Source organism: Rattus norvegicus, chromosome 3, assembly GCF_021556685.1.
Source record: "Rattus norvegicus strain SHRSP/BbbUtx chromosome 3, alternate assembly SHRSP_T2T, whole genome shotgun sequence".
Taxonomy (NCBI): Eukaryota; Metazoa; Chordata; class Mammalia; order Rodentia; family Muridae; genus Rattus; species Rattus norvegicus.
The window spans coordinates 100,326,199-100,470,377 of record NC_141536.1 but is presented as its reverse complement, the minus strand read 5'-3'; the positions used below and the strand labels follow the sequence as shown (position 1 = coordinate 100,470,377).

Sequence of the window (144,179 nt, the reverse complement as noted above, 5' to 3'; positions counted from 1 at the left end):
ACTTTGTTGGGGCACCAGGGGAAAGGGAAGACCTTGGTCCTGCAAAGGTTGGACCCCAGTGCAGAGGAATATGGGGGAGGGGGGAGTAAGGGGAATGTATAGGGAGAATACCCATATGAGGGATGGGGAGGGGAGGGAATGGGGGGTGATGGACAGAAAACTAGGATGGGGAATAACCTTTGAAATGTACGTAAAGAAATATATCTAATATTTTTCTTTAAAAAAGAAAATAAAGAAGCTGGTTAGAGAGAAAAGTTCATTAGAATATTTTGTAGGTAGACCTCATTATGTGTCTTGGGGTGGCCTGCAACTCAGAGTGTAAACTAGACTGGCCTTGGACTCACAGAGATTCTTTAATTCTGCCCCCCAATTACTGGTATTAGAGCTGCACGCCACCATGCCTGGTTAAGCATCTTACATACACACACACACACACACACACACACACACACACACACGGAGAGAGGGGGGTCTGAGTTGTTTTGCATGTATGGCACATGTGTGCAGTGCCTGCTTAGGCCGATTACAGAACTGCAGATTATGGAAGGTTGTGACCCTCCTTGTGGATGCTGGGCTATCTCTCCAGTCCCTCTAAATTATGTTGTTCTTTTGCTCATCTCCTCACTCCAACTACATTAATAAAACATGAACTTTAAAAAGAAAATTCACCCTTGCCTTGTACAAAGTTCGTGGATATTTCCTGGTCTATTTCAGAATCTTATTACTTTTTTAAAATATTGATCATAACTTCAGAATGACTAGTGCCATTTATGGTATAGAAAACGCCAGATTTTAGAACACAGAGACAATTCTCCTATACATATCCAAGGAAGATCCAAAACATTAAATAAATTGAAAACATGGTTTAGTTTAGTTTTATTTTCACTAGGTATGCGTTTCATATTGTTTCTCCCTATTTTTGTGACTTGCAGTCTTGAACAGGGACGGAAATTCCTGCCATACAGTTGGATTACAAATGGCTAGAGCCATAGGATGTGTGCTAAGACAGAAACCAGAGCAGCTTGCAATCAAGAAGTGGGGGTTGTTTTCACCAATATTGAACAGATTTTGGCCACCTATCTGACATGTATATATTATATATTGTATTATACTCACATTTTCAGTGTCTCTTGGAAGACAGCTTATATTTTGTAGTTTGAATTTTTATGCTATTTAATGATATGAGTTAATTTAAATCAAAAGTTTATGAAATGTGAGCTGTTGTGAGGAAAATGTGGATCAATTCTTACTTCCCTAGAGGAAGTACAGTGATTTTAATAATAGATACTAATGAGTGGCCTATAATTCTTTCAGAAGTTTAAAAATAATAAAACTTGAGGGTGGCGCAGATCTTCCTGGTTGCTGCCGCTGCAGAGAGCTGGTGGGCAGCACCCCTCGAGCGAACTTGAGCCTCGGGACCACAGGTAAGACCAACTTTTCTGCTGCAAGTGACCTGCCTGGTGAACTCGGGACACACAGAGGCAGAATTCCTCTAGGACCGGGCACTTCCTGTGTTTACCGGGAGCCCCAAACCCGAGGATCCCGGCCCGCAGCAGCTCTCTGCTCCCAGACCCCATGGGAGGGAGACCTCACCGCCTGATCAAGTGTGCACTCCTGAGGCTGCAGAGTGGAAGAGACCACCAACACTGCCCACCCCTGCCCACATCCCTGGCCCAAGAGGAAACTGTATACGTCCTCTGGGTTCCCGCAGAGGAGGGCCCAGGAGCAGGGCCTGAGACACCGCCATAATCTGAAGGAACAGACTGGATAAACAGTTCTTTGCACCCAAATCCCGTGGGAGGGAGAGCTAAACCTTCAGAAAGGCAGAAACGCCTGGGAAACCAGAAGAGACTGCACTCTGCACACATCTCAGACGCCAGAGGAAAACACCAAACGCCATCTGAAACCCTGGTGCACGGAAGCTCCCAGAAAGGGTGGAGCAGATCTTCCTGGTTGCTGCCACCCTGGAGAGCTCATAAGCAACAACCCACGAGCAAACTTGAGCCTCGGGACCACAGGTAAGACCAACTTTTCTGCTGCAAGTGACCTGCCTGGTGAACTCAAGACACAGGCCCACAGGAACAGCTGATGACCTGTAGAGAGGAAAAACTACACGCCCAAAAGCAGAACACTTTGTCCCCATAACTGGCTGAAAGAAAACAGGAAAACAGGTCTACAGCACTCCTGACACACAGGCTTATAGGACAGTCTAGCCACTGTCAGAAATAGCAGAACAAAGTAACATTAGAGATAATCTGATGGCAAGAGGCAAGCGCAGGAACCCAAGCAACAGAAACCAAGACTACATGGCATCATCGGAGCCCAATTCTCCCACCAAAACAAACATGGAATATCCAAACACACCAGAAAAGCAAGATCTAGTTTCAAAATCATATTTCATCATGATGCTGGAGGACTTCAAGAAAGATGTGAAGAACTCCCTTAGAGAACAAGTAGAAGCCTACAGAGAGGAATCACAAAAATCCCTGAAAGAATTCCAGGAAAACACAATCAAACAGTTGAAGGAATTAAAAATGGGAATAGAAGCAATCAAGAAAGAACACATGGAAACAACCCTGGATATAGAAAACCAAAAGAAGAGACAAGGAGCTGTAGATACGAGCTTCACCAACAGAATACAAGAGATGGAAGAGAGAATCTCAGGAGCAGAAGATTCCATAGAAATCATTGACTCAACTGTCAAAGATAATGTAAAGCGGAAAAAGCTACTGGAAACATACAGGAAATCCAGGACTCAATGAGAAGATCAAACCTAAGGATAATAGGTATAGAAGAGAGTGAAGACTCCCAGATCAAAGGACCAGTAAATATCTTCAACAAAATCAGAAGAAAACTTCCCTAACCTAAAAAAAGAGATACCCATAGGCATACAAGAAGCCTACAGAACTCCAAATAGATTGGACCAGAAAGAAACACCTCCCGTCACATAATAGTCAAAACACCAAATGCACAAAATAAAGAAAGAATATTAAAAGCAGTAAGGGAAAAAGGTCAAGTAACATATAAAGGCAGACCTATCAGAATCACACCAGACTTTTCGCCAGAAACTATGAAGGCCAGAAGATACTGGACTGATGTCATACAGACCCTAAGAGAACACAAATGCCAGCGCAGGTTACTGTATCCTGCAAAACTCTCAATTAACATAGATGGAGAAACCAAGATATTCCATGACGAAACCAAATTTACACAATATCTTTCTACAAATCCAGCACTACAAAGGATAATAAATGGTAAAGCCCAACATAAGGAGGCAAGCTATACCCTAGAAGAAGCAAGAAACTAATCGTCTTGGCAACAAAACAAAGAGAAGAAAAGCACACAAACATAACCTCACATCCAAATATGAATATAACAGGAAGCAATAATCACTATTCCTTAATATCTCTCAACATCAATGGCCTCAACTCCCCAATAAAAAGACATAGATTAACAAACTGGATACGCAACGAGGACCCTGCATTCTGCTGCCTACAGGAAACACACCTCAGAGACAAAGACAGACACTACCTCAGAGTGAAAGGCTGGAAAACAACTTTCCAATCAAATGGTCAGAAGAAGCAAGCTGGAGTAGCCATTCTAATAACATATAAAATCATTTTTCAACTAAAAGTCATCAAAAAAGATAAGGAAGGACACTTCATATTCATCAAAGGAAAAATCCACCAAGATGAACTCTCAATACTAAATATCTATGCCCCAAATACAAGGGCACCTACATACGTAAAAGAAACCTTACTAAAGCTCAAAACACACATTGCACCTCACACAATAATAATAGGAGATTTCAACACCCCACTCTCATCAATGGACAGATCATGGAAACAGAAATTAAACAGAGACGTAGACAGACTTAGAGAAGTCATGAGCCAAATGGACTTAACGGATATTTATAGAACATTCTATCCTAAAGCAAAAGGATATACCTTCTTCTCAGCTCCTCATGGTACTTTCTCCAAAATTGACCATATAATTGGTCAAAAAACGGGCCTCAACAGGTACAGAAGGATAGAAATAATCCCATGCGTGCTATCAGACCACCACGGCCTAAAACTGGTCTTCAATAACAATAAGGGAAGAATGCCCACATATACGTGGAAATTGAACAATGCTCTACTCAATGATAACCTGGTCAAGGAAGAAATAAAGAAAGAAATTAAAGACTTTTTAGAATTTAATGAAAATGAAGGTACAACATACCCAAACTTATGGGACACAATGAAAGCTGTGCTAAGAGGAAAACTCATAGCGCTGAGTGCCTGCAGAAAGAAACAGGAAAGAGCATATGTCAGCAGCTTGACAGCACACCTAAAAGCTCTAGAACAAAAAGAAGCAAATACACCCAGGAGGAGTAGAAGGCAGGAAATAATCAAACTCAGAGCTGAAATCAACCAAGTAGAAACAAAAAGGACCATAGAAAGAATCATCAGAACCAAAAGTTGGTTCTTTGAGAAACTCAACAAGATAGATAAACCCTTAGCCAGACTAACGAGAGGACCCAGAGAGTGCGTCCAAATTAACAAAATCAGAAATGAAAAGGGAGACATAACTACAGATTCAGAGGAAATTCAAAAAATCATCAGATCTTACTATAAAAGCCTATATTCAACAAAACTTGAAAATCTGCAGGAAATGGACAATTTCCTAGACAGATACCAGGTACCGAAGTCAAATAAGGAACAGATAAACCAGTTAAACAACCCCATAACTCCTAAGGAAATAGAAGCAGTCATTAAAGGTCTCCCAACCAAAAAGAGCCCAGGTCCAGACAGGTTTAGTGCAGAATTCTATCAGACCTTCATAGAAGACCTCATACCAATATTATCCAAACTATTCCACAAAATTGAAACAGATAGAGCACTACCGAATTCCTTCTATGAAGCCACAATTACTCTTATACCTAAACCACACAAAGACACAACAAAGAAAGAGAACTTCAGACCAATTTCCCTTATGAATATCGACACAAAAATACTCAATAAAATTCTGGCAAACAGAATCCAAGAGCACATCAAAACAATCATCCACCATGATCAAGTAGGCTTCATCCCACGCATGCAGGGATGGTTTAATATATGGAAAACCATCAATATGATCCACTATATAAACAAACTGAAAGAACAAAACCACATGATCATTTCATTAGATGCTAAGAAAGCATTTGACAAAATTCAACACCCCTTCATGATAAAAGTCCTAGAAAGAATAGGAATTCAAGGTCCATACCTAAACATAGTAAAAGCCATATACAGCAGACCAGTTGCTAACATTAAACTAAATGGAGAGAAACTTGAAGCAATCCCACTAAAATCAGGGACTAGACAAGGCTGCCCACTCTCTCCCTACTTATTCAATATAGTTCTTGAAGTTCTAGCCAGAGCAATCAGACAACAAAAGGAGGTCAAGGGGATACAGATCGGAAAAGAAGAAGTCAAAATATCACTATTTGCAGATGATATGATAGTATATTTAAGTGATCCCAAAAGTTCCACCAGAGAACTACTAAAGCTGATAAACAACTTCAGCAAAGTGGCTGGGTATAAAATTAACTCAAATAAATCAGTAGCCTTCCTCTACACAAAAGAGAAACAAGCCGAGAAAGAAATTAGGGAAACGACACCCTTCATAATAGACCCAAATAATATAAAGTACCTCGGTGTGACTTTAACCAAGCAAGTAAAAGATTTGTACAATAAGAACGTCAAGACACTGAAGAAAGAAATTGAAGTAGACCTCAGAAGATGGAAAGATCTCCCATGCTCATGGATTGGCAGGATTAATATAGTAAAAATGACCAAAAGCGATCTACAGATTCAATGCAATCCCCATCAAAATACCAATCCAATTCTTCAAAGAGTTAGACAGAAAAATTTGCAAATTCATCTGGAATAACAAAAAACCCAGGATAGCTAAAACTATCCTCAACAATAAAAGACTTCAGGGGGAATCACTATCCCTGAACTCAAGCAGTATTACAGAGCAATAGTGATAAAAACTGCATGGTATTGGTACAGAGACCGACAGATAGACCAATGGAATAGAATTGAAAACCCAGAAATGAACCCACACACCTATGGTCACTTGATTTTTGACAAAGGAGCCAAAACCATCCAATGGAAAAAAGATAGCATTTTCAGCAAATGGTGCTGGTTCAACTGGAGGTCAACATGTAGAAGAATGCAGATCGATCCATGCTTATCACCCTGTACAAAGCTTAAGTCCAAGTGGATCAAGGACCTCCACATCAAACCAGACACACTCAAACTAATAGAAGAAAAACTAGGGAAGCATCTGGAACACATGGGCACTGGAAAAAATTTCCTGAACAAAACACCAATGGCTTATGCTCTAAGATCAAGAATCGACAAATGGGATCTCATAAAACTGCAAAGCTTCTGTAAGGCAAAGGACACTGTGGTTAGGACAAAACGGCAACCAACAGATTGGGAAAAGATCTTTACCAATCCTACAACAGATAGAGGCCTTATATCCAAAATATATAAAGAACTCAAGAAGTTAGACCGCAGGGAGACAAATAACCCTATTAAAAAATGGGGCTCAGAGCTAAACAAAGAATTCACAGCCGAGGAATGCCGAATGGCAGAGAAACACCTAAAGAAATGTTCAACATCTTTAGTCATAAGGGAAATGCAAATCAAAACAACCCTGAGATTTCACCTCACACCAGTGAGAATGGCTAAGATCAAAAACTCAGGTGACAGCAGATGCTGGAGAGGATGTGGAGAAAGAGGAACACTCCTCCATTGTTGGTGGGGTTGCAGACTGATATAACCATTCTGGAAATCAGTCTAGAGGTTCCTCAGAAAATTGGACATTGAACTGCCTGAGGATCCAGCTATATCTTTCTTGGGCATATACCCAAAAGCTGCCCCAACATATAAAAAAGACACGTGCTCCACTATGTTCATCGTAGCCTTATTTATAATAGCCAGAAGCTAGAAAGAACCCAGATGCCCTTCAACAGAGGAATGGATACAGAAAATGTGGTACATCTACACAATGGAATATTACTCAGCTATCAAAAACAATGACTTTATGAAATTCGTAGGCAAATGGTTGGAACTGGAAAATATCATCCTGAGTGAGCTAACCCAATCACAGAAAGACATACATGGTATGCACTCATTGATAAGTGGCTATTAGCCCAAATGCTTGAATTACCCTAGATGCCTAGAACAAATGAAACTCAAGACGGATGATGAAAATGTGAATGCTTCACTCCTTCTTTAAAAGGGGAACAAGAATACCCTTGGCAGGGAATAGAGAGGCAAAGATTAAAACAGAGACTGAAGGAACACCCATTCAGAGCCTGCCCCACATGTGGCCCATACATATACAGCCACCCAATTAGACAAGATGGATGAAGCAAAGAAGTGCAGGCCGACAGGAGCCGGATGTAGATCGCTCCTGAGAGACACAGCCAGAATACAGCAAATACAGAGGCGAATGTCAGCAGCAAACCACTGAACTGAGAATAGGACCCCCGTTGAAGGAATCAGAGAAAGAACTGGAAGAGCTGGAAGGGGCTCGCGACCCCATATGTACAACAATACCAAGCAACCAGAGCTTCCAGGGACTAAGCCACTACCTAAAGACTATACATGGACTGACCTTGGACTTTGACCTCATAGGTAGCAATGAATATCCTAGTAAGAGCACCAGTGGAAGGGGAAGCCTTGGGTCCTGCTAAGACTGAACCCCCAGTGAACTAGACTGTTGGGGGGAGGGCGGCAATGGGGGGGAGGGTGGGGAGGGGAACACCCATAAGGAAGGGGAAAGGGGAGGGGAATGTTTGCCCGGAAACCGGGAAAGGGAATAACACTCGAAATGTATATAAGAAATACTCAAGTTAATAAAAAAAAAAGGAAAAAAATAATAATAAAACTTGGGGTTGGGGATTTAGCTCAGTGGTAGAGCGCTTGCCTAGCAGGCTCAAGGCCCTGGGTTCGGTCCCCAGCTCCGAAAAAAAAAGAAAAGAAAAAAAAAATAATAATAATAATAATAAAAACTTTGGTTTGAATAGGTGGGGACATTTTTATTTTATAAAAACTAAATTTTGCAGACCACAGATAACAGTTGTGCCAATTAGATCCTTGCTTGTAGCAAACATATCTTGGTGTCTTTAGAAAAGGTGCTAGCTGTGGGATATATCACCTATGGCTAACTTTGTCTATGTGTGATAGAAACCTGAAGTCGTAGTAACTTAACTACGATAGAAGTTACCAGTCTTGTAAAAGCCTAGGTGCAGAGAACATAGAGCTGGCTTGTTTCCGGGTTATGAATGGCTAAGGTCCTTCTGCGCATGCTCCTGGGACTCCAGTTTTTTTCAGTATCTAAAAAACTGGATGAGGAAAGAGATGAGTCCCCATGTCTCCCCTCCTTTTAAGGCTACGTCCAGGAAATCCCATAGACCGCTTCTTCGGACAGTCCATTGCTATGGTTTGAATCTGAGATGATCCTCGTAGGCACATGTGCTTTAATACTTAATGCCTATTGGTGATACCGTTTAGGGACGGTGTAGAATCTTCGAACTGGAACATGGGGCTTCTCTGGCAGAACTAGAGCTACAAAAGTGGGGGCCAGAGCACAACCGCTCCCTTGATTTCAGCCAGCAGCGTACCTTTGTGGTTCTTCATTAATTCCTTCTGTAAATATATATGACATATATAAAACCATAAATTCTACACACAGATTTAAATACGTATTATATTTAATTTATAAAAGATTTAAATAAAATACATAACATATAAACAAATATTTATATAAATTCACTAGAGAGTTCTGACTTCATACAATTGTATAAATTGAGTAACAAAGTGTATCTGGAGCGAGAGCCTAGGGCTCTGTCAAGATAAGGAAAATATATTTGGATTTTCATTAAGGTTCTGTGATGTTATTATAAGGTATGGTAATTTAAATGAAAAGTTAATATAATAATACTTCATTTATTTAATTTATCTATTTATTATAATATAATATAACATAATATAATAGTTGTATATATACGAACACTTGGTGACACCGTTTGAGGAGGTTTAGGAAGTACGGCCTTACTGGAGGAATTGTGTCATGAAGATGGGAGTGGGTGGATTTGTTTCACCTTGTTTTTAGTTCTTTCTGTTTCATGCTTGTTTGAAGATTTGAAATCTCAGCTGCCTGCCTGCTGCCATAGTACCCCACCACGATGGACTTTTTCCCTTTGGGACCAAAAGACCAAATAAATCTTCCTTCTATAAGTTGCCTCCTTTGTGGTATTTGTAGTGTTACAGCAACAAAAAAGTACTTAATACACAAGGTAACCCAGAGGATGTGGTTTCATAAGCCGCACGAGTTCTTCCTTTCCTCTTGTGCCTGCAACAGTCTACGAACATTGTTTTGGGGGGCAGCAAACTTACCCTTACCCTTCCTTTGTGTTCAGCTGACCATCTTTACACACTCTTTGTTGTTGTTGTTGTTGCTGGTAGTGGGGGTGGGGGTGGGGGTGGTGGTGGTGGTGGTGGTGGTGGTGGTGGTGGTGGTGGTGGTGATGGTGGTTTGAATATGCTTGACCTATGGAAAGTGACACTATTAGGAAGTGTGTCCTTGTTGGAATATGTGTGACCTTGCCAGAGGAAGAGTGTCACTGTAGGGGTAGGCTTTGAGGTCCTCCCTCCAGTATGTAAGAGACTCTCCTCCTGGCTGCCTTCAATAGTCTCCTTCTGGAAGTCAGATCAAGATCCAGAACTCTCATCTTCTCCAGCACCAAGTCTGCCTGGACCCTGCCATGATTTCTACCATGACGATAATACTGAACCTCTGAAATTATAAGCCAGCCCCAGTAAGTGTTGCCCTTTATAAAAGTTACCTTGATCAGAGTGATTCTTCACACAATGAAACCCTAGTTAAGAGAGTTGATTTTTGTTTTGTTTTTCTTGCTTGCCCTTTCAAGGTCACATCATTCCATTTAAGAAAAGCTATGAACACAGCCTAGTATTATGACCTGAACAATTCTACTCATTACTGAATTATTTAAAGCCTGTTTCGCTACGTGCAATAATATCCCTTGCTGATTAGACTCTCATCTTGGAACTATTAGAACCACTAGTGAATGCTACAGGCCATAAGAAATGCTACATAAACATTTTTAGGTAATAAAGAAAGGAGAATTTCTACATTCCACCCAAAATTAGAGAGGTAACAGTTGGAATATGGACAATTATTTCCAGGGAACTGAATTAAGAATTTATTTATCTCTAAGTGGCCAATGCTTCCCTTGGGAGTAGTTGAATTCCTTATATTCCAAGCAGTATGCTAAATTGTCTGAAGGTATATGACAGGTTTTTTATAGTATTGGTTATCAATAACTGGTCGGAGAAATGATTTTTACATTTGTGCTTAATATTAAGATGATTTAGAAGCAACTCATTCCACCTCGATGTTGGAGAGAGATTTGGGGGGGGGGGGGAGAAAAATCAGGTTTTTCAATCAGTTCCTATGGGAGGCATCTAAAGGCTAGTGTACAGGAGAAACTCAGAAGCTTTTGGGGAGAGTTGAGATATCATGTCAGCTCTTTATTTTTATATAAGTTATTCAGGAATAAGATATTTATTCAAAGAGCTGTTCAGAGGTAGAGGTGAAGGCATCAGACTGTCAGCTTGACTAAATCAAGAAACACCTACTATATTGGTGAAGCACGTGTGTCCATGTCTCTTTCATGGTGGGTACAGAGACAAGAAGATCAGGTTTTGTCTGAATGGATTGACCCCTTGATGGAATTACCTGGAGGTGGTAAAAAGGAAGACGTGAGGCCTACTTGAGGGTCACTAAGAGTATGTCTGTCCTTGGGATCTGATTCTTGCCTTGGCTCTTTCTGGTATTCCTTTTTCTTTGTTTTCTGGATGTCATAATATTAAATATTTTATTCTGCCATGTCCTATGATGAATGGATACCTGTATAACCAGGAGCCAAAATGAATTATTCATCTTTTAAAAATTTTACTACAGATCTTTTTATCACAGAGACTCAAAAGTAGCTACCATATTACCCAAGTTACCCAGCTCATGGTACAAATGGATTCTTTTCTTCGGGTAAATACACATAACTAACAAAGCTCTGGGGCTTTAAACAGAAAAACATAGCTACTAAAACGTGACTTCCTAGTTGGGAATCATACTCACAGGCAGTTTATCAGTGTATTTGAAGCCAAATAAAACTCCTTCCACAGAAAATCCACTCCCTTGGTAATGGATTTTAACACAGCAATAGAAAACAAACTAAGACCTTACTGAGACTGAATCATGAAGAAACAGGAAACCTAATCAATCAATGAGAAATGACATTGGATTTATAACATAAAATACCTTATAAAAGAACCCATCAACAACAAGTAGGTTTATGACTGAATTCGACTCTTTAAAGAAGAGCTAACAGAAATGATCTAATTATTCCAAATTTTGAAGAGTAAGGAATTTTTCAAAACTCAGTTTACATAGCTAGAATTATGGTGAAAATCAAACCAAAAAATGATATGTATATGTACACTGTACAACTGTACACCACAACCTACTGGATGGCCATTCTTGATGAAAGTGTTAAAAAAAAAAAAACCTTCAAAAGATACTAGGAAAGGAATCCAAAAGCCCATCAACAAATGTAATGTAGGATATCAACAGAATGAAGTTTTAAGGATATGCTTATCTTGACAGATACAGAAAAGTATTTGATAAAAGTTTAGCAATTTATGACAAATATCATGAACCAGTGGAGGTAGGCAATGAGTCCCTCCTCCCAAGTATGTGTGAGCCAGTCTTTGCTCCTGCTTTCATGATACTGGACTGAACCTCTGAACCTGTAAGTCAGCCGCATTTAAATGTTGTCCAAGAGTTGCCTTGGTCATGGTGTCTCTTCATAACAGTAAAACCCTAAGACACATGCCAATAGCAAATATCTGAAAAAAGAAAACAAATGAAAAATCCTCACGACCAAATATAACCACAAGTACCCATGAGCTGGCGAAGTTATATGGTGTATGTACACATGAGATATTATTTAGGCACGAAAAATCTGGAATAATATAGTTGGGTCTTGGGGACATATACTTAGTAAAAAGGGACAGAACAAATCGATAATACTGCATGATCTTACTCATAGGAGGGGCTTTAAAAAATTGATCTCATGAAAGTTAAGCATTAAATGCTGGCTATCAGCAACTCAGAAATGTAGGTGATATAGAGGGTTAAGGAACTTTTGGTCAGTGATTACTGACTCCCAGCTAGATAGGAGAAATGAAGTTACAGTTGATGTCTTTACATAATGGACTATGTAGTTCAAAACAACTGAAAAGACTTTGTCTCCTCAAAGAAAGGGCAACTGTTTAAGGCAACTAGCATGGTAACCTTAATTTGGACATTATACAATGGAAACCACAGGGTACTTCATAAATATGTACAATTTTATGTGTTATTTGAAAAGCAAGTTAATAAATACCAAATCCAAAACCTCGGATGTTAGTGTTGGCATTCTTTCTATGCTCTGCCCAACAGTTACCTAGCAACAGTCAGGTGGGTGTGGCTTGCTATGAAAGGAAGAGTTTGGCCTCTCTGACTCTTTGTCTCTCTCTGTCTCTCTGTCTCTCTGTCTCTGTCTCTCTCTCCCCCTCTCACCCTCATCTCTCTGACTCTCAGACTCTTATCTCTCTGACCTTCTCCCCCTCTCTCCCCCATGTATGCCTGGTTGGCCTAAACTAACTAACTCTCTCTCTCTCTCTCTCTCTCTCTCTCTCTCTCTCTCTCTCTCCCTCCCCCTTTTCTCTGGCCCTACTCCCTTCTCAATTATCCTTTCCATGCACAGTACCAAATATGTGTCAAGGAAAGGATAGGTTTTATAGAGCCTAGGGATCCTTTTCCCTGAGGTACCAGCCATATGATAGATCTAGTATAGAATAGAGTTTATTTGGGGACATGGGAAAGGGAGTTGAGAAGGGAGTAGAGGCAGAGAAAGAGAAAGAGAAGGAGAGAAAGAGAAGAGGCTAGCCAGGAACATGTGGAAAGAGAAGGGGAAGAGGAGTGAGAAAGAAGTCAGAGAGGACAAACAGTCCCTTTTATAGCAAGCCAGGCCCACCTGGCTGCTGTTAAATAATGGTTGGGTGGAGCCTAGAAGTAATGTCGACAGCTAGGGTCTAAGGAGAAACGTCCACATCTATTCAGATTCTTACAGAGACAATTCTTTGATACATCTGTTAGAAGGATTTGGTCACCATAACTCAGAAATAAAGATAAAGAAATGGGAGGCCCATGGTGATGAACTCTGCTGGTCTCATGAGCAAAAAATCAGCAAGCACCATAGTTCTCCTTCCCTTTTTGGTAACCCTACAGGCTGAACTTGTAATTCTCAGAGATCCACTCGATGAGAGTTAGTCCTGATCAAAAGTTTAGTAAGTACAGCCAAAACCTACAGTTGGGGGTTACAGAGATAAAGAGCTTGCTACATAAGTATGAAGATTGATTGGAGTTTAGATGCCCAGGACCCACATATAAAAGAGGTGTGATTGTGGTAATCTCAGAACACGGAGGCTAAGATGAGAAATAGTGGGGCAAGGGAAGACACAAGGGATCCTAAAAGCAAGATGTCTAGCTGGCCCAGTTAAAGCAGTGAGCCCTGGGTTGAACAAGAGATCCAACCTCAGTACACAAGGTGGAGAATAATACAATGTCAGACCTCCGCACACACACCTGCACATGTGTGCACCCACTCATAAATAAACATGTATATAGATGCATATACACAGAAGAAAGCTCAAATTACTATATGTGCCTTCTCTATAACTCTGACTCCTCAGCACTACAGAATGAGAGTCAACACATGAAATGCTAAGTGGTGTGGATGGAATGCTGCAGCTGCTTAACTAGATCCCGAAATCCAAAGATGTTATAAAGAGTGGACCTTTAGAGATATCCCATAATACAGCTAACTGTGAGTTAAAAGTGGCCCAGTGTCCCTAGGTAAATCGTAACTCTACTATTCTGTATTTTCTGATTTTAGCTAATTCTCTCCTCTCCTCCCTCATTCTTCATCTCACCCCTCTACCCCAAAGGTCCTCGAAATTTTTATGTCAAAATATATAAGGGTTTGCAATTTTTCTAAGTATATGATTGAGAGAAGAGCTTTTATTCACAAAACCCTCTTAAAAAGGGAGCTGTGTCTGTTGGAAATTTTCTTTGATAGTAGCTTAAGAATAGAAGCTTCTATTTGAGGAATCCAGATTTTAGCAGGCTATGTACATGAAAGAGACAAGGAGGTAGTTTTGTTGGTTGCTCCAACAGGAAAGAAGAAATAAATGGAAGAAGCAAGATGAAAAAAAGAGAGGTGACTTCCCAAAGAGGCCTGGTACTTCAACAAGCACTAAAACTCGAGCTTCTAATGCTGCATTTGGAAGTTTAAAACCATATGTAAACAATGAGAAAAACAAAATTACTAGTACGGAAGAGTTTTTCAGCTTTTTACAAAGAGCCTAACAAGCAATAGTTTCCCCTCTACTTTCCCCAGATCTCCTCCCAGGCAAATCTTCTAGGCAGCAGTGTAGTGGACCATGCACCCTGTTCTCCAGCTTCAACCTCATCTCCTATTTCCTGATCTCTGGGCATAGACCACCCTAGGTTCCTTTGGCCCTGCTGTGTGAAAGCAGCAGCATTCCTGCCTGCCTGTGGAACTACCACGTCCTGTGACCTCCTGTCAACACCTAGGTTGCCCTGTGGTTGCAGAGGGGGTTTTATGAAGCACTATTTGTTTAAGTAGCTGAATGCGTCGGTCTCCTCCTCGTCTCCTGTCCTTCCTACACTTCATACTTGAGAAGTTCCAATCTAGTCAGTTTCCCACTTGAGACTACTTCCCATACTGTCTTCTCTGCCTGGTGTACTCTCTATCTATTTGCCTATAAACAATATTCTTTGTTACATTAAGACACTACCTCCATTTGCCCTCAATTTCCCTTATTCCGATTAGATTTGACTAAAAAGTATTGCATAACTTCTTAGTAAGTTCACCCTTATTAAGAAGTCAAGCCCTTTCTGTTTTAGTTTCATTTGTGTTGTTATGACAAACATCTTGATTTAAAAAGGCCAACTTAAGGGGAAAAGGACTGTTGAGCTATAATTTTAATTTCCAAGAAGTCAAGGCAGGAACTGAAGCAGTTAGTGACACATTGTGCATACAATCCCCAGAATTCAGTACAGGTAGAAAGGATAAATCAGACTTTAAAGGAGATCCAAACCAAATTCACCTTAGAAACTGAATGGGTGTCCTGCCTTCCCTTCACCCTCCCATGAGTCAGGAACACCCCTTACTCAAAGGGACTGAGATAATATTTGAAAGATCTCCAATTCTACCTAATACTAAAGCAGATGCACTAGCCAATATCGCTAATAATGCTAGCCAGAAAGTCCAGATTGTACTCCACACCTATGTTTGACACTTGCAGAAACTAACACCAGTCAATCCCCATCTGATCCAACCTGGTGGCCTGGTCCTGATTGAGAGGCATCAGAAGGGATCTTTAACCTCTCACTGGAAAGGACCATACATCATGATCCTGACCACACCCATGGCTGTACAGGTTGGTGGGCTCTGAACTTGGATCCACCACTCCCACTTGAAGTTCAATCCTTTAAAATACGGGGACCCAGACCATCAATTGATCATCAAGCCACACCTAGAGAACCCACTAAAAATAAGGCTAATTGCCAATGGCTCCCCTTGGTCCTCTTTGCTTGCTTGTTAAATCTGTTGCTAATGTCAAAACATAGATCCTATGAAACTGGAAACTATGGGCCAAGGACATGGCTATGAAGATATCCAGACACTAAAATTATTGCTGAACGTGATCACTGCTCTTACTATGAATTTCCCCAGTTTAAGATAAATATCTGCCATTTGTGGCTAGGCCCTGGGATGCCAGGGTCTAGACTCACCACTGGGTATCTGTAGAGAGAACATCTTGTGTATTATATGGATGCACCACCTGTCAATTAAAAAGTCGATGGGTCAGGCAGGAAGTAGAAGTTGGGACATGAGAAGAGAAAGAATTCTGGGAGAGGAGGAGGTTGGGAGATTCACCAGGAAGAGGTGACAAGTCAATCACATGGTACCTGAGTACAGGTAACCGACCATGTTGCAAAATATAGGCTAGGATAAAGGGGATATTCTAGTCAGGGAAGAGACTAGTTACATGGCCAAGGCATTTGTAAATAAATATGTTTTGAGTCTGAGTTTTATTTGTGGGCTCATGGCACTGGGAATAAGAATCTAGAAACATTGAGGAGGAAAAATTGGGGAAGATCACATTATGCCTGTCCTACTAAGGGAACTGAGGTAGCCTACTGTTAGGTTGAAGAAGAGATCTATTGTCTCCATTGGTCTTGTGTTACTTGGGCTAAGGGCTGCGAGCCCGATATGGCTGAAAATATTTAGACATAAAATTTGAAAGAAATCTTAGTTGTAAGATACTCTATACTTGCAACCTGGTCATCATCACCTTAAAGAGATGAGACCTTCTTCCCCTTCGTGCCTACTGGGGACTTACAGCATACCTGACAGACCAAGATCCAAGCCATGTTCACCATTCAAGGGTAAGATAAATCATCTCTTTCTCTAAATCCATAGCACCTTTGGTGGAAATTCCTAAGGCTCCCCTTCCCAACCAGGTTTCCTCCATACTTCCTGGATCAGGAAACACAAATTTGACTTACATGACCCTTTCCGTAGGACACCTCAGACTCCTTGAATTCCTGTTAATAGACACTGTTTTGTCTACCTTCAAGTTCCTAAACAGCACCCAGCCCAATATAAGCGAGGACTGTTGGCTTTGCCTAGACCTTAAGCCCCCTACTGTATAGATATAGCAACAAGATATCAGACCCTCAAGCTGGTATGCATAGCATAACAGCCCCTGGGATACTCCCCTCACCTTAGGGGATATAAGGGGAACTGGAATTTGTTTTAGGTCAAAAATATATTCCCCTGCCTACTTGACCTTATTCTCATATATGTCGTGATCCTGATGTGCATTTGATACAGGCCTCTAATACCGGCAGGCTAAAAGAGAACAATCTCCTGGCTGCACCCAGAGGGGTTTGGTTTGACTGTACTTTGGGACTTACTCCTTTCTCTCTGTAAACCATTTTGCCATTGAGCAAAAACCTGAATTGTGCATAGTGGTACATACTCTACCCCAGATTTTCTGTTATGAAGGTAACAAAGGATGCATTCACATGGGTCCTGGAACAAAATGTGCAGCCACTATTCTGATACCCACACTAGTAATACTAGGGATAGCAGGATCCACTGCACATGGTACAACAGCTCTAGTCACGGGATGCCATTAATACCTCAGCAAACAAGTTGATAAAGACTTAGCCCAGATTCACTCAGCCACCTCCTTCCTAGAAAAATCAAGAAGACTCCTTAGCGGAAATAGTCCTACTGAATCAAAGGGCTCTAAGTTTATTGTTCTTAAAAGAAGGAGGGTTATGTGTGGCCCTTGGAGAACAAGGTTGTTTATATGTTAATCACTCTGAGGTAATCAGGGGCACCCTGGCAAGAATTAGAAATAAACTCCTTGATAGGGAACAAGAGAGAAAGCATTAAATGAGCTGGTATGAAACCCTTTTGAATTGGTCCTCTTAGTTAACTTCACTCATTACAACCTTGGTTGCTCCCCTGTGCTTACATTTGCTAATGCTAAACTTTGGGCCCTGCGTTACTAATGCCTTGATTTCCTTTGTCAAGATAAGAATTTCCACTGTTCAGTTCATTAGCTCTTAAGACATAATATGATCCTTTGCTCATGGAGGACACTGTGGAGTCAATGATTTGACCCCATATACAACTCAAGCTGGGGAGTGTTAAATCTTAAAACTTGACAATAGCTCTGCCACATTAACTCAATCTTTGTTTTGTAGCTTAACCTTAACTTGACCCATTGTTCCTTGCGCTGACAAAAACAACTTGTACTTTGTTACTGAGCCTCATAGACTTTGGAGATCCTCTAGCCTCTTTGTCTCTAGACCCAGTCTATCAGCTTAAAGGTCAGACAGCACTGGTTTGTCTAGATAGCCTATTCGTTGCAAATGTAAATGTTGCAAATGCACCTGTTGCACATAAAAACTGATTCGGAGACTTGCAATACAGTGCAGATTTGTATTTGGAGTGCGCAGTCAATAAATCATCCATACCTTACTGAGATTCGTGTCTGAATGGCTTGTGTGGCTATTCCTGGACCCTAACAAGGGTTCTATCATTTCATAAAGCTTTTGTATTTGGTATAAAACTTGTAACACCTATGCCGAGTACTTTACATGCATGTTGTCCAAAGATATCTTATATAAATTGTCAAAGAAGGATCAAAATGCTGGGCAAAGAGGGTTTTTTAATATTGTAAATGTCCAAAATACATACAACTAGTGAAATCAGCAAGACCAGCCTCTGGCAGGACAATGGAGAGGACCCCTGAGAGGAGCTGATTCTGGGTGCCTTCACTTCGTCTTATTTACTGAAATATGAAATGCTGAGAACAGTCCTGATCCAGAATGTACATAATACTGAGAGTTTAATCAACAGCCCCGACCTTACAAAAAATTATGAGTGGGCTTTGAACTCTAATCCTGGATTCCAATAAGAGCCGTAGTTTTACAGTCCTTTTGGGGATTTCCACAATGAAAGGTCGGTAACAGTAGGATAGAAAGTGCACCCTTTTTGAGCCTTCCCTTTTCTCCCCTTGGAAATAGCAACACTGGGTGCATAAGACTCGAGCACCGGCCCAAAGATCGTAAGAAGCTGTTTCCAGCCGGACCGCAATCAGAGAGCGCTGGAGCGCCGCGCCTGCGCACTTAGTCAGTCGCCGTGCCGACCCTGCGGACTTTCGCTTACCTTTCCGTCTTGGTGAAACTCTGGCACTGAGATGCGTCCCTGTCTGGCGCTTGCCAGCTCCAGGTGAGTGCGGAGGACCCCGGGAGGCTGCGTGCGAGGTGGAATGAATCCCGGGAGGGTCAGGCCTGCCCAAGTCCCGCGGAGGTTCCCGGGGATCCAAACAGGGTGCCACGACCTTAGCTCCTTGCATGTGCTTCGTCAGAGCGGTAAACTCAAAAGAGCTGAGCCCCGCGCCCAGTATCCTGGGGTCGAATCACGTATTTTCCACCTTTCACTCAGCTCTTCCTCTGCACCTTATCTTCTGACTGCAGTCAGTGGAGCTTTCACCCCTGCCCTTCTTTTCTAGGCATGGGATATTAGAGTCCTGAACGCGGCTCGACCCCTGCATACTCATTGCTCGCGCAGGAGGCTGAACACGTAGCTCACGTCTAGGGAAAGGTGATGGTTCAAGGCCAAGAGAGTGGGCCATGAACAGAAGAAATTAGAAAGAGGCAAAGACTGTTGTAAATGTCACCATAGATAATTCTCCAACTGGAAGCCTACGTTTCTCTCAGGTATTTTGTTTCTTATAATTTATTTTGTATTTTGTGATTTTTTTTTTAGAGGTATGTTTCTAAAACAATGCTACTTTCAACCTTGAAACAACATTGGATTTTATCGATGTCAGTTTTTATAGTTACTTGACTTAATGTTATGTGAGCTCCTGTCATGATAATATCTGGATAGAGTCATTGAGCACATTGGTTTGTAATGTTTCACTTTAATGTAAAAATTAGTTTTTGTATATTTTTTAAATGTTTACAGATTCAGTGGAGAGAAAAGAAAATCAGTTGAAATGGGATTTTAAACCTCTAAGTACACAGGGGGATTGTGCTTGGAGTGTGGAAATCCCTGACCTTTTACTTATAAATAGGAAGTGAGATCACCACTTTCCACAAATGATTCTGACAAGGTAAAGTTCACAGTAAGTGCTTTCCCAAAGCAAGTGACAGGCGTATCCAGTCTTAATACTAGTGATGGCTGCTTGACCACAGACCCTTTGGGATACAGGAGCTATAGGTAGCCAGCGCCTGATATTTATAATCTTATAGTTGCCCTGGGTCGTTTTAGTGCGGGACTCTCTCTGTGAGAGTGGGTGGTATCCTGTAGAAACAGTAAGTGAAAGGAGAAGTATACAAAAAGAATAGAGAAGTTCCTGCTCCAAGCCCAAACCCTGTAGCTTGACTGTAGGTAATTACAAGGTTTTGCCCACCAGCTTCATGGGGAGAAGCCGCCCTCCCATTCCGTACTTAGTAGGAGTCAGTGAAGTACAGTTTAATTCTCCCCTCAACCTTTCACCAGTCCTCCCCTAGCACATTAACCCAAAGGAGTCGAAGCCCTTTGTTAGAAGTTTCCTCTTGTGCACTAACACTCACTAACATTTAACACTCACTTGGTGTCTTTCTGTTTAAGAGAGCACGGTTGAACCAGCTCCTTTTGTCTCTCTTACACTGTTGCAGCAAGTCAATAAAGGTTTGCTTATTTAAGCTTAGCTCACGGTCCTGATTGACCATCTTGACATTTGTTGCTGAGCAGGAATTCGGTGAATTGCCTGACAAGAATTAAGTACATCTCTGAGTTCTTTGCAGTTTGCTGGGTTTATGATAATTTTAATCCACTTAGCTCTTAACTTTGCCAACAAGTTTGCAAGTTGTTAATTTTTAGGTTTTTGATGTTGTTGTTGTTGTTGTTTATTTTTGTTGCTTTGTTTGTTTGTTTGTTTGTGAAGTAGAAATACCCATGACCCCAACAGGTGTTAGGTGTTTGTTGCTGGGTTATTTGGTGTGTTTTATAAATTAGTAAAGTGCTTTATGGTGTAATTGTTTTATTTCATTATTTAGATGAAAATTTTCATTTGACTACTAATAAGATAATTTTACACACATATTTAAAATAATAGTACCAATGGGAAGAAAACAGGACTCAATTGTTTTCCTTAAAACTCTTGCCTGTGGCCCCTTACTACATGCTATACATTCTGGTACTTATTCTCTATTAAACAAATCGTGTGATATTAATCTAAATATTAAACTGACCGTGATCCACTGAGTTGACATCACAGGCGAACACTGAGTCTGCATCTGTACATTGGAAAACACTGTTATAAGCAACTAGTACAAGGTAGTCTCTCAAATGTTATTTGTTTCTTAGTCAGATTGCACAGTGAGTATATTTGGTGTTGTGTTTAAAGTGCCTCCTCGGAGAGCTAATAAGCAACATATAGGTTGACTGTTTGCAAAGTTTAGACAAAACTTTTGTAGACAAAAGAATTCTGAGTTTCTTGCATAGTTACATGTTATGTATGCTAGAATCAAAGAACTAGCATAGCATCAGTTAGTTTTTCTTTTAGTTGCTGGCTGATTTAAGGCTAATGGAATAGTAATGGAGAAGAAACTTGCCTTTTCTGGATGATGATACATGAGAATTGTGAAATGTTTGTTAAGTTTTAGTTTGTCTCAAAGATATGTGTAATGAGCACCTCTTAGACCAGAATGGCCTATTTTGAATACTGCCTGACAAAAGAACCACATTGGACATTCTGTTCTTTATTCACAAATACGTATGTGACTATGTAGTTTGTCAACCTCATTCTTCTGTACTTGTTTTTGTCTGTTTTAACAGATCAGAAGGGAGAAAAGAACTAAAGTTTGTCTGTTAGTATCTAAGGAACCCAAAATATTATTACAGAGATAAGAATCACAACATAAAATTTGGTTGATGTTGAGCTCAATGGCATCTTATGTTGCTTCAGCGTTTTCTGACATGTGCACATACATTATTGCTATTAACTTGCACAGTTACTCCCAGTTTAAATAACCTCAAATTCCCCCTTTTTCTTGACACACAAATTATACGGTAAAAAAATCTAGGATTAAAATTCAGGTCTTCTGGGAATATTCTGCTTGTTGATCTTAAATATTTGAAGAGAGAGAGAGGAGGAGAGTGCTTTGTTTTTTGGAGACAGGATCTCATTTTATACCTCTGGCTGTCCTGGAATTCAGCTGCCGGGGTGGTCTTAAACTCACTGAGATTCACTTGCCTCTGCCTCCCCAGTGCTAGGATCAAAGGCATGCACCATCGAGCCCATTGAGAATAGTTTTATCAGCCATCTAAATATAATTAAATGAAATGTTTTGTGCTCAGAGCATATCTGCAGTATTGCTATAATTCAGAGATATGTCTTGTTCTTAGTATTTTACACTTTTACCTTTTTTATTTACATATTTTTATTTATTGTTAGGGCAGAGTCTCACTAGCTGAGCCTGGCCTGAAATTGTCCAGTATCCCGTATTGACCTCAAACTCATGATCTTTTCTGTGTCTAACTTAAGGGTAACTTTATAGAGGTGCACCACAATAGCAGATTTTTTTTAATGACAAAGCAACTTGTTGACATATCTATATGTATAATGAAGGAAGAAAGTTGGAACTAAAAGGATTATTTAATGTTAAGAAATAAAGTTTGGTCATCTTTAAGCATAGCTTATCAAGTAAAAATGTAGTTTAAAAACATGTAGAATTTTAGATATTTTCAAGACTTAACTCTGTCTAAAATTAGTTCCGTGATGAAGAATTCATCTAAGATGGTTGTTCAAGTACTTGAAAACACAAGAAAAGTCCAAATTCTACTTTACTTTTAATCTTTAGCCGAAAGATAACTAAATTACCTGTGTTTATACAAATCTTAAAATTAATGCTTTGTTGTTTTTGTTTGTTTAATTTTTAGAAATGTGCGGAACTTAAGAATGCCTTGGAGCGCATCAGCGTGTGCCACCAAAGACTACGATGGCTGAAAACAGCTTTAAAATGCTGAAGATCCAGCAGTGTGTAGCCAACAAACTACCTAGGAACAGGCCTTATATTTGCAATATCTGCTTCAAGCACTTTGAAACACCGTCCAAGTTAGCTAGGCATTATCTGATTCATACTGGTCAAAAGCCATTCGAATGTGATGCATGTCATAAAAACTTTAGACAGCTTGTTCATCTGGAGAGGCACCAGTTAACTCACAATCTGCCTTTTAGCTGTAATATTTGCCAGCGCCACTTTAAAAATCTGAAGACATTTGTGAGGCATCAACAGCTTCACAATGAGTCCTGTCATAGTGATATCAAAGTCAGAAGACTGCTTGAGACCAAGCAAGAGAAGCCTGTGTATGGAGCATATAGTGCTTTTACTGCAGACGAGAGACGGGCACTACACCCATGCTCTAAGTCTGATCCCACGTACAGCACCACAGAGAGAAGAAAGAATATTCATGCATGTACAATCTGTGGCAAAATGTTCCCATCGCAGTCAAAACTTGATAGGCATGCCCTTATTCATACTGGGCAGAGGCCTTTTAAATGTGTCCTGTGCAGTAAATCTTTCCGACAGTCAACCCACTTAAAAATCCACCAACTCACACATTCAGAAGAAAGACCTTTTCAATGTTGTTTTTGTCAAAAAGGATTTAAGATTCAAAGCAAACTTCTGAAGCATAAACAAATCCACACTAGGAATAAGACTTTTCAGAATCTTCCTTTAAAAGTAAAGAGTCCAGAGTCATGTCCCCTACCTAATAAATTAAATGCAAAGCAGGACGCTTTTGAAAGTGGTGATATGGGTGAATCTGAGGAGAAGAATCCTCTTGATGTCCACTCTATTTATATTGTTCCTTTCCAGTGTTCAGAGTGTGAAGAATGTTTTGAGTCAGAGCAGATTCTCAATGGACACAAGTGTCTTCCTGCCAGAGGTGGCAGAATTCCAGGCAGACTCAAAAGAAGCTGTAACTATAAGACCATTGTTAAAAAGCTCTTGGCTAAACTTAAACGTGCTGGGGGTAAAAAATCAGATAACCTCCAATCAGAGAAAAGAACATTTAAAAGCAACTGCTTGAAAAATTGCGAATGTACTTCTGGTAAGGCGAACATGGAACAAACTCAGAGAACATTTGTGGGTTCTCTTAGCAGACATGGGTCTTACAAGACAGTTAGCAAAAAGAAGAAAACACTGACTTTACCATTTTCTTGGCAAAAGCAATTCCAGAGCCAAAATATGGGTAAGAGTTTGCAAGGCATCCTTAAGACGGGAAGCATATTAACTATGGATGGTTCAGTCAGTAATAAAGACCTGTCAATCTATGGTTCATCAGGTGAGGAATACTTTAATAACTGTGACATGCTTCAGTGTGGTTTTTCAGATTCAAGTGAAAATATACATACTGGACAAAAAATGTGTCCCTGTGATAAATGTGACAAAGTGTTTCCTTCTATTTCTAAGCTACAAAGGCACTATTTAATTCATACTGGACAGAGACCTTTCGGCTGTAATGTTTGTGGAAAATCTTTCAGACAGTCAGCTCACTTAAAAAGACATAAACTAACTCATATTGAAAAGATTCCTTATAGTTCTTTTTGGCAAGTGGACTTTGGAAATGTGAACAAACTTTTCATTCATCCTAGTGATGATGTTAGTTATAGTGCTTCCCAACAGTGTGAGGGGCTTGGTTCCCAAAGGTATGAGAGTTCAGAGTCCAATCAGGTGTCAGAAACTGAAGTCAAGGAAGAATCGGAGGAGTTTATTCTTGGTGACCACTGTAGGAACAGGCAGTCTTACCTTGCCAGCACACTTCTGGAATCAGAGCAGAGCCGTCATTGCTACACTTACTTAGGCCGTCCTGAAAGAAGTGACGGGCTCCTTTACCAGTGCAGTGTTTGTTGTAAACATTTCCGATCTCCATCCAAACTAGAAAGACACTATTTAATTCATGCGGGGCAGAAGCCATTTGAGTGCTCAGTCTGTGGCAAAACATTCAGACAAGCTCCTCACTGGAAGAGACATCAGCTCACTCACTTTAAGGAGCGACCTCAGGAGAAAGTGGTTCTAGATTCAACTGTAACATAAAGCCGCTGATGTGTTTGTGATCTCTGCTGATAGAATACCCTTTAAGACATTATTGCCGAAGGCCTACATTAGGTGACTTCATAGGCAGCTGCTTTTCTTGCATAAAAAGGAGTAAGCTAAAAAAATTAGAGCATTTTAGACACAGTTGAATGACTTGAGGAATAGCATGGCTTGTTGCCATCAATAGGAATCTAAGGTGGTCAGCATATGACTCTGGTTGTATTAAAAGTTAGGAATTCATCATGTTCAATTTGACCTCATTTATTGAATTACTCCTTAAGACATTGTGTGTCTTTATATATGCATGCCTCCTAAAATGAGGCCAGAATTGCCATTCAGCTGCAGCAAACCACCCTGTCCTGTTTTCTTCTACATGAGAACTTAAATTGCAAAACTTTTTTCTTATAGGTGAAAAGATAAAAGAATAATAGGTATGGAAATGGGTTGGGGAGATTATAGCATTTTACTTTTCCATGGTATTTTTTGCCTTTTTTTTTTTTTTTTGAGCCTCGTAATTTTACCTTCTTAGACAAAAGTGCCCCCAACCCCCATCCCAGTCTAGGTTACTATTACTTTTTCCTAAGGAATTTAAAAGGAAGAAGCTGGGTTGTACCCATGTGTATTTACCATCCACTAATGTTTACATTTGCATGGTATTTTCCAGGTGCCATGAGTTTTTCTTACATGTCTGCAGTTGTATCTTTAGACCGTTAAATGCAGTGCACCTGTTTGCTCATTGGTGGTTGACAGAAGACAACAGTGGTCAGGGACAAGACTGCTTTAATAACTCTTTGGCCCTGTGACTTAAGTAAATCTATTCTGCTAAATTTAGTCAAATGACATTAGCTATGTAGTTTCAGACTTCACATCTCTGTGAAAGACACTAATGCTACAGTATTACTTTGACCTTTGTTGTTACTTCAGTTAGTAAGAATGTTTCCCCATATAGAAATAAGGTGCTTATAGAGCTCAAGGCATCATTTTTTTCTAAACAGTATTGTCATGACTTCATAAAAAATATTTCATTTAATCCTAATCTGAGAAAGAAAGGCTTAGTCACAGATCGTCCTTCACATTTGTGGCAGTTTGTAAAATCTTTAACATTTTCTAGCAATAAAAAGGTTAACTATTTTGTTTATAAGGTGAAAAGAAACAGGTGGATATTTAGCACACTTATAAATAATAGTGAAAAGTCCTCTGTTGGAAGTATGGGCAATGGAGTAACTGTAAGTTTTGATCATGGTGTAAGAGCTGTACTTTGTGAGGAGAAGGAAAGAGGACAGCTTTCATCCCAGGTGAGCCTTAAGAAACTTTGGTATAATTTACAGAGAAAATGTGATGGTATAAGTAAAATTTCCAAATGGTAAACAGATGTGCCTATTCTGAAGTAGGCACAAATGTGCCTGTCTAAAGAGGAGAACCCCGAGCTCCAGGGAGTAACTTCTGTTTCTGTGAGACTTGGGGTGTGTATTTCCAGCACAAACAACTTGTGGCTCACAAAATTGGATTTGCACAGAACTCTTAAAGGATGTGTCTGTTGGTTAAAAGAAAAGCATAAATAGTTCATGTTTTCTAAAAGTAAGAGTTCAAGAGTTATTTAATGTGTGAAATTGTGGATTTGGGCATTTCTCTAAGTGATTTATATAATTGTATTTGAAAGGAAATGTCTGATGTGTTTCTTTCCCACCTAAACAGGGAAAGTTCTGAATGTTGTGCTTGTATGACCATGAGTCTTTGCCTGAGTGATAAGATACTGTTTTGTTTTGGCTCATGCCTTTTGAAGCTGTTTCATATTGAAAGTTGAAATATTGTAAAGATTTTGTCAAGAGATTTATTGTAGTGCTATTTGAAGTACCTGTAACAAAATACTTAACTTTATTACCATTGCAATCTTCTTATGGGAATTGTAGGAGTGAAAATAAAATGTAAATTTCTGTTAAGATAAACATGTTAAATGATGGTTTGCTGCATGCTAGAACTGTACTTATTGGGTCAATTATTTGGGGATTTTTTTTTTTGGAAAAAAAATAAACTATAAATATCTTTTAAGAGAACTAGAAATTTTGTTTGGTGATTCCAGGTTTAAGCATGATCATTTACTGAAAGAGTTTGATTAGCTGAGTTAGGACAATTACTGCTCCATGTTTCATACAGCAATAGTGTCTGATTTCCGTATATATGTTACATGTTAATGGAAAGTAGATGATGGTTAACGTTCTTGAAAGTCTCAAATTGCAAAGTAATTTGAAAATAAAGTTTAAAGTTACACAGTTTGCACTTTGTTTTTTAAAAGAAAAAATCACATATTTGGAATAAGCTTCCAGTGCCAAACACTTTCTACACTGAGCTTACATGCCTCTCTAAACATATGCTTCATTATTTTAAAAAAGATTTCTTCTTAATTATGTATGTATGTGTATGTGGTTTTGTGCATGTGAGTGCAGGTAAACATGGAGGACAGAACAGGGCATCAGGCCCTCTGGAGCTGGATTTCCAGGTAGCATGGTCTTAACTCCACCATCTCTCCAACCTCATTTACATTTATTTGTGATATCTCTTTATCACTTCTGAAAGAATATGTTATTCCATTACTTGTCATATGACCTACCTGGTCTTTGACTTTGTCCTATGACTCTATACCCTTTTCTTGACTTTGTACTAACAGAATTGCCTTTTTCAGTATAATACCATAATTCTTTCTGCATCTTTCTTGCCTGACCAGTGTTAGCTTAAATTAGGCACATATTCATTCTCTTCAAAGAAAGAGCTGAGTCAGCTTTATTCCTTTCCATTTCCTTAACAGTTGTGGGAGAAAAGCCCTTAAAATTAATGCAGGAAAATGTAGATTCTATTATGCGTTATGTAAAACAGCCCAACCTGCTTTAACAATAAGACTTACTGATTTCCATGACTTGAATTCCCTGACTTAGACAGGGAATAGAGCTATCTAATCATACACTTGAATCAGTTCTGCTTCCTTCTATCTGCTCCACCTTTCATGGTGACAGACTATTTTCCTTGTAATTTTAGAATGCTTTGTAATATACCTTGGCTCCCTTCATGGTAGGGAGGGTGAGGTAGGATATGAGTGATGGATCCTACTCACAGAGCAAAGCACAACTTTCACAGAATCCCAGCCTACCTTACCTCTGCCATCTGCCTCCTAGGCATGTTTATGAACCATCCACAGACACAGAAAGACCTGTCAGGATTGCCCCCATCTCTACTAACATTGCACATATAAGGATGGTATGGAAACTGGTGGAATCTGAAGGTGTATTTGGAGAAAAGAAATGAATAGTCAGCATCATCCTTGGACCTAGCTTAAAAACAGGTTGTGGGGAGGGGAAGATAGTTCGATGGGTAAAAGGTGGATAAAAAAATCTGAGTTTGGATCCCTAGCAGCCACAAAAGCTGGGCATACATACTTGGGTAGCCCCCCAGCCCTGAGGAGTAGAAAGAGCTGCATCCTGGGGACTAAATCACTGTCTAGCCAGTGCAGTTCAAACAGCAAACTCTAGATTCAGTAGGAGATACTGTTCAAAAAATATGGTAGAACATGATAAAGACACCCAATGTTGATTACTAGTCTTCACATGCACCTATATGGTCACAGCGTACACCCTCACATGCATAGTATGTGTAACACACATGCAAACATCCAAGGGGGAAAACAGGTTATGAAGACTTGGTTATTCTAGTTACTGCATACTTCACCCTTCTTACTTTATGGTCAGAATTGGTAGAATGTATCCTATCCCTATGCCTCCTGTGCCTCCGCACTCATTCACTCATTAGTCTTAATATTGCCTACTGTCTCCCATCCCCACTACATTCCTTGTGATCTGCCCTCTCAGTAGCCACTGAGTTGGTGTCGTTTGTAACGACATTCTCTCCTGCACTGTTATCTGGGCAAACTGGCTCTCTTTGCAGCACAGGAATCAGGCACGATCTCTCCGACCCGGTTAGTATATTCTGTCTCTCATTTGAATCGCACAGATTGACTCAGGGGTAAACCCCGACCTAAGGAAGCAATCAGAGTCCATGCTTGTACTTCATTCAGATTGAAGAACACAGTACACACAGATTCTCCACTTTAGTGCCGTGAACTACAGTTCTATGAACTGGTCATTAAGTCCAAACAGAAATGGAAAAGATACCAAACCAGAGAGTCATAAGGAAATGGAAGCAGAACCTTCATAAACTAGGTGCCTGATGTCTAGGTTGGCACTTGTCTTTTCATTCATTCATTTAATCTTGAATTTTAAGTCATCTTTAGTTTTATTTTTCCTACAAGATATCCCGACATATGTTGATCTCTGAAATTCTTTATTGCCCAGTTGGTGGTCTTTGTGAAATTCTTGTTTTATTATCTCATGGAAGTCTTTAATACCATGACATTTTTGCCTTTGAAGTGCTTCTCTCTTGACTCTGTTTTGTTGTTGTTGTTTTGGTTTGATTTATTTTTGTTGTTGTTGTTGTTGTTGTTGTTGTTGTTTTTTAATTTGAGAACATGTTATAGAAAAATTGTAAAACAAAGGGTAAGATTTATTATACATTATATTTTATATTACCTTTTGTCAAAATTTAGACAAGTGAGACTGGACAAGGAGAGCTAAAGCTGTCTCTGCAGTTAAAAGCCCTTGCTGCTCTTCCAAAGACTTGAGTTTTGGTTCCAGCAACATCTCAGATGTTTCCCAAACCCCTGTAAGTCCAGCTCCAGGGAAGCTGGCCACCTCTCCTAGCTTCAACAGGCACTTGTACACACACATTCTTATATATGTACGTATGTACGTATATATACATACATACATACACACATACATACGGATAAATATTTTTATTTTACTTTTTTATTGTTATTTATTTACATTACATATGGATCCCAGCTTCCCCTCCAACCTCTCAGTCCCTCCCACTCACCACTCCTCCCCCAACACCTCTTTCCCTTCCCAAAAAAGGGGAGGCCTCCGGGGTTGGGGATTTAGCTCAGTGGTAGAGCGCTTACCTAGGAAGCGCAAGGCCCTGGGTTCGGTCCCCAGCTCCGGAAAAAAAAGAACCAAAAAAAAAAGGGGAGGCCTCCTGTGGATATTAACCAGCCTTGGCTTATCAACTTGCAGTAAGATTAGGCACATCTTCTATTGAGGCTAGACAAAGCAGCCAGTTAGGGGAAAAGGATCCAGTGGCAAGCATTGTAGTTAGTGACAGCCCTTGCTCTGCTTCAGGAGTCCCACATGAACACCCAGCTGCACAATCATTACATATATGTGCGGAGGGCCTAGGTCCATCTCATTGGTACTCTCTGGTTGGCAGTTCAGTCTCTGAGCTCCTATGGACCCAGGTTAGTTGACTCTGTAGGTTTTCCTTGTGGTGTCCTTGACCCTCTGGCTCCTTCAATCCATCCTCCCCATGTTCCACAGGATTCCCCACGTCCCACTTACTGTTGGACAGTGTGTCTCTGCGTCGGTTTCCATCAGTTGCTAGGCAAAGCCCCTCTGATGGCATTTATGCTAGGCTCCTGTCGGCAATTATAGTAGAATATCTTTAATGGTGTCAGGAGTGAGCTCCCGCTCATGACTTGAGTCTCAAGCTGGGTCAGTCACTGGTTAGTCCTCCCCTCAAATTCTGCTCCGTCTTTACCCACGCACATTTTGTAGGCAGAACAAATTTGTGAGTCTAAGGTTTTGTGGCTGAGTTGGCGTCCCAATCTCTCCACTGGGAATCTTGCCTGGTTATAGGAGATGGCCAGTTCAGGCTCCATATCCCCCATTGTTGGGAGTCTTAGTACGGTCCCTCTCTTAGAATCCTGCGAGTTTCCATTGTCCGAGGTTTCTAGCTCATCCCAGGAGATGCATTCCTCAATCCAGTTTTCTCTCATCAGTATACTCTCCCTCCACCTCCCTCCATTTCATCCCTCCTACTCCTATCCCCATTCTCTCCCCCTCCCAGCTCCCCCCCCAGCCACTCCAATATCTTATCTATTTCCCAGTCAGTGAGAGATTCAGCTATTCCATCTGGGACCCTCCTTGCTACTTAGCTTCTTAGGGTCTGTGATTTGTAGCATGGTTACCTTGTACATTATGACTAATATCTACTTATACCTGAGTACGTACCATATTTGTCTTTCTAGGTCTGAGTTACCTCACTCAGGTTGATATTTTCTAGTTCCATCCATTTGTCTAAAAAATTTTTGATGTCATTGCTTTTAATGGCTGAGTAATACTCTACTGTGTAATCCTATTATGTTTCATTTATCCATTCTTCAGTTGAGGGACACCTAGGTTGTTCCCAGTTTCTGTCCATTATGAATAAAGCTGCTAAAGACACAGTCAAGCAAGTGTCCTTGGGATATAGTGGGCCTTCTTCTGGGTATATGCACAGGAGTATAGCTGGATCTTGAGGTAGATCTAGTCCCAATTTTCTGAGAAACTGCAACATTGATTTTCAAAGTGGTTGTACAAGTTAGTACTCTCACCAGCAATGGAGGAGTGTTCCCTGTGCTCCCACATCCTTGCCAGCATGAACTGTTGTTTAAATTTTTGATCTTAGCCATTCTGACAGGTATAAGATAGAATCTCAAAGTTGTTTTGGTTTTCTTTTTCCTAATGACTAAGGACGTTGAACATTTCTTGAAGTACGTCTTGACCATTAGAGATTTCTCTGTTGTAAATTCTCTGTCTAGTCTGTACCCAGTTTTTTTATTGGATTATTTGGGTTTTTAGATGTCTAGTTTCTTGAGTTCTTTATATATATTGTACATCAGCCCTCTCTCAGATGAGGATGCGGTAGAAATCTTTTCCCATGCTGTAGACTTCCATTTTGTCCTTTAACGGTGTCCTTTGCCTCACAGAAGCTTTTCAGGTTCATGAGATCACACTTATTAATTGTTGATCTTAGTACCTGAGCTGTTGTGTTCTGCCTAGGAAGTTGTCTCCTATGTTAATGCATTCAAGGTTACTCCCCACTTTCTCTTCTATCAGACTTAGTGCATCCAGTTTTATGTTGAGGTCTCTTATTCACTTGGACCTGACATTTGGTCAGGGTGATAGACATGGGTCTATTTGCACACCTTTCATGCAGACAACCAATTAGACCAGTACCGTTTGTTGAAGATACATTCTTTTTTTCCATTGTATAGTTTTGGCTTCTTTGTCAAAAATCAAGTGTCCATGGGTGTGTGGATTTACTTCTGATTCTGAGAAGACCAGGCTGATTTCATGACAAACTTCAAATTGGCAGTTAAGGACACTAATTGCCTAAAAATTTGGCAAGCCTGAGCAAGTCCAGGAAAGTCAGTTACTAATAGAAAAAAGCCCAGGCGCTGGCCTTCACACCCAGGTAATGGAATGTCAGTAGCCTAGCCTGAAGCAAGGACAACAGGTCAGCAGACTTCCTCAGCTACCTCCTCAGGAACAGTTCCCAGACCTCACCAGCAAGTTTCCAACCCCCACATCCTGGTAATGGAATGTCCATAGAGATGGACCCAACAGATTAACATAGAGGTCACCTACCTGGGAATTCCCTAATACTCTTTAAATCAAGCCAACGAGCTCACTTAGGTGTCTCTCTAGCTTGGTAATAGGGGAACTGCAGCATTTTGGAATAAAACACATATAATTTGAGTCCAGGATGTCATTCTTCAGTGAATCATGGACCCTTACAGCTCTTAGATTCAATTCAATTCCATTGATCAACCTGTCTGTTTTTATGCCAGTACCATGTGATTTTTATTCTTTCTTTAATTTTTATTGGATATTTTATGTATTTACATTTCAAATGTTATCCCTTTTCCCCTCTCCTATGTTCCCTCCCCTCTCCCCCTCCTTCTGTGAAGATGCTCCTACTCCTACCCATCCATTCCTACCTCAACCTTCTGGCATTCCCCTACAACGGGGAATCGAGCCTTTACATGACCAAGGGCTTCTCCCCCTATTGATACCAGACAATGCCATCCTCTGCTACATAAGCAGCTGGAGCCATGGGTCCCTCCATGTGTACTCTTTGGTTGTTGGTTTAGTCCCTGGGAGTTCTGGTGGGGTCTTGTTGGTTGATAGTGTTGTTCTTCCTATGGGGTTGAAAACTCCTTCAGTCCTTTCTCTAACTCCTCCATTGGGGTCCCCATGCTCTAGCTGCAAGCATCTTAATCTGTATCAGTAAGGCTCTGGCAGAGCCTCTCAGGAGACATCCATATCATATTCCTGTCAGCAAGCACTTCTTGGCATCAGCAATAGTAACTGGGTTTGGTGGCTGCATATGGGATGGATCCCCAGGTGGGGCACTCTCTGGATGACCTTTCTTCATTCCCTGCTCCAGTCTTTGTCCCTGTATTTCCTCCTGTGAGCATTTTGTTCTCCCTTCTAAGAAGGACTGAATCATCCACATTTTGGTCTTCCTTCTTCTTGAGCTTCATATGGTCTGTGAATTATTTCTTGGTATTCCAAGCTTTAGGGCTTATTAGTGAGTGCATTCCATGTGTGTTCTTTTGTGGCTGGGTTACCTCACTCAGGATGTTATTTTCCAGTTCCATCCATTTTCCTAAGAATTTCATGTAGTCATTGTTTTTGATAGCGAAGTAATATTCCATTGTGTAGATGTATCACATATTCTGTATCCATTCCTCTGTTGAAAGGCATCTGGGTTCTTTCCAGCTTCTGGCTATTATAAATAAGGTTGCTATGAACATAGTGGAGCATGTGTCCTTGTTATATGTTGGAAGCATCTTTTGGGTGTATGCCCAGGAGTGGTATAGCTGGGTCCTCAGGTAGTACTATGTGGCAGTAAAAATTGAAAAGGAACGCATTTTCTATCAGTTCCCACAAGCCAGATCTGCTTGCTCCAGGTGCTACTTTGCCACACAGTCTGCAAGCCATCCACTCCTGTCTCCCTTTTAGCCACCCTCTCCATGCAGTCCCCTAGGCAGTGGTAACCATACCTGACACTCACAGCCCTGAGAGTTCTCACTCCGAGCGGGCAACAGAACCAGAACCGCATGCTCCAACTGCCTTTCAGCCATTTCTTTCATACACTGTCCCCTTCAGCCTGATAAAATCAAAGTTCCAGAAACTTGTAATTTAGCAATTAGATTTACAGATTAAGTTCTCAATCCACAGTTCATCCACACAATAAATTCACTGCCAACTGATAAAGATATAAACCGCCCACCTAGACAAGATAAAATCGATCTAGTTCACCTAAATCTGAACCATCCTCCATAGACTCCATCTTGATCTAGCCCCTTCCTCTTCCCTCTTGATTTACAAAAACTTTGTCCCCGCCCCCACTTTTCTACTGTCCAATCATGTATCACCTTGACATCAACCAACAGTACTATGTCCAAATTTTTTGAAGAACCACCAGAATGATTTCCAGAGTGGTTGTACCAGTTTGCAATCCCACCAAAAATGGAGGAGTGTTTCTCTTTCTCCATATCCTCACGAGTATTTACTGTCACCTGAGTTTTTGATCTTAGCCATTCTCACTGGTGTGAGGTGGAATCTCAGGGTTGTTTTGATTTGCATTTCCCTGATGACTAAAGATGTTGAACATTTCTTTAGGTGTTTCTCAGCCATTCAATATGCCTCAGCTGAGAATTCTTTGTTTAGCTCTGTAGCACATTTTTTAATAGGATTATTTGATTCTCTGGAGTCTAACTTGAGTCGCTTGTATATATTGTATATTATCCCTCTATTGGATGTAGGATTGGTAAAGACCATTTCCCAATCTGTTAGTTGCCATTTTGTCCTATTAACAGAAGCTTTGCAATTTTATAAGGTCCCATTTGTTGACTCTTGATATTAGAACATAAGCCGCTGTTGTTCTGTTTAGGAAAATTTCCCCTGTGCCTATATGTACGAGGCTCTTTCCCACTTTCTCTTCTATTAGTTTGAGTGTATTTGGTTTTATGTGGAGGTCCTTGATCCACTTGGACTTGAGCTTTGTACAAGGAGATAAGAATGGTTCAATTTGCATTCTTCTACATGCTGACCTGCAGTTCAAACAGCACCATTTGCTGAAAATGCTGTCATTTTTCCATTGGATGGTTTTAGCTCCTTTGTCAAAGATCCAGTGACCATAGGTGTGTGGGTTCATTTCTGGGTCTTCAATTCTATTCCACTAGTCTACCTGCCTGTCTGTGTACCAATACCATGCAGTTTTTGTTGTTGTTGTTGTTGTTGTTGTTGTTTTGTTTTGTTTTTTTTAATCACGATTGCTCTGTAGTACTGCTTGAAGTCAGGGATGGTGATTCCCCCAGAAGTTCTTCTATTGTTGAGAATAGTTTTGGCTATCCTGGGTTTTTTGTTACTTGAAATGAATTTGCAAATTGCTCTTTCTAATTCTACGAAGAATTGAGTTGGAATTTTGATGGGGATTGCATTGAATCTGTAGATTGCTTTTGGCAAAATGGCCATTTTTACTATATTAATCCTGCCAATCCATGAGCATGGGAGATCTTTCCATCTTCTGAGATCTTCTTTGATTTCTTTCATCAAAGACTTGAAGTTCTTATCATACAGATCTTTCACTTGCTTGGTTAAAGTCACACCAAGGTACTTTATATTATTTGGGACTATTGTGAAGGGTGTCATTTCCCTGATTTCTTTCTCGGCTTGTTTCTCTTTTGTGTAGAGGAAGGCTACTGATTTGTTTGAGCTAATTTTATACTCAGTCATTTTGCTGAAATTGTTTATCAGCTTTATGAATTCTCTAGTAGAACATTTGGGGTCACTTAAGTACAGTGTCATATCATCTGCAAATAGTTATATTTTGACTTCTTCCTTTCCAATTTGTATCTCTTTGGCCTCTTTTTGTTGTTTAATTGCTCTGGCTAGGACTTCAAGTACTATATTGAATAGGGAAGGAGAGAATGGGCAGCCTTGTCTAATCCCTGATTTTAATGGGATTGCTTCAAGTTTCTCTCCATTTAGTTTGATGGTGGCTACTGGTTTGCTGTATATTGCTTTTGCTATGTGTAAGTATCGGCCTTGAATTCCTGATTCAAGACTTTTATCATGAAGGAGTGTTGAATTTGTCAAATCATTTCTCAGCATCTAATGATATGATCATGTGGGTTTTTTCCCTTGAGTTTGTTTATACAATGGATTATGTTGATGGTTATTGAACCATCCCTGCATCCCTGGGATGAAGCCTATTTGATCACGGTGCATGATTGTTTTGATGTGTTCTTGGATTCGATTTGTGAGAATTATATTAAATATTTTTGCATTAATATTCTGAGGGAAATTGGTCTGAAGTTCTCTTTTTTGCTGGGTCTTTGTTTGGTTTAGATATTAGTGTAATTGTGGCTTCATAAAGGAATTAGGTAGTGCTCCGTCTCTGGAATAGTTTGGACAGTATTGGTATGAGGTCTTCTATGAAGGTCTGATAGAATTCAGTACTAAACCCATCTAGTCCTGGTTTTTTTTTTTTTTTTCGGGTTGGGAGACTTTTAATGACTGCTTTTATTTTTTTAGGGGTTATGAGATCCTGATTTAACTTTGGTACCTGGTATCTGTCTAGAAAATCGTCAATTTCCTCCAGATTTTCCAGTTTTGCTGAATATAGGCTTTTGTAGTAGGATCTGATGATTTTTTAATTTCTTCAGATTCTGTTGTTATGTCTCCCTTTTCATTTCTGATTTTGTTAATTTGCACACACTCTCTGTGACCTCTGGTTAGTCTGACTAAGGGTTTATCTATCTTGTTGATTTTCTCAAAGAACCAGCTCCTGGTTTTGTTGATTCTTTGTATAGTTCTTTGTGTTTCTATGTTGTTGATTTCAGCCCTGAGTTTGATTTCCTGCTTTCTACTCCTCCTGGGTGTATTTGCTTCTTTTTGTTCTAGAGCTTTTAGGTGTGCTGTCAAGCTGCTGACATATGCTCTCTCCTGTTTCTTTCTGCAGGCACTCAGAGCTATGAGTTTTCCTCTTAGCACAGCTTTCATTGTGTATGTTGTGCCTTCATTTTCACTAAATCCTAAAAAGTCTTTAATTTCTTTCTTTATTTCTACCTTGACCAAGTTATCGTTGAGTAGAGAGTCGATCAACCTCCATGTGTATGTGGACTTTCAGTCGTCGTTGTTATTGAAGACCAGTCTTAGTCTGTGGTGATCTGATAGGATGCATGGGGTTATTTCAATCTTCTTGTGTCTGCTGAGGACTGTTTTGTGACCAATTATATGGTCAATTTTGGAAAAGGTACCATGAGGTGTTGAGAAGAAGGTATATTCTTTTATTTTAGGATGAAATGTTCTATAAATATCTGTTAAATCTATTTGGTTTATAACTATGTTACTTTCTCTATGACTCTGTTTAGTTTCTGTTTCCACATCCGTCCATTGATGGAAGTGGTGTATTGATAAGTCTCCTACTATTACTGTGTGTGGTGCAATGTATGCTTTGATCTTTAGTAAAGTTTCTTTTATGAATGTGGGTGTCCTTGTTTGGAGCATAGATATTCAGAATTGAGAGTTTATCTTAGTGTATTTTTCCTTTGATATTTTTATTGACTTTTGGTTGAAAGTCTATATTAGAATGGCTACTCCAGCTTATTTCTTGGGACCATTTGCTTGAAACATTTTTTGCTAGCCTTTTACTCTTAGGTAGTGTCTGCCTTTGTCACTGAGGTACATTTCTTGTATGCAGCAAAATGCTAGGTCCTGTTTATATATCCAGTCTGTTAGTTTATGTCTCTTTTTTAAATTTCTTATTTTATTAGATTTATTTCTTTACTTACATTTCAAATGTTATTCCCCTTCCCAGTTTCCTGTCCGTAAGCTCTCATTCCCCTCCCCTCCACCTCCCCCATACATTTATTCACCCCATACATACATCCCCCTTACTGCCCCCACCATATTCCCCCGAACTGGGAGTCCAACCTTGGCAGGACCAAGAGCTTCCCTTTCCACTGGTGCCCCAACAAGGCTATTCTCTGCTACATATGCAGTTGGAGCCCTGGGTCAGTCCATGTATAGTCTTTGGGTAGTGGTTTAGTCCCTGGAAGCTCTGGTTGTTTGGCATTGTTGTTCTTATGGGGTTGCAAGCTCCTTCAACTCTTTCAATCCTTCCTCTAATTTCCCCCCAAGGATGTCTCAGTTCAGAGGTTTGCTGCTAGCATTGACCTCTGTATTGGACATGCTCCTGAACATGACTTGTAAACACAGTTTTCCGATGGGTCAGTGTCTGATAGCAGGTACTTCCTATTAGTTTGGCCTGAGAGCTTGGAAATACCTTATCTACATATTCGGGGACATGGTGTGTCTGCTATTGATCTGCCTTGGACTTATGACCTGTGGTCACATCCTCACCTGTGGAGGAGGGGCTTAGGGTATTGAGACTGATTTGTCTCAAACCTCTCTACAAGGGGCTGTGGGGCCTGCAGCTACATGAGAAGGCCCTGATCTCCTGGGAGATTGGGAATGTGCCTGCCATCCCTAAGGGTCCGCTGAGGACTCGACCTATCTCAACCAGGAATCAGGGTACCTTTCACAGCCCGCTGCCTTACAATTCCCCTGTTTACTTTTTTTAAATTGTGAGGTGTCATTTGTAGTGAAAATTTTGGGTGATATTGAAGTATCAAAAGAAAACGCTAAATAGATCAGAGGGGTAATGCAACTAAGTTAGAGTGGTAATGAGGGATCAGGGTGGGGGTTGGGAGGACAAGGAATCATTGAACCAAGTAATTGTTTCATGGGTTTGAGGGTATTATCAACATTAGATTAATCTAGCTAGACATGTTTTCCTTACTATAATTGCAACTTCCCCAAGTTCAGTAGCCATTTGGCTTTGGTAAGAGAGTTCATCTGTAGCTGGAAGGTCCCAAGTCTGTCCTTTCTGGGTCTCATCTGCCATCTGTGGATCTCAGCGTGTGTCTCTGGAGTCCAGATGAGGTGTCTGGAGGAAGGAAGCTTTATTGTCCCAGGCAGGTCTGAGGAGATGACGCTCAGTCTCTGCTGATTCTGTGGTAACAGCACTGTAGAGAAGCTATAGGGTAATCACAATAGAGGAGCAGAGCCCCAGCAGGGGGATGTCTGCACAAGATGGTTGGCATGTGTTAAGCCTATGTTAGTTTGCTAGGGAGCACATCATAGTCTGCGTTATGATCCTTTTCCGCAGTATCTGTTGATGTAGTTGTGTCGCTGTTTGAGCCCCATGTGGTGGGCACCAGTTGTGGGGCTGCATGCTGGGGACTCCCCATGGAGATCTCTGGTTCAGTTAGGTGCTCAGGTTTAGGTGAGGGGGAGAGAACTCAGGCAGGGAGGGGGAACAGCTTTTGCTGCTTCAGCTGCTGGTTCTGCTCCTTTCTACTGATGCCACTTCAGTTGTTCAGGCCAGGTTGAACCAGCAGAAGACTGACTAGCTGGCGAGGGGTGCAAGGGAGCTTCTGGTAGCAATTTTGAGAGAGCAGATTTCTTCCCCAAGTGGCAGTGTTACAGCTCTTATGACAGAAGCTCTCAGACGATGGAATAATTTCTGCACACCAGTCTATGTCTTTTTATTGAGGAATTGAGTCCATTGATGTTAAAAGATATTAAGGAATAGTGATTATTTCCTGTTATTTTTGTTGTTAGAGGTGGAATTATGTTTGTGTGGCTATCTTCTTTTAGGTTTGTTGCAAGATTATGCTCTTGCTTTTTCTAGGGTGTAGTTTCCCTCCTTGTGTTGGAGTTTTCCATCTATTATCCTTCGTAGGGCTGTGTTTGTAGAAAGATATTGTGTAAATTTGGTTTTGTCATGGAATATCTTGGTTTTTCCATCTATGGTAGTTGAGAGTTTTGCTGGATATAGTAGCCTGGACTGGCATTTGTGTTCTCTTAGGGTCTGTATGACATCTGTCCAGGATCTTCTGGCTTTCATAGTCTCTGGTGAGAAGTCTGGTGTAATTCTTATAGGTCTGCTATCTTTGCTACTTGACCTTTTTCCCTTACTGCTTTTAATATTTTTTGTTTTGTGTATTTGGTGTTTTGACTATTGTGTGACTATTGAGGAATTTCTTTGCCAATCTGTTTGGAGTTCTGTAGGTTTCTTGTCTGTTCATGGGCTTCTCTTTCTTTAGGTTAGGGAAGTTTTCTTCTATAATTTTGTTGAAGATATTTACTGGCCCTTTAAGTTGTGAGCCTTCCCTCTCTTCTATACCTGTTATTTTTAGGTTTTGTCTTCTCATTGTGTCCTGGATTTTGTGGGTGTTTCGGGTTAGGAGATTTTTGCTTTTTGCAATTTTTTTTAACTATCGTGTCAATGTTTTCTATGGAATCTTCTGCCCCTGAGACTCTCTCTTCAATCTCTTGTATTCTGTTGGTGATGCTTATGTCTATGACTTCTGATCTCTTTCCTAGGTTTTCTATATCCAGGGTTGTCTCCCTTTGTGTTTTCTTTATTGTTTTTATTTCCATTTTTTTCTGAACTCCAGTTTTATTCTTTTGCACTAAAAATATCTTAATCCAATACTGTATTTTCTTCACTATTGTATATCTTTTTTGTTATATATTTTTTATTGGATATAGTTCTTTCTTTACATTTCAAATGTTATTCCTTTTCCCAGTTTCCTGTCCATAGCCCCCTCTCTTCCCCCTCCCCCATAAGGGTGTTACCCCCCATCCACCCCACCCTTACCACCCCCCTGACATTCCCTTGCACTGGTGGTCCAACCTTGGTGGGACCAAGAGCTTCCCCTTCCACTGGTGCCCCAACAAGGCTATTCTCTGCTACATATGCAGTTGGAGCCCTGGGTCAATCCAGGTATACTCTTTGGGTAGTGGTTTAGTCCCTGGAAGCTCTGGTTGTTTGGCATTATTGTTCTTAAGGGGTTGCAAGCCCCTTCAGCTCTTTCAGTCCGTCCTCTAATTCCCCCAAAGGGGGTCCTGTTCTCAGTTCAGTGGTTTGCTGCTAACACTGACCTCTGTATTGGACATGCTCTGGTTGTGTCTCTCAGGAGAGATCTATATCCAGTCCCTTTCAGCATGCACTTTTTAGCTTCATCAATCTTATTTAGTTTTGGTGGCTGTGTGTGTGTGTGTGTGTGTGTGTGTGTGTGTGTGTGTGTGTATACATACACATATATATATACATACATACATATACATACACATATATATATGTGTATATATATATATATGTCACATGTTGGGCAGACTCTGAATGGCCGTTCCTTCAGTCTCTGCTATAAACTTTGCCTGCATATCCCCTCCTATGGATATTTTTGTTCCCCCTTTTAAGAAGGAGTGAAAGCATCCACATTTTGGTCATCCTTCTTCTTGAGCTTCCTGTGGTCTGTGGATTGCATTTTGGGTAATTCAAGCTTTTGGGCTAATATCCAATTATCAATGAGTGCATACCATGTGTGTTTTTCTGTGACTGGGTTACCTCACTCAGGATGATATTTTCCAGCTCATTCCATTTGCCTATGAATTTCATGAAGTCATTGTTTTTGATAGCTGAGTAGTACTCCATTGTGTAAATGTACCGCATTTTTAAAATCCATTCCTCTGTAGAAGGGCATCTGGGATCTTTCCAGCTTCTGGTTATTATAAATAAGGCTGCTGTGAACGTAGTGGAGCATATCTATTTGTTGTATGTCTATTTCCATTTTTAGATACTGGATGGTTTTGTTCAATTCCTTCACCTGTTTGGTTGTGTTTTCCTGTAATTCTTTAAGGGGTTTTTGTATTTCCTCTTTAAGGGTTTCTACTTGTTTACCTGTGTTGTCCTGTATTTCTTTAAGGGAGTTATTTATATCCTTATTAAAGTCCTCTATTATCATCATGAGATGTGATTTTAAATCCAAATCTTCCTTTTCCAGTGTGTTGGGATCTCCAGTATTTGCTGTGGTAGAAGAACTGGGTTCTGATGATGCCAAGTATTCTTGGTTTCTGTTAGGTTCTTTTTTTTTTTTTTTTTTTTCGGAGCTGGAGACCGAACCCAGGGCTCTACCACTGAGCTAAATCCCCAACCCCTTTTCTGTTAGGTTCTTGTGCTTGCCTCTCGCCATCTGGTTATTTCTGATGTTAGTTGGTCTTGTTGTCTCTGACTGGAGCTTGTCTTTCCTATAGGCCTGTGAGCTTGTGATCTTTGGAGTGAGAGTATTCCTGGCAAACTCGCTGTCTGTTGGCAGGTTTTCAGTCATAGAGCTGTGGGACAGACCCTGCTCTGGGCACAGATGGAGATCAGAAGGGTCCTGTCCTAGGCTGCCCTGTGGCTCCGCACCCCATACGCTCCCAGGATGTCTCTCCTTGGACAATTAATAGGGAGAAGGTGAGGGTCTCACCTGTGGGCTGTGGGCTTAGGAGGGAGAGAGCTCCTGGCAGAGCAGTTCTCTGCAGGCAGGTTTTGTGTCTAAGGGCTATGGAATAGTCCTGGCTTTGGGTGCAGATGGAGACCAGAAGGGCGATTTGTTCTTTTTTTATAATGTCCCATATTTCCTGGATGTTTTGGGCCAGAAACTTTTTAGATTTAACATTTTCGATCGATGTATCTATTTCTTCTATCATTGTTTATGCCTGAGATGCTCTCTTCTATCCCCTGTGTTGGTGATGCTTGCGTCTGTAGTTCCTGTTCTCTTCTCTAGGTTTTCCATCTCCAGGATTGCCTGTTTGTGTTTTCTTTATTGCTTCCATTTCCACAGTCAGATCTTAAACAGTTTTATTCACTTCCTTCACCTTTTTAATTGCATTTTTTGTATTTCTTTAAGGAATTTATTCATTTCCTCTTTAAAGGCCTCTATCATTATCTCATAAGACAGGATTTAAGGTTTTTTCTTGTGCTTCAACTATGTTAGGATACGCAGGGTAGTAGGCTATCTGGACTCTGGTAGTACCAGATCATCATGGCTCTTGTTGACTGTGTTCTTAGCATGACCTTCAGCCAACTGGTTGTCTCTCCTGCAGGCAGGCCTCTGAGAGGCAGAGCTTTGGGCCAGAAAATGGAGGGCAAGGGACAAGGTGCAGTTTACCACTACTGGCTGTGCCCTGGGGGACCTAGCAAGCAGGAAATTGGGGGTAGGAGTCTCGCCTGGTTGTATGTGGTGCCCACAGGTCCCAGGGAATGCAGGCAGATCTGTGAGCTTGAAAACAGATTAAGGGACCAAGTGCAGTTTACTGCTTTTAGGTGTGCCTAAAAGGAACCTAGCAGGCAAGGGCTTGGGGCATATATATATATATATATATATGTATATATGTATATATATGTCAGGAAGATATTACATTTTGTCATAGATCAGTTGAGCATTAAAAATTACAGCTGGTCCCTCTGATCTCTAGAAAACGGCATATGACCTGAGCTCATTGGTTTAATATCTTTCTGGCCACCTGATCTTGAGATAAACTGAATTTAACAAATAGCTAAGCTGGAAATTTTCACCTTCTTTTTTTCTGCTACCTCAGATTTATTTTCTATTCAGTGGAACCATTTTTTCCCTTTAAAACTCACCCCAGCTCTCTATTCTCCATGATGTGTGGTTCTGTACGTCTTTCAACCACTCAGAAGAGATTCGTGCTTGTACTGTTTGCCAAGTGTCTTCCCTGTTTGCTTCTTTCCTTAAATCTGCTAGAGCTCACCATTGGATCTTTTCACCCTTTGATCTTGGTACTTCTAGCAGACATCTTCACCCACATGTTACCTATTCCAACCTCCCTAAACCACTACTCAAAAGGCATCATCCCAAAATAATGTCCAACCCCTGGTTCCACAATGTCTTTACAAGGTCTTCCTTGTAGATTTTACAACTCAGTAAGTCAAGCCTCGTTCCTAATTCCTAATGTCCTTCCACCATGACCTGCTTTCACAGCTTTATGGGCTGTCTATGGTGAAGTATAGAAGTAGCAATTTCAGCCTATCACGATTCATCATCAAAGCCATCAGAAAACCTGCCCTACTGTTTTATAGATGCCATATTTGGCAATAAGACGACATGGTTATTAACTATTCAAAATGTTTTACATTTAAAATTGCAATCAAGTGAAATTTTAACTAAACATCCACAAACCATAAAAGATGGAGGGACAAAAAACTGCATGTATATACTTAATTACCAGGCCTATGCTATTTTCTCTCACAGTACTCATTTTGGGCCGATGGATATATCATAAAATTAAGAGAGAATTGCCGGCAGCAGCTCTCTGCTCCCAGACCCGGTGAGAGAGAGACCCAACCGCCTGGTCAGGTGGGCACTCCTGAGGCTGCAGAGCGGAAGAGACCACCAACACTGCTCACCCCTGCCCACATCCCTGGCTCAAGAGGAAACTGTATAAGGCCTCTGGGCTCCCGTGGGGGAGGGCCCAGGAGCAGCAGGACACCTGCCAGAGACACCGCCAGACCCTGAAGGAAACAGACCGGATAAACAGTTCTCTGCACCCAAATCCCGTGGGAGGGAGAGCTAAACCTTCAGAGAGGCAGACAAGCCTGGGAAACCAGAAGAGACTGCTCCCTGCACACACATCTCGGACGCCAGAGGAAAAAGCCAAAGACCATCTGGAACCCTGGTGCACTGAAGCTCCCGGAAGGGGCGGCACAGGTCTTCCTGGTTGCTGCCGCTGCAGAGAGCCCCTGGGCAGCACCCCACGAGCGAACCTGAGCCTCGGGACCACAGGTAAGACCAAATTTTCTGCTGCAAGAAAGCTGCCTGGTGAACTCAAGACACAGGCCCACAGGAACAGCTGAAGACCTGTAGAGAGGAAAAACTGCACGCCCGAAAGCAGAACACTCTGTCCCCATAACTGACTGAAAGAGAGGAAAACAGGTCTACAGCACTCCTGACACACAGGCTTATAGGACAGTCTAGCCACTGTCAGAAATAGCAGAACAAAGTAACACTAGAGATAATCTGATGGCGAGAGGCAAGGGCAGGAACCCAAGCAACAGAAACCAAGACTACATGCCATCATCGGAGCCCAATTCTCCCACCAAAACAAACATGGAATATCCAAACACACCAGAAAAGCAAGATCTAGTTTCAAAATCATATTTGATCATGATGCTGGAGGACTTCAAGAAAGACATGAACACACTTAGGGAAGCACAGGAAAACATTAATAAACAAGTAAAAGCCTACAGAGAGGAATCGCAAAAATCCCTGAAAGAATTCCAGGAAAACACAATCAAACAGTTGAAGAAATTAAAAATGGAAATAGAAGCAATCAAGAAAGAACACATGGAAACAACCCTGGATATAGAAAACCAAAAGAAGAGACAAGGAGCTGTAGATACAAGCTTCACCAACAGAATACAAGAGATGGAAGAGAGAATCTCAGGAGCAGAAGATTCCATAGAAATCATTGACTCAACTGTCAAAGATAATGTAAAGCGGAAAAAGCTACTGGTCCAAAACATACAGGAAATCCAGGACTCAATGAGAAGATCAAACCTAAGGATAATAGGTATAGAAGAGAGTGAAGACTCCCAGCTCAAAGGACCAGTAAATATCTTCAACAAAATCATAGAAGAAAACTTCCCTAACCTAAAAAAAGAGATACCCATAGACATACAAGAAGCCTACAGAACTCCAAACAGATTGGACCAGAAAAGAAACACCTCCCGTCACATAATTGTCAAAACACCAAACGCACAAAATAAAGAAAGAATATTAAAAGCAGTAAGGGAAAAAGGTCAAGTAACATATAAAGGGAGACCTATCAGAATCACACCAGACTTCTCGCCAGAAACTATGAAGGCCAGAAGATCCTGGACTGATGTTATACAGACCCTAAGAGAACACAAATGCCAGCCCAGGTTACTGTATCCAGCAAAACTCTCAATTAACATTGATGGAGAAACCAAGATATTCCATGACAAAACCAAATTTACACAATATCTTTCTACAAATCCAGCACTACAAAGGATAATAAATGGTAAAGCCCAACATAAGGAGGCAAGCTATACCCTAGAAGAAGCAAGAAACTAATCGTCTTGGCAACAAAACAAAGAGAATGAAAGCACACAAACATAACCTCACATCCAAATATGATTATAACGGGAAGCAATAATCACTATTCCTTAATATCTCTCAATATCAATGGCCTCAACTCCCCAATAAAAAGACATAGATTAACAAACTGGATACGCAACGAGGACCCTGCATTCTGCTGCCTACAGGAAACACACCTCAGAGACAAAGACAGACACTACCTCAGAGTGAAAGGCTGGAAAACAACTTTCCAAGCAAATGGTCAGAAGAAGCAAGCTGGAGTAGCCATTCTAATATCAAATAAAATCAATTTCCAACTAAAAGTCATCAAAAAAGATAAGGAAGGACACTTCATATTCATCAAAGGAAAAATCAACCAAGATGAACTCTCAATCCTAAATATCTATGCCCCAAATACAAGGGCACCTACATACGTAAAAGAAACCTTACTAAAGCTCAAAACACACATTGCACCTCACACAGTAATAGTGGGAGATTTCAACACCCCACTCTCATCAATGGACAGATCATGGAAACAGAAGTTAAACAGTGATGTCGACAGACTAAGAGAAGTCATGAGCCAAATGGACTTAACGGATATTTATAGAACATTCTATCCTAAAGCAAAAGGATATACCTTCTTCTCAGCTCCTCATGGTACTTTCTCCAAAATTGACCATATAATTGGTCAAAAAACGGGCCTCAACAGGTACAGAAAGATAGAAATAATCCCATGCGTGCTATCGGACCACCACGGCCTAAAACTGGTCTTCAATAACAATAAGGGAAGAATGCCCACATATACGTGGAAATTGAACAATGCTCTACTCAATGATAACCTGGTCAAGGAAGAAATAAAGAAAGAAATTAAAAACTTTTTAGAACTTAATGAAAATGAAGATACAACATACTCAAACTTATGGGACACAATGAAAGCTGTGCTAAGAGGAAAACTCATAGCGCTGAGTGCCTGCAGAAAGAAACAGGAAAGAGCATATGTCAGCAGCTTGACAGCACACCTAAAAGCTCTAGAACAAAAAGAAGCAAATACACCCAGGAGGAGTAGAAGGCAGGAAATAATCAAACTCAGAGCTGAAATCAACCAAGTAGAAACAAAAAGGACCATAGAAAGAATCAACAGAACCAAAAGTTGGTTCTTTGAGAAAATCAACAAGATAGATAAACCCTTAGCCAGACTAACGAGAGGACACAGAGAGTGTGTCCAAATTAACAAAATCAGAAATGAAAAGGGAGACATAACTACAGATTCGGAGGAAATTCAAAAAATCATCAGATCTTACTATAAAAACCTATATTCAACAAAATTTGAAAATCTTCAGGAAATGGACAATTTCCTAGACAGATACCAGGTATCGAGGTTAAATCAGGAACAGATAAACCAGTTAAACAACCCCATAACTCCTAAGGAAATAGAAGCAGTCATTAAAGGTCTCCCAACCAAAAAGAGCCCAGGTCCAGACGGGTTTAGTGCAGAATTCTATCAAACCTTCATAGAAGACCTCATACCAATATTATCCAAACTATTCCACAAAATTGAAACAGATGGAGCCCTACCGAATTCCTTCTATGAAGCCACAATTACTCTTATACCTAAACCACACAAAGACACAACAAAGAAAGAGAACTTCAGACCAATTTCCCTTATGAATATCGACGCAAAAATACTCAATAAAATTCTGGCAAACCGAATTCAAGAGCACATCAAAACAATCATCCACCATGATCAAGTAGGCTTCATCCCAGGCATGCAGGGATGGTTTAATATACGGAAAACCATCAACGTGATCCATTATATAAACAAACTGAAAGAACAGAACCACATGATCATTTCATTAGATGCTGAGAAAGCATTTGACAAAATTCAACACCCCTTCATGATAAAAGTCCTGGAAAGAATAGGAATTCAAGGCCCATACCTAAACATAGTAAAAGCCATATACAGCAAACCAGTTGCTAACATTAAACTAAATGGAGAGAAACTTGAAGCAATCCCACTAAAATCAGGGACTAGACAAGGCTGCCCACTCTCTCCCTACTTATTCAATATAGTTCTTGAAGTTCTAGCCAGAGCAATCAGACAACAAAAGGAGATCAAAGGGATACAGATCGGAAAAGAAGAGGTCAAAATATCACTATTTGCAGATGACATGATAGTATATTTAAGTGATCCCAAAAGTTCCACCAGAGAACTACTAAAGCTGATAAACAACTTCAGCAAAGTGGCTGGGTATAAAATTAACTCAAATAAATCAGTAGCCTTCCTCTACACAAAAGAGAAACAAGCCGAGAAAGAAATTAGGGAAACGACACCCTTCATAATAGACCCAAATAATATAAAGTACCTCGGTGTGACTTTAACCAAGCAAGTAAAAGATCTGTACAATAAGAACTTCAAGACACTGAGGAAAGAAATTGAAGAAGACCTCAGAAGATGGAAAGATCTCCCATGCTCATGGATTGGCAGGATTAATATAGTAAAAATGGCCATTTTACCAAAAGCAATCTACAGATTCAATGCAATCCCCATCAAAATACCAATCCAATTCTTCAAAGAGTTAGACAGAACAATTTGCAAATTCATCTGGAATAACAAAAAACCCAGGATAGCTAAAGCTATCCTCAACAATAAAAGGACTTCAGGGGGAATCACTATCCCTGAACTCAAGCAGTATTACAGAGCAATAGTGATAAAAACTGCATGGTATTGGTACAGAGACAGACAGATAGACCAATGGAATAGAATTGAAGACCCAGAAATGAACCCACACACCTATGGTCACTTGATTTTTGACAAAGGAGCCAAAACCATCCAATGGAAAAAAGATAGCATTTTCAGCAAATGGTGCTGGTTCAACTGGAGGGCAACATGTAGAAGAATGCAGATCGATCCATGCTTATCACCCTGTACAAAGCTTAAGTCCAAGTGGATCAAGGACCTCCACATCAAACCAGACACACTCAAACTAATAGAAGAAAAACTAGGGAAGCATCTGGAACACATGGGCACTGGAAAAAATTTCCTGAACAAAACACCAATGGCTCATGCTCTAAGATCAAGAATCGACAAATGGGATCTCATAAAACTGCAAAGCTTCTGTAAGGCAAAGGACACTGTGGTTAGGACAAAACGGCAACCAACAGATTGGGAAAAGATCTTTACCAATCCTACAACAGATAGAGGCCTTATATCCAAAATATACAAAGAACTCAAGAAGTTAGACCGCAGGGAAACAAATAACCCTATTAAAAAATGGGGTTCAGAGCTAAACAAAGAATTCACAGCTGAGGAATGCCGAATGGCTGAGAAACACCTAAAGAAATGTTCAACATCTTTAGTCATAAGGGAAATGCAAATCAAAACAACCCTGAGATTTCACCTCACACCAGTGCGATTGGCTAAGATCAAAAACTCAGTTGACAGCAGATGCTGGCGAGGATGTGGAGAAAGAGGAATACTCCTCCATTGTTGGTGGGATTGCAGACTGGTAAAACCATTCTGGAAATCAGTCTGGAGGTTCCTCAGAAAATTGGACATTGAACTGCCTGAGGATCCAGCTATACCTCTCTTGGGCATATAGCCAAAAGATGCCTCAACATATAAAAGAGACACGTGCTCCACTATGTTCATCGCAGCCTTATTTATAATAGCCAGAAAATGGAAAGAACCCAGATGCCCTTCAACAGAGGAATGGATACAGAAAATGTGGTACATCTACACAATGGAATATTACTCAGCTATCAAAAACAACGAGTTTATGAAATTCGTAGGCAAATGGTTGGAACTGGAAAATATCATCCTGAGTGAGCTAACCCAATCACAGAAAGACATACATGGTATGCACTCATTGATAAGTGGCTATTAGCCCAAATGCTTGAATTACCCTAGATCCCTAGAACAAACGAAACTCAAGACGGATGATCAAAATGTGAATGCTTCACTCCTTCTTTAAATGAGGAAAAAGAATACCCTTGGCAGGGACGGGAGAGGCAAAGATTAAAACAGAGACTGAAGGAACACCCATTCAGAGCCTGCCCCACATGTGGCCCATACATATACAGCCACCCAATTAGACAAGATGGATGAAGCAAAGAAGTGCAGACCGACAGGAGCCGGATGTAGATCGCTCCTGAGAGACACAGCCAGAATACAGCAAATACAGAGGCGAATGCCAGCAGCAAACCACTGAACTGAGAATAGGTCCCCTATTGAAGGAATCAGAGAAAGAACTGGAAGAGCTTGAAGGGGCTCGAGACCCCAAAAGTACAACAATGCCAAGCAACCAGAGCTTCCAGGGACTAAGCCACTACCTAAAGAGTATACATGGACTGACCCTGGACTCTGACCCCATAGGTAGCAATGAATATCCTAGTAAGAGCACCAGTGGAAGGGGAAGCCCTGGGTCCTGCTAAGACTGAACCCCCAGTGAACTAGTCTATGGGGGGAGGGCGGCAATGGGGGGAGGGTTGGGAGGGGAACACCTATAAGGAAGGGGAGGGGGGAGGGGGATGTTTGCCCGGAAACCGGGAAAGGGAATAACACTCGAAATGTATATAAGAAATACTCAAGTTAATAAAAAAAAAATAAATAAATAAAAAAAAAGAAAGAAAAAAAACTAAACTGTAGCATAGCTGCAAGCTGAACAAAGTGAAAATATTTATAGCTTGGGTGATTATTTAGTAATGCTCAACTTTTTATTGAGAACCAATGTACCTATGGATATTTTTATTTTATGGTTTAGAATTCTACAGTTACTGTCATTTTTTTTTTACTGCCCATATTGTCCCAGATTTTGGCAGGGAGTAACCCTTTGTCTTGTTTTTTATGTCCTTCCATAGCATTGAGTACAACCTTACTTTTTGGGCACCTGTTTTCTTTCTTTGAAAAACTATTCTGAAACTCTGAACTGTTGTGTCAGCACCATTTTTAATGAACAAGAAGCATCATGACCTTTCTTTAGTTCAATACAAACAGAGCAAAAGAGACACAAGCCATGTCTTCTAACATTATGGTTGGTCTCAACTACAAAGTTGAGTAAAACAGCTACTTGCAGAAAAAAAAAAAAAAAAGAGAGAATTGCCTACATTCCTCCAGAGAGAACTTACTAGAGATAACTGTTTACCCTGTGTTTGAATTTGAAAATGGTAGGGGTGTGCAAACCCAAGGATTATAATATAAGTGATCAAATAAAAATCCAGGTAAACGTTTTAAACAGTTATTTCCCTGGTGAAGATATAAATGTAAAACTCACAAAAAGATGTTCAGCAGCATCAGTCATTGCAGAAACATGAATCGTGTCTTTAATGGGACATGCCATGTCCCTATTAAAATGACTGAAACGACTTTAAAAACTGTCCCTATTATCAGTCAGTGAGGGAAAGAGGACAGTACGAGTCTCAAATGTTAGAGAGGTACAGATACTTTGGAAAGACAGAAGTTTCTTAAAACGGTAAACATACACCTATCCTATGACCTTGCCATTGAATGTGTTACTTCAGAGGAAATGTATCTCTACGAAATGACTTAGAATCACCTGTAGAGGACTTTCTTTTAGTAGTCAACAACTGAAAACATTCTAAATGCCTATCAACATAGTACTAAGTCAGTGGATTGTAATATGTCTGAAATGTTGACCATTATTTAGCAATACAATAAAATCAGTGACTGATCGGACCAACAACACAGATGCATCTCAAAATAATTCTGAGTGAGCAAAAACGAACATATTCTAAAATCTTATGGAAAAGAGTTTCTTTTTAAATTTTATTTTTATTTCATGTGCATTTGTGTTTTGCCTCCATGTATGTCTGTGTGAGGACATCAGAGCCTCTGGAACTAGAGTTACAGACAATTGTGAACTGCCATGCGGCGGGTTCTCGGAATTGAACCCAGGTTCTCTGGAACAGCAGCCAGTGCTCTTAACCGCTGAGCAAACATTTTTTTCCTCTAAAAATTTATATAAAGTTTATATAAAATTCTCTACTAACAGCGACCAGTGAAGGTTGTGTGAGAAAAAGGGATGACAGGTTGAAGGCCCAAGGAAACATAGTAACTTCTAATGGCTTTGGGTAATCTCGTTGCCATGGTTCTGGTGAGGCTTTAATAGACATACAACTATTTCAACGTGTATTAAGTTTTACACTCTGTGTACGTTTATGTGTGGCAATCAGTACTTCCAGGAAGCTTTTGAAGTCACATGGTACCTCAAATTCCAAGAGTAAGGTTTTGTTTCTTACTACATCTTTGCATTCAGAGCTCAACCCTAACAATCAACATACTTTAAGAGACCTTCTAAAATGTGAAAACGTTCGCGTGTACTCTATGCTGGCCTCAAAACAGACAAGGCCATTCCTCCAGTCTGGGACTAAGAGACAGATACCATCTCTCCTCCCCAATTTTCCCTCTCAGTTCATATGTTCAAGTAAACTCCTACATCCTATTCTTCCAACTCCCACCTAGTAACCACATTCAAAACCACCTTTCAGCCCCCTCCTCCCTAATCCTGCACGCTGAATGTTATTTTTCCTCCTTCCATTAGGGGGCGATAAAGAGATAGGTGAAGGCTGCTGACTCTCTAGCTCAAGCTTAGCTCTTGCCTTAACTTCCCGGCCCACTAGTTCTTCTTCCGGGGAACGCCGGGACTTCTCAGGTTCCGGGAGGAACCATGAGAACTTAGGCTCCCTTGTGCCCGGCGCTGTGGCACCCTGGCGCTAGCTTGCAGCCGCTGCCTGAAAGCTTTGGAGAATCGCCGCTACGAGCCTCTGGTCTGCTTCGGAGGTGACCGCTGCGATGGCGGCTCCTGCGCAGCCCAAGAAAATCGTGGCCCCCACCGTGTCCCAGATCAACGCAGAGTTCGTCACCCAGGTGAGCCCCGGCTTGCCCACTTGTGTAGGGAGGGATGCCGAGCCCCCAAAGCCCAGCGTTGGGATTGTCTTTGATATCTTGTGTACGTGCAAGTTACTAGGTAAACATTGGAAAGGCTACAGTGAAAGAGGCCGCTCCACGTTGGACTACAAAACATGCTTCTGAGTTGTATTAATCTGACAAGAGTCTGTCTACAAGTAGATCGCTCTGTGGCCGTTAATTGTCTGTCATTATGGAACTTTCATTTGGACACAGCAAAGCCACAATTCTGGGCCTTTAGCCTTTCACATCCTTGTTAATTCTTCGGAAATTGTTGAGAGTATAAGTGCGGGAAAATTCAAGCCCTCCCCCTTCTCTCCGATCTCAGCAGATTTGTCAAGGCCTAGAAGCTATTTCCATTCGCTTAGCCCCTGTATGTCTACATGTGTTTGTCTGTATTTCTGGACCTCTCTCGTCCAACGTTGCCCTCCCCGCTAAGACTTCTTGATCTGTCGTATTTCTTCTGTCCTCCTGCAGCCTGCTCTTCAGGTTGCTCCAGAGTGCTCACGGGTGCAAAACTGTTCACATTACCTGTTTTCCTAAAATGTCCCGTAAAACAGTTCTGATTGTCCTTGGGATAATGACTGGAACCTTTGAAAGTGCTGTGATGTGGACTATGCTTTTACCCAAAGTGCTCAATATCTCTCCCATATTCATTCATTCCCCTTCATTCTCTCTCTGTCCGTCTCTGTCTCTGTCTCTCCCCCCTCCCCCACCTTGTACTAATAGCTTTATGCTTTCACGACTCTAGCTGCAGTTACTTGAATATGCCATGGTAACTAAAAAGTGGATCCATTTTAACCTGGCTTCCTTTATTGTCATCCTCTTACACAACATTAGAGAGGCTCTCCCTGACTACTTCTGCTAAATGCAGACAAAAAGATGATTTGGGAAAGAACACGGAAACAATCCAGGCAAGTGCTGATACCTTAAAGTTTGAGGGTAAAGAGAGCTAGAATGGTGGAATGAACTGAGAGGGAAAATGGGGGAGGAGACCTGTCTTTTATTCCCAGCACGTGGGATGTGCAGACAGGAGGAATGGAGTTTAGGGCTAGCCTTGTCTGTTTTGAGGCCAGCATAGGGTACACAGGAATGTTTCGCATTTCAGAAGGTCTCTTAAAGTATGTTGACTGTTAGGGTTGAGCTGTGAATGCAAAGAGCACAGGTACCATCTTCTATGTTTTAGCTCAGTGAGGATGAATAATCAGTGAAATATAATACAGAAATATACTAATATATCGAAGTTATTTACAAGCTGAAAAGACAGAAGCGGTAGCTGTCGGGTAGTGTCACAAAGGCTTTATGGCAGAGTAACACTTCCGACTTGGCTTCATTTGTCCGTTCATCTTTCCGTGGTGTGTTTGTCTAGCTATACACTATTGAAGTGTACCAAACAGTGCAGTTACCTGTTTAAAAAATGTGCTTGCTAGAGTTTGTGTTTTTTTGTTTTTGTTTTAAAGAGATTTTGTTTTGTTTTTTAAAGATCAGTAAGAACTATTCTGTTTTTCAATTTGAATGTTTGATTCTATGTTTGGGGCGGGGCGGTATGTGCTTATAAGAGCGGTTACCTATGGAGGACAGAAGAGTTGTTAGACCCCCAGAACTGCATTTGGAGGGAGTCGTAAGCCACTCAGCGTGGCACTGGGAATGCAGTCAGGGTCTCTGGAAGACCAGGTGCTCATAATGGCTGAGCCACTTCTCCACCCCCAGTCCACGTTCCTTAACAACTCTATAATCCACTTCAATTTCTGGAGAGATTATATATCTGTATTCAAATTTCTAAGTGAAGCTTAACCTGCTCCAATGTAAATCACCGACTTCTATGTTCTTTGTTATAATCAGTCTTTATACTACGGTTTCTGAATGATTTTTGTCTACTTATGTCTGGGTATAGTAGTCATTTAAAGGCTTATTTCTTTACAGATCAACATTCATGAATATTTTAAAACTGACTTTTAATACTTACTCAGCTGATGACTAACCACTCCTGGGAAGCTTGCTAAATCTCTTGAGCTCTGGATTTTCTTATGACCGATCCGAAAATGGTTTACTCTGATTATAAACAAGCCATACTGTTGGCCAGGGGCTTGGATGTCTGGGTGTTTTGAACATCCCGGTGGCTCGTTACCATAGAAAGCATCACTGGTATTTGTTGGATTCTTGCCAAGGATGGTAACTAAATCACATGTCTTATGGTACCTTTAAAGTTGCCCAGTTCTCCAGTCCTAGGTCTGCTTTAAGAAGCAGCTTCACATGTCTAAGTGGTACAGTGGTGTGAACCTGTAACTTACATTTATATTGTTTACTCTTGCAGCTGGCATGTAAATACTGGGCTCCTCATATCAAGAAGAAATCACCTTTTGATATAAAAGTAAGTAGCTTTGTTTTATGATATACTTGCAAACAGCTGTGCTCTCGGTATTGTTTTAAAGATTAACTCAACAAAAGCTTTCAGTACATTTTTTTATTTATTCACTTTACATCCCGCTCACTGCCCTTCCTCCCTGGGTATCCCCCAACCCTCGAACATCAAGTCTCTACAGAGCCAGGCACATCCTCTCCCACCGAGGCCAGCCAAGGCAGCCCTGCTAGAAGAACATATCCCACAGACAGGCAACAGCTTTTGGGATAGCTTCCACTCCAGTTGTTCAGGACCCTTGTGAAGACCAAGCTGCACATCTGCTACATATTTGCAGGGTGTAAGTCCAGCCCATATATGCTCTTTGGTTGGTGGTTCATTTTGAGAGCCCCAGGATTCCAGGTTAGTTGACTCTGTTGGTCTTCCTGTGGAGTTTTTATCTCCTTCAGGGCCCACGATCCTTCCCCCAGCTCTTCCCTAAGAGTCCTCAAGCTCCATCTACTGTTTGGCTGTGGGTCTCTGCATCCTTCTGAGTCAGCTCCTGGGTAGAGCCTCCCAGATTACAGCCATGCTAGACTCCTGTCTGCAAGCATAACAGAGTATCATTAATAGTATTAGAGATTGGTGCTTACCCATGGGATAGGTCACTAGTTGGGCCAGCTATTGGTTGGCCATTCCCTTAGTCTGTGCTCCATCCCCCATCCCTGCATTTCTTGTAGACAAGATAAATTTTGGGTTGAAAGTTTTGTGGATGAGTTGCAGATTTCCATTCATTCTCATGGCCATCTCTCCTGTCCCTCCCCACATCTGTTCCTGAACCCTCCATTCTCCTCCCTGTCCTCTCTCCCACCCAGCTCCCTCCCTCCATCTGCTTCCTGTGACTGTTTTATTCCCCTGTCTAAATGAAATTCAAGCATCCTCACTTAGGCCTTCCTACCTGTTTAGCTTTTTTTTAAAAAAAAAACTGAAATTACTATTTTTCATTATCAAACTAATAATTGCTTATGTTAGAAAATTTGGAATCTTTAGAAGTTACACATAAGAACAGAAATCATTACTTAGATATAACGTACATTTTCATCTTGTTTTATTTCTTTTAATCCTTTCCAAAAAAAATGTGCGTGCAATGATTTCCCCTCTGTGGATTCTTAGATGATGTAAAGATTTTTATTATTACAGATGAGCATTCAACAGATATTTCTATTAATATATGCAGTTTTTAACAGAAGATTCTTGGCTGTTCCTTAGAAATAGAGGCTTCTGTTTCCGATGGATCTTAGGCTGCTAGACTGAGAGAAGGAAGTAGAAAGGCTGGTAGGTGATCTGGGTAGAAGAGACGACTAAAGGCGGGGAATGTTCAGTGCTCTGAGGGTTTCATCAAGACAGTTGTCAAACATAAATGCGTGACGGACTTTCTAAACGGAAGCTTCTTCCTGGAAGTCTCCTAGCGTGCTCGCTAGGCCTTGCTGCAGAGTGAATGTTGACACTGCAGAGGACTGGACGAGTGATGGAGACTCCGACCTTAGGCCCTGCAGTGTGCACCGAGCTGGATGCTTTAGGTGTCTTTGTTAAAGCTGCACAGCCTGAGTTCTGCCTCTGCCACATCTGGCCTCGTGGGCCATTTCTTATCTTAAGTGAGGAAACCGACATTAGCAAGGTCAGACACTTGTAGCAGGGCCAGAGCCTGAACAGATGGTTTGAAGCAATCTTCCAGAAAGTGTGATGTTACCATGTTCGTTTGGATACAGCAGCCATTCTTTGTTTCTGTAATATCCACATTCACACTTTCAGTTTACTGTCTGGCTTTTAGAATGATTAGTAAAGCCTAATAACATTTAAAATCATTTAAAATTAATTTTTGAAAATATGACTTATGAGGTTTGCTTGTCTAGAAATGTTATAAACACATCCTGTTTAAAGAATACTGTGGATTGTAAAAGAATTCTGATTAGTTTTTATGTGGATGGATTTTATTACTTCTACTACTTTACGTTCTGTTGTTTTATACTTGAGACATATATCATTACTAAAAAGTCTCTTGTTCTTTGAATATTTGATCTTATTTCATGTAATCTCAGTAATTGAAACCTTCAGTTTAGATTGAAAATCAAGGTGATTAACATATTAAACACTTTTATGTTTTTGGCAATAGGTGATAGAAGAAATATATGAAAAAGAGATCGTCAAATCACGGTAGGAGTGAGTTTAATTGTGGTACCTTGGGATTATGTGTGTGTCTGAATGACTGGTTCCAGTCTTGAAAGGATCTTTTTATTTTCTATGCAAAGTTATAGTGCTGGTATTGATTAATTGCATGGTTTCTCTTGTGTCTTCTAGTTTCAAAGTCAGATCAGAGGAATTAAACTCATATGCCTTATTTGGTTTGTGAAGAACCAAGATATGGATGGATGGGTGGATGGATGGATGATAGATGGATGATGGATGGATGATGGATGGATGGATGGGTGATGGATGGATGGATGATGGATGGATGGATGGATGGATGGATGATGGATGGTTGATGGATGGTTGATGGATGGATGATGGATGGATGATGGATGGATGATGGATGGATGATAGAGCAGAGTGAGCATATGTTTATTTCATGTTCACTAATTATTTTCTTACTATTTCTGATAAATCTTCTAAAAAACACTCTTGAAATTGTAGAACCAAGATGTAAAATAAAATGCCTATATCTATATATTACATAAAATTAAGTCATAATTAGTTATTTTTAATAATGTACCTAAAGGGGTGACTTTAAAAATTCCCTTCCCTGTTGCTAGACTCCAGGGTGTCCATCAGCATGTGCAGTTTTATCTTCCCTTCACATGGAAGGGATTAGACCCCTCATTCTGTCATGAGATACCTTAAAAGAAATTAACTGTTTGTATTGGTCATCGTTTCATATATTTACTTGTAGATAATGGTTTTTTGGTGGTTTTTTTTTGGGGGGGGGGGGAGATAAAGTCTTGCAGAGCTCAAGACTAGCTTTGATTCCTCCTGCCTTCAGCTTCTTATGTACAGGGATTACATGTGTGTACCACTATGCAAGTTCAAATTTTGTAGAGTCCTTTGTTTGGTATTTTAATGTGTTAAGTGTTCAAGAAGTAAATTTTACTAAGTAATTTGAAGGGAAAACTAAGGCAGTTGGTTGCATACACCTTTAATCCCAGCACTCAGAAGACAGAGACAGGCAGTCCTCTGTGAGTTCAGAGTCAGCCTGGTCCACATAGTGAGTTCCAGAACAGCCAGGGCTGTTATACAGAGCAACCCTTTCTCAAAAAGCTATGATGATGATGATGGTGGTGGTGGTGATGGTAGTGGTGATGATGATGGTGGTGGTGGTGGTGGTGATGATGATGGTGGTGGTGGTGGTGGTGGTGAGGAGGAGGAGGAAGAGGAAGAGGAGGAAGAGGCAGTATCAAAATAGGGGAGTGAATGTTTTATGGTTGACTTATATGCCTGGTAAGAATTTTTATAACAAAAATTGCAATATACTTTAACAGCTTTAAAACAGTGTTTTAGACTAGTGCCTGAGGAAATTAGTTTGCTGAACAATGTATCATCTTCAGTATCTAGGGAATGGCTTGATGTAATATTTATTAAATGGTTATAATACACTCCCAAAATAGGCTGTTTTATAGTCTTGAGATACTTTTAATATCACAGTACTCATTTATTCAGATCTTAATATACTTATAGTATAAAAATAGATTCTTCTAGGATTTCAAAATTAATTTTTAAAAGCCTGTTTTGCCTCGTCAAATGAGTAGTAAGGCCTTTTACACAATTGGCTCATTTTTGTTATTTCTTGGAATGTCAGTTTTGGAAAGCTTCCTTGACTGCATTTTATTCAGCTTTCCTTTAAAATAGGAGTTGTTATCATCTGTTTTCCACGTACTGGCTATCTCTAAGCATTTTACATACATGAGTACATTTACCCATCCTCAAGAACTTTGAGATACTCTTCCTGCATATGGTCTAGGAAGGTGATTAAGGCACTGCCCACTAGTTGAGGCACTGGTTTGTTCCCTTGGCTCTTGTCTGCCACTTTGGTTTTTAGCAGGCATAGCCTCCATTTTCTTACAGGGCCCACTAACTTAAACCCTTTGGCATTACTCTAAATCCTACAGTGACTTATAAAGAACTTTGTCTCATTACTTTGTGTTTATGTTTATTTGACGCTGAGTGTAGTAACCCTTATAGATTAGCATGCTATACCTGGTTAGAAACAGAGACCTTGGATTTTGTCCGTACCCCAGAGGTCGCTGTTAGTTGCTTCCTCTAACATTCATAAGTGAAAACTGGATGAGATGAAAAAGTAAAGAGGATAGGCTTGCATGGTTTTTGACTTTAAATAAGCAGGCAGGCCAGCCAGGTGCCTCACCAGGTAAAACATTTGCCACACCGACATGGAGGCTTGAGTTCAGCCTTCTGACCTCCACATACACCATGCTGTGTGTGTGTGTCCACACATATCATGTATTCATAACGACCCAGCCCTTTTTAGCATTTGAAGGTACCTTTTTCTCCTTATGTAGTTCTCAGTGTGGTTTCCGCCTAGCTGCATCCTGGGAAGTTGTATGGTGGTAGAGCAGCTTACATTTGCCTCCTGTTTCCTTATCAGCTATGGGGATGTGGGTGCTGATGGAGTCAGTGCACCTAGGTTTTATACACAATTTGATGGATTAATGAAACGTATGTTATGTTTTGAGCACAGCGTCATGCATAATAAATGTTGTCAGTCAATATTAGTATCTTAGAAAAGCATACAGACTACCTCAGGGATTTAATCAGTCATGATAATTATTTGTGGCTGTTCATATCTCCAAAACCCTTCAATCCGAGGACTGTGGCCAGTGGTCGCTCTGAGTTACACATACACGTTAGTTAGGTTGCCGCCCAGAGTGTCACTCAAGCCGTCACATCCACTCTGTTTAATTTGATTATAAAAGATTCCAAATGAATGAGAATTAAGATCTCTGAAATGTTTCTATTTTCTACTTCAAAGTTATTTATTATTTACTTATTTATTTATTTATTCATGTTTTTAGGTTTGCCATCAGAAAAATAATGCTGCTGGAATTTAGGTGAGTGAAGCCATTGCATGGATGGTTGATGACCTCGACTGTGAGTAAAGTGTTAATTTCCAATAAAGAGCATAGTTTGATAGACTTCAGGGGCAGCTTAGGGATATAGGTTGTATTTATTTAGTTGTTTCTCACTACTTATAAGTGGAGTGTGGGAATAAATCAGGATATACTCTATAACTGGTTTTCTTCCTTCTTAGTAAATTTTTGTTACTAATTCATCATTGTTCCAACCTACTTATAACCTAAATGTTTTAGACATAAGAAAGTGTATGGTTCTTCCCAAGGCCATGTCACATGTTGGGCATGTGCCACCCTTCTCACCTGTACTCCCAGCCTGAAAACAGGGTTTAGGTTGGTGGTGGTGATTTTTGGATTTTGTTGTTGTTGTTGTTGAGTTTGTTTGTTTGTTTGAGGAAAGGTTTCTCTATGATGCTTTGGCTGGCCTGAAACTCACTATATAGAACAGGATGACTGGGAACTCAGAAATTCACCTGCCTCTGTTCCTGAGTGCTGGGATGAAAGGCATGTGCCACTATGCCCTGTTCACACACAACGTTTAGTTATAAGAGACCATGCCTCATCCAGGTTTGTCTCAGTGTTCAGCATAGGCTGAGCATGTCATAAACAGTACTGAATGTTTTGTATGCATGGCACTCATAATACCCTGAAAAAGTAATGTGGAATAATGAAACTATTGAAACTGACTCCAAAATGATTGTCACTTGTGTCAACTTGTCAGAGAACTATATAGGACAGCAATGTAAACTAATTCAATCTTCATTAAAAACATGACATTAAGTAACTGATCCTCTTTTAGAGGGAAACTGTGGAGTTTATGGTTGTAAATTAACTAGTATATCATAAGAACGCTAACAGAATTCAGTTTTATTCTCATAATAATCTTAGAAAGGTTTTTCTGGATTATCTAGGAGAAAACTGAATCTGGGAATGAGTCCTTTCTTGTCCTGGGATAAGTATATATTTTCTACCATACCAGGCCAGTTTTCAAGAAGACCACTAGGTTTTCATTACCATAACAACATACCTGAAGTAGTATCAGAAAAGCTTTGTTTTTGGCAAGTGGTTTCAGAGGGATCAGTCAGTGGTAATTGGTTGCTTTGGCCTACGATCGCACAGTGCATCATAGTGAGCACTGTTCATCTCATGGCAGTCAAAAGCAAAGAAAGGAAGGGCCAGAGCCCCAGAATTCCTTTCAAGTGCATATGCCTAGGGACTCTTCTTCTATTAGTCTCCATTTCCTGACGACTCTTTTACCTTCCAGTAGCACAACCAGCCAGGGATCAGCCCTTTAATACATCATCCTCTGGGTGGCCCTCAAGAGCCTTACTATGGCAAAGACAGATGAAAAATAAGAAGATGTTGCTATGCAGTTAAGGTTAATTAGTTTCTTAGTGTCAAGAAATCAAAATGTTTAATGACTGAATTAAAGATAGCGAAACATTTTTAATTACTGAAAGTGTTACTTGTCAGTGTGATAGGATTTAGAAACTCCTGGGAGATAGTCCACTGGGTCTCCTGCGAGGGCTTGTTCTGACTAGGATTAGCTTTGGGAATGTGTTCCAGGGATTCTTTTGGGCAAGTATCAGTTGGTGTGGGAAGAACCCTCTTACCCATGGGCAGGGCCAGATGTGGAGAAGGCACTGGCATCCATCATCCTCTCCTGATTGTGACAATGAATTGAAGACATTTCATCTGAGGAAGTTAATTAGAAAATAGTAAGCATGAACAATAAGAAAGAGGCAATATGGTGTCTAGAATGACAAAGCCTTATGGGACATTCAGGAATATCGATTGACGATAGAAAAGGGGCAGTAGAGCAAACAGAATCTTGAGAGTTTTCTAGAAGTGCACAATTTCATTAAATTCTAGAAACACAGCACATAAATAACAGCACCACCACAAAGAACTAACATAGAATGAAGTTTTTAAAATCTTCCAGACTAAAGTCAGTGGAACCTAGAATTCTACACCCAGCTAAATTGCCAGGAAGTAAATGCCAGCTAAAGAATGATCTGCACCACATTATAGCTGACAGAAACTCTAAGACATGATTTAAGAAGAATATTCACGTAAGGGATGAAACACGTCCTCGCTCTTGTACTGGATAGCACTTTGTCTCTGACTTGATTTTTTGACCAGCATTTGTTTAAAATCTCACCGGGCTCCTATGTTATTGCAGACTCACCAGGGAGGAAGTCTTAGTCCTGGGCTCATGAGGTAAATACCAGGTCAGTGAGCCCCTGAGGTACAGAAGAACACAGAAGTAGAAGGGTATAACCCCCTGTGTGGGCACAAGTGTGTGGAAAGTCACCCCTGTAGTGATTTAATGTGCAGGAGTGGCGCTCTTCTTCATTCATTAATGCTTCATAGGATGTGGTAGCCCAATATAATAACTTGTATTCTGTTTTCTTTAATAAAAACTGACTAACTTACGTTTGTAAGGTCAGAGACACGTAAATTTTATTTGTTCACATTTCTCTAAGTCTAAATTAAGAATTTTAGTATCCAGAGGGACAAACATCACTTACTATAAAAACTGAATTATGGGGGTTGGGGATTTAGCTCAGTGGTAGAGCGCTTGCCTAGCAAGCACAAGGCCCTGGGTTCGGTCCCCAGCTCCGAAAAAAAGAAAAGAAAAGAAAAAAAACTGAACTATGTTGAGTTACCTTTTAACCTGAGTTGTAAAGCCTTTTTTTTGATTGTTATGTCATTTTTTTCTGATAAGAACTAGTGCAAATGTCTGAGTTTTATTTGTTTGTGAAAATACCTATTATAAAGCTTTGGGTTAAAGTTAATATATGTTAAATTAATTTATTTTTACTTCTGTGAACTTTCAGGAAAGAGAACTTCACGGCTAGAGACTTTGTATGATAGTGGATTAGTGACTTCTCTTGTTGAATACTTGTCATGAGTACTTGTCATGCCATTTAAGAACAGAAGGGTTTGGTTGGGATCACAGTTGAAGTTGTCCATATCATGGTAGAGGAGCTGTGGAGGTAAAAGCAGCTGGAGCAGTGGCAGTAGGAACCTAGGTGACTGACTGGTCACATCACCCCACTGTTGGGAAGCACAGAGCGTGAGGGCTGGTGCTCAGCTCCCAGTGTACTGTTTCCCTTTCTCATCACACTAGGAAGTCTGCATTCAGGGTGGAACTTCCTCCTTCATTAAGGTATATCTATTATCAGTCTCACAGACATACCCAGAGTTATTTCCCCTGAGTGAATAAATTCATTCACATTACCCATAAAGGTCCAACCCTAATCCTCCTTTGATATCTTCTCGCTCGGAAGTGTGGCCGTGTCACTCTCTGAGCCACAGTTTCTACATCTAAGTATCCAGTGGAGGCACAGGGCAGAGTACAGGGAAATTGGGGAAGATGTGCAAGTCATAATAAATAAGGATTCTAGAAAAATAGAAATACTTCTATGTTTCAGGTGAGTAATGCAGTACAATGTGTTGTGATAACTAATGAAATATTCTGTGCCTTTTTAAAAACACCCTTTACAGCCAATATCTTGAAAATTATCTTTGGATGAATTATTCGCCAGAAGTTTCCAGCAAAGCCTATTTAATGTCCATCTGCTGTATGGTGAATGAGAAGTTCAGAGAAAATGTCCCAGCCTGGGAGGTAAAAAAACTAAACTACTTCATAGTTTTCACACGGGTCCCTCTTAAGGCATTAAGAGTAGCAGAGTCTTTTCCTGATAGCCTGTGTCCTCTTAGTGGGAATGTTAACCCGAGGGTAAAGCACTGTGAGACAAAGTATGGATGTGTAAAAGGCAGTGTTAGTGAAGAATTCATGTGTAGAAGGTTGATTGTATTCCTTCCAGCTGATTTTCTAGGACTTAGGTGATAACAAGGTAGAGTTGTTTTTCTGTGTTGTGACTCAGAGAAGGAATGATGCGGATTATGATGACTTACATTTGCAATTGGCAAAGTACAAGGTACATTGGCAACTATAGGAGGCGATGCATATGCGTTGACAGGCGTTTCATGCTGTACTTTCTGCTCAAATTTTTTCCCCTTTTCAATTTGGAACTGCTTTTGCTATTTGAAAATTTCTAATGAACTGACGGTTTCTTTAGAGAACCTCTTTACCCACAGTGTGGTGCCCTCCATAAGATGCCCAGCTCACTAACGGTTTCCTTCCAAACCTATTTTTTTAAATAATGAAAAAGCATGGGAGTTGCCATCTTCTTGATGAAGTGGAGTGATAGTGTTTAAGATAGAGTTTAGAGCTGTCCAGATTGAAGCATGACACTTCACTCAGATGTTAAGTGACTGTCATCTCAGGGCACATTTTAGCTCCGGTTAAACTACGGGCTGTAAACCTTACTGAGACATCCTCTGGATCTCAGGAAGTTGCTTCAAGCCATTATAGAAAGGAAGAGGGATTTACTTTAAAGCAGGTAATAATTTCACCAATTCATATATTCTAGAGACCACTTTAGTGATTAGGAGTTAAAACAGGAATGACAATGCAGGAATTCCCCCATTTTGTATAGGAATACATTCCAAGACCCCAGTAGATAACCATATGTGTGTATGTTACTCCATCGTAATATATATGTGTGTGTGTGTGTGTGTGTGTGTGTGTGTGTGTGTGTGTATATATCATATATCATATATACATATATATTCTATAATATATACACACACATATATAATGTATACACACATATATATTATATAATATATATGTTCATAAATTGTTCATGTATAAGCATTAGGACAAAGTTGTATATAAATTGAGCAGTATAACAAATCAACAGCAATTAATAATTAAATAGAATTATACTATACTGGACTTAAATTGTCAGGATTACTTTTCTTTTATTATGGAGTGATTATTATAAATTGGTCTACCTGCTGAGATGAAGTGTCTAGATGGCAAATAGCTTGTATATGTTGGATACTATGGTGGAATTGATATCCCAGGCCAAATCAAACATGGTTTCATTACATTCCTCAAAACCCTGTACAGTTGAAAACACATAAAATTGTTTCTTTCTAGAATTTTCCCTTTAATAATTTTAGATTGTAGTTGGTGTAGGTAACTGCAATTACAGAGAGCAAAGTTATGGATAAAGTGCAGCTATCATAGAGTCAAAGGACATAGAAGATTTAAAAGTAAACAATGACTGGATTGGTTTACTGCAGTAGCATGAGGGAAGTGTGTGGTGTCAATAACTTACCATACGTGGGCAACTGAAAACTATAAATGATGGTGCCATTTACCACAAAGGTAAGAGAGGAGTGGAGGGACGCTGCAGAAAGCCTTTTGTATAGGCTTGGAGTTTCAGTTGCCTGGTGATGAGTAGTAACACAGACAAAAGCAAGGTTCTGGTGCCAAGGACCTGATTACAGGTGGCTACTCCAGAGTCATTAGCACAGCCAGAACAGACTGCCTCCTGAGCTACAAGTCACTGTGAGAGCCAGCAGCTGGGGGCTAGATGTCATTCAGTGAGCACTCAGCACAAAAAGGAAGGAATGGGAGGGGACGGGTCCTGTAGGCTTAGTGTCATGGGGATGTTGTTGATAGAGGCTGATGTAGAGAGATGAATAGAAGCACCTACAGTAACCACACATCTCTTTCATTTGTTGCTGCAGGATGCAGCAGGACCTTGAATATATACATACATACATACATACATACATACATACATACATATATATATATATATATATCTGCATTTTAAGAGCCAAGAGCGCTATTGGGCAGGAGAAGCTGTCCTGAGATTAATTGCAGCATGGAAACTATAGTTTTTGCTGAAGATAGAGTTGTTTTGTTTAAATCAAGGAATTAAGATACTCCAAAAACTTAATAAGAAAAAAAGCTTTATCTAAATAAAGTATAACCGAACACAAGAACAAGTAAGAGGATTGAAGCCTTTATTCTGTTAGCTTTAGGCCTCTCATAGTCCTGACAGAAACTCATTGACTTACTGTCACTGATGAGAAGTCTGCACAGCTTCTCTTAAATCACATATACGGATGTTCATGTAATAGTTTGTGCTAATTCATTCCTAAAACCCCCACCAGGATTTGTTTAATAAAGAAAAATGGGGCTGGAGAGATGGCTCAGCAGTTAAGAACACTGACTGCTCTTCCAGAGGTCCTGAGTTCAATTCCCAGCAACCATATAGTGGCTCACAACCATCTGTAATGGGTATCTGATGCCCTCTTCTGGTGTGTCTGAAGACAGCAGCGACAGTGTACTCACATACATAAAATAAATAAATCGAAAAAGAAAAAGAAAAATGCAAGCAAGAGCTCAAAATGAATTTTTAATTGCTTGTTTATGGTTTCTCAAGACAGAATGTACCGCTGGCTGTCCTAGAACTCGTGCTATAGACCAGGCTAGCCTCAAACTCAGACATCTGCCTGCCTCTGCCTCCCATGGTGTTGGGATTAAAGGCGCATGTCACCACCGCCTGGCTCAAAGTGAATTTTTACTCTTTGCAGACCTTTAAGAAGAAGCCAGACCACTTCCCCTTCTTCTTTAAACGCATCTTGAAAGCAGCACTAGCTGAGACTGATGGCGAGTTCTCCCTCCACGAGCAGACCGTGCTCCTGCTTTTCCTGGATCATTGCTTCAATAGCTTGGTAATTTTGCTTTGTGCTCAGGTCTTCAGAGTGAGTTTAGATGAGCGCCTTACGGATGTCACCTCCTGCGTAGTAGTAGGGAGTAAAGCAGATGCTGGAAACTTCGGTTCAGCATCTCTGACAGCTTTATAAGCCGTTTCCTTTAGAAGGTTGGGCTTGATTACTGGTCTCCTACTGAACTTAGAAAATGAAAGTGAGAGGGTGAAGGGAGAGCATGAATGTGAGGAGGAGCCATGGGTCTGGTTAATAAATACTTTGAACTGTGAAGTCTGCAGAGTCTTCATGGTAAAATATGGAGTCGTATTTTGTGGTGCCTCATACACAGGCCAGCTAGTCAGCAGGAGAGCTGTGTTGTAAGTTGACTGGATGGTCTTTGAAGTGTCTTGTTTTGTTGTGATATGTTTTCATCCTTCATGAAATCATCTTGTTAAAAATGAAATATTTTCAGTAACAAATATTTCACCTCAGCTTCCTCCCTATGCATATCTGAAAGTGTATACATACTTATTTAAAGACAGATGCTTCTGAATTAATCATTTCCTTAGACTTATGGAGGGAAATATGGAGTCCATTCTTAACCCGAAGACCAGATACTGTTAGATGAGTGGTTACTGGGTTTCTATCTACTACCTGATAGCTTGGGTCTTATAAAGACATGTAAGAAAGTCTATGATGTTCCCCAGTAGATACTACTGTTATCTCACTAATAGTTATAAATTAATAGTTAGAAAACTCAACAGGAAAGAATATGTAATTCCTTATCAGACATTGAATAATGACAGGATTTACTTAGTATTATTAATAGTTTGGTGCTTTGTTTAAAAACCTTAAAACCTACTTTATTATTGAAATATTGTATCTTTTATTTTTTCCAATTTTCTCTGAACTGGATATACCATTCTGCCACACAGCTTTGTACACCCTGTCTCCTGGAAGGAAGACATTCCTGCAAAACCCTAGTTGTTATTGTTATTATTATTAGTAGTAGTATTATTATTAGTAGTATTATTATTAGTAGTATTATTAGTATTAGTTTTTTATGCTGGGTATGACCATAATGTACCCCAGAGATAGATGTCTAGGTCTGGTCATGATATTTTTGTCAAACTGTCACTATAACTTTAAAAATATCTTCTTCAGTGTAGCCCATACTAGCCTTGTACTTATGTTTCTGCCTCAGCCTCATTAGTGCTGGGATAGTACAGGCTTATGGCTCCTTCCTCAGTTCATAACCTTTATCGTGTTTGTTTCTGCTTAAAGACATCTTACTTAATATACAGTCATCTATGAGCTCAGCACCCAAGTTCCCTTCCCAGTATCCATGTAGGGCAACTTATAATTATCTGTAACTCCAGGTCCAGAGGATCTTATGTCCTCTTCTGGCGTTCTCAGGTGCATGTGCATGCACACACACATGCACATGCATACGCTCACACAAAAAATATACAAATAATAAATCTAAAAGAAGACACAAGTATTAAATGTATTATACCCATGAACTTCAGGTAGCACTTCAGCCTTGTTCAGGGGATCCATATTAAAAGGGTAAAATCACCAACAAAATATGATAAACATAGACCAGCACTTCTCAGAAAGGATGTTTGCTGGCGGCTGAATCTGCAGCAGAGAGCTAACTTAGCCTCAGGGAGACACGTGACTGAAAATTTCACATGTTTTGTGCTTTCTGTAATTACTGCAGGGAGTATTAGTTTGGAGATTAAAAATACAATTTTGTGAAAAGTGAATTTTTAAATATATCTGAAAATAGTGAAAACTGCCATTTAAATGTGAAATTTTTTAAAAGACACTGTGTGTGTGTGTGTGTGTGTGTGTGTGTGTGTGTGTGTGTGCGCGCGCGCATATGGGTACCAACAGAGGCCAGAGACCTGGAGTTGGACTTACACACTGTTGTGATCCTCTCAAGGTTCATTCTTGGAACCAAACCCTGGTCCTCACTAAAAGCAGCAAGTGCTCTTAACCATTGTTAGCATTGAACCATCATCTTTAGTTCCTTGTTGAACTTCTAAGTAGTAAAAAGTATCACCAGTTCCTCCCAGGCCTCTAAAAGGACATAAACTATGTATATAGGAATGCAGGTAAAGATACAGAAATGTATATGAACTATAAGCTTGTTTTCTTTGTGCTCTGACAGGAAGTAGACTTGATAAGGAGTCAAGTACAGCAGCTTATCTCCCTTCCTATGTGGATGGGCTTGCAGCCGGTAAGTGCCCATTTCAGAATGTCTCCTTGTATCTGTTATACATGATACAGACAGGTTCAGACCCAGTGATTTTATCATGAACACAAAAGTGTGTCAGCTGAACTCTGCTTCCTCTGTAGGAGTTTACTTTGTAATAACTTCTATAAAGGGAGCTTTTAGTTTTAAGGATTGTTGTATGCATCCTAATGTTTGCTCCACTTTAACACCGTAATGTGAAATGAGCTATTATTGAACTTGGAGAGGAAAGAGATAGCTTAGCAAAGTATGATTGCTCTCCTTATGTATGTATTTGCATGAGGCCAAATGCAACCCTTGGTTTTCTTTTCCTGGCTGTGTATACAGCTGTGGAGGACTGCAGTATACTGAATATCAACCACTTCTGATTTTCATTCACTTTTTATTGAATGATGAGCACATTTCCTGTATCAACTAAAAATGACCGCTTTTCAATGAAATGCTTTACACAGCATTCTGTTTCCTGCTCTTGTCTCTGCCCCTGCCCAGATGTGCAGTGTGGGACACATGAAAAACAATAGTAATAGAAAAGTGATAGGTACGAGAGGAGGCAGTGTTCTGGTGTGAGCACCTTTTGTTTCTTTTGTGTGTTTGATGAGATGGGATCTTGGGTAGCCTAGACTGGCCTGGAACTTGCGTTCCTTTTATCAGCACTGAAACGGGCACGCACCTTGCTCAGACACCTCGTCCTTATTTCTTTCTGGCAGAAGTTTCTCTCTCCCACCTGCCACCCCCACCCCAGCCCTAGGGAGTGAACCCAGACATTTGCCATGCTAAGCAGAGCATATATCACTAAACTCCAGGGCCAGAACTTCACAACTGTTTTATTGTTTATTGTTGGAGACTGAGTTTTTTTTTTTTTTATTTCAGCAATGCTTTAAGCATTTATGCTTATTTTTCAGATTTTTAGGCTTAAAATCTTAGTTTAGAAATTATTATGAGCCCATAATAATGATCATTAAAGGTAATTTTTTCCATCTTATTTTCATCAAAATATAAAGTGGAATAGTGTTTTTATACTACAAGTCATTCCATAGTTTTCATACTTTGATTGTTTTCAGATTATATGTCATTATATACAAAGAGACTAGGTAACGTTCAATCTAAGTGTCATATCTGTTAGTGTTACTAATTGCTGTTTATCATACTTTTCTTTTAGGCACGATTGGAATTAGAATTAAAAAAGACACCAAAGCTAAGGAAATTCTGGAACTTGATTAAAAAGAATGATGAAAAGATGGACCCAGAAGCAAGAGAGCAGTACGTGGACAAAGCTTTCTTTCACATTCGGCTGTGGGTCAGGACACTGATTTATTGCTTCCTTTTACGTAGGGCCGAATCCACATAAGTTATCAGCAGATGCTCTCACTCAGATTAACATGAGTATTTTTCCAGAGGTCTGCAGTGTGTGCTTGGAGGCCAGAGGCTGTGTCAGGCGTCTTTCTCTATTGCGCTCCTTATTTTTTGAGTAGCTTTCACTGAACGTGTAGCCCTGGATCCTCCTGTGCTATTATAGATGCACAGCCCCACGCCAGGCTCTGACCTGGGTGCTAGGGACCAAGCTCAGGTCTTCGAGCTTGTTGTACAAGCTCTACGTTCCCTGTTGATGCATCTCTAGCCCCACGCTGATCACTCACTGTACTGTGTGTTTCTAGCAGGGCTTACAGATCATTTGCAAGATATCTGTTACCTGATGTTTTATTAATTGATGGCTAATTCAGGGAACAGTGGGAACTTGACTTTTAAACTGATGGTTAAGTCTCTAGCCATTGTAATACTCTCCCTGTATTTGCTACCTAATTTAACTACATCAGGGTTTGTTTGTTTGTTTGTTTTTAGTGTAGTCTCACTCTGTAGACCAGGCTGGCCTGGAACTCACAGAGTTCTTCCTGCTTTTGCTTTCCAAGTACAGAGATTAAAGGCACGTGCCACTATGCCTGGTTAAACATGAGATTTTTAAGATGTTATGAGTGTGTATGTATTTGCCTGTATGTATTTAAGTATACCACATGCACACATTGCATGGAAGCAATTGCTGGAAGAGTGCAATTCCTGGAGCTGGAGTTACAGACGGTTATGAACCACCATGTAGGTTCTAGAAACTGAACCCCGGTCCTCTGGAAGGGCAGCAAGTGCTCTTAACTGATAAGCCATCTCTCCAGTCCCTAAACATTAGACTTTTAAGGCTAGTAACAGTATAGGTGAAAATTTTAAATGACCTCTGCCACCCTGACCCCTGAATTTAGGTAGAAACTTATAATAACTGGAAGAAGTCCTTAGCATGCAAAGCAGGCCAGTGATGAGGCTGTTTCTTTATTCCTGTGAATTTATGAGGAAGACACTGAATGCTCAATATGCAACACAGAACATTTGAACATCTCAGTGTTTAAATTTGCTTTTTATAACTGTTGGAGAAATAATTGGACTATTGTTTGATTCTCAGGGCCTACCAAGAAAGGAGGTTTCTTTCCCAGCTCATCCAGAAGTTCATCTCCGTGTTGAAGTCCATCCCACTTTCTGGTAACTGGCCACTTTTCCTCCGCTCTTTATATATTATTATGTCGCTGCCCTCCTGGGATTCCCTCACTTCTACTTTGAGCACTGCTGCCAGAATGATTTAAAACTCTAATAACAGACATGTGTCCTTTCCATTTCCTGTATATTGCCGGCCTGAGGGTTGTTTCAGCCTAGAAGGGTTATTAAAGCACAGCACAGTTATGGAAATATTTGTTTAGTTAGTAAATGTTTGTATTTGCTTACCAGGTCTGAGTTCTCTGCAGGAGGCTGGGGACAATAGTGCATTAGGTGTTTATGGTCTCATTTGCTACTCTATAATACAACACTGAAGAGTGTTTTCAAGTGGTATGAGCTGGGTGGAGGATCAGGAGCGCTTTTGAGACAGTTATCTACAACATAAGATGGTGGAGTCCACCTTTACCCGTATGTCCTGATATATCATGTTTTTAAGTTAGCATACAAAGTAATGGGTCTCATCATGGACTGATCGTTTATACTTTATTTTCATCCATCTCCCTCCTGGCACTCCCCTCCCCCCTCATTCGTCCCCATTCCTCCTGTCCCTCGCTTGCTGACCGATCTCCCACCCCACAAGAATCTTCCCCTCAGATCTCATGTCCTATGTATTCAGTTGGCCCCACCCCTCCAAAGATCATTTCCCTTCTCAAGTTCACCTTTATTCTCATGTCCAGAACACACATAAGACTCATGCTCACATGTATTCACGCATACATGTGTGCGTGCATGTATGTATACAAGTTTAAACTTAGGTTCTGCATATGAAAGAAAACATGGTATTTGTCTTCCTTGTCTTTCTGCATCTGGCTTAGTCCACGTAACAACTTCTAGTTTTATCCATTTTCTTGGAGATGTTGTGATTGCATTTTTCCTTATTCCCAAATACAGGCTTGATGTGCATATTTATTACATTTTCTTCATCCGTTCATCTGTTGATGGGTATTGTTGGTTGCATTTCTTAGCTGTTGTGATTAGTGCAGCTGTAACATCCATTTGTAAGTGTCTCAGCAGTGAGCCTTACCAGTCCTTTGGATATTGTCTGAGATTGGCTAAGTTATGGTAGTTCTCTTTGTAGTCTTGAGAAACCTCCACACTGACTTCCGTAGTGGCCGTGGCAGTTTCCATGTTCTCTAGGTAGTAAAAACATACACTTCTTTGTTTGTTTGTTCGTTTAGTACCTTGTCCAGCATGGCTCTAGGGACTAACCTGACTGGGTTGCAAGGGAATGAAGAGAAGACAGACACATGGACCCAAAGTAAAACTAAAATTGGGTAGCCTTGCCTTTCTGATGGAGAAGCCACAGTACCCAGAAGCTCAGTGTGTTTTAATAAACAGTTTAACAAGGAGGCTGAGGTTATGGTGTATAATTGGATCAAGGAGGCAGGTTTAACTAATCTCAGTAGGAGCATTCTTGTGGGGTGGTGGTGGTGAGGGGGGGTGCAGTCTCTAGGGTGTAAACATCCAGGAAGTACAGACCTGAGGAAAGCTTTACCAGGCTTCTGAGCCTCACCAGGGAGACTTGGCAACTCCCATGAATCTGAGGTGTGGGAGTCCTTGATGCAGCTGTGCCCATGCCAATGATACGCAGCCACTGGGGTTCCATTGTGTGTATTTATGCATTTAGTTAGTGAGTTATTCATTCATTTTATATACTTATTTATTTGTTTATTTTAGATTAGGTCTTGCTGTGTAGAACATAGTGGCCTAGAACTCACTATCTAGCCCAGGCTAGCCCTGAACTTATGCTTCTCTTGCTATATCACCCAGAGTGCTGAGACTGTATGAGCTGACCTCCCTGGTTTCATTCCTAACAGCCCTTTGGCCTAGGATAAGGTCAGAAAACCATGTTCTAATTCTCCATCCTCAGCTGCTTGCTTTCTCTTCCTCAGTTTATCACTTAGGGAGTGAATGTCTAGAGGAGACATTTAATGTCTCTTCCATTGGTCCTATTGTTTCAGCATCTGGGTAGCAGGTATGGCAGCTGGGAAAGTCTGGGAGGAGAAGTACAGTTAGCATTTTCATATAGTAGACAGAAGCCTTCCGATTTCTCTAACATTGGACCTTCCATTTTCCTGTGTATTACACATAAATAAATGAATTCTGAAGCATTTGTGGGCTGGTTTTTATAGATGTGGTATTGGGTTAGTTACTGCTTAGAGTCTTAGGTAAGCAATGGGTAAAAAAGAATTGTGTACAATTGAAATAGTGTTGACACTATGAATTTAGGGGGTAAGTGGTAGGCCATTTCCTGGTATTAAGAAGAACCAAAACTTATATCCTGAAAGTATTTTATTTCACAAGGCTGTAATTATCTTAAAATGAATTTTACAAAATAGTACATTGTGTTTGTGAATACCATAAGTCAGTCTTAGGATTCTTTAAAAATTTATGTTTTATAATACATCCTTGACATTTTCATGTAAAAGTTCAAACACTCTATCTAAGCCAATATAATCCCCTTTTAAGATTAAAAAAAAATCCATGTATGGACAGTGAAGAATTTCTTTCTGTGGTGTATATATTTACTATGTCAAAGTTAGCTGTATACATCAGGGGTGTGTGTGTGTGTGTGTGTGTGTGTGTGTGTGTGTGTGTGTGTGTGATGTCTTTGTATGTATCATGAATAAGCACAGTCATATGCAGGCATGTACATGTGTTTACTCATGAGAATAGGAGTTTGGTATATCATAATACTGAGGAAAATAAATAAACTCTAGATAGAAAGCTGTCTTTTATTAAAAAGTTAACTACCTTTGACTTTTAAAAACACTGTATTTATGCAGACTGGAGAGAGACTCGTTAAACTTGCAGCTCTTCTTGGCAAAGCCCCAGATTGTGTTCCTAATACATATATGGCAGCTCATGTTCTATGACTGGGTCTAGAGGATCTGGAGCCTTCTGTCCTCACAGGCCATGGTGTACATACACACATATATACATGTACACTCATACATACAAAATAGATGTAAATCTAAAAAATAATGTAGGCATCATTTTTTGAACATCAGAGTAATTAAACACAGTTCTGACTCATCTAAATATTTCATCTCCTCATAATAGTAGAACTAAATAATGATGGCCTGCCTTTAAAAAAAAATGAGATTCTTATTCAGCTACCAAGAACAAGACAAATAATTTTGTTTAAATTATTAAATAACTCAATTTTAAGAAATAGCATACAAAATGGCTTTGTAAAATTCTAATATGTTTCTCTCATGTCTAGAGCCTGTCACTATGGACAAAGTTCATTACTGTGAAAGATTCATCGAACTTATGATTGATCTAGAGGTAAGAAATATGTGGTGACTTGTATACTCTTCAGCAGTCTCAGATGAAGCCGTGACTACTTACTTGAAATGACCCTTGGTCTGCTTATAGACAAGGAAATCTCAGGGTTTGACTCCTTGAGATTTTGGACTAACTGTCCTACTGGCATGGGTTCTTATTGCCTTTTAGAAATACGATGTCTAAAGATTGCATACAATTAGATATGAGATTCTTATGGATAGTTCAGATCCAAAATTGATGTGGTTCAGAGTAATCCATTTCCTCCTCTTCCCTAATATAGGAAATTGAAAGAAAATCTGTCCCATGGTTTGAAGTGAGTGTTAAAACTATTAGACTAACAATCATTCATGAGAATTTTGTTCATAAAATTACTCTACCAGTGACTAATTTATATCCTCTCACTGTGTCAGACCTGAGTAACTCTGTTTACTAGGTGATGTCATTGATTAGATAAGTAGTTATCCAACTGTCTCCTCACTGTCTATCTTACTACAATAAGGGAAGTAGGGACAGGAAATGGAAAAGAGCTTTGCTTTTACCGCTAAATATACAGCACGTACTTGAGTTTCACAGGGATTTTGTGTAAAAACTACTAAACAAAGACAGGCAGTGATGGTGCATGCCTTTAATTACACTACTCAAAAGACAGAGGGAGGCTGGACTCTGAGTTCAAGGCCAGCCTGGTCTACAGAAGGAATTCCAGGACATCCAGGTGTACACAGAGAAAATCTGCCTTGAAAAACCAAACCAACCAACCAACCAAACAAACAAACAAAAAAACCAACCACTAGACGAGATGTTTTTTGAGACTCTTTCGTGTGATCCTTTGAAAAAGGAAAAGCATTGCCCCTGAGTGTTTCTTGTTTTACTTGTTTTACAGCATGGATGAGATCCTTTGTTTTATATACCATGCATCTTTGGGCAGGCAGGAGGGTGTTTGGTAGTGTCCACTTTGTGTGAAATAGTCGGTTTGATCTCTAGCTGCAGGGAATACCTGAAACATGGACGTGTTGTGCTTGCATTTCAGGCTCTGCTCCCCACAAGGCGCTGGTTCAACACCATCCTGGATGACTCCCACCTCTTGGTGCACTGTTACCTTTCCAGTCTTGTCCACAGGGAAGAGGATGGCCATCTGTTTTCCCAGGTGAGCCTAGTGGATCGGACACATTTAATGCTGTCATCTCTTAAGTTGGTCTTTGCCTTGCCATGTAGCCAAAGTAAAAGTCTTAAATATGGACCTGTATGTTGTAGATTCCTGGTCAGTTTAAAATAAAACAAGAATTTATAAACTGAATTCGTACTAGAATGCACCTACTTAATCCTAGTAATCACCGAGGTTGTATGTTAACTATATGTTCCTTCATTATTGAGCTAAAGTATCACTTTACAAGTATAGTGCCAGGTGTTCACATCTTTCACTTGTGTGTGCAAAACCCCCGTGGGACATAACAGGTGAGAACTTGACTGCCAGTGAGTTGTACCCCTGTGCCATGGCTCACTCTTGCCTGTGACAGCAGTGACAGGCAGTTGATAGTGTGGAACTTAAGAGTAGGAAGGCAAATGTACTTTACTTTATTGCCTTTGGTAAGAAAGAAGTGTGTTGGTATTTCAGATTTCCTGTATTGTCAAGTGAAAGGAAATGTCTAACGTGTGTAATTGTGTTTTCCAGGGAGAGTTAATTGGAGATGCAGGTCTTATGTGTGTGACGTACTCTAGCTCATGTCTTACTAAGCACTTTTCTGTTTTCATTCAAAAAAAAAAAAAAATCTACCAAGTGATTGGCCATATATATTAACTCTTAGAAATTGACTATAATGTGTCCCAGGTTAGGACTAAAGATAGTAAATAAGTGACCACAGCCAGAATATTCCATGTCCATGTGCAGAAAGCGAGACCTCTTCATACGCAGTCGAAGCTTAAGCGAGGTCGGGTGGCATGGAGGGTCATGAGGGATAGTGGATACACTCCTGTAGTTTGCTTTTCTGTTGCTGTGACAGTGTACTCTGATGAAAGCAGCTTGCAGAGGAAAGCATCCGTTTGGCTTACACTTTCAAGTCACAGTCCATCCTCAGAGACAGGGCAGGAGCTTAAACAGGAGATCAAAGTTGGGAAAGGCACGGTGGCTCGCTTTTTCAGGGTGGACCCATCTTCCTAGGGATGTGAAGCACCAGCCAGGACAGTCTGTCACAGACCAGGGCACAGGACAGTCTAAATATGTTTGGATATGCTCTCAAGTATAGGATGTGTAATGCTAAATTCTAAAATTTTCAACCCCAGAGAAACACGTAGATCTTTTATTACTTTTAATAAATAGTGTTTTATACTTTGTTGGTCTCATGTTCACATGGTTTATTAATTTAAATCAATCTTTCCAGCTATTAGACATGCTGAAGTTCTATACGGGCTTTGAAATTAACGACCAGACTGGAAATGCCCTGACAGAGAACGAGATGACCACGATTCACTATGACAGAATCACATCTCTGCAGGTAAATAAATGCAGTATACCGTTCCTCGTGCTCCTTGTTGAGTCAGCCTGGAACTTAGGTTTTGTAATATGCAAATAAAAATACTATTGTGTTAGTTAGGGATTTACTGCTGTAAAGAGATGATACCATGACCAAGGAGGCATCTCATATAAGGACAACATTTAATTGGGCCTGGCTTACAGGTTCAGCGGTTCAGTTCATTATCATTCGGGCAGGAGCATGGTAACTTCCAGGCAGGCATGGTGCAGGAGGAGCTGAGAGTTCTACATCTTCCTCTGAAGGCTGCTAGCAGAAGACTGGCTTCCAGGCAGCTAGGACCAGGGTATTAAAGCCCACACACCTACTCCAGCAGGGCCACACCTCCCACCAGTGCCGCTCCCCGGGCTCAGCATATGCAAACCATCACATTCATATAGATTCATCCTCCCATTTTTTTTTAATGTTTTGTAATTTGATGAATTTACAAAATAAGTGACTTTCATAGTCCATCTGAAACCTGTGAATCTATATGCTGGTATTTGATTCTCTAAAATCTGAGTTAGTGGCAATATTTCATGCCTATTAGAGGGCATGGGGTCCTTGTGTTCTCAGTGGCTGTCTTCGTTTACTCTTGGTCGGCTGGGCAACCCTTGGTAGGACTTAACTTTCCAGAGATCCAGACAACAGCAGAGCAGGAATGAGCTGCATTTTCAGCTAGTTCCTCTGTAATCTCCAGGAACTGCCCCTTGGGGCTTTCCTTTAGTATTCTTTGGCTAGTTTTTGGTTATAAAATGCCATTTTGGGGGCACTCATGCCAAGGAAGATGCATGCCTGCCATTTTCATGTCAACTTTGTGGGGGCCACAGAAACCTGGGATATAGCTCTGATAGAGTATTTCCTTATGGCCAAAGCCCTGGCTCGATCCCCAGCAGTGGCAAGGAGGGCATTAAGCAGAACAATTTCTGCCTTCCCTATTGCACAACACGCCTCCGGTCTAATGAGGCAGGGGGCGCATGGGGGATAAACATAAGAAGTGGGACTGAAGTCACCAATCAGATGGATTTAACAGACATCCATAAAGCATCCACCCAAACACTAGAGCTTGCACATTCGTTTCAGCAGCACAGGGAACTTTTTCCAAAATATTGCACATATTAAGAAAAAAAGCAAGCCTCAATAAATATGTGAAAGCGAACTAATACAGTGTGTGTTTTCTGACCATAGTGGGATAAAGCTAGACAGCAGGAAGGGAAATGAAAGCACACAAACTCTGGAGACTGAACAGCATACATTTGAACATATTCGCCCTGTGTGGCCTAGGACATTAACTCTTGACGGCCTTGCTTTCCTAGAGAGCTGCGTTTGCGCATTTCCCTGAGCTCTATGACTTTGCCCTCTCCAATGTGGCAGAAGTAGATGCCCGGGATTCCTTGGTCAAGTTTTTTGGGCCTCTCAGGTAAGAGACATGAAAAGAAGAGCATTCTGTCCTGGGATCTTGCTGTGGACTTTTCTTTCTTTCCTAGCACTGCAGGCTGTGGGACGACCCTTTGCCAACCTCACAGCTGGCGCTCCTCTCTGGCAGTGCGCAATTCTTGACTCACTTAGACAGAACTACCCATCTTTCCTCGGGAAGTGGTGAAAGGATTTTTAATAACTCAGGCCATTATTCTTTGAGCAGAACATTAACCTAGCCTAATCTCACTGTCATAAACAGCATATAACAGAAACCAGTAAAGCTTCACGTTTGATATTTGAGATATGACCTAGGAAAGTTTTATGTTCTTAACATATATCAATACTACTATCTACTACATATCTACTAGTGTATTTTTGGGAAAATAATAATAGTCAGTAGCTTCATTACTTCCTTATTCTGTACTTAAACAGCCATGGATCTTCAAAGTATGAGCAAGGCGCTGCTGTTGGTGTTCACTGTACTGTCTTGTGATTACTTTCCTATTGAATTTTCAATGCACTACATAGTCAAAAGCTGTTTCCTTGGCCTGGAAAAAACAAGAGATTGAAAATAGATTAGCAGTTCTAGGGTTTGGGTTAGGAAAGAGGAGCTTGATATAAAACAGCATTAGAGAAAACACTGTGTTAGGAAAGAAAAGCTACTAATAAAAGACAAAAGAAGGATAATTTATTCTTTCACATAATAAATTGTATGCAAAATGCATACTTCACATTTTGTTATATCCTTTTTAAAAATGTCTCTGAGAGTCCAGTGTTGGTAACTTTATCAGTAGGAACATGTTCTGTTTCACTGAAGTTGTTCTTAAGTGAACCTGGCTTTGGATAGTCCGCATGTGGGAGTCAGGAGGGACTGCACGGGCTGCTGGCCTCGGCCTGAGGGTGCTTGCAGTGTTCCTCACCTCTGCTTTGGGACCTTCAGTTGTACGTGCTCTGTGCATCTGTCAGTGGATTTCAGGTACCATGAAAGGCTTAGCAGAAACTACTTCAAAAGTTTTAATTCCTGTTTTTAATTTTGTTTTTATTGGGGTTTTGTTCCTTTGTTTTGCTGCTGTGCCATATGTTTCCTTTTTAAAATATCAATAGGAAAACATGGTTCAAATAGTAAAGGTAATTGATCTGAATAAAATCTTTTCCATTCTGCAGTTCAAACACACTCCACCAGGTGGCATCATACCTCTGCCTCTTGCCAACGCTCCCTAAAAATGAAGATACAACTTTTGATAAAGAGTTTCTTCTAGAATTGCTGGTAAATATTAATACTTAACTGTCTGATAATCTCTCTTATGGCTTTTCCCACCTCTCTGAGTCATTCATAATAATATAAACAGTACTGACTTCTAGAGTTCAGGCTCAGTATTTTGCCTCTTGTCCTTGAGTTACCTGATTTGGTGGGGGTGGGTCAGGCTTGCTTTTCCATGTCTGTGGTTTCTTTTCTCACATCTTCCAAACCTTTAAGCCCCGCTCGGGGGATTCGAAGGAGGCCACAGTTAGCAGTGCATGTGAATAACTGTGGCCATGCATTATTTTAATGGTGGTTATTCAAAACTAATGTATTCAGTATTAGGCCACAGCCTTGATACAGTAAGTTCAGTCGCTTAGAAATAGAGTAAATTATTCCTAAGTGGCTTAAGAATTCTAAGCAATTTTTCAGTCAGCTTTGGTAATGAGAGACTTTATTTTCTAAACTAGTTTCTTTTTTTCTTTTTAGAAACATAGTTTTTGTTGGGTGTGGTGACTTTTTTGCTGTTGTTTGGGTTTTGGGTTGGGTTCAGTTTACTTCGTACATAACGCACAACTGCACAGTAATTAAAATTAGGAGTGAAGAAGTCATCCATGTGGGCTTCTCCTGTTACCCAGGACTAACGGTATTTCTTCACCTGACCCCTCTAGAGCTCTCAGAAGACTTCTCTTATCTATTAGATTTAAATATGTGAAGGTTAATGAAGTACATTTATTGTTACTAATTCAGAGCTATCTAGGTTACAGTTGAAGGGAGAACTGTAGCGCAGTGATAAAGAGTGCTCACTTACTCAATATACTGAATACTGTGCATTGATCTCCAGCGCCACAGGCCAGAGATTCAAGTAACTCCATGTTTATTGTCTTCATTTCACCTTGTTTGGGGATTTAGTTCACTGCATAGTGTAGGAACACCTTCTGCCTCTCAGTACCACATTTTCTGAAACAAATGACTATTTATGTCAAATATTTAGCCATGTCGCTAACCAATGTCTCTTTAAGTGTTGACAGTTTTCACCTCTACAGATAGTGGTTGTGAGCGCGCGCGCGCGTGCGTGTGTGTGTGTGTGTGTGTGTGTGTGTGTGTGTGTGTGCGCACGCGTGCGCGCACATAGCCATATGTGAACATTTAATCAGAGCCAGGAACTGGTTATTTTATTGTGTGTGCTCATGGCTGCCTGGTTAACCTGCATAACCAACTCTGACGAGTGTGCACTGCCTTCACACTGGCTTTGGCTTTTCTCAGATTTTTTTTTCTGTTATAAGATTAAGTAGCTTTTCATCTACTTCAGACATTTTCATTGCTAAGCAATACAAACAAATCAGTAAATAAGTAAGCAGGCTTATGTATCTGTTGATTTTTCTTACACATGTTGAACCGGCAGGCATGCCGTTCTGGGGTTCGCTTTCCAAGCTTGCATTTTCCACGTGGTGGAGAGCATAGTCCCTCCCGTCCACAGGAAAGACGCTGCTAGTGTGCTGAGTCTGGGGGCAGAGACAAGCCGTTTGTAACAGGTGTCTAATGCCCACCCACAGGTGTTTGCGTGTCATTCAGGGAGAAAGCCTGGGGAGCATTTTAAATTAGTTCCAGTATGGAAGCTACTTTTTTATTTGCTCTAAGTATGATTTCTATCTTTGCCTGTCCTCCTACAAGTCACTTGTCACTGTCTGTAACTGCAAACGCTTCCTAAAAATTCCCTGAGCTCTTCTCTGACAAGAAAATCTCTTCTAAGTCAGGCTGTTGGTACCAATACTAAGTCTTTATGAACAAAAGAAATACAAACCTTTCCCCAGGTTTGTTCTCATAGAAAAGCCACGTGTCATTTTGACATTGTCTTTTTTAAAAATATTTATTTATTTATTATATATGAGTTCACTGTAGCTGTCTTTAGACACACTACAAGAGGGCATCAGATCTCATTACAGATGGTTGTAAGCTACCATGTGGTTACTGGGATTTGAACTCAGAACCTCTGGAAGAACAGTCATCGCTCTTAACCTCTGAGCCATATCTCTCTAGCGCCATTTCAGCATTGTTAATTAGAAATCACAGTTTCTGTGAGACGCACTACTGGGATATCAAGCATGTGTAGAGATTATTAATGAGGGAAAGTGTAGCTCACCCAGTCTCTCATTTCAGTAGAGAAGATTCAGACTCCAGGGATTATTAAGTTTCTCAGATCACAGGAGATTCAGGGCTGAACGAAATCCTTGACTCATAACTTCTGTGTGGGGAGTTTGTTTGGTTCTTCCATAGATGCTACAGTTCTTAAACTCTTGGCATGTGCTGGGGAGATTAATACAGTTTTATAGTGTTCCTTCTCATTACCATAGAACCCTGATTAGAGACTGACACTTGTCCTGTTTTAGTAGAAAGAAACAGACTAAGAAGCTTATCGTAATTTCCTTATAGATGGAGGAGCTGGGATTCAACTCTAGTGCGTTTGGTTGATACCTCGTTTTTTATGATTTATGAGGAAAAACAGGAAGGGGAAAAAAATCAAATCTTATCAAACTGCCACAGGAATTTCTCTCTCCGTGCCTAATGGCAGTAAAGGCGGGCTCTCTCCTGTTGGCTCTAAGTGACCTGTGGTGTCATTCATGTTCCTACTGTAACTCATGGTACTGTTTCCTTCCCCTAGGTGTCTCGCCATGAACGCCGCATCTCTCAGATTCAGCAGTTGAATCAGATGCCTTTGTATCCAACTGAGAAAATTATCTGGGATGAAAACATCGTCCCTACCGAGTACTATTCTGGGGAAGGTAGGTAAGGAACACAGAGCTCACGGGTAACAGGAACTCAGGTTCATCACACAGCTCAAACGCAGCCATGTCTCCTCTCTACAGTAGGCTACTGTTCTGTGCTCTTGGATGTAGAAGCTAGAAAAGAGTGAGGATTTTGAATACTTAGCAAAATGACTTATATTAAACTAAATATATCTTAGGATGTGTTACCCTGTGGAAAATATGATTATTAAACCACAGTGCTGTTTCTGAAGAGGCTTAAGAATTCAGAAAGTGTAGCTTTCATTGATCACTGTGATAGGCTGTTTGCCCTTTAAAAACTGTTAGAGCCTTTTTAAAGTTCTTTATGAAGCCAGGACCGATGACCAAAAAAAAAAAAAAAAAAAAAAGGGTCCTCCCACGTGTCCTTACCAGCTATTGCGCCTGTACCTTTGATTGAAAACTACTTGTTTTTGAAGAGAACTTGGCTCAAATGTACCAATTATGTCTTTAAAGTCACAATTATTTTGATGGTTACCAATCCAAGGATTTCCTGGAATTTCTCCTGAAATCCACCTACAGGAAGTATGTGCCATTGGAAACCATTGGGTTAAACAGCATAAGCCAGAGTCAGAAAGACAAGCCTGGAGTGTTCTTCTCTTTATCCAGAACATGGAAATGAAATTATATGTAGCTGTGTCTGTGTGTATCTGTGTGTGAGTATGTGTGTGTGTGTGTGTGTGTGTGTGTGTGTGTGTGTGTGTCAGGACAGTCAGAGATCACGAGGAGACAGGAGGAAGAGACTTTAAGGAAGGTGAGAAATAGGGAAGTAGAATCCATGTAATAAAGCAGAGGTTGGTCTAACTAGGGAAGGAGGAGAACTAGCTGACAGGAAGGACTATTAGGAAGACAAAGGGAGGACACCTAATGAGAACAAGCTATGAACTATACGAGAAGAGAAGACGCCATGAGGAACCCATTCCCGTCTATGTAGCCTTTTTTAATTCAAGTGAGGGTTGCAAGGTGCTAACAGGGTTTTGTTTTTGTTTTTAAATGAAAACAAGACACCTTTCCTTCAGCCTATATGCCTCAGAGACAGTGACTCAGAGTGCAAGTCATTGTTTACTAATAAAAACAATGTGAATATTTGGCACACCATTTCTTGTCTCTAAGTTCTCTTATTACTGCTGTGGCACTGTAGATAATGTATAAAAATGTGATTTGTCAAGTAAGCGTACCGTGGCTTTGCTAGTGCTGTCGACTGCTTGGTCTCTAAAGACTGGTAAGACTGCTCAGTGACGGAAGAGCAGAGAAGAGTGGGAGTGACAGAAAGACAGTGCCTTGACCCCAAAGCCTAGCCAGAGGCATGTTCAGAGTTCTCTTTAGGCAACAGGACATCATCAGATTTACTTTTGTGTTGTTTGTTTTGCCACAGGGTGAGTTTAGGGTACTTGAGAATTTGGATGGCTTGACTTGGGAAGGAGTTTCTAAGTTACTAAGGCCTGTGCTAGTGTGAAGTATTTTTGGAAACATTTAAGAAGCACTGCTGACCTGTGAAGTGCTGAGTGTACATTGCTTGCATGAGTAGTCGTGTCTCTACATGCTCTCTCACAGGATAGCCTGTGCTGTCTGTGCAAGTGGAAATGCGGACAGGTATCTGTCCCACAGACGTCAGTCGCTGCTTCTCCAGCTGCTGGCGTGCTTTCCTATAGACCAGATGATTGATTAGAAGTCATCGATGCTGTTTTCCTTTTCAGGCTGTCTTGCTCTCCCCAAGTTGAATTTGCAGTTTTTAACTCTACATGACTATCTCCTGAGGAACTTTAATCTCTTCCGCTTAGAATCAACTTATGAAATTAGACAAGACATCGAGGACAGCGTCAGCAGAATGAAGCCGTGGTCAGTAAAATGATGCCATCTTTAAGGAAGCAATGTGTGTACAGTATCCGATACACTGTGTTAGGAACAATCAGTGTGTTTAGCAATGTGAAGATATCTGCCAAAGATACCAACTATTTGAAGATTTGTATAATGTGAATTCACTTCAGACATGATAGAATATAAAATATGTATTTGAGTACCTTGGAGGTGTGGTTGGGGACCTGGGGAGAAGGGAGAAGAGTCATGGAAGAGGAGAAATAAATAGACATCAATAACCGGATAAAGAGGGGCCAGTAGTCCAGGACTAGGGCAGGTTAAACTCCGTGTGGTCTTGGGTGAGGTTTATCAGCCAGGAGTGATGCTCTACCACTGTTGTTCCGTGACTGTAGCTAGAAATGTGAGTCAGTGCCCAGTGAACTGCAGGCTAGGGATATTGCAGAACGTTCTGTGAGCAGCACATTGGAACTCAACTGTGTTGGCTGGATTCACTTTGAGGCCTACTTATTTGAGAATTTCTTTCAGTTTAAACTTGACTCCACCTCCTGGCTTTATGTGGAGTTTTCTTTAAGAAAATCCTTTTGTAGACGGGGTTGCATTATGAGATGTGTGAAGGTTAATTTTGGAATTTTACCTGTGAGTGACTGGGTAAATTCTTTTTATTCACTGTTTCTAAGTAGATGGTTACAAATACTCAAGGGATTGCAGATGCGTAAACTTTATTTGTGAAGTGAGTCATTACCTTTCAGGCATAGTAGGTAGACACACATGGTGAGACTGACTCTGTGTGGAAAGCCCGGCAGTTTCTGGAGTCTGAACCTCCTTTGGTGTCCTTCAGCCTTCTCTCTCTTCCCTAACCATAGAGACGACCACAGGCTCTGCAGTTATGGTCTATTTTTCACTTCCATATTTTATTTTATATTCAGTTCTATTTTTTTAATTATTATGTGAGAAGTTATTCTGGATGAGACTATAAAACCCAACACAGAGTATTTTTGACTTAATAATCAGTTGAGTCAGTAAGTAGGCTAGGATTGTGAGATTTGTGTATCCACTGGCTGCTCATCCCTGCCCACAGCTCTGCTGAAATTATTACCCATTGTTCGGACCCCGCGGGAGCGCTTGATCCCGAAACTCCTTTACAATTTGTGGTTACCTTGCACTTATGTGTCTAGATTTAGAGCCTAATTTTGGCCATTTTGCAAAATAGGGATTTATTAACTAGCACTTAAGTAAATAGAATTCACTTGTACATTTAATTTAAATGTCAAGCATACATACAAAGGAAACAAACAGTTACTCATGGTTTTTAGTCTCTATTAATAGAGGATTTTTTAAAATTACTTTTTTCTTTTTTTTTTTTTTTTTTTTTGAAGCTGAAAGAAAATGTTAACTTTTGGAGTTAATTTGTTTACATTTGAAATAATAAATCCTTCTAAAGTTTTTGCACTGGTGCCCATGAAGGGACTTCTGCGGGGGCGGGTCCACACCGTAAGGGCAGAAAGGAGCCCAAGCACTCTTGCACATTGCATGCTTCCCATGTTTCCCATGGCTAAAGCCACTGGGACAGCAGTAAAAGATGATGTGCTTCCAAGTGGCAGAAATCTGTCTTTCTTGACGCTTCATATTTTGTTCTGTAAGAAAACAAAGAGTTAAGGGACCAGAGGAGAGGCTGCTGGGGTAGCCGGAGATTGACTGCTGCTGGAATTCCCTCCTCAGGGACAGGGCAGATGTTCTAAAGGTGGGCTGTGGTAGAGCACACACATTGGGTGTGCTTACTGGAACTCCTCAATTGTGCGTTTACTGTCACGAGTTCCACAGACAGGATGAGCTGCCCTCCGGTAAGGCGGCAAGAGTGGAGGAAGTGACAGCGACCCTTTACGAGGGTTCAGCACACTGTTATGCCGCTCAGAAGCTGCTAACCGAGTTCTGCAGTATAGGATTTCTTAGTTTTGCCTTGATGTTATAAAATTGTATAGTTTTTAGTTATAGCACAGAATCATCGTATTAGAGGTAATTTACATTTTTTGCAGTGTCATTTTTAGGATTAACTTTTAAGTTCAAAGTGTTGCTTTAGTTTGTGTTCCAAATATACCGTTTAAAGTAAAAATTAAATGTTTAATGCAAGTTGAAGTAAAGTAAATAAGAAAGATTATTTGGGTGTTGCTGCTACTTGTTAATTAACTTCCCCTCTGATCTTTTTTAAGTGATTAGTTATTTTAAGGGATTTAAGGTAGTATAGTTCAATGAGGATTCTTGCATGTTTTTAAGTGTTTAAAATAATAGCTTGTTCTGGAAATGTATTTTAAGTGTGATCTAAGAACATAAAGAATAAAAGATAAAAATGGTAGTAGTTGAAACTATTTGAGAGAGGAAAAGGATAAAATAAACCTAAGTAGAACTGTCCTTTAAAATGAAGGAGAAGCCACACAAACACTCTTCTCTAAGAGGAGTGCTCCAGGGAGTGGAGATTCCTGTCAGTAAATGAAAGAGAGTAGCTGAACAGTTTCCATGGGAGACAGTGAAACTGGAGCTGTGATCCAAACAGTGCTCAGTGGACATAAAAACAGGAACACACAACAGTGGTGGCAGGTACCCTTATACCAACCCTCTGGAGACAGAGGAGGTGGATCTCTGATTCAAGGCCAGCCTAGTCTACTAGAGAGTGAGTTCTAGGACAGCCAGGGATACACAAAGCACCCTGTCTTGAAAAAAACAACAAACAAAAGAAAAAGAAAAAAGCAACACACACACCAGGACACACACACACACACACACACACACACACACACACACACACACACATACATACATACACACAGAGGCACAATAGAAAGCAGGAATAAAGCTGTGCATATGTGGCACTTGTGCTGTGAAGTAAGAAGAGTGTTTCCAGTAGAGGAAAGCTAGACCTGCTTGCCAAAGATCACTGCTTTAGAGTAAGACATGAACTTAAACAGATTAAACTTAAGTCTTGAGACATGAGGTTCTTGCAAGAAAGCAGAGGAAAGGTTACCATGACATTGCTCTTAGCACTTTTATTTTGTGTTTGCTTTTTTGTCTTGGATTTTGACACCAAAGTAGAGGAAGCAAAGAGAAAAATGGAGGAGTGCATGAAAGTAGCTGTGCAGCCTGAGAGACACTTGTGACTGCTGTCTAATTAGAGTGACGTCAGAAGGATAAGGAAAACAAAAAAGTAATTAGAAAAAGAATGTGGAGCATCCTAAATGGACATGCTTGCAAGGAAGAGGTAAAGGTAGCCAGCAGCTGTCAACCAGTGGCTCAGGCCTGTAATCATGTGGAGATGGAGACCCAGCCACTAACTCGTTACTCTTCTTGTTAAGAGGGAAGCTGAGTAGCAGCAAGGTTAGTTAGGAAAATGAAAGCCCTGTGCATTTTAGTTGGGCATGTGATTCTACAACCATTACAGAAGAAAATGCAGACACTCCCCGAATTGAAAAGGGAACCGTGCAGTAACCCTGCTTGTGGATGGATGTTAGTAGGAGCTAAGCCCCTGTCTTGAAAGAGACACCTGCACTTCATGCCCAGTGCAGCGCTGCTGTCAACAGCCAAGATGGAGAAACAGCCTGTGTCTGTGTGGAGATGAACAAGTAAAGAAAATGTGTGGCTGCGTGTCCAATGTAGCAGACTATCCAGCCTTTAAGAAGAAAGGGCCCTTACCATGGATAGCCAGTGCTAACCAGAACTTAACTGTGAGCTAAACATGAACTCTCCACATTGTACTTGTGTACAGTTGTAGGGTTCTTGTTTGTGTAATCATCCACTGCTTTGGATTTTCAGGCAATCTGAGTATGGTGGTGTCGTGTTTGGTGGTTGGGCACGAATGGCTCAGCCCATTGTGGCTTTCACTGTAGTCGAGGTTGCCAAACCCAACATTGGTGAAAACTGGCCAACCCGAGTTCGTGCAGATGTCACCATCAATCTGAATGTCAGAGACCACATCAAGGATGAGTGGGAAGGTAACTTGGCATTTCGAAAGTAATGCTACCTTTTGCCTCTTTCATTTGTAGCTTTCCATTTAGAGCATTGGTCAAGTACTTTTACTAAATATTGTCCTTTTAAATTCTTATTCAGTTTTATTCTTAAAATTCAATTTAAAGCATTGTAGTTGTGTTTGTAATTAGTAGTAAAACTATTAAGAATCATACAAGAGTACTTTAAGTATCTCAATATTTTAATAACAAGACCATAACTATCAGAGTATTCTGAAGATTGCAGTTTGCAAAGCAAACTAAGGAGAAACTGTTAAATTAGTAGAGTGTTTGCTAGATTGTAGATCAACATAAAAGCATCCGTGTACCCTAAAGGAGAATCATGTATAACACATTTGCAGCATAAGCAGAGATAGCTACACTCTGAAAAGAGGAGAGCAGCCCGAGTAGGAAAGTGACGCATGCGCTTCATGGAGAATGCATGGGGAGTCTGGTGAGGAGACGCGGAGTGAAGCAGCTCCACAGGAAACTGTGCTTTACCAGAAGGGAAGGTGGATAGGAATTGACAAGAAAGTAAACCAATAGTTTTCCTTATTTTTTTTTCTTACTACCTAAAGTTTTAGCAATTTGAGTTGTATATCATAATTAACTTTTTGAGAAGCCGTGTTCTAAAATATTAAGTGAAAAAGAGTTAAAACTTGGCTAACACCTCTGAAGCAATAGGCAGTGGGCACTTTTGCATCATCACACATGTGTACACATGTGCGCACACACACACACACACACCCCGTTCCCAGCTGTCTAAGATTTTCCCCCTTGCTGCCCTGTTGTGAGAGATAGTAGCCAGGAGGTTTAATCTCCTGCTACCTTCTTCAAGTGCCAGAAGGAAAGGTTTTCAGAAATTATAGCCCCCACATAGCAGTAACCATGCGAACATATGTTAGACTTAAAAGGGAATTCGAAAGGAGCCCAGCAGTGCAGTTGGCCAAGTGTTTGACAATGGCTGCTTTGGTGATTGACAGATTGTTCTGAGTCCTGTCTCTTTCTCTGAGTTCCAGTCTGTTGCATTATACGTTTAGAACATTGTGCACTTTTATGATTGCTGTGCCCTGAGAAGTTCCTGGGGAAGGTCTTGTATTTATTACCCCTGGGAACTTAACAGAGGTATCCAACACTATTTTATACATTGGGCATTAAAACGGAGTAACTTATTGGCACCCCAGAAGTTTAAAGTCTCTTGCAGGAGATGACGGACAGGTCTCCCTTGTAAAGTTAAGAGGAGAGAAGGAGCTCTCCTGGCAGAGCCCTCTCCGTTGCTGTGGGGACTGCTACCTGAAATGCCCAAAGGGATTGTTTTTAAGTGTAGTTCTTAATTTGCCTTCTCTCCCTTTCTCCCCATCCCCAGCCCCCTTCCTATTTCTTCTCTTCCCTCACTCCCTCCGTCACCATAGGCCTCTGGTAGAGTAAGAGATGGAGTGCTCTCATGAGCAGGACAGGGTGCCGTGAGTACTTAGGGATGAGTGAATCACTGGCATACAGTGGAAAGAGAAGTGCTTTTCCTACAGCAGGGCCCAAGCTCAGCCCCTCTACTGATTAGGGATGGGAGCAGAAACCAAGAGGAGGGCTGTAAATGGTAACAAATGTTGTCTGTCAAGCAATAGCTTTGAAATGCTTCAACTAAAAATTATAGAACTGTCCTCCCATCCCCTTGAGACTTGGAGCTTGGGTTCTTAGCCCTGTTATTACCCCATATGGAAGCGACATTGAGTTTTGCTTCTAAAAGCACCCTATGAAAAGGTGGGTGGCCACAAGTGCTTGAGAAGAAAGGCAAGCTCATCGTAGCACAACTTTTTAAGTGCAGACCTAAGGTGTCTCCTGTAATGGTCTGGATTTGGAGGGCTCCTCAGGCAGCCATCCCTACTGACGTCAGAAACTGACTCCTGCATTCATGGGGTCTTCTCAGGACCTCTGTCACTAAAGCCTAGAAGTGTGACTTGTACAGACTGTAGGCTGTATGGCAGCAGAACTCAGCAGAACATCGTTCTTCAAGTTCTCATTGCCTCTTCTGCCCCTTCATCCACTTTGTTCACTCAGATGTGAGTTCTTTTAGCTTTACTTAAACTCACACAACAGAGAACCGTGAAGTCTCCAGTCCTATTAGCCGCACACTGACATTGGTGTCTTAATCTAGCTGTATGTTCTTTTTTCAAGGTTATAAGCAGACAGACTATATAAATTTTCATTTCTGTCATAAAGTGGTAAAAATAATAGATTGGGAAAGAACAAAGATGAAGTGATGTGACCTTCTGTGTTGTAAGTGTAGCCAACACTTTAGTGCCCTTAGCCTTTCTGTGTCAGTGTTACCAAGGAAGCCAGAGAAGCCTTGGATCTTGACACCAATATCTTGCCTCTTAAAATTCACTTAGAAGGATTTCCCTGTTTGCTGACTGGAACTGTACATTGAGCCATATTCTGTGGGTAAAAAATCTGTGGAAAGCACTCCTGTGCTTTGATGAGTTATTCTTGGGTAAACCTGTTTTAGGACAGTGCGCTAAGGCTGTTTGGAATGACACTGATGGATAACTGAAACCCATGGTAGAAACTTGATGATTATGAATTATATGCCAGCCATATTTTCAGTTACTTAATAAGAATTAAAAATAAGAATGGTGATGAATGTCCAATTTTGGATCTGTAACATGACTTGGAAGTCTTGCTCAGTAATTAATTCATGACACAGAAGTTTCTAATTTTAATATAAAAAGATCTTCTTTTTAATTACTGCTATAAAGTATTGAATATTAAAAACTATAGGAAACATAACTATGTTCTAATGCAAAATATATTATTGGTCATCCCTTTTGTTTTTAATGTTTTTTTTTTAAATCTCTCCTTTAAAAACATTAAGAATTTGCCAGTGAATGACCAAAAACAACATAATTCTAATAAGTAAAAATGTCTTTATGTTTTACTAGGTCTTCGCAAACACGATGTATGCTTTTTAATTACTGTGCGTCCCACAAAACCTTACGGCACTAAGTTTGACAGGAGGAGGCCTTTTATTGAGCAAGTTGGTCTGGTGTACGTCAGAGGCTGTGAGATCCAGGGCATGCTGGACGACAAAGGGCGAGTCATCGAAGACGGTACAGTGATCTGTGTGGGAGGGAGCGAGAGAGGGAGGAATGCACTTCTGGGCTGCTGACTTGGTAAAACTTTCAGGTGTTGTATGTAGTAGACATAAAGGATTGTGTGTAAGGTCCTTACTTTACAGCATGTGCTGTGAACATACACTGTAGGTTTCATCCCTAGCACTGGAAAAAAAAAAGGAAAACAAAAAGCCATTAAAATGTATTGAATTTTCGAAGACAAGATTTTTAATATTTCTAAGCATACCAGGCATTGGTAGCAGACACACGTATAATCCTTCTGGTACACACACACACACACACACACACACACACACACACACACACACACACAAACCACACAAACAAATGAGTAGCTTTAAAAGCTGTGTCATGGGGTCAGTTTACTCCTCTTGGGATTACTGGTGATATCTGAAACTGTCGATCCACCCTGACTTTAAAGCGCACACCCTGTTAAGTTAGAACTCTGATGGCTTCTTTCAGAGTTTGGTGGCTGAGCTTCTTAAAACCTGAATGCCTTCCACCTGTCATTTTGAGTCAGGACATCATTAGACTGTGCTGCTTAGGCTGTTCCATTCCAGAGTTTAAGGAAACAGAAGAAAATGAATGCTCTTTTTTTCACATTTCTCAGTATGTGAAATTCTTTTTCCAATTGGTGCTCTTAGGTAGACTCTGGAAAGTTGAGAAAAGTAATAAACCCACTGTCAAATTAAGAAGTAGAAAGGCTACTTTCTTAATTCCTAAAACAATACACGTCTGCAGGCATGTAACTTCACGTGTGCTTAGTCTGAAAAACACTTGATCCATACCCACATGTGAGTCACTAACAGGGACCATGAGCAAAGGCTTTTGACCACTAAGCACTCGAATATGCACATGGTCAGTTTGGGGAATTTGATCAGCATAGGACATGAGTCGTAAGAAATGATAAAAGTTTAGGAAAGCGGGAATATACTTTCGACTTTGAGTCTGAAATGTCTAAGTACAGAATAGTTCAGAAATATTGGAGGTGAGTTTAGTGGCTTACCATTTCTATGAAAGAAAGACATATAACTTACTTTCATAGTTAAAAAAATACATATTTCATTTAACAAACTCTTAAAAAATATCTAGGACCTGAACCCAGACCCAATCTTAGAGGAGAGTCAAGGACATTTCGAGTATTTTTGGATCCAAACCAGTATCAACAGGATATGACCAATACTATACAAAATGGAGCCGAAGATGTGTACGACACTTTCAATGTCATAATGAGGAGGAAACCAAAGGAGAATAACTTCAAGGTAATGTTCAGTTCTGTAACTAAAGTCCCTATATCCTAGTAATGAAATCCAAAGAAGGAGCACATACATGCTGGGTAGACGGATTTAAGCGAACATTGACTTCAGTCTTCCCTTCACAGCATATTGATTAAATATGACATTTAAGGAAATCCATGTGCTAGATCTGTTCTGGCTTTTGAAGAAATGGGAAATTTATAGATGAATTCAGGTTCTCCTCTGAAGGTCAGCTCCTTTTTACATGAGGTGCTGTTTATGCTCAGGACGAGCTGAGCTCATTCATTTACTGGATCCTCTTTTGTAAGTCAAACGTAGGTGTATTCCAGCTGTCATTAAAAGACAGATGTGGGACATCACACTAGTGATTCTCTGATTCAGTGTATTGACACACTTCGCTCAGGGAGACACTGGGGCTTCTAGCATTTGCTTTCGTAGTTTAGAAGGAGAAGTGTTTTAGTAACAGAAGATTTGAAAGTACCCGTCCTGTGGTCACCTATGAGGCTCTTGTAGGGACTATGAGCCACACTCTTATTGGAAGTTGTTTTTACATTGGAGACACCTACTGTTTGCAGGGCGCCTTTCCCCTCTCTGCTCCATGCCGCGTCGCTTGTCCAACCCTATCTCTCCCAGCATTTCCACGCTGTGGCGGTGTATAAGAAATCAGAAGCTCTCAATGCAGAAGTTTATGCTCCATCTCTTGCTTTACTGAACACAAGTGCAGTGGAGGAGTCCCTGACTTCTTCCTCTCCCACTCTACAAGCATTTGTTAGTACTGAGTGGGTCGACACCACCGCCATGCCGTATCTAGACACCCTAATTTCATGTCCCTGGTTCCTTTCCTCTCCACTCCTCCTTTACATTCCTCTCTACAGCCTCTGTGTCGTTCTTTCCAAATGTGCGAATCCTTCAGCGCCCCTTCTACATGCACTCTTTAGTTTCTCATCACGTCGAAGAGTGTTTAATTATCCAAGACACCGTTGTTATGCCATCCTTTGCTGTGGCCTCCCCTTCATGTCCTCCATTTCCTTCCTCTCCTCACTCTAGGCACACTGATCACACACCTGTTCTTTAGAAAAGACTTTACACTGTCCCTCTAGATGATTTTCCTCGGGTATATTTACAATTTATCCTTCCACTTCACATAAGCAACTCAGTTTGTGTCACTTAAGAGAGGTCTGTTTCCAGGTTGTACAGGACCTCTCTAGTCTCACATTTGCTTTTCAATAACAGTGAGTGAGTCTCAGGCACGTAGCTGAAGTCTACTGAATATTTCTTTGTTTGCCATTCTGTTTACTGTCTGTCGTGTGAATGATGTTGTGCTTAGTTCTGTGGGAGTTGTAGAGGTGAATTAGACACAGTTCATCCCTTAACTGTTAATCAAGAAAGAAGTGTAAGTAATCACCATCAAAGGTTAGCAGGTGCCAAGCATGCGTCATAAGGGACGTGAAGGAGGCGTTCTGGTCCCAATGCAGGGAGAGCAGTGAGCTAGCCGCCTGTGCTGGGTGTTTGCTGTTTCCTGTGCACTTTGCTGCATCCCTCGTGTGTTTTACTGCTTCAGTTGCATTTGCAGTGAGTTCTAATCTGGATCTTCCATTTCTTGCCTGGACCCTTGGGATGGCCACCTTTCTCCAGTTTCTTCTTAGTCCTGTTGATACATATTTCCGAATTTTCTTGAACACTGATGCTTTTATTCTGCTCCTTAAAACATTTCTGTAACTATCCATTTAATGATCAAATAAGTCAGAAATTCTTTGTTGCACTAAAGTAAAATGCCACCTTCCTCCTTGAAGCTTTTCGTAATACCAAGTCTGTCCCCCCACCATCTCACATCTCCTGTGGTGAATTCCGTGGAATTTTGTAAGATTCTTTACTAATTGTCACATTCTGGTGCTTCTTGTCATGGTCTATGCCTTCCTTCATCTGTACTAGATTTAAGGTTTCTTTAGATCCAGAACTCTCTTACTCATCAGCGTTAGGTGAGTGGGCTCATCCACTCTCTCCTATCCCTTATTTAATCTGTGCTCGGATCCTGAGTTTAAAAAAACATTGATTTGGTCACTGTGTTCTTAGAAATTAGGCCTTGCCTCCTAATTTAGATATTGACATTTGTTACTTTATCAGAATGGTTTTGAAAATTCTAAAACATGATCTTGGCTCTGTTAATTCCTTCTGACAGGGATGGGCTGGTACTGAAATACCCTTTTATTGTAGAACCAGTTCTTACTTATTCATGTTTTCGACACTCTTATCAGTGTGCTTGCTTTTTTATTTCTTCCCATGCTGACTTTAGTGTTTATAAATTATGCTGCAATTTCACCAAACAGCTATGCACTATGGAGAGGAAAAAAACTCAAGTTTATAAGGAAGCATTTGTCTTTTAGGGCCCGTTCTGAAATTTTTTTATCTTTTTTTCCCTGTACTGGGTTGACATGAATTATTTTCATCCTGCTCAATAGAAGTCAAGTGGCACGTTTATTTATGTCATTCTATCTAAACGAATTCTTAGTGGATAAACTGTTCTTACTAACTTAGTTCTTTTGTTTGACTCAGTATATGGTATCAACTGAAAATATAGCTGTTGATTCAGTCTTGCCAAGCACCTGTCAGCAGAAAATAGCTTCTTGCCTTGAAACACATGGGCATTCCAGATCGGTGCCGTCAGCCCTGCATTCCAGTGAAGTGCAAATGGTCGAGATGTCTACTGACTGATCCTTTTCTGTCCCTTTACTGACAGGCCGTGTTGGAGACTATTCGAAATCTGATGAATACCGACTGCGTGGTCCCAGACTGGCTGCATGACATCATTTTAGGTTATGGGGACCCAAGTAGTGCCCATTATTCCAAAATGCCCAATCAGATTGCTACGTTGGATTTCAATGACACTTTTCTCTCCATTGAACATTTGAAAGCCAGTTTTCCTGGTCATAATGTCAAAGTGACCGTGAATGACCCAGCTCTACAAATACCCCCTTTCAGGTAAAATCGGAATGGGTCTGCTCTTGGCAGTCAGTCTGTAGTCTGTCTGTATTAGCATCAGCACTGGTGACTAAGTGAGTTTTAAGCATTGTGTCTGGATTTCATTTTGGCAGTCCTTAGCTTTTCTGGAATAATCACTGGGATAAGACTATTATATTTGAATCTATTCCTGACTCTTAGTACAGAAGCTATTTTTAAGACTACATTAAAAGTAGCTTCATGTCTCAAAAGAGATCAGTAAGTGTCTATGATTTGGAAAGAACTGTAGTAGCTGACTAAAGAAAGATGGCTGTACATCTCACACACAGCCCAGTGTGTCCCTAACTGTGCCCATACAGGCGTGCTTTGTGGAACTTCGTTTTGATTTTAAGCTTTCTTTCAAGTCTGCCTGCCTCGTGCAGGTTTTAAATACAGGTTAAGTATCCTTTATTTAAAATGTTTGCTGCCAGAGATATTTTAAGTTTGGAGTTTTTACAGATTTTGAAATATTTCCGTAGACCTCACCAGTTGGACATTCCTAATCTTAAAGTCCTAAAGCCAAGATGTTTCAAAATTCAAAGTGTTGTAAGGATTGTTGGAGTATCACAAATCTTTTAGATTCTGGAGTATTGTCAATTTCATGTTTCAAATCGTGGATATTCAATATGTATTCAAAACAGTTATGTTAATGTCAAGCGGCTTTAGCTGTTACGTGGGAATGAAGTGAGGTGCCTGCAGCCATCGGATGCTTCCCGATGCCTCAGATACTTCCAAATACCCACACCGAGTCTTCCTCCCTTCATCTCTGAATTCTGTTAATTACAAAAGCGCTCTTGCCCCCTGATTGTATTTGTCTGTTTATTCTCATAACTTTTCTGTAGCATAGATTCCGTTAAGAACAGTCTTTGTCCCTCCTGACTTCTGCTTCTTTAGGCCCTTCGTTTCCATGGTGCTTTATTTCTTGAGCACTCAGATGCCGTTACTGGATAGAGCCATTTACTCCCTAGCTGGAGAAGCGAGTGCCTCTGCCTGGTAGTAAGGTGACTTCTTCACCGCTTTAGCTCTAGGCACCTTTTGGCTCTGTTTGTACTTTAAGAATGAGAAAGAAGGTTGTTAAAAGTATACATAGAGAATTATTTTTTTGTTTTAATTTTAGGGAATTTATTGAAAACATTAGCTTCTTATCCCAGACTAAGAACCTCTTGTCTGAATTGCCCACAAGATGCAGGCTGTCTGTCCTTCCTTTTCTGCAGTGTCCTCTGTGCTCTGGCTTGGCTGTGTGTGGTCTCTGCTGCTCCTTCTTTCTTTGGAGAAGTCTTTTCTTTCTGGCTGTTCTTTGAGACCGTCTCTTTACATCTTCCCCGTCAGTGAACATGAGTGAAGCACTTACAGTGCATGTGACAGAACTTAATGTTTCCTTGATCTGTCCAGTAGCTGATGACTTTTTCCCCAGGTGGAAGACTTAACGCCCATTTTAGTAGTTGTAAATGTACTTTTATTTCAAAATTTATGTAGGGATAAATCACAGATCTTTCTTAAACATCTGTCTATTCTCTATACAATTTCATATATGAGATAGTAGTTCTTTTTTTATTATTGAAAGTTAAATTTTTTTTTGCAATTTATTCTGATCAGTCTCCCTTCCCTCATCTCCTCCCAGAACCTCCCTGCCTTTCCAACTCCGTGCCTTCTCTCTCTCTCTCTCTCTCTCTCTCTCTCTCTCTCTCTCTCCCTCTCTCCCTCTCTCCCTCCCTCCCTCCCTCCCTCTCTCCCTCCCTCCCTCCCTCCCTTTCTCCCTCCCTCTCTGTAAGAAACAAACAGAAAAAAGGAAAAAGGATGAAATACACACATACAAATGTGCATGCATATTCCATAAAAACACAAAATCGGAACCACATATAAAAGCAAAAGATCAATAAGTTAAAAAAAAAAAAGCCCAAATAAAGCATTATGAAAAAAAAATCCAGAATTATCATTGAATTTGATTTGTGGAGGCCGTTCACTGCTGGGCATGGGGTCTACCCTTGAGTGAAGCTTGTTACTCCTACATTGGAGAGAACCAATTTTTCCTTTTGAAGTGCTTGACAATTGGAGATGGCTTGTAGGTTAGGGCTGGGGCCTCATGTCCACTTCCCTTCTGGGCTCCAGCATCCCGTCTGTCCTGGTCCATTTCTTATTTTGAAAATTAATGGAGGTTTTGCTTTTGTAGAATAACTTTCCCAGTAAGAAGTGGAAAGGGGAAGAAAAGAAAAGATGCAGATGGGGAAGAAGACGACACGGAAGAAGCAAAGACCTTAATTGTGGAACCTCACGTTATTCCTAATAGAGGTCCTTATCCTTACAACCAGCCCAAACGGTAACTTGCCTGCCTACGTTAGCTACAAACTTGTTTTTAAATTCTCTTAATCTTTTAAAGCCTTGGGATAGTTTTGTTTCAGTCCTTAGGTTTTTTTCCCTTTGGTTTGTCAATAGCTGGGAAACTTTAGATCACTCTATAGTTACATTTCAAAAGGAAAGGTTTCCTGACACTGCTAAGTCAACATTACACAGCTACCGGCACATAAGCATGGAGCTCCTGGGTTGGTTTGTTTTTGGTTCTTTTGGTTTTTTAAGATTTATTTATAAGAGTACACTGTAGTTGGCTTCAGACACACCAGAAGAGGGCATCAGATCCCATTACAGATGGTTGTGAGAATCCCATGTGGTTGCTGGGAATTGAACTCAGAACCTCTGGAAAAGCAGTCACCTCTCTTAACCACTGAGCCATCTCTCCAGCCCTGATGGAGCTCCTGGTTAACTGTGGTCTTTGAGTGTGTGCTGGGGCTATGGGGCAGTGCATTTGAGAACCAGAACTTCTGCTGTAGATCTAAAATAAGCTAAGTGTATTGGTAACACTGCTTTCTTCATAAGATTCGTTCTATTTTTGAGGTGTGGGTGGGAGCAGCAAGATTGAGGTAGAAGCGGGCTGGGGAATGAGTACAGTGGATGTTTGAGCTGGTCATAGCTATGTGTGTCTGCACTAGACGCCATTTTGCTGCATTTCTAACCATCTTGAATTTACCATCTATTTGCAGTAATACAATCCAGTTCACTCATACACAGATAGAGGCCATCCGGGCCGGAATGCAGCCTGGACTGACTATGGTAAGCAAAACCAGCTGACTTCACGGATCTTTCAGTAATTGCAGCACTGTGTGCATGAGGAGATGGTGCTGCTCAGTGTTCAGACACTTGGTAGACAGTGGCCATTGCTTATGTCACCTATCCTACTTTTGCAGCAGATTTTGACCAGCAAAGTCTATAATGTTTACTCGCTGGTCCTTTACAGAGAAAGTTCTGCCTTGAGTGTTTTTAATTTCAAGTATATGGAAATGTTTCTCTTACTTTCAGTTGTTTTCTTGAGTCTGATCTTTTAGAGTCTAAGAGTATGCATACACTGAATAGTATACGTCAGTACACACACTGAAGAGTATGCATATGAGGATGCACACTGAAGAATATATATCAGTACACACACTGAAGTGTATACATATGAGGATGCACACACTTGAGTATACATATGACAGTACACACACTGAGGAGTATACATGAGTACTCACACTGAAGAGTGTACATATGAGGATGCACACACTGAAGAGTGTACATATGAGGATGCACACACTGAGGAGTGTACATATGAGGGTGCACACACTGAGGAGTATACATGAGTACTCACACTGAAGAGTGTACATATGAGGATGCACACACTGAAGAGTATGCATATGAGGATGCACACACTGAAGAGTGTACATATGAGGATGCACACACTGAGGAGTGTACATGAGTACACACACTGAAGAGTACATATGAGGGTGCACACACTGAGGAGTATACATGACTACACACACTGAAGAGTGTACATATGAGGGTGCACACACTGAAGAGTGTACATATGAGGGTGCACACACTGAGGAGTGTACATATGACAGTATACACACTGAAGAACATGAGTATGCATTTATGTAATCTTTTTCATCATTTCAGCTTTTCTTGTTTAGTTTTTTTTTATGATTTTGTTTTGTTTATTTTAATTGAGTTTTTCCTGAACAGAATTTTTGAGACTTACCAATTTTAGCCATCGATCAAATCTTTCTTTTCTGTGTATGTTTTTTCTCTGAGGATGTCAATGGCATGACTTTTTGGTGTTCTCCCATAGCTGTATAAGTTTCTGAGATTGGGTCCTTTGTCCTGTCTCCTGAGTTCACCCACAGGAGTTTTTTAGTTGTTTATTTTCTAAGTCTTTTATTTCTATTTTCTGATAACATAATAACTTAGTGTTTGATATGTGTTCGCCATTTGATAGGTTGTGGGACCACCTGGTACAGGAAAAACAGATGTTGCAGTCCAGATCATTTCCAACATCTACCACAATTTTCCAGAACAGAGGACTTTAATTGTTACTCATTCCAATCAGGTAAATGACTCTGTGTCTATGTCTATCTATCTGTCTGCCTGCCTGCCTACCTATCTGTCTATCTGTGTGTATATGTGTGCATGCACATGCCCATACTCAGAACTTTATATTTTGAGATTAAAAGCATTAACCCTTATCAGTAGCCATTTCCTTATTTAGTAGATTGGGTATTCCTCAGACACAGAGATCTAACGTGCATTAGTACCTGGTTGAGTTTAAATCCCTGTAAGGCTCCATGTAAATCCGTTACATAAAGGATCATTGTGGACTGTGCTAATCCTTCTGAGGGTGTCCGAAACTGAAGAATGAGTATGCTTTATTAGCTCTGGCATACAATGTGACCAGCAACTCCCAGAGCATCCCAACCCGTGGTGAAATTGCTTTCCTGTAAACCGGGAAAAGCTTATTCTCAGTGACTGCAGTTGGTGCATCTTTAGAAATCTTGGTTTGCAATGCACTACAGTTCTTAGATTGTAAGTCATTCTGTTATTTACTTTCTTTAATTTGCAGTTTTATTTATTTTTAGCAATACTACAGTTTATTTATCTGGAATGCTTTACAGTGGTTTTGGAATTTATAAATAGTGGTAGCTTGTACAACATGCCAAATTTTTGTTGTTGACCTATTGATTTAGGAAGAAAGTTAATTTGTTCTTCCCCTGAATAAATGCAATAAGACAAAGTGCTAAGACATTTTTTCTTCTTTCTATTTAATAAACTTTATTGTACATCAAAGCTGTTAGTTAGCTCTTAAGATGCCCAAACTGTCAGTCATCCTTATCTTACAGAATCTGCCTGAGTTTTGTCTCATGCCTTGGTAGAACCTTTACAGTGCATACTACTTAGGATGGGATTGTATGGCTGTCCTAGAGAAGCTCTGTGGCAGAAATAGCTGTAGAAGGCCGTGTTGCTGAAGCCCAAGTTGTCCTTTGACATTCAGATGACCCTCAGTGTCGGTCAGTGTGGTGACAGTGTGGAGTTGCAGTCACGCAGCCCATTTTCATTTGACGTGTCAACTGCTTTGTTTCCCCTGTCATCCCTTGACTGCCTTGTCCAAGTATGCCCCCAGCAACTTTCCATCTCCAAAGAAAATCTTGACGTTTTTCTGATATATAACAATATATAAGTTTTTCTTATATAACAATATATAAGTTTTCTGCTTCAATTTTTAGTATACATAGTAAGTATTCTATGCAGTCCAGTTGATGGGTCTTATATAGTGACAAGCTAAATAATGAGAAATTTAAATTTAAAAAAAGTAGTGCCTTCCATATCTTACATCTGCTAGAATGTCAGCACCAGAGGAGACATGGAACATTCTGGATCCTGAGTGTGTATGTTAGCTTAGGGCAGAGTTGGACTGTAATTGGTGAGAATGGATGCTGACCAGGGGTAATATTGTAAATGGTACCTTTATTTAGTGTGTCTTCCCAAGTTCTAAGACTTACCTTCTTTCAAAATTTTTGCTTTTCTATAAAACTTTCTCCTAACCACAGAGGTTGAAGAATAAATATTAGAATTTGAGAAAACCCTTAAAATGAACATTTCAGAGGTAGAGAGAAGTGAGTTTCAAATGGTTCTGTCAGAGCAGGCTGTGGCAAGTGCTGTCTGCTCACTGTACAGAGAGAACCAGGCTTTGGGCCTGAGAGTTGAGAATGCGCTTTCTCTCTCTCTGGTCCTCTCCGCGAATCTACCCTCACGGTCTGTGCTCCACTGTCTCACTGCCATTCGCAGTTGCTGGATTATTTCCCATTCTCTCCAACCCTTGGAATAGTGCTGGGTGAAATGAAACTCAGCGTGGTTTATTACTTTAAGGGCCGTTACCACTTGGAGAAACTAGCCTGTGAACCAGTGCCTTGCATTCTACAAATTAGACATAGGATTTTAAGGTATAGGTGGTTTTATAGTTTCAAGTTAGTCTGGGCCAAATATATATAATGCAAATATGTAATATTAAATATAATCTTGTTAAAGTTTCTAAATGGCCTAATATTAAACCTGCTTTCTTCTGACTCTTGTGTAACTGCACATTACTCTGTCCTAGGAACTAGTCTTTGTTGTATTTCAATAAATGTCATGCCTGTTAAACCCACTGCCATTCATTTGCCTCGCTGACCAGGCTCTGAACCAGTTGTTTGAGAAAATCATGGCTTTAGACATTGATGAGCGCCATCTCCTGCGTCTGGGTCATGGAGAGGAAGAGCTAGAGACGGAGAAAGACTTTAGCAGGTAAGACTACGCCCGTGGACGATGATACGTGCACAAAAGAATTTCTAATCTTTTACCCCTTAGTAAGAAATTCCAAGAGAAAAGGCTTGAATAATCAAATTTACTTCAAACAGCTCTGCTGTCACCTGCTTAGTCTTCCTGTAGAACTAAAAGTGTAGGCATGGCGCACTTGGCTTCAGCTCTTTGTGGTTACCCCTGCATTTAATGTCACTTGTTGTGATTGGAACACGTCTAAGCTTCCCTACCATTAATAGTTTGTTTCTTCAAAATTATAATAACATTTCATTTACATAGCAATTCAGATAATAAGCACAATTAATAGGTGGGCATACCATTCATTTCATAAATAGACCTTCAACCTAATGTGAACACAGGCATCAGAAGGATGTTATATTACTGTGCGTGGTGTATTCAGAGTTCACTTATTACAGCAATCACCAAATAGCATATAAAAGGCTAGCATGTGACACAGAGAGAGCAACACAGTGTAAGCCAGTGAGGCTCTAACTTCTTGGGTTGGATAACCTGGTGGTAGATGTGAACTCTTCCCATAGGGGATTCCTCCTGTTAAGGCTGCTGATGAGGAGAGAGCAGGAGAAGTGGAGATGGGGCCCCGGTGACTCCCGCCTGCAAATGCAAACCTCTGTTCTCCCTCATTCAGCAGTGTCTGTGATCCAGCTAGGTTCGAGTGCTAGACCATACACTACAAACTGCAGATAACATAGAATGCATTTTCAAACTTTGAAGCATTCTGCTTTTATGATAGTGTAAGCAGGACAGTGCTGTACAAAGTACCCAATCTGTCCACTCTGTTCCTAGCCTATTGGTCTGCTCCAGAATGCACTGTAACATTTGGGAAGTTTTATATGTACAAAAACTGACAGCTTGCTTGATTGATTTTTCTCTCTACTCAGGCTGTTAACACGTTTGCATATAAGCACTGGACCTTTAATTATACTTTAAATAACTTTTTGTGGTGTGACCCAACATATACCACTTATTATAGTTTAATTTATCAACCACTCATAACTAAATGTAAATTAAATTGGACTTCCTATCTTTTTCTTTCTCTGAACATTTATAGTTTTTATTATGCTCTCTTGAATTCTGTTGATAAATTTTATCAAAGACTTTTCATTAAAGATTTGCCTTCTTATCTGTCTAACAATTCTAGGTATGGAAGAGTTAATTATGTCCTGGCTCGAAGAATAGAACTTTTAGAAGAAGTCAAACGATTACAAAAGAGTCTGGGGGTTCCGGGAGATGCTTCGTATACCTGTGAAACTGCAGGCTATTTCTTCTTATATCAGGTATGGCTGGAGGGCTTTAAAGTGAGACTTCCTCATACTTTTCTTGGAAGGAGAGTAGTTCCGGTTCCAGAGATCATTCTTGGGAGGTTATTGTTGCTTTATTACTTTAAAATATATGGCATTTCCAAAACTACTATGAATATGCTTTGTTATTATTACTTCAACGGTTTTAGCCTTTTCCTATTTATTTTATGTGTGCAGACAGTTTTGAGGAGTTGATTCCCCTTTTCACACTGTGGACTCCAGCAATCAAGCTCGGGTTGTAGGCTTAGTGACAAACACCCTTCACCCTGAGCCATTTTACCAGGCCCTGTGCTTTTGTTTTATGGTTCTGTTTTCTTTGTAAGCAACTCCAAGTTAAAGCCAATATTGCTGCCTTTGAAGTCATTTTCCTTCTTCCTTGCTATTTTCATCTTCGCTCTCTCTACCTTAACATAGGAATGTAACTAAATATTCTACCCACTCAGTCAGAGCAGAGTACAAAGACATCATTTTATTATGTCATTTATCAACTAACAAGGGAAAGCATATTGTTCTAATACCCAGAAATAAAGTATCTCTTAGGATTAATTGATTTCAATTTAAGGCTGTGACTTTGTTAAGATTAATTTTCTGATCATGAAAACTATTGAGAAACAGGAAACCACATAAGTGAATAATTGGTAAGTCCTTTGCATTACTAATAATTTCTAGTGAGTTAAAACATAATCAAATAGTGCAGACTTTATGTAACTTGCTCTCATTGTAGTAATGCCTTTTGTTTATTTTAGAAATGATCTAAAAATGAAAAATTTAATGAGTATGAGAATAAGCTTAATCTCATCAATGGCTGCGCAAAAACACTGGAGTGCATTCAAAATGAGATTTTATGGGTTTTGTGAAGCAAGCAAGACATGCACTGTCCTGACTAAAGTAGTCTGTCTTAGATTCAGACTATTTAGTTCGTTTTCTCTAGATTCCCCCTCGCTTTATTCAAAGCATACTCCAGCCAGGAAGGTACAACTTCAGTTTTTCCTGTAGGTAATGTCGCGTTGGGAAGAATACATGAGCAGAGTGAAGAACACAGGGAGCGCCAGCCCAGACGCTGCGGAGGTCGCCACGTTCTTCCCCTTCCATGAGTATTTTGCCAATGCTCCTCAGCCCATCTTTAAAGGCAGATCTTATGAAGAAGACATGGAAATCGCAGAAGGGTGCTTCAGGCATATTAAGAAAATCTTCACTCAGCTTGAGGTAAGGTTTCTCAACTTATTTCCATCTTTCCTTAAAAGTTTTTTGGGTTTTTTTTTTTTAATGAGGTAAATTAAATAGTAAGATATTGTAAATCAAATTGTTAATTTAAGAAAAAGCTTTGAAAATATTTACTGTGTGTGTGAGAGAGCAAGAGAGACAGACAGATAGACAGACTGCACAGTGTTACGATGTCGGTCCTAGCATAGGACTTTCTACCTAGCCCAGGTTAGCTTAAACTCACAGAAATCTTCCTGCTTCTGCCTTCTAAGTACTGGCATGCACTGTCACACTCAGCCAGACACAGTTTTAGTTAAGAAATAAGCAAGAATTAAAATGAGTCACACCTCTGTTATTCTGCCTTTTTTAGTCTAAAAGATACTACTATTTAAGAAAGTAATGTTTCTATCAGGGATCATTTTTCTCTTTGTACACGTTAACTGTGTAGCTGAACATGACCCTAAGCCTCGCTCTCTGCCTCCTGAGTAATGGAATTGCAGGAGTATGCAGGTGTCTACCACACCGGGCTCGCACGCAATAAGGCTCAAGTCCCCAGGCATTGCGCTCAGGCACTCTGCCAATGGAGGTACACCACAGTCCTCCATCAGGAAACTCAACAAGAGTTCTTAGAGTGGGAATTCGAGATAAGCTGTTTCATAGTTGATCAGTAGACACAAAACAAGGGTCCTGTGTTAACCAGGAGGCTTGATCCTGATGTGAAAGTGAAGTAAGGATCACCACTAAACAGAGAAGGCCGTGCTGGAGATCCAGAAGGGAGCCCCAGGGCAAACATTCCTTGCCGCAGGCTTATAAGCAGTCGTCTTCAGGCTTGTTGCCTTAGTAAGAATGTGTACAAGGTGTCACTCTAGGCCCAGAGAAGGGGGACTTTGTATCTTTTCTAGTTCCTAAATATGCTTTCATCCCGTCCCCTAGTTTCTGGCTCATAGATGGGTAAATATTGACAACTTATGGATAGGTAGATGACTATATAGGATAATGGTGTTTTCATACCTATTACACCTTTTATAGTATCGCAATTATACTGCTCAATGTATAGTAGTAGCTGCCTTCTTGGGGAGTACAGAGCAGGAGGTACGTACAATCTAACCTGAATCAGTAATGCTTAAATTATTTGAGAAACACAACAAAATGTTTCAAAAAAAATTGAAGTAGGTGCCTGTAATGTTCACGTCTGGGGAAACCCGATATTGTTGTATCTGTCCATCCTCCACCACAGCTGAGCTTTCGACTGGTCCTCACAGATTCAAGGGCCCTCCCTATATTCTATGTCTGCTGACTTTTACCTGGATTCAGCATATCCTAAGAGATGTAGTAGGAGTTGAGAAGAGACAAACCAGAGTTTGACAAAGCAAAATTCCCTCTGCTTCGGTCCCTGCAGCTTCTATTAGACTGGCCCTCCACAGCTCCAGCAGGGGATAACCCAGGTCCATGGACTCTGACAACACCACATCTCCTGATCCTTCGTAGTAGGAGTGCAGTGACTTTCTTGCTGTTGCCAGTGTCTACATTGGCTTATCCCCTGGCTGGCTCTTTAGGCCTGTCATTTGTACAGCCAGTTTTTTACTATTTGATAGGAATGTGTGAAATAGTTTTTCTTTACTTAGAGGGATCTGAATAGTGCAGCTATTGATGGTTGGTGTTTTATTCAGTGCACTTTTTTAATAATGAAAATAGTTTATAGTAGATTGTAGCTTGAATATCACCTCTTATCTGAACTCAGGTAGACCAATAACAAAAAGAATTGTAAATCATTCGCCTTAGCTTAGTATTTTCTTATGGTTCATTAATGTGCTATGTTAATAATGCATAATTGCATAATAATGATATAATATATTATATATATATATTTTCAAGAATTGTCTGATTGTGTGGATTGTGCTTGTATACACATGAACTATTACTATCCTAAAGTCATCTCTCTGGGGCTCACTCCATAGGAATTCAGAGCTTCGGAACTGCTTCGCAGTGGACTGGACAGGTCTAAATACCTCTTGGTGAAAGAAGCCAAAATCATTGCTATGACGTGTACTCATGCTGCCTTGAAACGACATGACTTGGTCAAGTTGGGTTTCAAGGTAAAGAATTAAATTCTTAGTTCATCCCCTTATTGGGTTTCTGTTTTTTTTACTTTTTTCTTTTTGTCATGATCTAGATTGGTTCACTTCTTATGAAAGGTCTCATGTATAATTAATTGCTTTAATGGTCTCTTTTAAAAGTAGATGGAAATGTAACATATGATTAATGAAGTTAAATCTAATTTAATTTTTGAGTAATATGTCTATCAGTTAACATCAAGAACTTGATTGTCTGAGAAGACCATTAATAAGGTTTTATCTTTACTGAGTATCGCTTGTTTAAAAACATGTTTAAACAGATCTTAAAGCTATGAAAGTATATTTCACAAACCTTTCACCAAGACATTTATCTACAAACATTATTCACAAAGTAAACATGTATTCAATCCCCATTGTCTGTCTGTAGTAGAATGATTTTATTCCATCAAGTGAGATATTAAAATAACTTACAGTCTGATATATATGAGCAGGATTGGTGTTTATGACTCAGTTAACGTGGAACATAGCAATTCAGTAATAAGTTTGAATTTTCAGTCTTTGTCACTATTAGCCAGCCAGTAACTAACCAAGACTTTCCTGTGAGTACAGATCTCTAAACCTGTACTTGGTATGTTGGTATGTTGGAATGTGTACAGGTTTGAATGTAATGATAGCAGTTTATTTGTTGAGGAAAGTAGCTAACTGTTTTAAGATACATAAACTCACTGAAAGATAGTACCAAGTAAATGCAAGGCGATAGAACTCTGGTTATCTTAGAGGGAAGATTCCTCAGCTGCAGGGCAGGGCAGATATAATAGCTGGGTAATGCATAGGGTGAATTTACCCAAGTGTGACCTTGTCTTTTTTGCAAAATACGCGTGAGAATTTTTCACCTGAATATTTTGGGACTTCTTGGGACTAATATATATCTGTGGGTATAGAAAATTTAATATAAAATTATATGAATTTTATAACAAAGGATATCAGTATAGTCAATACTAGAATTTTTAGCTGCTTTTGTGTATAGCTTTGGATGAGGTCTTAAAAATATTGCTTATCAAAATTTTGCTGATCTTTTTCATACTTAAAGTGATAAGCTCTAAAGTTATTCCCTGAAGGTAGTTTTTTAAAAAATATTTTTAATTTTGGTGTTTTACTTTTCGATGTTTGTTTGTTGAGACAAGACCTTGCTGTGTAGCCTTAACTGGCCTGGAGCTTGCTGTGTATGCACCAGGCTAACCTCAATGTCATAGAGATCCACCTGTCTCTGTCTCCAAACGACTGGAATTAAAGGTGTGTGCTGCAAACACAAACTTTAATTTTAAAGTCTTGTAGATAGATTTACTTTAGACAGACCACAACTCCTTTGAGTAGAGCATGTTTAAGGATTCTTTTTTTCCATTAAAGAATTTGAAGAGTTGAAACAACATGATAATCCTTTGCTGAGAGTGGCTCAGAGCAGGAAGGGAGTGCTAGAGATTCTCGAACCATTAGTCATGGTGGTTCTGGAGAGTGGACCCTACAGAATAAACTCAGAGCCAGCCGGAAGGTAATATGATAAACTTTGGCAATGTCTGAGAGCCAGGTTTGAGGTGGAAGTGGATTATTATGGTGAATAAGCTTCCTAAGGGTAACAATACTAATGAAAATGACCACATGTACAATCTGACTAACCTGTAAAGAATGTGGAGAACTAAATTGGAAATAACAAATGTAAATTACATTGAGCTCCTCTCACCATAGATTATGTTGGGACACCTGAGGTTGAGGACATGACTAGAGATCAATTAGGCTGCGAACTTGTTTGCATATTTTATACGTTGCTGTCTTGATATGAAATTATTAAGGCTTTTTGACCATTGTTTTGCTTATGGTACTAATTGCTTGGCTTTTCTTTCTCAGTATGACAACATTTTAATGGAAGAGGCTGCTCAGATTCTGGAGATAGAAACCTTTATCCCACTACTTCTGCAGGTAAGAACAACTAAAGGTCAGAGACATGACTAAGAATCCAAAGGCATCCATCCTAGCTGCACTTGGGTACCGATTGTCCTTCCTCCATGTCCTCCTGATAACTCTCTCTCTCTGCTGTTCTGGTTGCAGCCTGCCAACTCTTTCTCTAATCCGTCGACGGTTTTGTATTCACTTTGGGCATACTATTTAAAAATCCATGGCTTAAGCCAGGCATAGTGACTTTAATCCCAGAACTCAGGAAGCAAAAGTGGGTGGAACTCTGTGAGTTCAAGACCAGCCTGGTCTACATAGCGAGTTCCAGGACAGTCAGAGCCACATAGTGAAACCCTGTCTCCAGGAAAACAAAACAAAACAAAACAAACAAACAAACAAAAAAGTGAAGATAAATGTCCATGGTTTATATCTACAACATAGTTTTTAAAAGATGACTTTTAATCAGGAAAATTACATCATGAGGTAATTTGGAGGGAAGATGAGTTGCTTTGTCTTTTCTTTTGTTAGAGTTGTTTCTACAGATGTTTCTGATGTTCCTTGGATACATTGCTTTTTGTAATTGTGTAACTAAATTAAAAATTAAAACCAAGTAGTGTTATTTTGAGAATGCTTCTTGTTATATAATATTCTTTACTATTGAAGCATTACAGATAAAATATGGAATTAGTTCAGATAAAGTTAGTTATCAAAATTGCTTTTATAATAAGCAATCATATAAAAGTTAATGTTTATTATATTCAATGTAAGATATATTTTCTGGACAAGAGGCCGTGTAGAGTAAGAAATTGAAGTTAGTATTATGTGAAGCTATTAATGGTTTTTACTCTAGAGCTCTCCCTCAAAACTTCTTGGCATGCTTCTAAGACCAGCGTTTGCTTTGGTATCTTTCCTCTTCTGTCCCTGGGCATGCTTCTTCCTACTTACATTTGCTTAACGCTGACCGTAACCTTCAAGGTGTCTTCTGATTGTCCTGTTAAAAGCCTTCACCCACTCTTCACCCACTCCTGCTTATACTTCAGTCAGGAGCACTGGCACCCTTGCTTCAGTGCCAGTCCATTTTGTAAATTCACTAGGCTTCTTTATAGAGCTGGTGAAGGTTGCGAATCTGTAAGTGAATGATGTGGTCTGATGAACAGTTCTTGTGTGTGACATTAATCGAACTACTTTGGTGCTTCCTCACTTTGCTTCTAGAATCCTCAAGACGGATTCAGCCGATTGAAACGATGGATTATGATTGGTGATCACCACCAATTGCCTCCAGTCATTAAGAACATGGCCTTTCAGAAGTATTCCAATATGGAGCAGTCTCTTTTTACTCGCTTTGTCCGGGTTGGAGTTCCTACTGTGGACCTTGATGCTCAAGGGAGAGCCCGGGCCAGGTGAAGACTCACTCCAAGTTAAGGATATAGGCTCCCCGAAATGTCGTTTACATAAAGTCTTAGCCTCCTCTAGAGATCTAGGGTCTGTCCTCTACAAATCTGAATACTGACCAAATGAATTGTTTTCTTCGTTGAATTGATATTAAGTGACTGGAAAGTGACTTTATCCTCTCCCCAAGACAGGACCTTACTGTAATGATAAAACCTAAAGCAAAAGTGATCAAGGGGAGAGCACTGGTTCTTCACAAGGAAAGCCAGCCACTTCACAGTCCTCCTAGTGCCCCGAGTACAGGCCCTCCCGGCTCTGTAGTTTATGACGTAGTAGTAGTTTACACAGGACAGCAGCAGAGCTGTCAGCCTTGGAAGGACACCCAGGCTTCCAAAGTATTGTCGCTCAGAAGATGACTACGCTTGGCCACTGAAGTTAAACCAGTCTGCTCCCTTAGAGTGTCCCTTTGTATACTGAAGGGTCCCACTTGGTTAATCTTTGTGTTCGGGGCTTTTGTCTTGGGACAGCTTGTGTAACCTCTACAACTGGCGTTACAAAAACCTAGGGAACTTGCCACACGTGCAGCTCCTGCCAGAGTTCAGCACAGCCAACGCAGGCCTGCTGTACGACTTCCAGCTCATCAATGTGGAAGACTTCCAGGGAGTGGGAGAGTCGGAGCCTAACCCTTACTTCTACCAGGTAAGACAGTGTGCGGCTTTGGAGTTCATCTTGGATTTGCCTGGCTGAAGTACTGTGGAATTCAGCAGTGCTGAACCATGTGACCAGCCACCAAGAAAAAGAGAAATTGCAGCCTTTCCTTACGACACAAAAGCAATCGTTTTCCAATGGATCAAAGAGACGCAGAGAATAACTAAACTGGGTAGAAAGTAGGAAAAGTAAGTACTGACAAGTGTGTAGTAAGACAGGGCTTCCTCGTTGAATTAGAAATAATAAAAAAACTTAATTTGAGAAAACATGTAAATAAATAAAAACAATGTACTGAAAATTCTTACTAAAATCTATATAGAAAAAAAAAAAACAAAACAGGAAGTAGAGAGGTGGCTCAGCCATTAGATGCACTTGCTGATCTCGCCGAGGACCAGGTCACATGCGAGCCAGCTTAACAGTGACCCATAGCTAGAGAGATGGCTCAGCAGTTAAGAGCACTGACTGCTCTTCCAGAGGTCCTGAGTTCAAATCCCAATAACCACATGGTGGCTCACAGCCATCTGTAGTGAGACCTGATGCCCTCTTCTGGTGTGTCTGAAGACAGCTACAGTGTATAAATAAATAATTATAAAAAAAATTAAAAAAACAACAACAAAAAAAAAACCAGTGACCCATAATGCTAATTCCAGAGGATTTGATGCCTTCTTCTAGGCGCTATAAGTAACACACACACACACACACACACACACACACAGACACAGAGAGAGAGAGAGAGAGAGAGAGAGAGAGAGAGAGAGAGAGAGAGAACATACATACAAATTAAACCTTTAAAAGTAAACTAAAACTATTACCCCAGCAGGAAAACACAATAAAAGAAAATACTTCATCTCGAGAATATTGAATAAATTCCTAGCAGTAATAAATCACTAAATCAGACAATACTTGATGGTGGAGCAGACGTGAGGAGTATAGATTCCTGTACTCCTGCAATTCTAGTAGGAAAATAATTTGCTACATTAATCGTCATATGTACTCAAACACTATTCTCTCTCCTGGTAGTTTCAAACAAGAAGTTGGATGAGTTTATAAAGACAGTATACTGAAATATTTTCGTTGCACATGATTTTGGAAATAATAATTTAGATAGCTATCAGATTAAATTTTTCTTGTTATGTTTGAAATATTTAAGTTACTCTCTCATATGCTTGCAGCCTGGGAAAAAAATATGACCTATAAGTGGTAAGTTGTTTAGAGTCTTATTCAAAGTAGACACGTTTCCTGATAGCTGCCTTTGAAGGCGTTTGGAAGTTGAGTGTTGTCTCCTGATGACTTCATTACGTAGTGTTTCCGAGTCCTTGCCTGACCCACATGATGGTATTGACCTGAAACATTATCCAAGTTACTCATTTCTTTTCTTATTTGTTAATTCTGTCTCTGGGTGAGGTTTCAGTATATCAAGAAATAAGGGCATTCTCAAATGGTGATTGTTCTTGTTAAATGTATTTCTAAAGTATTAAAAACCTTATCCGCCCAAATATGATTTTACATTTAAGTAATACATGTTTAAAAATTAGTATCTGAGAAGAGAATAGATGGAAAGTTAATCGAAAGTCCCTATGTTGAAGCAATGTTGACTGACGTGCCCCAGCTTCTAAAGAGTTTATCAAAATATGCTTTTTCCTGTTAAACTTCACATCTGACTCAGGCAGAGTGCTGAATTAAGCAGTCTTCATTGCTCACATAAGTAAAGAACTGCTTTCTATTTGCTGATAACTCAGTACATTAATCTTGCCCAAAATACCTGAATCCTCAAAACTGGCTTTATTCGGCCTTAGCATTTATTATATAAGGTCATTTTCATGGTCCCTGGTTTGTTCTTTTATCTATATTAGAGCTGATCCTTGGATAAATGTGTTTTGCTACCAATATAGAAAATGGGGATTTACACAGTCATGTGGCTTCTTTTGTCTCCTGTCTTCCAAAGAACTAGAGAATTTAAATGAAAGAGATAATTGAGACTGTCTGTCACCAGGAACCTGGATATAAATGGTGTCTCTGAAGTTCGTCCAGTAATTTTCCTCTTGCCCTTGCCTAGAATCTAGCTTCTTCTTATCTTTGTATTTTGCTTTCCATGATGTGCTATGTTCTTGCTTTACTTTCCCATCTGATGCCTGAACACAGACCTGAACTGGATTAAACAGCTCGGGATCAGATGTCTCACTTTGAAGTTCAGCAGAGCCCTTGCTTTTAAGCTTTCTGTCATCCATCTTTAACCAGAATCTCCGATTTAGCAGTAAGCCAGATTACCAGTTTGAGAACTCATCTTCCCACCTAGGTGAGTCCAGTTAGGGTGGCAACAGGAAGATAGCAGAAACAAAATCACAGAGACATCAGGAAGTGTAAGAGGCTAGGAAAGTTCTGTGCACAGTGCTGTAACACTGCTAGATCTCCATCCAGTTAGACTGGATATTGTACAGACTCCTTGGATAATTTACCCTCCATGTTATATTTTTTGGAACGGCTGCAGCTATAGTACATTATACAGACTATATATCATGATTATTGTGGTCCCAGGAATGTTAACCTCTTAAGTGATAATTCTATGTCCGATATTACAAACATCAAGGTTTTATCAGTATTAACCTAGAATAAGACTATCCTTCAACTTCTCAAAAATATCTACCTATTAACTTTTCACTTAAGGTGTACTCAAAATAAGTAGGTGGCAGATAGGTAAGCCACTTTGTGAAGTAGAACCAGAGGGGACTATTGCGTGATGGGCTGTGCTTGCATTGCAGAACCTCGGAGAGGCAGAGTACGTAGTAGCGCTCTTCATGTACATGTGCTTGCTTGGCTACCCTGCGGACAAGATCAGCATTCTGACGACCTACAATGGACAGAAGCACCTGATCCGGGACATCATCAATAGGCGCTGTGGGAATAATCCACTCATTGGGAGGCCGAACAAGGTAGTCTTATGAATGTCAGTTTTTATAATTGTAGAAGGCCATGTTAAGTAAGACAGACTAATACAAACTGGGCAAGTGAATTGGACATATTTCATACAAGACCTACAAGGAGACGTAAAGCATCCCTTTCCTGTAATTAGTTGTCGATCCCATCACTAGTTGTCAGAAAGCTGTAAATGGAAACAGAGTACAGGAAGATGTACAGTTCCGTCTTGTGCTTTCTTAGCAGTCCTAAAGCTCTGGGTCCATCCTCAGCGCTGTGGAGCATTCCTAGAATCCCAACTCTGGTGAGGTGGAGGCAAAAACATCAGAAGTTCAAGGCCATCCCCAGTTATTTTCAAATTTGATGCAGCTTGCACTACATGAGATCCTGAATGAGATAAAATAATTTTTTTAAAAACTGCAATATGATAGTTCTATACATCAAGAGAATGGGTAAATTCTACTGTAAAAGAATTGTAAAAGTGTCAGGCAATGGAGCAGCTGGAACGTGGGGACTGGGATATCATTGGTGAGTATATAAATTGATTCACAAACTTTGGGACATAGTTTAACAGTTCATGACGTCATGCATACACTTAACAAAGCCTCACAGTTCTGCTCTCTGCAATAAAAACACGTCCACAAAATACACTAAAGTATTCGATGCAGCTTTAAGTACCCCTAGAGTAAAAGGGCAGCTAGTCTCCACTAACGGGCACGTGCAGTGATGGTTCTGCTTGCATGCGTGTGCAGAGCCTGCAGAAAATAAGGAGAGTAGATCAGGCACTGCCTGGAGCTGGAAGTCGTCTGCTTGTTTACAGTGGGGCATAAGGTGGGGGCATTGTGAAGGTGGTGGGTGTGTGGGAGTGTATGGAGTATATGTTGCCAAAACTCACTGTGCATAAATTATACCTCTGTGAAGTCCACTTCTTCCAAAGAAGTGTTTCTATAGACTTCCTCACATCAGAGGGATCATAAATGGTGACATATGTAACAGAAGCAGTAAGCTTTGTTGAATACATAGGGCAAGGATGAAGGTCTAAGAGTTAATATTAGTGGCTAGAATCTTAATGAACTTCCCTTCCTTCATAGTAAAAAGTGCTATAAAGTTTATTTTTCTTTTCACTTTGACAAGAATGCTGTGGACACATGCTAGGGACACACGTTGATTAAATGGGTATATACTCACTCTGCTGTATTTTTGAGTATTTGGGACTCCACAGAACATGCTGAGCATAGCCTGCCTTCTGAAGGAAGGCAGTGGGTCAGGATAGGTCTGTAGTTGTTAGCAACAGTGACAAGTCTGTAGATGTGAGTGTGAGCTGTGCAGGAGGACAGGGTTCAGAATGCTTACCTTGCTTGAATGGCACTCACTGACTTGTTAGGGTTGATATGATTGGGTTTCTTCTGAGATCAGTTTAAAGGGAAGATGCTTGTCTTTAGCACTTTGTTAGCATAATGTCTTACTGTGCTTTTGAAAATATACCACATTTCCTACCTTCTTTTTCTAGGTGACAACTGTTGATAGGTTCCAAGGTCAACAGAATGACTACATCCTCCTTTCTCTAGTGCGGACCAGGGCCGTGGGCCATTTGAGGTACGAGGGGTACAAACTTATACTCTTACTAAAGGTTACTGTCTGCTTCAGTTTTGAGCTTCAGTGACAAAGTAGCCCTAGATTTGTTCAATTGATTGCTATAATTAATCATTATGTTGGGTTGTGGTACTTTTGGTAGGAATAACACCAGATCCCTTATGTGGTTTATCAGTGCCCTTACTGATATGTTTGACTCATAATGTAGTAAGTGCAGCTCTGTCACAGCCAGTGGCATGCGGAGAGAACTTTCCGCCATGGGATCTTGGTAGTCTTGGAGCTGTTAGCTAAAGGGGAAGGGGCTTCTATAGGACATGTTTAAGCACGTAAGGCTTCTGGTTTTTCCCTCCCCACTGTCTTTCAGCTTCATGAGAGGATAAAGGAGCCATTTGTTCTCCCAGGATTAAGAATGGTCCAAACAAACAATAACCTATTTTTATCATTTTTGTGATGTATTTATGTACTAGAGATTTATGGGAGTAATATCTTCTTATTACAAAGCAGCCGTTTGGTTTTATATAAATCTTCATCTCATGTGACTTACTAGCAAAACTCAGGAGAGCCAGAGTTCATTGTCTTAATTTATTCGATGGGTATAAAGAGAAGGTTCTCCAAACTCCCATAAATTGTCATTAAGTCCAGATCTCTTTGGAGCGTAGGTCAAATTCTATTAGACGGATAGTCTTTATGTAAGAGTAACCAAAGACAACAGTGATTTAAGAAACTTTTACAAAATGATAGCAATAAATTAACCTATTCTTGCTTATTGAAGTCTCAAGCATACTGTCAGGCCTTTCCTAACTGACCTTAACCACTGTCTGAACGGTCATCATTGCTGGCCTGAGACCTCTCGGCTTCAAGTGTGAATGCTTGAATGCTGTGTCCTCTTCTTCTTTGCAGGTACGAGACATACACTTAGATACATTCAGATCAAACACCCAAACACCCAAAGGAAAATAAACCTTTTTCTAATTCAGCAACTTGAGTCCTGTAGTGATCTCTGCCTAATTTCCAGAAAACTAAAAATGCTTCTGACTAGGAGGTGACTCAAAGGGTGATTTCACCACACATCTCCAGGTTTTCTAATTAAAAACACCTTTTTTCTTCCATTATTTGTTAGTGTGCTAGCTTCTGAATATGCGGGAATCAGTGGAACCCAGTGTGAGACACAGTTGAATATCCTGGGAACATGCCTTTACCTGAATATACCCAAAGGTCAATTCCACTCTTCTGCTGTGCTATGGGAGCCACACTTGTAAAAGCCCGTTAGCCACTACAGGACCAAAGACCAGAAAATGCCAGCTCATAGGGACCCAGACAGTGTTGGGTATGTGCTAGAGCTACAGGTGGGGCCTCCTGGACTTGAGGAGGAAGCCACAGTAGGAAAGTGATTCCTCAAAAGCACCTTAAGGCACATCCTTCTTCCACCACTCCATTGTTTCCTAGACAGCCCTGGGTACATGTTTTCTTCTTCTGTGGAAGAACTAATGTGAAGGAATTCTAGCACTTACCAGCTAGGAATATACATACATACATACATACATACACACACACACACACACACACACACACACACAAACACACACACACACATATGCAGAAGCTAGCACACTGCCAGTTGGGATCTCTGCACAACTCTATATAAGGAATTTGAAAAGAAACAAAAGAAATTTCTACTCTAATGTAAAACTGGTAAATTTTCTAGGAAGGAAAGTTTTTCCTTGATAGAACCTGGGAATTTGTTGGCAGAAAAGTTAAAGAAGGTGATTGTCATAGTGATCATAACATAGTAATCAGTGGCTGTCACCTGAGCCATATGATTCTGCTAGGACTACTTGGATCTTTTAAACTAGTACATTGGTTATTTTGTCTCCTATATGGGAACACAGGCCCAATAACTAGCAAGGTGTTAGCAATGAAGCGCTCACTTGGTTTACTGATCGATATATTGATTTGCTTTATGATTATTAAGTCCTTAAGGATTTTAGTACAATAGTTTAATGAGACTATTTAATAGATTATGTAAAACAAGAAAAGAGACTGCATGTGTACATTATTAATTTCAAACTAATGCTTTGTTTCCTAAAGGGATGTGCGCCGCTTGGTGGTAGCCATGTCGAGAGCCAGGCTTGGCCTGTATATCTTCGCTAGAGTATCCCTCTTCCAAAATTGCTTTGAACTGACTCCTGCTTTCAGCCAGCTCACTGCCCGCCCACTGCATTTGCATATTATTCCAACAGAACCTTTCCCAACCTCCAGAAAGGTAGGCCTTTCGTCCCTGTGTAGAGCAGTATGCCCCAGAGGGGCAGTGGGTTCTCTCACAGTTGACCACTTTAGGGAGAATATAGTCACTGATGTGAAATGCTCTTTACACAATGAACTGACTTATACAAAGCAATGTCTGCTGACACTTCCTGAGGCTTAGTGTGGGTCTGGAACCAGCTGCGCACGCTCATTATCTCCTTTGATCTCAGCAGCAGATCTGCTCAGGAGGCTTTCTGAGGGTAGGAAAAGTTAAATCATTTGCCATACCTCAGGTAGGTAGAAGCAGGCAGTCAGCGAGAGTCCGTGTACTGATCAGACCACAGCACCTCCTCTCACCCTTCAGCCTGTAACCTAACTGAGTAATCTGGTTCAGTTCTTGCATTCTGGGGGTGTGGGGCAGGGAAGACACATAAAACCTCTGGGCTGCACTCCCTCTCCCTTCTCTCCCTTCTCACCGTTACTCCTCCTCTGCAGGCTATTCCTTCTCTGACAATTGTGCTTCCACTGCTGTCTGTAGGGAAGGCAGAGTGTACTTTGTTCTTACATCCTTTCACACAGAGGCACAGACACTGGATAGTGTTCTCAGTGTGACTTGTTCTCTTTCAGCTGCGGACTTGGCCAATTTGCTTTTCCACTTAGTGAAATGTCTCAGAGGTCTAGGAAATTCTTTTTAAAAACGCTTTATAAATATGCTCAGTAAACCTATTTTTCACTCCTCTAAAACAAGCAAAATAGGTTTGATGTGTTTGTTCTTTGGTGATGTTAGCTACTTCTCTTTAAAGACATTTCTGTTTGCTTGTCTATTTATTTAGAGATGCCACTATGAGAAAACAGGAGGGGGGATGGGCGTGAACAGCATCCCTGGTCATAAAAACCCTGCCGCTCCTGGGATGCCTGCCCTGAAGCTCTACGTTGTTCTTTATAGACTTACCATTACATGCTAGCTCCTGGTACCCACTAGCTACTGGAAGGTGGGGTCCTTTTTCCTGGAAAACTTGTTTTTATATTAATAGACTTCTACATCAATCCCTGCAGTAGGAAAGGGTAAGATTTTATGTATGATCAGTGATTCCAAATAGGAAAGTTATCGATTGTCAAGGTTGCTAAAAGAGAGAGACAGATCCGTGTTTTCTACGGTTGCTTTGCTGTTTTTCTGCTACAGAGATCTTTCTCGGCAACTTTAAATCCATGAAAGTCCCCTCGTCCCACTGCAGACCTAGAGTCCAGCTCTCAGGGTGCTGCAGGTGCGGGGTCTGTGCTGCTACAGTGTCTCGGCAGAATGACAGATGTTGCAGAGCTTAAAACACGGATTTGAATATTACATCCATGGCTGATAGTACATGTTAATAGTAATAAATGTTAACGTCTTATGCTTCAGAAATATAAATAGGAAAAATAGTTCTTGTATTTTCATTCTGAAACATTGTAGATCCTCTCTGGGTTCTAGACACTGAAGGAAATTGTTGCTTTTCGACCATGTTGATTTATTCCCTCTATTCATGAGGTTTCACCTTATTTTTTGATATTGGTTCACATACTTACTTACCAGCCCAAAGTTGGATTAAAGCCTAATGACTCTGAAAGGTGTTGTCTTCCATTTTCTGGATTTCATGAGGTAGTTTCTGGACTCTGGCATTGTGTCCATGACCTCCGTACTTTGACAGTTGTTACAGATTCAGAACTGGGCTTATGCTGAAATGATAGCTTCTGGCTTGTATTCACTAGGCGCTTCACTCTCATTTTGCTGTCTTCTAGAATGGAGAGAGACCTCCTCATGAAGTACAGGTAATAAAGAACATGCCCCAGATGGCGAATTTTGTGTACAATATGTACATGCATTTGATACAGACGACCCACCATTATCATCAGGTGAGTTTGCTCAGGACTGACTCACTTCTCTAGCTGTCCAAAGAAACTCCTCTGTAGACTAGTATGTTATGAGAATCCACAGTTGGATATTATTATTTATGTAGATTCATATTTTAATGCCTTTGTAGATATAAATTGGCATCAAGTACACATGCTCAAAATGTATGATTTGATGCATTCTGTATTTATCATCTGTATGTATTCCTAAAACTATCACCTTAATCTAAATAATGGTCAGAGCCTTGGTCCCCAGTTTTCTTGTGTCACTTTGTACTTCCTGCCCTTCTGGAAGCCCACTGGGGTGTGATTTCTGCCATGATGGACTAGTCTCTGCTTTCTGGATACGTCTACTAATGCCAGCATCCAAAGTGCACTCTTACTTTTCAGTGACGTTACTCAGCGTTTTCTAAAGCCATTCATGTTGTTAATTCTTCTGGGTTGGTTGCTAGATTGTGATTGTTTCCATTGGGGGATGTTACAAAGTAATTGTTGTGAACCCTTTGCACTCCTACCTCGGAGGAAAGTGGCTGGCTGATCAGTTGCATGCATACTTAACCTTTTAAAGTGGCAGCCTAATTTTCAAAGTAGTTTTTCAAATAGAATGTTATTCTCTCAAGGCCTGTGCAAGTATGATCACCCTGCATCCTCAGCCACACTGGCCACAGTAAGCCTTGTATTTAGCAGGAAGAGTAGAGCTGAGCCGGCTCTGTTGTTGATTCGGTTTGTATCTGGAATTCATTTTTCCTCCTTAGAGCATCATTTCTGCTTTGTTATTTGCCCCTTTTATATACTTTCTGAGGATGATTCTGTTCACATTTCTTAATGTAATGAGCTCTGAGAGCTTTTCTGTATTCCAGGGGCAGGTTCCTTATCAAACATGTGTTTTACAAATTTTCCTTCCTAAATTCTAAGTTGTGGGTTTTTTTTTTTTTAAAGCAGCTTTAGTAGAGTTTTGGATTTTGGTGTCTAATATTTGAAATTACTTTTCTTTAATTCATTACTTGTATGTCCTAAAAGTAGGTATTTTAGCCCCAGTTGACGAAGACTACCCTCCTTCCAGTTACAGTTTGGGTTGTGGTGTTTACATGTAGAATAGATTTGAGCTCGTTTCTGGCATGGTTCCATGCAGTGCTGTAATTATTTGCCCATGTGTGGCTCTTCTGCAGTTTGACTGCTGTTTCCTAAGTAGACTAGTTTATTCTCCTTCGAACTACTAGTTGTGACCTTAGTTAAAAAGCAAACACACACTGTCCGCTGTGCCTCTCTGTCCCTCCCCCATCTCCATGCTGCCTGCATTGCAGTGGTTAGCATAGCAGATCTTAAAATTAGACAGAATGAATGTTTTAGTTCCATCCTTTTTCTACCTAGACTCAGCCGGCTGCTTTCCAGCCCTATAAAAACCCGCTGTGATTGAGATAGAATGACTCCAACAGTGAAATTGTTTGTGGTCAATTTGGGAAAATTAGCACCTTACCAATTTCAAGTCTGTCTCTTTGTGAACATTATGTATCCATCTCTTAGCTCTGCTCTGAGAGCCCATTGCTATTCTGAGTGGTACTTTAAAAATATTTTCAAATTTCTGACTAGCTAACAAAATCCAGGAGGAAGGAAGCCATGGCTCCGTTCCAGGCTGTCATGGCACTGAGAAAGACTGGAGGCTTGAGCTCCCCTTCTCCTGGGCTTGAGACTCGACTCTCCTCGCAGGCTGCTTCAGTGTGCTTCAGTGTAATTTATGACGCAGTTAACCCTAACCAACCACTCCACTCTCTTGGAAGTGCTACCAAAAATTCCTTTGTTTAAAACTGATAACTTTTCATGTGGGTTTTTATTGATTTGCATCATGTAGGCATATTCTTTGGCATTAGCAGAACCAAGGTCATTGTTTCAGAGGTGGCAAATTGATCCTATCAGATGGCTAACAGTGTTTGAAAACCATAGCATAAGCAGTGCATTAACAAATTGGTGTAGTATGAGAGCTTGGTCAGCTTCAGAAGCCAGTTCTTGACACTCACGTTCATCTGGTATTTTTTAATTAGACTTTCTTACAACTACCGCCTGCCATGGTGGAAGAAGGTGAGGAGGTTCAGAGCCAAGAAACAGAAATGGAAGCAGAAGAGGAAACTGGGTCTGTTCAAGCTAACCTCACACCCAGTCCAACGGATGCCAGCCTGAGTCAAGAGACCCCAACTTCTCAGCCTGACTGCTCCAATCAGACGGAGGCTGCCTCCAGTCACACAGAAGATACCTCTGCTCTGTGTGACATTACTACTGCAGCCGAGCCTGTCTCTGCAGCGGCAGAAGCTGCCACCCCACAAGATGGGCCTTCTGTTCCCGCAGAGACCAAGTAGCCTATCTGGAGCACAGCCTGGGACATTCCATTTATAAAGTCTAAGTGAGGTTACCTTTTGGATTTCATACTCACTGTACGGCTTTAATGACACCAGCTAATGTTCAGTCCTTATGTTTATTAGCTGGTTTCCTTGTTTTGTATATTTTTTATTTATAAATATAAAAACAACTCTAGTTTCATTTGTTTATTCAGAAGAGAAACTAATTTGACTGCTGACTGCATCTGAGGTAATACCTGCATTAAAATTGTTTTCTATGGAATATGTAAGGCATGCTTGCCCTTTTTTCTTTTTTTCTTTTCAGGGTCTCATGTAGCTCAAGCTGGCCTTGAGCTTCCTGTGCAGCTCAAGATATCAAACTCCTAACCTCCTGCTCCCACCTCTCTAATGCTGGGATTGCATGCACTCTGCCAAACTCTATCATATACTCTGCTGGGGATCAAACCCAGGGTCTGGTAAATCCTAGGCAAGCCTCCTACAGCTGAGCTTCATCCAGCATATACTTCACATTTAGTAAACGTCTCTAAAAAAGGAGGGCATAAGACACTAAAATTAACCCTCGGAGTTCCGGGTGGGGCGTTCTCTGCCCACACTGTCAGATTCTCAAGCCTGGTGGCCTTTTCTCTCGCCTTTCTTTCTGTAAGGACATAAGCAGCCACAGGAGGAAACCCTTTGCAGTCTATCAGAGAACCTCCACATCTTCTCTTTTCTGGCTCTGAAAATGATTTCATCACCCATGGACATGTGGCCCATGGCCAGCGCGCAGCCAAGGACAGCTATTAATACAGCCCAATGCAAAATCGTAAACTTATTTAAAACTTTCAAACGTTTTGCAATTTTTAAAAAGTTGGACATGTCTGTTTCTCCGGGAGTCTTGTTTACTGGTAGGGCCCACTTTAGGCCTGAGGAGTTAGAACCTTAGACATAGGGCAGGTTCTCCACACCACAGTGTTCTCAGGTAAGACTACTGGAACAAAACTAGGGTCATCATCCAGTTGAACAGGAGGACTGTTGCAGGACCCGAGTCTGGGCAGTGACAGTGATTGAACTTAGTTCTCGTGTGCAGAGTGAAAGCCGTTCTGAGTTCTATGCCCTGTTGAACTTCCTCAGTCAAATGGATAGATTCTTAAGACTTTGTTACAGAGTATAGTCAGCCAGCCAGCAGCTATAGTGGTGTAGTAAAGTTGGTCAGAGATATAGAAGTTCAGACTCCCTGTTCATCTAAATGTGCAATTCTGCTGGGTCCCCTGTTGACTTTGCACTTTGTGGCTTGAGAGGCTCTCTGCACAGATTACGGTCTGTCCTTGTGAAAGGCTGTGGTGCTGGAATTAGCAGTAAATGGGGCTAATGTTTTCTGACAAGTGACCTCTTCTGATGAGGATCCTGAGCATGCCAGTGAGTGTGGAAGACAGGGCTGTCTGTGTGTACATGGGAAGCAGGAATTGCACATTGGTTTTATTTGCTCCTCCTTGACCTGCTAGAGTCGTAGTGGAAACATTTACATAGTGTCTCCCCTCTAGTGCCTCTCCCTATGGATTTGACCTTATCCAAAGAACCTTTAAAGACAGAACCACACAGAGACCCCCTCTTAACCCTGGCATGCAAAGAAATGATGGACTTGTAACCCAAAAAGTCAAGTCAGTTGTATGTTGAATAAGCGTTCAGCTCCCAGGCTACAGGATCCCCACTCTCAGCTCCCAGCGTGCACCAAACACTTGTATAAATGTTGAGTGTGGAGAGGATGAAGGGATGGAAATGCCCAGCATAAAACCCTGACCTATTTTCTTATCAGAGTAAGGATCAAGCCAGATAGTCCCTTACATAATTTCTCCAGTACGAGAGTTTGAAAACAGGTGAGGGCATGCATATGGGGAACAGCACTCATGAAATTATTTTCCTTTTGCTTGTACAGTAGCAGGCTATGAGAGAAGGAAAGCAGATTTGCTGTATTAGGGTGATTCCTGGAAAAGACTTTTCCCACCACCTGTTAGTAGATATGAATTACGTCACCAGCAATGAGAACAAGCTCAGGTCTGGGTCGTCATTATCTGCCTGGGTGGACATGGTTGGTTTGCTTGGTTTGGGGTTTTTGTTTTGTTTTGTTTGTTTGTTTGTTTGTCTTTCGGGGATGGGGAGTTTGCTCTTTCTATCACACTAAAATTCAAATCAAGGTGGACACTGACTATAAGTATTTAATCAAAGGAAATAAAAGAGGATGATGAATTGAAACAGGTTTCAACTTTACGTTGTTCATTCGCTGTGAAGGCCAGAGAGAAAGAGTTGATGGAGAACTGGGGAATTTGAGTAACAGTTAAAAGAGATCTGCCCTCGCCCCTCTCCTCTTTTTCCCTCTCTCTAAGAATGACTGAACAGAATAGAGAAACTTGGGAGGCCTCCTTGAGGACAGTGGTTAGAATCCTAAAGATGTGTTTGAATTATGTTCTAAAGTGAGAGCGAGTGAGCAATACTCGTTCGGGTTTCCCGCTTGGTTTGGAACGGTGGCAGACAGGTCCTGAAGCCATGTGATCAGTGTTCCCCCAGCTCTCCAGACCGTCTGTCAGATTTGAACATGTTATAGCTTGGAAATCTATTTTTAAAACAGACCGGGAATATGTGTGCCCAGAGAGTGACCGTGAAACTAAGCGGTTAAGGTAGTGATCTGTTGGATTTTTTTGTTGTTGTCTCGTTTGTTTTTTCCTCATCAAATGCTAAATTGCAAAAGCTCTTTACGACAACAGAGAGTAAAGACCCCCATTGATTTGGGCAAATGGCTGAAAAGATCTTAATATTACCAGGACTTTTGAGTTAGTGTGATGATAGACATTGAGATGTTTTACTGGATACTGAAACACTATCAATGCCTCATCTTCAATTTATAAAAAGCAGTTAGTTTATGATTAGAGCAAGCATAGGTCATGTAAAACAGACTGAACCCATTGAGAACAGAGTCAGATTATTCTAGTAGTTAATTAGCCATTGGCCTGACCTTAGGCAAATACAATCTCTCTAAGCCCTGATTTTTTTTTTTTAATCTACCAAACCATGACAACTTTTTCAGGAGTTTCTGATTGTTTTTGTATAGTGGATATGAAAATATCTGGTAACTTACATGCTTGGCAAATGCCACTCACTTGGTAAATGAACTCAAGTTCTCTGAAAGCTTGTGTCTTGTGGGCTGGTGCCAGTTAAGGTCTGACTGCTGCTGGTGTCTGAATCCCTGTCAGAGTTGCACAGCACTGAGGGTGGGTGAGAAGGCAGACACACGGTGACAGTCGACCTTTGAGAGTCATCCGAGATTTGTCTACTGACTAGATACAACTGTGTGAGTCCATCATAACACATGGGATAGACTGTCCTGCAGTTAAAATTCTAGTAGCACAGTGTGACCAGAAGGAAGTCGATAGGTCCCACTGTGCTTCTGATACATGGAGCTTTTGGTCTGGGTAATTGCTGAAGATTCTAAGTCTAAGTCTATTGCCCCGCCCTTGGAGTGGATTTATAGTTCATTTGCTTTGATTTGGGCCTTTCACGTGCTAGTTTCTTCTTATCTTGTAGTAACCCATATAGTATTTTTAGAGATGTTTCTTCAATTAAGAGCAAACAAAAGGATTTAAAAAATACTAAGACTGACCATTTTGCACAAGCCAGAAGAGCATTTAAAGATAAGCAGTGTCGTGCTTCCTGGCAAAGTGCTTGGTGCTTAGCCTGGGTAATTATGAAGCAATCATGTTAATAGATGTTTAAGGATAATGGAACTGGAGCTGTGCTCAGCCGAGGATGGGAATGAAGACATGTGAGACTTTCTCTTCATCCACTGTGCTCGTTAGCATCCCAGAGGGCTTTAATTAAATGGGAGCTCTGGATGCTCTAGTTTTTCTTCCTCAGAAGAAACCCTAGCTCAGTGCCCCAGAACATGCCTCAGATCACACCATGGTGAAGGCTGGTAGCGTGTCAGCTTTACTCAGCTAGCACTCTACTGTTTGGTTTATTTATTTCCGTGACATGTTCCATGTTTGCCCATGTATACAATGATATCTGATCTCACTATTTCTCAGCATACACTACAGAAAATGCTCCCCTTACAAAATACTATGAACAGCATGTTCCATGGTCAAACTCACTTGGGCATCAAAATTAATTATTCCCCTTTTACAGAATCACAATGCATTAGTAGCTAATTATAGGTTCAGAAAAGACCTGCTATAAAGAATCATATTTAACTTCTTCTAACCTAGCATTTCTCAAGCTTGAGATTAGAGCAAAGGACTTTTGCTTTTGTTTGTTTAATAAGCTACCTTATATAGCTACTTCCTCAATCTGTGGCTTGGGAACCGTTATCTCTGTATCAGTAGAACTCGTACTCGCCCATTACATAATAAAGCCCAAGAATACTTTTTAGTGAGGTGAAATGGTTTGTATAAAATGTTATAATCCAATATCATTATCATGTGACATTACTAGCATCATCCTGAATATGCAACTTTAATGAAAATTTAGCCAATGTACCATGATATTCCTTCACGTGAGTTTTCCAGAAGAAGGTCACCGAGCAGTCTGTTTACATTTTAATTTGGAGCTCCAAATTTTCACACCAACGCTTTCTTCCTAATTCCTACCATGAGAGCTCATGTTACCAACTTCATTCCTTTTTCCTTAAGAAGTTTAAATTCCAAAAACATAAAAATTAATTATTCAACTAGTAGGGTTTAGCCAAAAAAAATTGATGGAGATGAATATAATCTCCTTTCATAAATATTTTTAACACATAGCACGCAGCATGTTGAAGTCTCACGATTGATAACTGCTCTTGTGATTCTTTTTCCTTGACTGACTTAACAGTCCTTTGTCCTTGTCTCAGCTAAAATGATAGAGGTTTCTCTTTGGGAGCTGCCTGTGTGTGTCAGGCAACAATAGCAGAAGCAATGCCAGTGGTTTGTAAATAAGCGCTCCAAGGCCTTGAGTGATTAACTGAACTGAGACCTAGGCAAACACCCCAGTATAGATGCACTTGCTTGAGACAATTCCAAGTAGAAAAGGCAGCACTCTAGCTTTGCACCTAAGTAGACAAGGACTAACGTTTTGCTGTCATGGTTAGCATACCAGAGGAGCCTGGGTTACAAAGACCAGAAGGAACTAATGCATCTGAAGGAAAGATGGTCTGATATTAATAGTGTTTATACTAATAGGTAAAGGCCAAATTAGTGTTTGTTTTGGTTCAAGACAGACATGAGAAGCACATAATGGACAGAAGCCCTACTAAGCCATCCTCTGTGCTTCCAACATGCTAATTAATTATGTAAAAGTCGTGCTCTGTTTAAGCAATGGCATAGTGGGTTACAAAACAAACTGAATGTGAGTTCTACTAAGGAGACAATTAGCATTCACCAAGATCTATGGTTTCAACTACCCTTGAACATTTACTGTTTCAGCTGACGGTCAACCTTCAGTCTCGAACCCAACACCTCTGTGTGCTAACTGAAAAGTATGTCAGTGTGCCTTAGAGCTCCCAAGAGCTTTGTAAAACAATTCCCAGCAAGATGATCTTTCTCAGCTACAAAAATAAATTCTGAGGCGGCCGCTGCTGCCAATCTGTCTCCCACTCAACTTCTTTCCTTTTGAATCACTCAACTTTGAAGGAGATTGGCTCTTCCTAGAGAGTTCCTGGAAGGTATCTGTAAAAGACACTAGATAAGGACATCTGTAGCCACAAGTTCCTGGACAAGTGACTTACGCATGTGTGTCTCCATTTAGTTTTCAGCCTCCCTGCTGATTAGAATCAAAGGGAGTATAGGGGACCTCTCCGGTCCGACCACTAAGTAGGGCAACCCACATTTGCAGCAAGCATGTGTCTTCTGGCTCTCCTGATACCTGATGCCCTGAGTCTACTCCTCTCGTGCATCTTGTCTCCATGTCCCAACCCCATCTCCAAACCTCTCTTGGTGCTCCTGCTACCCCGTGCCACATCCCAGCTTCCGACAGCTCTTCTAGCTTATTTTGGAGTCTACAGATGTTAGCTCTTTTCTGGTGTTGCTGAAAATGGCATCTGTGTTTTCATCTTCTAGCTTCTCTATGTTTTTTTTGGATCATTTCCCAAAGAAAAAGGATCAAACACTGACTTCGAGTGATGAAAATAGATGGCCACAATGAACTTGTTTAAAAAGAATTCAGGGGCTGCAGAGATGGCTCAGCGGTTAAGCGTGCTTCCTGCTCTCGCAGATCACATGACAGCTCACAACTTCCTACAACTCCGACTCCAGGGCATCTGATGCTCTCGACTGGCCTCCTGGGTCTCCTACATGCAAATGATACTCATGAATTCATGCAGGCAGGCACACACACACACACACACACCACATATATAAACACAGTATACAAAAATTATATATATTAAAGAATTCTAAAGAAAATTCTAGACATTGTTCTTTACATTTCAATATAATGATTTTCATATGTCACTGTGCATTCAAGAAAAATGCAACACATAAAGCTCCCATGTATCACTCCCCGAAATTGAGGCAAATAGTTTATGAGTAACCCTTTAAGATATGAACGTGTGTATGTTTGTGTTTGCACATGTTCATGGGGGGATGTCCATGTGTATGCCTGTAGAGGTGTGGTGGTTTGATTGAGAAAGGCCCGCCCTCATAGGCTCATATTTGAACGCTTGGCTATACAGTGTGTGGAACAGTCTGGAAAGTCTGGCCCTGTTGGAGGAGGTGTGTCAGTGGCAGTGAGCTTTAGGGTTTCAAAACCCCACCCCATTCCCAGCAAGCTCTCTCTGCCTCATGGTTGCAGTCTCAACATGTAATCTCTTGCCTACTGCTCCAGTGTCATATCTGTCTGCTGCCATGTTCGTCCCAGTGATGACCTTGGACTAACCTTCTGAAACTCTAAGCCCCCAATAAACTTTCTTCTATAAGTTGTGTTTGTCATGGTGTTTTCTTCACCGAAGAGGAAATGTAACTATGACAAGAGGCCAGAGATTGATACTTGATACCTCCCTCTCCAGCTTCATTTTTTCCACTTCCCAATGCTAAGATTACAGGCCACACCACCACTGCTGGGTTTTGATGTGGATGCTGTGGACCAAACTCAGTTCCATGAGCCTCTGCAAGCAAGCATTTTACCAACTGAGCTGCCTCCCCAGCCCCAAGTATGTCTTCTTTAACAGGCAAACCCCCTTTGACTCCAAAGTCAGCTGTGCACAAGTCACTCATTGTTAATTTAGTGTTGTGTGGATTTCCCTCCAAAGGTTTTACTTTGTAAGGAGTGTGGTATTCGGTTCTTAAGTGTCTCAGCATTTTATTAGACATTCCTGCCTCCATTCTGTAAGCATGGGCGTGTCAGGAATAGTGGGAATCCTTTGAAATTTTGTTTCCTGGGCATATGAAGATTGTGTGTGCCATTTTTGTATGGCTGTGTTCTAACCTCATATCTTTTATTATCCACTTGTTCCATTATTAGAAGAGAGGTTGTGTGTGTGTGTGTGTGTGTGTGTGTGTGTGTGTGTGTGTGTGTGTGTGTGTGTGTGTTTACACCTGTATGTTTGGGTGATTATCAAGTACCCAGAAGTCAACATTCAAGTATCTCCCATCACTCAACCTCATATTTATAAGATTTATTTTTATGTATGTGTATATATATGTCTCTCCCCTTCCCTCCCTCCCTTCCCCCCCCCCCGTGCGTGTGTGTGGGTGAATGTATGCCACATGTATGCACGTGCCCACAGAGACCAAAAGGGGGTGTTAGATCTCCTAGAGCTGGAGTTGTAACCAGTTGTGAGCCATCTGCTGTGGAGTGCTGGGAACTAACTCAGATCTTCTGGAAAAATAATGTGTTCTTAAGGACTAAGCTACTCTCCAGCTCTCTGCTAGCTTCATTTTCGCTCAGCATTTCTTACTGAATCTAGAGCTCACCAATTAGGTAAAATTGGCTGTAAGCAAGCCACTAGGATCCCCCTGTCTCAGTCTCTAATACTAGGATTACAGGGATATGCTGCTAAGTCCAACTTTTAAAAAAAAATCATAGTTTTGGGATCTGAGCTCAGTCCGCATGCTACGGGGCAAGTACTTTTCCAACTGAGCCATCTCCCAGTCCCCAAAACATGTGTACATTTTAAATCCCAGTATGATTATAGATTTGTTCATCAGTTATTTTAGTCCTGCCAGATTTCTTGTTGAACATTCTGTAGCTTTTGTTCAAAGCATAGAACTATAAAAGTATATCTTACTAATGAATAGATAGACTTCTTCTGCTATTTTTGTATTCTCCCATTAATTTAAGTGTTTCTTGTCATATATTAATAAATGTACTCCATATCTGGTTTTCCCCTACTATCTTGATACCCTTCCCATGTGTTTTTGTTGGGGCTTCTACCGTGAGCGACAAACCCTTCTTCAGCTAAGAAATAGTGCATTTCTGGCAAAAGGCAGAAGGCTCCCAAGTGACCAGCAAAGTGTGCTGTGTCATTCACAGCACAGCAGCATGAGCTTCTGTGTTTGAGTCTTCTCACTCCTCAGACGCAGGAATGAGGACAGTGGATCATGAGAAGCAAGGGAATCCCTTCGTTCTTACAGCATAGCACCAAGTCTGTCTGCTCTCTGTCCCGAGGGAGGCATTTCCTCATCCCTCTCGGTTTCCTGCTGCAAATGTAACCCTCTTGAGAAATGCCTGGGTGGAGAGCAGCCTTCTGTTACACACACGCGCACGTGCACACACACACGCATGGACAAAGACATGGACACAGACACAGTGGAGAGGTGGAAATGCAAGCAAAGCATGCAAAGGTCCTCTGTGGCCGTGACAGCATCTGTTTCTCTTTGCAATTTTGTCATTTTTTTTTTTGCTCTTCTTGTTTTAAGGATCTGTTATGTATATTGTACAGATTTCTAATTACAATTCCTTTCCAACTGGAGAAGCATTTATAATCAGGAAACGGACTTAAGTCTTGCAAAGTTTCTGGCTTTACTGAATGCCAGTTTAGCTCTTCCAGTTCTCCTTTGCTCGCATGCTCCCTGATGTAGCTTTTTTGCAATCCCTTAGATCACTCTGTGCTCTTATATTCGAGTTTTCTTCTGAAAGCAGTCCATGTAATCAGACAATGTTCATATTTCAAATAGATTAGGTCACTTAACTAACTGTAAATACTTTACTAAATTTAGATGCTTTCAATATTTCAATGTTCCCTGGTATATAGAGCACTTTTTAAATTTCCCTTTCTCCTTGCCTCACTGTCAACATACTCTTCTAGTTATCCCAAAGACTGCCAGAGGTGCTCTTGCTGATGTACTCTGACTACTGTAGAATTAGCCACATTCTACTTCCCAGATAATGCTAAGTCCTTGTAACACTGACTGCATTGGCCCGCCTCCCTTACTAGTCATATGAATGTTATCCCTACAAAAATTTCCACATTTCAATTAAAATGTAACTATTATTATTGCTTTCTGACTTAATTCTCATTTCCCAGCCACACATTTGCCATACTGCTTGCTCTTCTTCCCTTCCGACACCTGACTGAAATAACTTTCTCTATGAGGAATTAAACCCTTTCTTTATTTCCTGTGGTGCACGTATACTCCTGACAGTGTCTGATTGTGTATTTCTGGAGATGTCTTTATTTTACCTTTGATGTTGAAAAGTGTTTTCGCTGCCTCTAGAATTCTGGAGGATTGGTTGTTATCTTTGAGTGCTGAAAACATCATTTCAATTTCTTATCCCTTATCTCTGTTTCTCTTTGGAAAAGTTGGCGTCCAGTCTTCCATGGCTTCTTATAGACGTGGTCTGTTTTCATTGGCTGCTCAATGCATTTTGCACCTGTCTTACACGCACTGATGCCCCCCTTCAACTCTGTTCTATGTGATGTTAGAACTCATTCTCCATAATTACCATTCTGGCTTCTTGTTGTTGTTGTTGCTGTTATTGTTGTTGTTGTTGTTGTTGTTGTTGTTGGTGGTGGTGGTGGTGGTGGTGTGTGTGTGTGTGTGTGTGTGTGTGTATGTGTGTGCGTGTATGTGTTTAGCAAACTCTACTGCTTGGGTGACACTCTTACCTCGTCATCTATTTTCTTCAGCCTCTTTGACATTTCTACTATCTGGGTAGCCCATCAGTATTTTTACTCTGTCCCTTCTATTTTTTCAGTCTCTTGAAACCTAGGTGCCTGGCATTGTTGCACAAGATTGGCCCTTTGCTCTTGCCATATGGTCCTCAGTCCTTTCTGTGTTGGATGGGATGGGATGGTCACCTAACTCATTGGACAATCTTTGCTCATGAGAGTCAATGAGTCCATGGAAGCCACTCCTTTCATATTTTAATCACTGTAGTTATAAATGAGTTACATTATTCTTATTTAAACTTTAAAATGCTTGTGAATCTAGAATCAGAGAAATCTCTATTGGCATCCTTATTCTTATTGGCAAATTATTCTTAATTTGCACTACAGTCTATTTAATTTAGAATACAACAGGCCCTGGGCTCATGTTTGTGGCTGACCATTGTGTGATTTATGACCAGAAGGGCCAGTAGCCTTCTAGAATAAGAAACAAACCAAACAGGCACTATTTCATCCTAATGGGATGTGTGGTTGCACCAGTGCCTCTTGTCCACTCTGCTTATATAATTCAGGAGAACACTCAGCATGGTTTAACAGACTTCTCTTCAGAGAGGGCCTGGGCATGTAGCACCCTGCCAACTTCCCCATTCGTTATGGAGAAAAGCCACTTGTATTCTGAAATTGCATATCAGCCAGGCAATCACCACACAGAAATAGCCCCCATGAAAAGAAAGCAGTGCTATATTTGAAACCTTAATCATGTGTATTTATAGACCTCGGTTTAGTTCTATTTGAAAATTTTCGCATTATACAGTAGTATTATGATAACCAGCAGACCAGAGGGTGAAGAGATGAGACATTTAGTCTACTTAATTTTCTGAGTAAGTTAAACCTAGTCACAAAGAATTTTTCTGTTCACCCCTTTCTTACTGAATGTACTTCAAAAATCGCTTTAGGCATCTCCTAAGTTTATTGCTTACTGGGGGCTGGTGCAGTACGGCAGTTTCATTCAGTTGTAAAAGATAATGTAAAAACATAACCACTACAGTCTGCCTGAGGCATTGTCTTGGCTTGTTTATTGCTGTGATAAAACACTGACCAAAAGCAACTTGGAGAGGAAAGGATGTGTTTGGCACATTGATCCAGCATGAAGGAAAGCCTAGGCAGGAACCCCAGGCAGGAACCTGGGGGCAGGAACTAAAAGAGGCCACAGAGAAGTGCTCCTCACTGGCTTACTTCCAGCTGCACATCCTGCTGTCTGTCCAACAGGGCTCAGACTCACCGCATGGAAGTGGTACTGTGTCCTGGACCCTCCTCCATCAGTTAGCAATCCGGAAAACATCCTAACAGACATGTCCACAACTCAGTCTGATTAGAAGCAACTTCTCAACTGAGATTCCTTCTTCCCAGGTCTCTCTAGTTTATGTCAAGTTGACTAGAGCTAACCAGTTTAACATGCTCTCCATACTGGTTTCCATGATAGTCACTCTTCCCCATCTCCTAATCAACTATGCTGGCAAGGGAAGGCCCCAATGAGCAAGCACCTGGAGGAGGTAAAAGAGGAGTGTGCTACGAATGGGCAGCAGTGTATGTCCTGGTTCGAGACCTACCTGGCCCAGGGCTTTCAAGGGAATGTAGGAGATAGCTGGAGAGGAGGCCAGAGGACTGGACAAATATGTAAACTGAGAGGTATCTTATTTTTTTTTCCTGAAAATAAAAACCCATAGTCTAGTTCTCCTCTGAATGTTCTGAGTTCTTTATCAAACTTGTGAACTTTCCATTGTCTCTCAAAGGTCAGCTGACTCAGCATGGGTTTTGCTCTCCAGTACTCCCCACTACATCACTAAGTGAGCCAGCCTTTTAGATCTGCCTGTATCTTCCTCCTCTATACATGTTCACCAACTCCCGTTGTCCAGCACTCAAACTCAGGAAAACCTGGCAAAGATGGACTCCTGTGTACGCTGCCTCATGTCCACACGTGCAACCGAAAGGTGGCTGCTGGGATTGTGAGAGCAAATTTGAATTTAACTATAGATAATTTAAAGAGCTGCATATAGCTAGTGTTACATGTGCAGTTAGATAACCCATCGTTTCTAGTTTTTTAGCCTTCCAGGAAGGCCCTAATTCTTTTGTACACAATCTATTATGAAAGATTCATTTTCTTTTAAATATTCAGCAGGAATTACTTCCATGAGGATGCTAAAGCTTGCTGGTTGCGCACAAGTTATCCACAGTTGTTTTCTTAGCCAAGGACCCACAACCTAGAGACAAAAGTCCATTTCCATTCTGGAAATGTGTTGTTCAACACATGGACAATGCCCTAGGTCTCAAGCAAGGCTGAATGAGCTGATTGTTCCTAGGTACAGGGACAGACCGCAGGCATCAGTGAGGACCAGGAAAAGCGCCAAGAGTTGGTCCCAGTAGGCAATGCAAAATGTCAAGTGGCATCATGTCAGAGAAAAACCAGACAGAATATGGTATCAGGGAGGGGGAAGCAGTGTCCTACACACCAAGGTCTAGGAATGAGGTGATGGTGACACTAGTGCTGGGACATGTGACATAGGAGTAGAGCACTATTTAAGAAGGATTAGAGCATCCTATAGGTATCAACCCTTTGGGGGGATCGAATGACCATTTTACCTGATGTGGGGTCACCACAACCTGAGGAACTGTATTAAAGAGTTGTATCATTAGGAAGGTTGAGAACCACTGGATTAGAAGGACTAAGAGTTGTGGCCCTGTTGAAGTAGGTGAGGTCTTTATCCAAAGAAGTGTGTTACTGGAGGTGGGATTTAAGATTTCAAAAGCCCACACCAAGTCCAGCATGTTCCTCTCTGTGTGTGGATCAGGATGTAGCTTTCAGCTACTGCTTCAGTGTCTACCTGCAGGCCGCCACACTCTTCTCGTAACTGTTTACTGCTCTAGTTGGTGGCATAAACCTGGGAGAGTGGGGCCTAAAAATGAGACATATTAATTTCTCATGCAATACCCAACTTTATTCATGAGTAAGGTGTTCAATCACAAGGGCAAACCACACTTGGCAAAAACATGTTTTTCCACAGAGGCTTATAAACAAGTAACAATAGCCAGCTGGAATGCATAACCTAAAGTGAGCTTAATCCCATCCAAAACATCTAGAAGGAGCATGAAAGAACTCTGCAAGAGCAATTCTTTGTTTTTGAAGAAACTGAGATCACAAGACTTTCCTCTTGTTTTCTTGGAATTTTCTCATAAGCATTCAGAATTCTTCTCGAAGGACTCCATTCTTGGACTACATTCTGAAGATCGGAAATGAACTAAGTCTCTGAAACTGTAGGCAAGCCCCCAATTCAATGCTTTCTGTTATAAGAGTTGCCATGGTCTCTCTTCACAGCAATAGAACAGTGACTAAGATACTATTTTATTTTCCTCTTCTGTTCATACCAAATAAAATTAATTTTTCTGAAGTGTCGATCTAAACACAACATATATCCAATGGGAGAATCAATTAGGGTAAAGTCAAGTGCACCCTACCGCTCACCTTCATCTCTAGACCATAGCAGCACCACAGGGCTCTGTGGTTAGATGTTTCTGGGTGTTCTTGCCTCCACATCAGAATAGAGTAATTCCATATTATAGTATCTGTCCTGTTTCATGTTTCAAAGAGATTAGAAACCACCTTCTATGAAGAAACAGTTCTGGCTTGGTTTGCCAGTCAGAAAAGATTTATAAATCCTTTATTTCTCAAAAGCAAACAAACAAAATTTAGCATGTCCCTGCCTTATCACACCTTGCACTGGGAACAAACAACAGTGAATTAAATATGTGCTGTCCTTATACATGCCCATTGAGTTTTGGAATGTCCTCATAGCAAAGAATTGATATTGACCACAGTATTTCTTTTTTTGTCCTGACAATATCCAAATCTGCTTGTGGCATGAACATTTTACAGACCAGTATTAGAAAATAGTGTCAGGAGGAGGAAAATATAAAACAGGTATATTTTGAGTGAAGTAAGACCACAGATGATGATGTTGGTAATGGATGACATGATGGTAGTGGTGGTGGCCCATGGTGGTGACATGGATGGCATTTCCTAATCTCTTAGTCAGGATTGCATACTGTGGCCCGTGTTTCACACAGATGATCACATTTGATTCTCATTGGGATCTCCTGGCCCTGTGATAGTGCCTGTTATACAAATGACAATATGCCAGTGTAAAGAATGTATCTTGGCTTGGACAGCCAATTAAGAGTAGAACCTTGTAACAGGATCACTGAGCACAGAGCCCACTGTGAGACTGAGTCGCACATTGTGATCTTTCCCAGAAAGGTGCAGACTAGACATGGTGACTATTGTGTATAATTTTGTACAAGAACCACATGTCAGCTCTATGAGTGTGGAAAGGTGACCACTGCAGCAACACACACGATTTAGAAACCACGTTAGGCTGTCACAGACATGTTTGGTGAATGAGCTGACTTACTCTGGCCTCTTAGATAAGTAAAAGATAAAATAATTTGGCTTCTGGAGATGGATTTTCAGTGGACAGTGGATGCTGACAATGCCTTACACTTCACCACCAGGCGAGCCCTAGCTGCCTTCTGCCAACACTGGTGACAGCAGCACTGATGTTACGTAAATTAGCACACAGCCCACAGTGCACTGAAGACCAGGCTGATGGCATTAGTAAAACAAATGATGGGTTCACCTAATGTGAGTTCTGAAGGGTAAGAGAACCCAGCTTCTCCTTCTTGATTGTTGGAGAAATGACTAGAGACTTGGCAACAGGAAGGATGAATGACTGCCCAGTGCTGACTCACCACTCAGCTGTGACTGTCACCAGCCAAGAGGGAGGCGTAGCAGGCATCTGCACTGAGGCTTCCTCCTGGTAAGATGGTGGCTGCAGGGTTCTGACCGCTCCAAGGCCTCTCTGGTTTGTGACCCAGACTCTCTTTTGCATTCTATTTTGTTAGTGCTCAGCAATACTCAGTGTACAACCCCAGCACAGGGGTTTTCAGCTTCTCACCGCCCACCCCAGAGCCACCCCAGAGCCACCCCAAGTCCCTCTCTGTCTTCAGTGACCCTTTTCTCCCTCATGAAACTGCTTCTGCATTCCTGAATGGAGCAATCTGCCATTTCTCATCACTTCCACCTCCCAAATAAGATATTTTCTTCTTTAATTTTGTAAGGATCCATGCTTCACTGAAGAATGACGCCCTGGACTTAAATAGTATATACATGCAAAGAGTGTTTTATTCTCCAGAAGCCCAGCATGCCAGGATCTCCCATTACCAAGATAGAGAGACAAGCAAGAGAGCTCACAAGCCTGATTTAAAGCACATTAGGGTAGGTGACCTTTATTTTGTTCCAACTCTGGGGACATTCCATTATCAGGGTATGGGGGTTAGAAACTGTTGCTGGGGAGGTCTGAAAACTGCTGCTGCTGAGGAAGTCTGGAAACTGCTGCTGACCCATTGTCCTTGCCTCTGGTCAAGTGGTAGGGCAGTTTCTGAGCCCTAGACTTGCCTGGACCTGCCCAGTTCTTGGAAAGAGATTTAGGCCTCATCTCCTGAACTGCCAATTTGAAGTCTGTCATGGAGTCAGCCTAGCCTTCTCAATATGTATTACAGAAAAGCAATGGCATTTTAGAATAAGAAAGACAGTCTAAATCCCAGCAGCCTTGACTTGAACCAGACCTTTTGGGGGTTGTTGTTATTGAGACAAGGCCTCCTTGTATATGTTAGGCTGGCCTGGAACTTACACAGACTCACCTGCCTCCCACAAGTGCTGGTTTTAAGGACATGTATTGCTGTGTCTGGTTTCAGCACAGACCTTCTAGGGCCCTTTCAGTTCTAAGTTGCTACAGTTAACTCTTGGAGGCTAACTTATACAACCAACATTTGACGACTGAGCGAAGAGCATACTGTACCTGAATGGGAAAGATCCGTGAATGTGGAGGGGACTGATAGAAAGCTCTAAAGCTAAGGCCACCTGTTTGGTGTGGTGGCCCACTTCCCACGCTATTGTCACCTGCATTTCATTTTGTCTTGTTTTATTTGGTTTTGGTATTGTTAGTTAGTTTGGTTTTTTTTTAATGCTGCGTTTAATGGTAAATCTTAGCACATGCCAGCATGGAGACTGGCACAGAGTCAAAATAGCAGGGACAGCTGGTCAACCAAACCTACAGTGTCTCATGGTGAAGAGGATGAAGAGGATGGCCATCAAACAGGAGAGCCCGTGGCCTCAAACAGGGTAAATCCCAGAATGGCAGAGAAAATCTACTACTTGAGAGACCAGTTCCTGGCATAATTGATAATCAAGCTATCAAACAGTATGCCAGTGCCAGCCCCTGATCCAGCCATACCAATTGTGGAGACCACACCATCAATAATAAAGTTAGCTGCTGAGCAGATCAAGACTTCCTTGGACTCTGCATCGTTCCCATCTCCCAGCTCTAGCCCTTCTCACCTGCCTTTCTTCTCTGTGCATCTGAGAAGCTTAACAAGGTCCCAGTTAACACCTCTCCAGGGACAGTTAACCCATCCCATTCCTGTTTCAGAGCACTTGCTGGATGTTGTCCTGGAGCTCTATGTGTTACTCAGGGTTCACATCAGTTGGTATCTAGTCTCTTGGCTCATTTTTCTGTTGCTATAACTAAATGATACCACAAAATGCAATTGTCTTGCAATCTGAGGTCTGGCAATTCTGAAGCATCTGGTGAGGGTCTTCTTGGTGGTGGGGATTCTGTAGGTTCTGAAGGTGGAAAGAGGTATCATATATAAGACACAGACACATATACAGTTTTACAGTAATCCCAACCTTACAATAATTCATTTACCCCTTAATCGACTAATTCATCATCCACAAATAGATGAACCCGTACAAGAAGAGAACACTCATTAATCACCTTGAATAACCACACTTGAGGCTGGCTGGGAATATAACTCAGTGGTAGACCCCTTGCCTGGTAGATATACTGATTTGGCTTCAATCTCCAATACAACAAAAGAAATTACACCTGGTCCTTGACTCCTCAATAGAGATGCAAACTCGACATGAGTTTCAGTGGCAACCATAAAACTGTGTCATTTACTGATCATCCAACACTCACACACATCAAACTCTTAAAGACAGGGACATGATACCCGGATGCCGTAGCTTCTCTGAGGTGGTTAGTTTGTTTTCATTTGTTCATTAATTCACTCATTAATTCACTTATTCAATTCATTCATACATTCTCATGTCTGGAAAGTAAAAGAAAAAAAAAGTAAGGTTTCTAAAATACGATCACCTTTAAAAGGGGGAAGAGAGTTTGTTTCCTTTCATAACACGCCTCTGTTTCCTACCATCTATGATAACTCACACAGCTTTGGAAGTAAATCAATTAAACAGAACTTGTGTAAGGGAAACAGCAAGGTATTCTATAGCTGGAGAGACTTTTACAAAGAAAATTGATGTTAAAGCCCTTTCATCTCGTTGTCTCATGAGAATGGAATGAAACATATGACATCCTCAGCTTCAAAGAAAGAGAAGAGCCAGATACAAGAGCCATTGAAGACAAGAAACTGTCAGCCTGTAAAATGTGGTCTTTGAAGACAGCATTTAAATAAATACATACTGAGAGACTAAAGTCTTTTTAAAAAAGTTTTATTTATTCATATGCTTTAGGTACATAATCTCTCAGTTTTCATGAACATCAGAAGGGGGAATCAGATCCCATTACTGACAGGTATGAACCACCATGTGGTGGCTGGGAATAGAACTCAGGACCTCTGGAAGAACAGCCAGAGCTCTTAACCACTGAGCCATCTCTCCAGCCCCAAGAGACCAAATCTTGAAAATACGATGCCTGTGGCAAAAAGCCAACAAGACCTGGGCAGTGTTGGTTTTTACCATGAAGATGAAGCCATTATAATTACTGTAACTCATCCAACGAATGACGAGTTACTTATAGTTTTGTAGAGAAGCAAAAAGTGAGACTGGTATCAAATTTTTCTTGATTATCTTTGAAGTTGAAATGTGGATTCTCATGCTCAGAAAAATTACTTCACTGCTATCTTTAAATTTCCCCAGAATTAACAAATGGTTTTTTTTTTACCTAGTTACAGGTGAATGCAGAACCACCTCCTTTGCTATACCCTGAATAATGTTGTGCCTCCAAGATTATTCTGTTGACACTTAATGTCCAGTGAAGTAGTATAGAGGAGCTGGTGGGAGGTGATGAGATCATGAAGATTCTACCTTCAGAGTGTGTTTAATGCTCTTTTAAAGGACTCAGGATGAGCATCCTAGCTGGAGGGTGCACAAAATAACACCATTTATGGAGCAGATGTCTCTCTAGACACTGAGTCTATTGGGGTCAAACTTGATCTTGTATTTCTCCAGAAGTGTGAAAACTAAGTTTCTATTACTCACAAACTATCCGATCTATTTTGTTATACTGCCTAACTGAATGTAGACCATCTGTCTTGGGTTTCTGTTGTTGTGATAAAAAAAAAATGAGCAAAAGCAACTTGAGGAGAAATGGGTTCTTTTGACTTATGGGTTACAGCCCATAGTCTGTATCAGAGAAAGCCAAGGCCAGAACGGAAACAAAAGATGATAAAGAACACTGCTTACTTACTGGCTTGATCCTCGCAGTGTCTTTAGCCTGCTCTCCTATGCAACCTGCACAGAGTGGCCCTGCCACAGCAGACTGAGTCCTCACATATCAATCGTTAGTAATAATAACAGTAATAATAATAACATACTAATAATAATAACAACAAATCCTCAGAGGCTGCTTGCCTACAGGTCAAGCTGATGGAGACATTTTCTCAGTTGGTATACCCTCTCCACAGTGAGCATAGTTCCAACAACTGCACCAACCAGAACGCCATTACTGAAAATTCTGACACCCACGGGGTGTTCGTTTTTTGGAAGTTCATCAAGTTAAATATGTAAATTCTGCCTATATCAGATTTTTTATTCTGAATGAAAATTTGCAGAGCCTCATGTCAGTACAAAAGGAAAAAGGCCACTCAGGTACTTGGTTGCTGCTATAGGTAACCTTTTCAAAAACAGCTCTCTCTTGTCCAAATTCTGCAGCTTCTCAGTTTACCCACTTTTTTCCAGCATCTGTGGATTGCTGTCTCTAGAGGAGACAACCATCAACTGTATTAAAGGATGTGCCTTGCTCCATTTGATGTGGATAGTGTAGTACTTCACTGAGGACAAAATTGGAAGTCATCCTGTGTATTGTCTGCTAGAACCAAATGTCCTCACTTCCTCTATGGCCTTGGTCTACAGAAGCTTTTAACTTGCTTCTGAACAGTAAACATTAGAAAAGGAAAATATCTGTATTTTTTCTTTATGTGGAGATTCTCATTATAACACCTGTGTTTTAGAAACCATTGTTTAAAGTCTGTAGGTAGATAGGCCAAGTTATATGAAAGAGATGTCTAAAGGTACATAACTATCATCAGTTGATGTCCTAATCCAGTGTCTGCGTAATGCTATCCGAGCAACGTGCTGCCCAGGAAGGCATTGAAAAGGAAAGCAAACACTGACATGAAAACCAACATGTCCTCTGGGAGGCTGACAGATGGCTATGCCATCTTCTATTCCTGTTTATCCTTTGTCTTCTGCCTTATATTTTTCTCTCGTGATTAGCATCCATGTTGAATTCTTCTGAAAATGTTATGTTTACCTTGTTTATTGCATTTTAGAATGCTTTGGTCCTAAATAATTAAAATCAGAAGAGCCAACATGAAAAGGATCCAAGTTAATTTGTGAGGTGACTTAAATGCCATGGAAAACACAAGGAAAATTAGGGTTAGAACCCACTACCATTTATATTTAGTGATCTTGTGCACATGTGATGTTTAGAAGCTCTTTATCTACTTTGGGAATTTCCTGACTGTTGTAAATTTAAACTTCCCATGATATCATCACACTAAAATCCTCATTTGCACATACATATTTAAAGAAGGGAAAATGGCACCCAAACTGTGAAAGTCACATCTCCTACGCGAGAGGTGTGCTTCTGTGGATGGCATGTGTGAATCGGGAAGTGACACTGCAATATCCTTACTGTAATAGAGGTTTCCCACACAGACGACAGAGGGGGGACATATGCTGTATACGTCTGTCTTCGAGTTACTCTTGCTGTGATGAAACACCATGACCAAAAGCAACTTGGGGAAGAAAAGGTTCATTTGGCTTACTTCTACAGTGTAGTTCATCATTGAACAAAGCCAGGAGAGTAACTGAAACAGGACCTGTGGACAGAAGCTGTTGCAGAGGCCATGGAGGGGAGCTCCTTATGGTTTGTACCCCCTGGCTTGCTCAGCCTGCTTTCTTATAGAACCCAGGGCCACCAGCCCAGGAGTGACCCCACCCACAATGAGTGGGGACCCCTCCCCATGGATTCTTATTAAGAAAATGTCCGGGGCTGGAGAGATGGCTCAGCGGTTAAGAGCGCCCGACCGCTCTTCCAGAGGTCATGAGTTCAATTCCCAGCAACCACATGGTGGCTCACAACCATCTGTAAAGAGATCTGATGCCCTCTTCTGGTGTATCTGAAGACAGCTATAGTGTACTTATATATAATAAATGAATAAATCTTTAAAAAAAAAAAGAAAATGTCCAACAGGCTTGCCTACATCCCAATTTTACGAAGGCATTTCTTTTCATTTTTAAATTTTTATTGTTTTTTTTGTGAATTTTATATCATGCACCCCAATCATAATCGTCTCACAGTCCCTTTGTACCTGCCCTCGCCCTTGAACTCCCCAACGGAAGAAAAAAAAATATTGTGAAAGCAGTAGTATGTCATGGCATGTCCCACAGTATACCCTTTTGTCCACATTTCTTTACTTGCCAATGTTCATTGCAATGAGTCATTGGTCTGCTTTGAGACCTCTGGCTTTTGCTACAGTATCAATACTGGATCCTCACTGGGACTTCTCTTGGATAGTCTATTGTTGCCTGTGTCATGGAGATCCTGCAGCTTTGGATCTGCAGGACTGCCCCATCACATGCTCCAGCAGTTCATTGATGGTGTAGATGTTGGGGCAGACCAACTCAAAGCCCTGGTACCTGATCCTAGCTGGTATCTAAGCTGGTCATCCCACCAGTTCTCCTGCACCCATACTACTAGGGTAAGCTCTCCAGCACTACCTCACTAGCTCACCCAAGGCGAGGGGCTTGCTGCTACCTACTTGAACTGACTCACCTGTGTCGACACTACCAGAGCCAGCTCCATTGTGCTGCCCATGGGAGGTACAGGGCTCACTCTCATGAGTGCTGCAGCAGGCAAGGGGCTGGGCCAGCTTAAAAGCTAAGAGTTAAGGTTTTGAAGATATGGGTTGGGTTTAATGGTTTGACTTAGATTGTACTGGAGAACACATACTTAGTTCTTCTGCTGTGATGAAACACCATGACCAAGGCAACTTATAAAAGAGTTTACTGGAGCTTACAGTTTCAGAGGGTTAGAGTCCATAGCCACAATGGCAAGGAACATGGCAACAGGTAGGCAGGCAGGCATGGCACTTGAGTAGTAGCTGGGAGCTCACATTTTGAGACACAACCATGTAGCAGAGGGAAACATTGGGAATGGCACACATCTTTTGAGACCTCAAATCTCACCACAGTAATACACCTCTTCCAATAAGATCTTGCGTCCTAATTGTTCCTAAATAGTTCCACTAACTGGAGACCAAGTATCAAACATACAAATCAGTGGGAGCCATTGTCACTCAAACCACCACACCTACCTTTGTAAACAAGAAATGATGAGTAGATCTAGGCAATTGTTCCTGTTGCTTCTAATACTCATTTGGCTCTTTGTAGGGAATTTCACAACCCATTTTCTTTTATTTACTATTATGAAAAAGAT

At 40.7% G+C, this 144,179-nt stretch overlaps 2 protein-coding genes across 3 annotated transcripts; both read left to right on the top strand.

Annotated features, from left to right (window-relative positions):
- The first annotated feature begins 18,909 nt into the window (after positions 1–18,909).
- Positions 18,910–27,137, top strand: Zfp770 (zinc finger protein 770). 2 transcript variants are annotated; one of them, NM_001399647.1, is given in 3 exon segments: positions 18,910–19,006; positions 19,290–19,497; positions 22,709–27,137. In NM_001399647.1, a coding segment is annotated over 1 exon segment (2,100 nt). In that variant the 5' UTR covers positions 18,910–19,006; positions 19,290–19,497; positions 22,709–22,767; the 3' UTR covers positions 24,868–27,137.
- A 25,304-nt stretch (positions 27,138–52,441) lies between these two features.
- Positions 52,442–122,529, top strand: Aqr (aquarius intron-binding spliceosomal factor). Its single transcript, NM_001100987.1, is given in 35 exon segments — positions 52,442–52,640; positions 54,994–55,050; positions 57,191–57,231; positions 60,099–60,134; positions 63,666–63,786; positions 66,624–66,764; positions 68,917–68,985; positions 70,160–70,260; positions 71,444–71,520; positions 74,759–74,823; positions 75,851–75,967; positions 77,199–77,312; positions 78,644–78,747; positions 79,911–80,013; positions 82,649–82,769; positions 84,488–84,629; positions 88,410–88,588; positions 91,537–91,704; positions 92,821–92,990; positions 95,722–95,963; positions 98,152–98,298; positions 99,017–99,086; positions 100,285–100,395; positions 102,514–102,623; positions 103,798–103,933; positions 104,954–105,163; positions 107,119–107,256; positions 109,138–109,209; positions 110,395–110,582; positions 111,099–111,270; positions 114,039–114,209; positions 115,703–115,788; positions 117,874–118,048; positions 119,806–119,919; positions 121,956–122,529. Coding segments are annotated over 35 exon segments (4,455 nt in total). The 5' UTR covers positions 52,442–52,565; the 3' UTR covers positions 122,268–122,529.
- The last annotated feature ends 21,650 nt before the right edge of the window (positions 122,530–144,179 follow it).